The sequence below is a fragment of the Symsagittifera roscoffensis genome, chromosome 1 (genome assembly GCF_963678635.1).
Source record: "Symsagittifera roscoffensis chromosome 1, txSymRosc1.1, whole genome shotgun sequence".
Lineage (NCBI taxonomy): Eukaryota > Metazoa > Xenacoelomorpha > Acoela > Convolutidae > Symsagittifera > Symsagittifera roscoffensis.
The window spans coordinates 73275869-73417868 of NC_087062.1; the positions used below are offsets into that span (position 1 = coordinate 73275869).

General features: G+C 41.3%; 8 protein-coding genes across 9 annotated transcripts in view; 7 read left to right on the forward strand and 1 right to left on the reverse strand.

Annotated features, from left to right (window-relative positions):
* The first annotated feature begins 74816 nt into the window (after positions 1–74816).
* On the forward strand, positions 74817–94194 carry LOC134848636 (uncharacterized). Of its 2 annotated transcripts, none has more exons than XM_063866157.1 (2): positions 74817–74864; positions 89443–94194. In XM_063866157.1, the coding sequence occupies exons 1-2, from the start codon at positions 74817–74819 to the stop codon at positions 94063–94065; spliced, it is 4671 nt and encodes a 1556-aa protein (XP_063722227.1). In that variant the 3' UTR covers positions 94066–94194. The 2 variants fall into 2 exon arrangements, with proteins under 2 accessions (XP_063722227.1, XP_063722233.1); XM_063866163.1 differs by lacking the exon at positions 74817–74864 and adding an exon at positions 77027–77086.
* A 92-nt stretch (positions 94195–94286) lies between these two features.
* Positions 94287–98250, forward strand: LOC134848650 (GON-4-like protein). The gene is made up of 2 exons (XM_063866171.1): positions 94287–97856; positions 98097–98250. The coding sequence occupies exon 1, from the start codon at positions 94304–94306 to the stop codon at positions 97676–97678; it is 3375 nt and encodes a 1124-aa protein (XP_063722241.1). The 5' UTR covers positions 94287–94303; the 3' UTR covers positions 97679–97856; positions 98097–98250.
* Positions 98251–107228: 8978 nt separating this feature from the next.
* LOC134839761 (ribonuclease P protein subunit p21-like) lies at positions 107229–107693 on the forward strand. Its single transcript, XM_063855387.1, has one exon. It carries the CDS (start codon positions 107229–107231, stop codon positions 107691–107693), a length of 465 nt encoding a protein of 154 aa, XP_063711457.1.
* Positions 107694–117645: 9952 nt separating this feature from the next.
* Positions 117646–118701, forward strand: LOC134848659 (uncharacterized). Its single transcript, XM_063866180.1, has one exon. It carries the CDS (start codon positions 117703–117705, stop codon positions 118639–118641), a length of 939 nt encoding a protein of 312 aa, XP_063722250.1. The 5' UTR covers positions 117646–117702; the 3' UTR covers positions 118642–118701.
* A 183-nt stretch (positions 118702–118884) lies between these two features.
* LOC134857008 (coatomer subunit zeta-1-like) lies at positions 118885–121604 on the forward strand. Its single transcript, XM_063873328.1, has 3 exons — positions 118885–119108; positions 120526–120649; positions 120960–121604. The coding sequence occupies exons 1-3, from the start codon at positions 118902–118904 to the stop codon at positions 121229–121231; spliced, it is 603 nt and encodes a 200-aa protein (XP_063729398.1). The 5' UTR covers positions 118885–118901; the 3' UTR covers positions 121232–121604.
* Positions 121605–122435: 831 nt separating this feature from the next.
* On the forward strand, positions 122436–127312 carry LOC134857009 (DNA repair protein SWI5 homolog). The gene is made up of 2 exons (XM_063873329.1): positions 122436–122730; positions 127144–127312. Exons 1-2 carry the CDS (start codon positions 122535–122537, stop codon positions 127302–127304), a joined length of 357 nt encoding a protein of 118 aa, XP_063729399.1. The 5' UTR covers positions 122436–122534; the 3' UTR covers positions 127305–127312.
* An 8693-nt stretch (positions 127313–136005) lies between these two features.
* On the reverse strand, positions 136006–137139 carry LOC134857010 (trypsin-like). Its single transcript, XM_063873330.1, has one exon. The coding sequence runs from the start codon at positions 137058–137060 to the stop codon at positions 136134–136136; it is 927 nt and encodes a 308-aa protein (XP_063729400.1). The 5' UTR covers positions 137061–137139; the 3' UTR covers positions 136006–136133.
* Positions 137140–138118: 979 nt separating this feature from the next.
* LOC134839772 (uncharacterized) overlaps positions 138119–142000 on the forward strand; it is a 15605-nt gene continuing 11723 nt past the window's right edge. Inside the window, exons 1-4 of the mRNA XM_063855395.1 lie at positions 138119–138219; positions 139005–139191; positions 140179–140324; positions 141834–141971. Coding sequence (XP_063711465.1) covers positions 138119–138219; positions 139005–139191; positions 140179–140324; positions 141834–141971 — 572 coding nt within the window. The remainder of the gene's footprint in view (positions 138220–139004; positions 139192–140178; positions 140325–141833; positions 141972–142000) is intronic.

A 142000-nucleotide genomic window follows, 5' to 3' on the forward strand; every position in this document is an offset into this window, starting at 1 on the left:
TCATGGATCTTGAAAATATGCTGCGCATGATTGATCATCTCGCGCTCAACAGAGATGGGATACACTTCAACACCCAGCAAGGGAGACGCTGGATAAACTACGTGTTCCAGACACGGATAAGGGAAATGGAGCAAGAATTGAGGACAACCGACTCACTGGCTCGGACCAGTTCGACTGGAGGAGGTAGAGTGAGGGGCAACGTGCCGGAAACAAAACAATTGTAAAACACACTCAAGAAAACAAAGTTGGGTACTCACATACCAGCCCACTCGAGATTTGAGTAACTAAGATATAAAGCAACTCTAGTATTGATGGGTAATTAAGTTTATTTCGAGAAGTTTGTAATGAATCAGTTTTAGAACAAGAAATAAGTTTTTGGTCTGGACCATTGGGAGATTTCGGTTGTTCACCTTTCCACCGAAGGTTCACTCTGGTCCACTTGAATTTATTCTCCTTTTACTGGTGATTACTTTTTGTCTTCTGTCAAGTATAAGTCAGCTCTACTCTCGTTCGATTTATGTATCGGAAATTGTGAATAGCAATTTCCCGCTGCTATTTTTGATTACTTTCCCGCGATCGTAGTTCGATTGTTCTGATCTTGTATTTCTGAGATTTTCAGTTGCAGCGAGAAATTTGAGCTTGACAGGTTCATATCGAATTTTTGAAAAAATCCATTTCACCCCAAAATCATGTTGTTCGTATTGCTCAAGGTCAAACTCCCAAATCTGACCGACTGGCACATACTCCCCGGACTCAAGATCGATGTCCTCATCGCGTGTCACACTATCGCTAAACAGCAATCAAAATCTGCATATACCTGCACCTTAAATTTTTGCTTAGTAAGCTAATGATTTAAATTTTCTTTTGTCCTAATTAATCAGGAAATTGTCATGCAGCATTTTGATTTATATAATAAAAATAGTATTTTAATAACAATATTTCGTTTTGTTCGCACTTTTCCTTCCCTCTCAAGACTCAATACTCAAAATTCCCCACTGAGCTCCTGCTCATTTCGCGTTCTTCAGCTTTGAGGTGCTGGGCCCTGATGCGCTTGACACCGTAATCTGCCTTAGCAGTGATTCCTCATCATCGGAGCTGATCACGATCTCTTACCAAGCCTTTAATTGTTCGTAAGATCGCATCTACTCCCTCTGTTCCTGCAACCTCTTCGCTTGGTTTCGCAAACCCTCCTTTTTCGATTCCCTATTCAAGCAAAAGGATTTATGAAGACTCAGGCTCACGTTCTTTGCCAAGTCCTCTTCTAGTATTAATTCCTTCGCCTTGGTATTATCTCTGGACACTCTACCAACTCTTTTCGCGTCGTATTCGCATTTCGTAGGGTCAGCAAAGGTCTCTTGAAGGCTTCCGGTCCTATCTATGCCAGGAACTCTCGGTGTTTTTTCTGATGCTTTTTCATGTGGTCTTTCGTCACCATATACAACCAAGATGTCAATGTCGCTCGAAACCACGGGAAGAATCTTATGCGGCTCCTTACGTGCCTGACCTCAATCTGTATGGCGAACACCTTGCACGCAGTCTCAAACAACTCAAGTCTCCAGCTATAATCGATGGCGTATATTGACTCAGCCGTCGGTGTCTTCGACTCCCGATATTTCGTTACGTTCTCCTCGATCCATCGTAACGCCAGTATTGTGCTTACCACCAAGAGAGTCGCCTTCTGCCGGTGATCAGGTAATCCGATCGACCGAATTTCTTCCACGTCCCATTCTAAGCAGAGGTTTGCATGTTATGGGTACCACACCGTCTGAGCCAGGTAATGACATGGGCATTCCCCATGTGTAATATGGATGCTCCGGAGATTGCATTCTCCCGAAGCTTCCAGCAGAGGTTCCAACTCCATCATCTTCTCATGCATCGCATCATTCTCCTCCAGGTTTGGGGCACTATTCATGGGTTTCCCGATTATGTTCTGCCTCTCGAAGTCACTCGAGTTTTCACCTTCCAAATCAAAAAGTTCTTCCCCCCAGATCTCACTCAAGTCATATCTTTGTTCACTTGGCACCGTCCCCAGGATTTTCCTCAACAGTTTGTGTCAGTGGTGCGACATTCGAGCCAGTCGTACACACGTACCGAAGGCTTTGTCTATTAGTATCCTCTGACTGGATACCTCCACCATCGCCATATGTAATGGATAGTGGCTTCCATATAGGTTCGCCATTACTGATCCTACTAGTGACTTCGCATTTACTGGCAGACCATAGGCTTCACTCACGGGAACTCCCTTTTCCGCCTCAAGACCAACCTTCCACCCTCTGATGTACTTCTGGTTTATTTGCAATGCCCCAGGCCATGACTCCACACTCACTGCTGTCACCAAGTGGTGCTCGGACTGCAGCATCTCCAGTGACTGAAGACTGCACATCCTCGTGAAGAATCCTAAAGCCGTTGCTATGTTCACAGTAGTGTTCGTATAACACTCAGCCACTATTTGTACTTCACTCTTTTCTCTTTCTGTGATGTCGCCAATCCAAGCGACTACGTCTTCTCTCTGGAACGACTGTATTCTGACACATGATCGCCCATCACAATTGTGCTATCCGTTTCCACGCGTCAGGTCAAGGCAACTACCCGGTTCCATCTTCTTCACTGATCCTAGCTTATTCGTAGTTTCGCCCGACTCTTTGCTCTGAGGCAAGATCAGCTTGTGCGCTACATTCAGTGTTCCCAGGTCCTCGTCTTTCGTCGGTGCTAGCCTCACTCGCTTCGTGACCTCTTCAATCAGGCTTGCGTGGAGATGCGGGCACCAGGAAGGCCTCAGCAACTTCCAAACCACTCCTAGGTTCGTAATCAGCATGCCATTTCCATTTCCCATTTTCAATTTGACTCTCTTGTTCGAGCGCGGCACGCTTATCACCTTGGGCAACTTCTCAAGAATCAAGCCTAAGCTCGGCTTCTCTCTTTCCACCGGATCAATCTCAATTATCTTCTCCGTCCAAATTTTTAACAGCTCCGTGACTTCGTGGTTCCTGTGAGCGCTCCCGGCCTCTAAATCCAAGAAAGGGTTGTACGCTATCCCCATTGTTCCAGATACATATTGATATTCTCCACGTTTGTTGGGTCTCGAGTACTCTCCAACCAAGGCTAAGTAACGATGCACGTCATCTCCCTCTTCAAATTTCTTGTTGTAGAATCTTCGTATCTCGTCAAGTTCTCCATGATTCTCTAGAGACTGCCTGGAGCTGTCTTCCTTCTCTATTCCAGTACTCCGGTACACGTTCAGGATGACCGTGGAGATTCTCCTTTCCATAGTCTTACTTCCGATGGCTTTCTGCTGACACACTTGGATGGTACTGTTGGTCACCACGGACATTATCCACCTCAAGAAACAAGTAGCATCTTTCCTCCTTGCCAGACTCAAACCTGAATTATCATTGGCGACGTGCTGCATCAGCATTTGATAAACCTCCAGATTCTTGCCGCCCAGCTTCAACTTGTCCTGTGAAGTCAACATCTTCAGCTCTATTCCCACCAAGCTCCACGCGAACATCAGCTGTCCCGCTGTTCTGACGAAGGGATTTGCTATCAATGGCAACGCAGATGACGTTGTTCTCATCGCTTCTTCGAAATAATCTCGTAGTAAGTTTTACCCAGTTTGTTTCAGTTGGCTCCCCAATTCTAACTTGTTAACCTCGGCTTTTTGCTGGGTAGCCTAATTGCGACGCTTGCTGGACACTCCGCGATCGAGTTTCTTCAGGCAGTCCTCCAGCTCCTTCACTGTCTCCAGAGCCACCCACCAGGGTCGAACGGTATTCCTCGTCGCAATCTTCTCAATAGGGTCGCTGGTCACTTGTTTCCCAGTAGCCTGGTGCTCGCTTGAGATCCACTCTTTGCCGACATCCACTTCCCACATTTGTCCGCTCGTTGAGCCCCGTTTCGTGTTTGCCTTCTGGGGTCTGAAGTCTTCTTCTGATGCCAATTTCGTCGTGACCTCCATCTCGTTCATCAGCTCGGCCAGCTTCCTTGTTTTGGAGCCGTCCTTGTAGGTTGCTGTCTTCCACCGCGCAAGAATCAGGGGAGCCGTCTCCCTTAGTTTCTTTTCAGATACCGCGTCTGCCGAGGGACTAATCAACTCCTCTGCCTCTCTCATCCTCTTCCGAGACTTTGCACCTTTACTTGGGGGCGTCGCCGCTATCATCACTGATTCGATGTCTTTGTACTCGTCCATTCCTTCCAACTCTTGCCTCCCCCTACTCGAGCCTTAAGGATATTAGTATCTTTAATTAAATTACTAGCCTTAACCTTATCCTTCCTTTGGATCTTAATTAATTTGTCAACAGTCTTTTGTTTCAGAGTAGAGCTGTCTTTACATTCGTCATCTTTAATCTTCTGCTCCGCTTCTCTCTGTTTGACCATCTTGCCAAACATCTCTTTCCTTGCCTTCTTGTCCAGTCCTCTGCCCATCAAGATGGGTTCCCCGAGCTTCACTACCGTTTTTCCATAGCTCTTCTTTGAAGTTCTCTAGGAGGGTCTCACTTTTCGTCTCCTGGTTAAAATCATTCAAGAATTCCCGCCACACCTTTTCATCCAGACTCCCTAAGAACATCCACTTGTTTCCTTCGAAAGTGTTCTTCTTACTCTCTTCGGCGCTCAAGAGTATCATCCCCATGTTGGAAGTTTCGCTGGTCAAGGGTAGTTCCAGGTTTTTGCGAGGGGATGATGTCAGAGGCGGCGTGGCCGTGTTCGCCCAATCGTCTCCACTCAGGTCCTACATCAGTTTCTGAGTGGTGAACTCCTCCTCAGCTGGTTTCTGCTCAGGCGTATTGCCCACTTCCTTTTCTTCTCCTGCTTCACTGGGAGTTTCGTCCATGCTCTCCCCTTCTAACTCAGCTCGCCTTCTTTCAAGTACGTCTCTAAACCTGCTTTCTACGGTACCGCTTCTCTTATCTCCAAGGGTGGCCACTGATAGGGGTGAGGGTGTAGCTGGGTCCTGCTTCTTGTATTCAGTTAGGGCTACATATATGGAGCCCGCTGGGTCCAGATTTTTCTCTTCTTGCTTCATTTCCACTTGCTCTAGTCCGTAGTGCGACCGGTACTTTCTCGTGGTGAAGCTCAACTCGTATTTTATAGCGATATGTCCCTCCTCCACGATCATTCTCCCATCGTTCCAAACCGACAGCGTATTCTTCAGATCCGCTTGATCGAGCGTTCTCAAGATATCCCGAACTTCGCACTTTGGAGGCATTGAGCCCCTCATCTTCTCTGCTTGCGTGGTCCATGAGTTTATCTTGATGTCACAAGTGTGGAAGTAAACTGCTGCTGTATATCCGATGAATAAGGGGTCCCAGCGATCGGTTAACTCCTTCTGCTGTTTCTCCGCCGCGGCTCTTGCGTACAGGGATGAAACCACCAGTGGGCTATTCATCCCCAAGGTCATTCTCCTGACTATCGGGAACTCGGGAACGGCGGTGGGCAAAATCTCTTTCTCTAGTGTCATTTCTAGCTCCCTCTTCACCAGCTCGAAGCTCCCTTTCCACGCCGGGATTCTCAAGAATTCTCGTCTGTCTGCCGTCAAAGGACTCAATTTCCAGAACTTGGGGTAAGTTTCAATGGGGCCCCCACGTTTCTCCCCATTCTGCATTGCAGTTGTCCCCGGATAATGAACACTACTAAGTCGGGATCCTTGACCTTCCCGAAGAAGACCGTGTCACTCATTTGTGCCCTCAGCGCCTCTTGTCGGCACCCATTCAACGCCGTCCCATCTAGTACACTTATCAGACTCACGTGCACCACTGAAACGGATGAAACACCACCAGTTCCCCGTGAGTTAGGAGTACTAGTGTCAGGTACCCATCAATTTGAAGTGCCTCCACACCTCTATTGAACATGTACGCCGGACACATGTTGAACAGATACCTGGGATAAACCAATTACAGGGCCAACAAAAGGTTTATGGGCATATTCAACAGCTCTTGCACGAGGGCTTCAAATATAGTGTGCCTCGCATAGAATACTTTAGCCATGTACTTCATCTCCCAACAAGGACTCAAGAATCTCAAGATTTCGTGATCTTTCCTCGTTCTCAGCTTATCTTTGGCATGCTCCCTCCAGAATCCTCCAATGGTGACTTCGTTCGCCGCTGTGACGAATCTTCCCACCGTCATCACCCTACTCTCTGCCATCCTCAGCTGCCCCTCACAAAATTCCCATGTCTGCGACGAGAGGTGGAGCATTCTCCCGCTTCCTATCCGTAGCATTCTCGAGCCTTGGGGTCAGGAACGGCCACCTGCCTTTTTCTTCGGTCAGACGATATGCCATCGCTTCCAATTGCTTTTCGGCCCCAGCCACATTCTTTCTTTCATTGCTTGGTCCCCTCGATTTGCCGGTGGAGCTCGTGATGGTCAAGTCCACTTCACGGAACCGTAGACTGGCTGTCAGATGACTTATTATTGGGTGATTATCCTCTATCTCTGGACTGAACTTCAGTTGTCGAGCGAGATTCGACATCTCGAGTAAGAGGACCTCGTCCAATACGATGAGGGTGTCTGCCAATTCGTAGAAACTCCTCAAGGCATGAGACACGTCCGCCCATGCGGCCGCCAACTCCGACTTCAGAAGTCTCAAGTTTGTGGGTTCCAGTTCCCGATTGGGGGCTGCCATCAGAATTCGCCACTCATTCCCTTCCGCTATCAGGATCAAGATGGCATATACAAACTGCAGTGAAAGAGGCATGCTCCCGTACCTCGGGGACGTTGTGAACAATACTTTTGTCTTAGATCCGGATCGAGAAGTTACATTTTGCCGCACTTCATTCATTGCAGCAAACAACGTCTGGATGGCTTCCCAGATCTTCTTCGGCGTAGGTGCATTGCCCTTCAGATGCTCTAGAAGCCCTGCCGCATGCAAGTGATCATTCATTCCCACAAACAGCAGCAGCTCTGGCTCGCAAGGCACCTCCGACTTCATTGCCATGACCAGAGTCAGCATCTGGTTCAACTCCGCACCAGGCAGCAAGTATGCTAGAGTTTCCGGCCAAAACAGCTTGCGACATGTTCCCTCGAAATCCGAGCCCGCCACGATGATTACTCTTGCGGTCGCCGGATCCGATCAATCATATACTGCCAATGTCTTGGTGAACTGTGCGCTTCCACATGGTTTTCCGTACCTTGGGCCATCTGCTAGTTTTAAACCCTCGTAGGGTATCGTAGGCGGCATCTGGGAGCCCCATGTCTTTCGGCTCCAGCAGCTTCTCTACCCCCCTCAACTGCGCATGAGTTGCCAATCTGATTCTTGCTATACTTGTTCGGTGTTTGGGGGGCTCCACTATGAGCCCTGGACTCCCCAACCGCCTTGAGTGGCCTATAGTTGATCGGTCCCATAACTGATTTCAGAGGAATCCCGTTCAGATCTGCCGTCTCCATTATCCTCACTCTCGAGAAGTGTGCTTCATGGGCCTTCAACCGATCCACTCAATGGTGTCGAACCAAGTAATCATGTGACACGTGCTTGAACCCCAGGGCCTCCGCCAACTCCTGTCTGCATTCCAGGTCTTCCAGGTCCAATTCCTTTATCCTCTCTAGATATCGTGTCCGGCTCGTCTCCGTCGGTCTTTCCACTCTCCTGCTATCCACCATCACCACTGAGGATACCACCGAGCTTTGGGGCGTGGACGACTCTGCTTCTTCGGCCTCCATCGGTATGGACCCCGGTAGTCTGGTCAGGCTGCTCCTCGAGCTGTTTTTTGAATCGACTCTCGCTCCCAGACGACTGGACAGGGATCTCGTGGCAAAAAAGGGGGTATGGGGTGGACCGAAGGTGAATTGGGCTGTTTCCAGCAGATCCGCCACTAGCGTATTTATGTGCCTCTGGAAGACACCATTCAACCATTCCACATCTTTGGGTCTGTCAAAATGGATGCCATCCGAAGACGCGTCCTCCGGGAAGGATCGCTCCATCAGGTCTGCTACATCCAACAATCTGACGGGAAGCACGCTCCTCTGCTGTATCTGCCTGATTATCTCGTTGAGGTTTCGCACCTTCTCGTTCATTTCCATCGCATGCTGATCGGCCTTCAAGTTATAAGGGTTGGTGCAAATCGTGAGTATAGCGGGATCCATCTCAATCCGCAACTACTCAATAATGCAGCTCATTTTCTCATGTAGCGTCATCACTTTTCTCGATTCACCTCTGGACACGTCATTGGTTCCCATCATCAGAGTCACCATATACATCTTCGCCATGTCCAACATGTCAAGTGATGCCAACATATGCGGTATTGCGGCTCCAGAAAAGCTCAAGACTCCAGTCTGCCAGTGCGACTGGATCCGGGTCAGCACTCGTATCAGGTTGTCCCCTATGATCAAGTGGACCGCACCCTCCGGTATTCTTGGCTGTGCGTAATATTCAGCCCAAGCCGCTTCAAGGAAACAATCCCTTCTCGCCCGTTGCGCCGTGTTCCAATCCATAAGGTTGTGTCTGTGATACCTGTCATCCGTATTTTTTTATAGCTCGCGATCACCACACTCCTGACTGGTTGGTCCATCCAAGAAGGGGGTAGTTCCACTCTAATTGAATCTTCACGGGTTCCCAACTGTAACCTATTGTGTAATTCTCAGAGAACACCGGTTCGGGTGGTATCCACACTTCCAGTCCCTCGTTGATGTGCTCCTGAGCCGCTCGGTCCAAGTTGAGTCGTCCACTGGACCTAGGAACTTCATCCACCACCATCTGCGAATCTGGCCTCGACCCTGCAGCTGCTCGTTCTGTGGTCCTGGTTCCCTTTTCCTTTTGTCTCGCGAACTTTATTTGGGATTTTTTCAATTTCCGACTTCAACTGCTCACAGTTCGCCTCATTCTCGCGTACCTTCTGCTCTTGTTGGTACTCTGTCCTCATCAAAATAAGATCACGTCTCGCCTGATCCCTCTCGAGGATCGCTTGATCTCTGTCCAAGCTCGCCTGGTCCCTCTCGAGCTTCGCGCCATCCCCGGCAAGATTCGCTTTGTCTCTCTCCCTCTGCGCCCTCTCCAGTTCCCTCTTCAGGTTACTGAGGTCCGGATATATTTCCTCCGTCTGTTGTGACCGTATTATAGACGGTGGCTTACTTGTGGACTGGCCCGCAGATCTGGCCGGTGGTCTGGTTGGTAGTGGGAACTCTGCCGCGCCGTACTCCGTGTTGTTGCTCAAGCCAGGATTTCTCGCCAAGTCGAATCCCCTCACTCCTCTATCCACATTCCAGGACAACCATTTGGTCTGCTCCTGATTGGATATCCCCTCTGTCGTGTAACCAACCATCAAAACAGCTTCTATCACTGATTCCATGCATTCACCCTGCGCCTCTAACTGCAGGATGACATTCAACATCATCGTCCCCGTCGATGATGCTAGGTCTAAATTATCTGGCGGTATCTCGAGCCGCCTGTCGGTTGCTGTCCTAATGAAGAAGGGATCTTTCGTTTTCACTTGTTTTGCTGCTGACACGTCGACTTGTTGGATGCTTTGCTCCTCATCTCTTCTGCTCTTGACATCGCGCATCCATTCTAGTATCCTCAAGTTTGTGTCTTTCCTCCTTTCTATCTCGCTCTGCTCCAGATCTGTTTGTTGTTCTGGTGTGGAGTAGTCTTCTTGCGGATAGTGCTCACTGTCGTTGATAATTTGCCATTCATCGTCGGCTACCAGTTCGCCCACACTCAGTAGCACTTCGCTTAATTCATCAGACTAAATCTTGTCAATCAAGAAGTCATCCCTGTACATATTGTACCTCATGCCTGTTCGTTTGCGATTGCCACTCCTTGTTCCTGCTGTTATCGGCAAGTCTGGTTCCGTCCACTTTGGCACCTCGTTCTGCACTGGATCCTTCCAGTCCTCTTCCGCAAAGGATTCCGCATCTGAGTCAGCTTCTATCTTTTCATTATCGTTCATGCTCAAGTCCTCGTTTCCGTCATTCTTTTCTCTAGTGCCTTTTTCGTTCATCTCGCATGCTGGCTCCACCAGTAGGTACTCAAGTCCCTCCATATTCTGGAGATGGGACATGAGGTTTCAGGTTTTCATAATGCGCTGCTCGCCCCGTACTCAAGCGGTAGAACCGTTCTTGCTGGTGTACTTTTGTTATCATGAACGGTCCTCGTCATTTCTTAAGTAGTTTCTTCGTCCCCTTGGGAGGCATAACATTCTGGAACACCCAAACGTATTGGCCCACTGAATATGGTTTCGCTTGAAGTATATTCTCATCGTAATTCTTCCGCTGTCTCATTTGTGCTTGCGCTGTGTTCCTCCTGCAGAGCTCGTGCAGTTCCTGTTGTCTCTTGACCGCTTCTTTCACATAAGCTTGAGGCGACGTCTTTTTCACTTTGTATTCTGGGTAAAAGAATGTTAGAGGCATATTGCTCTTTCCCTGACCGTTAACATCATGAAGGGACTGATTCCCGACGTTGAGTGTTGCGTGCTGTTATACGCCCCTACATCCTGCGGCAGATTTGTATCCCAGTCTGTCATATATCTCGAGCAGTATACCCTCAGCATGTTCACCAACGTCCTGTTCTGTCTCTCCACTAACCCGTTAGTCTGAGGATGGTAAGTCGTCGAGTGCGCTTGAGCAAAGTGTGACCTCTTCATCAGTTCTTTCGTCAGGTCACTCACGAAGGCTTTCCCGTGGTCCGACTGAAATGTCATCGGAGCCATATCGTGATATCCAATGTGTTATCAAGTGGTCACAAGTCTCCTCCGCTGAGGCCGTTTCACAGGTACTGCTTCTGCCAGCTTCGTAAAGTGATCTATTATGACTAGTATTTGGTTTTATCGCGACTCTGTCATGCAGATATTCTGGTCGTCTATCTGCACAACTTCGTTGAATTCCGAGTTCTCAACGGTCTTGAGTGGGAACTCCATCTTCCTTGGGTGTTTCACCTGTAGACATGCCAGACATGCGTTCACCCATCTCTCGCAAGCTTTCCTTAATCCCGGCCAATCAAACCCGTTTAGTATTCTTTGTTGCTCTTTATCTATCCCCTGGTGCCCCATTTGATCGTGCGATCTGAACCACACTTCCGTCTGGCACAACTGTGGTAGTATGATGAGGTTATGCTTGTGTAGTATTTTCTACTCATCCTTTCTCTTGCATGCTACCATCCCATCAGCTGTGTGATAGAAATAATTTTTTCCATCTTTGTAGAACTGGCTCAGGATCTTGTAGCTGTCTTTTTCTAGATCCCTTTTCTCTTTGGTACCCGCCCGGATCCATTTGGAGAAGTTGCTTGTCATCTTGTCATTCTTTTGGACTCGAATCAGATCCGACAGTATATACCTCGCCTTGACGTGCTCCTTCAGTGCCATCATTTGATCATTATTTTCCCCGGGACTGTGGATGTCATCCTTCAGTTTGACGCAAACTATCCTCCTCAAGACCTTCCTGTCATCCCCTGACACCATGTTTGTTCTGACATTCGAGTTACATGAGAGCTCCCTGAACAGTTTCCTTGATACTGCAATTTTCTCAAGTTCTTCACCTCCGCGCACCTCCTGCTGATCCAAATTGTACGTTCCTGAGGAGGGATCTGTCTGTAGTTCCCTGTCGCGTGGCCTCATCTTCTCTTTTTCCAGTATCAAGCATAGACTAGCTTGGTCATCGCTGCTCTTCTCTGAGTCTTCATCCCACTCTTCACACTCCCCGGACAATTTTTCTTCTTCAGCATCTTCCTCCGCTGTGGGCCACCCCCGGAATCTTAACTTAGTGCAAGGTATTCAGCCTCCTCCTTGTGTGACACCCAACCCGAGTCCGCTCAAGTATGTCTTCAGGGATTCTATCAACCAATGACTACACGACTTCTTTTCCATCAGATTTATTTTCTTTCAAGGCGTCCTCGCTACCATCCGCTTCATTCCTTCTTAGTATCATGACTGCTGGTTCCTCTTTACCGTTTTTTTTATCACGAGATTATCGTCTGCCAGTTTCTCGAGTAATCTCCTCAAATCTTCATCTATCACTGCTCTTCCCGTTTCTTCTTGGTTTAGATCATAGCCTTTTGCCTTGAGTGTCTCCCTCACAATTTTTGACTCGAGCATTATCTCCATTGGCATCCCTTGAGTTCTACTCAGGATTTTTTTCTCTGGACGCCCCTTTCGTAATTCAGGGTGATCTTTTATAGGTTTGCCAGACTTAACGAGCCATCTCGTGAGTGGAAGACTATCATACCTTTCCTTATCCATGAAGGAGAAGCCATCTTTGATTTCAGGCCTATCTGCCTCCCTCTGTTCCTGTCTCTCGTAGAACTCTGTCTTCTTACCCAAACTATTGGCATTTTGATAATTGTCTCTTGTTCTATGCTCAATTATCATGTTGTATCCATCCAGGCGAACTATCCACCTCACAATGTAGCTCTGGTCCATTGAGTACGTTTTCAACCAGCTGAGTGCCATGTTGTCGACCCGTAGCTTAAACGACTCGCTATCTAGGTATGCCCTGTATTCGACAAAAGTAGCCATCGCGAATATGCTTTAGGCGCCCCCTACTTCATCTCCGTATCACTCAAAACTTTACTCCCGTACGCTATTGGTCTTAAAACTGTCTTCCCATTCCATTCCTGCTCTTGATGGACAATGCCAGAAATGCTACCGACGCATCCATGTCCAGCACGTACATTCCTTTTTCCGTTGGCATCCCTAGCACCGGTGCTTCACACAATTCCTTTTTTATTCACTGGAATGACTCTTCCGCCGCGTTGTTCCACGTGAATTTCTTGCCTTTGTGCCTCATTAGTTGTTGCATCGGGTAGACTTTGTCCGCATAGCCCTTAATGAACCTGTAATAGTTCGCAAAACCCAAGAAGCTCATCAGTTGATGTTCCTTCTTTGGCAATTTCCAGGTCAGAACCGCTTCTACTGCATCTGGATCTGGTCTGATGCCATGTCTATCCACCATCCTCACCAAGTATTTAATCGAGTCCTTGAGTATTTCGCACTTCGGTGGTTTGCACTTCAGCCCCGACCTCCTCATACCCGCAAATACTTCGTCGGGTCGCTCGATGTGGTCCTCCATTGTAGGCGTCGCTATCACCACGTCGTCCACGTAGCACATTACCAGGTTGCCATTTTCTTTGTTACACCAATCAATGCGTGTGCCATCAATCGTTGAAATGTAGCCGTGGCATCCTTTTCCATTGAAACAGCCCCAGTCCGCAGGCAAACCCTGTCTTGTCCCTGTCTTGTTTCCTCAGTGGAACCTGTCAAAAAGCTGATCCTAAATCTAGAGTCCTATAAAACTTTGCATCCCCTAACTTCGACAGGCTCTTATCAATTCTAGGTATGGGATATGCATCCTTCACCGTGACGGAGTTCAGATACCAAAAGTCACACCAAACCTTAATTAGTCGAATTACTTTTTAGCTATCACTACTCAACACGCCCACGGTAATTTTGATGTTTCTATCATGTCAAATTATAGTAAAGTCTCTATCTCTTTCCTCTATGCATCCGATTTGTATGGGGTCATGCGCCTCGCCCCCTACCTGTACAGTACCGCAGATTCTTCAAGCTCTATTTCATATTAAACGAAATTACAACAACCAATGTCTGCCCTATGTTTCGAAAAAACGTCCATGTTCCGCTTTAGTATGTCCTTGATGGCTTCGAGCTGTTCGTCCGTTACCTTGCACCTCAAGTGCTCTATTTCTGGTAAAACCAGTTTATCAATTTCCAATTCCTCTAGTGTGGGTCTTTCCAGAAATATCGAACAGCTCAAAAGTCCATCGTCTGTCTATGACTTTAATGATTTTACAAAGCCTGATGAAACTTTTATTTTCTTCAATCTTCTCAAGATACAAATCTTGTCCCTATGATTGGGACAATCAAGGACTTCATTCTGTTTTAAATTTTCAGTCATTTCATATCGAGTTTTCTCGGGTAAAGCATATCTCACCTTCCTTCCCCTCTGGATTGTGATGGGTATGTCAAGAGTATTCAACAAGACACTGACGCAGTGGCCACTCTTGGTTATCGAGAAGGATCTTCCTAAAACAGCAGCACTTTGACTATTTGGATTTGGAATTATGCATACTTGCTTGTTGTCACTTAGTTCATTATAATATTTCGTCCGCAAGCTCACAATTGCCGCTTCGTTTGCTTTCAGCCTCACCCTCCTACTCAAGGATACCGGTGCTTTATTCGCATTCGCCATTTTTAAATTTACCGGTTTAATTACGTACTTCCTTTCCGGGTTCCGTATTCTGAACATGGCATTGTTCAGATCAATCGTTACGTCAAAATTTCTGATGAAGTCTCTGCCTAAAATGAATTGGTCAGACTCATCTAGGTTGTCCACCACAAGAACGCTCATCCACAGGTTCCCTCCCCCTAGGCTTAGGGCTATTTTTGATGTTGTGCCTAGTACCCGCAGCGCCCCATTGTTTGCAGCTGACAGCCGTATTCTCGATTCTATCAAATCATCCTTGTTGAAACCCATTCGCTCCCAAGTTTCGATCGGTACAACGCTCAAGACTGCGCCCGTATCAAGTAACCCGCGTAACTGAGTCTTCTTGCCACTTATTTCAAGCACGTGTGCTGATACGTCCGCTTCCGTCCCAATGTGCATTGCATCCTCCTTCAATATGGCGCAGTGACTAGTCGATCTCACCTTTAGTTCTTCTCTACCAACGTAGATCTGTCCGGCTAGGTCTTCGTCAAATTTTATCATGATTTTTGTGTAGATGTTTATCCCATCTATGTTTAGCATCAACTCATGCGGACCATAGGCTTCCGTGTACCTATTCTCGACCCGGACTGACTTGCTACCACCTCTTGTGAGTAGTGCCTTCAAGGCTCTAGAAATTGTCTGTGGACTTATTGCACTTAAGTTATCTGCGTACACATCAATGTGCAATATTGTCTGATCGCTGGGTTCGCTCAGGATTCTCCTTACCTCGTGGCCGCCCACAGTGATTATTGACATTATTCTGGCTCCGACCTTTGTTATTCCGAATGGCTCTCCCGTCACCATGTTTAGAGTATTGCAATTTTCACTCCTTGTCGCTCCCACTTCGGCTTCCGGCATCGGCACTGACATACTTAACGTCTCATTCAATTTCTGCCTTTCGGTCTCCTGTTTTAGTCGTTGCTCGATCTTTTTCGTCGCTAGGTCTTGTTTCACTTTGTTGATAGCCTCTGCAGCTGCTCTCTCAAAGTTTATTTCCAGAGATTTCTTGGCCTTAGCCTCTAGGGCATTTTTGACTTGCGTTACAGCCTTCGCTGTCTTCGTCGATAGTTCCGCACTCAGTGCCTCCGAGTTTTTTGTGTCAAACTCGGCTTGCCTGTTTCTCGTGCTCTGTGACGCCGCCAACGCTAACTTGTGTTTGGGGTTACTTTGGTTCTTGAATGCTTCCCAAAATAATGGACAGTCCATCCTGAAGTGTCCCTCTTGATTGCTGAAGAAGCATCTCGCACCTATCTTGATGATCAAGCCAGTATAGAACTCGTGTTCTTCCATCTGGCTCAAATCTTCCTCATCCGGTGCATATCCCAGACTTTTCATGCCTTGCTTGTACGTCGTGCAATTCGCCACATGATGATCCGCTGATCCACAATTTGCGCATAACCTACGTTTGTCGATATCATCTCTACGCTTGTAACATGACGAGTTCTGTGGTTGACTCCCCCTTGCATGTTCCTGTTCTCTTTCATCAGCATGTACTCCCTTCACTTTTGTCTCATCTCTTCTGGAGTCAGTGCATTATCTTTCGACAGTGTGTAGTACGTTGCTAACATTGTTCTCAAGTCGTCACTTTTTACCCCATCGATAAACTTTAAGGCAATGCTGAAGTTCCCTCTGTTTGTTGATTCTTCAAGGTCACTCCTTCTTCTCAAGCTCTCAAAATCATTCAGGAACCGATCAGTTGATTCATCGTCCCTTTGTCTTCTCTTTTCAAATCTCATCATCGCTTGGTGACACTTCATACCTGACCCAAATCGGTTCAACAATATCTCGAAGATCTTGTCTGCAGTGTCACGTTCCTCTTCCTTCTTTGCAACTACACATTTTAACGCTGTGCCTTCTAGGTTGCTCAGTATCGCCGTGCAGGCCTGTCTCTCGTCGTTCAGGTTGTCTTGCTCCAGATGTAGTCTCATGGCTTCTACCCATTTGTCGATGCATCCATCTGAGTCATCTTTAAGTTCCTTTGATTTCTTGAAGGTTTTCCTGGATTTGCCACCTCCTCTTTCACTCGAGTCAGTGTTCCTCGTGGCGAACGCCTGCAGTGTCCTATTCGTCATTTCCCAGATGTTAGCGTCATGGCATCGGTTCCTACATTATTGTTCGTTGTGGAATCCCCTGGAACATTTGTCGTATTTGAGGTTCCACTCTTCATAATTGTCTTGGCTCCACCCTGGTCCTATGCTCACTGCACCCCGTGGTAATGGTGTAGACTCCCGTTTGGTCCGTTGTGGTTCTACGAAGTCGACTCTATTGCCTCGCGTTCGGTCTGTAGCCAGCTTGCCCTGTGATGTAGAGCTTCTCAAGAGAGCATCTAGTTTGGACTATATGGCACATGAACTTTCAGCCTGGTCTTTGCTCATTGTGTCTGTTCTCGTCTCCAGACTCCATAACTTGTTGTTCATCGTGTCATACCGTTGCTTCATTTCTTGCATGTCCTTTTAGATATTTTTCTCGCGCTCTATTTCCGCTCTAACTTTTCTGACATCTGCTGAAGCTTTTCTTCAGTCGCCCTCGCCAGGTTCAAGCAGTTGTCCAGGTTCTCGTTTTTGTTGTACCTTTTTTCCTTTTTTATTACTTGTCGATCCTCCTCACTGCACTTCAGTTTTTTGTCGACTTGATCTAACTTCGCCATCAAATCGCCCAACTCGAGAGGTTGTTGTTTCGTGGTTACCTGTTGCCCCATGGTTAGCTGTTGCCCCATGTTTGACTTGATCATCGTCTTGAATAGCCTCGGTTGTTATCGTGGAAACTGTTCCAAACGTTTTGCTTTTCTCGGCCGTCGGTTTTACCTCCTCTTTATCTCTTGGTTTCATTCCGACCATCCTTGCGAGCCTCTCTGTGAATGACGTTCTTTTCGTTTGAGACTCATCCTTTATAGTTTTTGGCGTGTTGCTTGTCGTGTCTTCCACAGTGTCAACTGGCAAGAACTCTATTGTCTTCTTCTTTTGCTCTTACGCATTCGGCATTGGTGTTGACTCCGTTGTTTTCTTTTCCACCTCATCAACACTCTGATCTGGTGTCTCAAGATCAGTTTCTATAACAAGTTCTGTTCTTCCCTCCACAGCGCTTACTTTCGTCTTGTTCTCCTTTGCGCTTTTTGTGTTGACCATGCTCACTGAAAAATTCTTTCCTGTTATTCTTTGGTCCAGCGGCGTTGCTTTTCGTTGCGACGAGTTATGATTTGTCTTTGACTCTATAACTCTTTTTTCTGCTATCGGTACCCTACTTCGCCTCATGATTTTTATTTACAACTTTCTCTATTAACAATTTTAAGATTACAAAAGTCTATTCTAAGGATAAAAATGCTAAAAACGTGTTCCTAATTCTCTTAAGAAAGTAAGAAAAACTTTCAATTTGTGATCTTAATAGAGCCTATTTTTCGCGATTTAATCGTTCTGACCGGTCTTTTTGCTCTTAATTGAGTGTTGGGCTATTTCGCACTGTCCTAAGACTTTGTTGTACCGTCCCAAGACTTTTTCGCACTGTCCTAAGACTTTTCCGTACTGTCCCAAGACCTTTCCGTACTGTCCCAAGACTTTTCTGTACCATCCCAAGACTTCTTTGTACTGTCCCAAGACTTTTCGGTACTGTCCCAAGACTTTTCTGTACCATCCAGAGACTTCTTTGTACTGTCCCTAGACTTCCTGGTACTATCCCAAGACTTTTCTGCACTGTCCCAAGACTTCCTCGTACTGTCCCAAGACTTTTCGGTACTGCCCAAGACTTTTCTGTACTGTCCCAAGACTTCTTGTTACTGTCCCAAGACTTTTCTGTACTGTCCCAAGACTTCTTCGTACTGTCCCAAGACTTCTCTGTACTGTCCCAAGACTTCCTCGTACTGTCCCAAGACTTTTCTATACTGTCCCAAGACATCTTCGCACTGTCCTAAGACTTTTCCGTACTGTCCCTAGACGTCCTCGTACTGCTCCCAAGACTCTTCGGATTGTCCCAAGACTTCTTGGTACGGTCCCAAGGCTTTTCTGTACTGTCCCAAGACTTCCTCGTACTGTCGCAAGATTTTTCTGTACTGTCCCAAGACTTCTTGATACTGTCCCAAGACTTTTCTGTACTCTCCCAAGATTTCTTGGTACTGTCCCAAGACTTTTCTGTACTGTCCCAAGACCTTGCCACCAAGTGTTGGGATAATCGGATCTCTTCTTCTTCGTTGTCGGGACTCTTGAACCACTGTACCTGGTACCACCACTTGAGCTCTAGTATAAAACTTTCCAAAAAACCCAACCTTACTTGCCAAAAGTTTAAAATACAAACCTCCCTGTATTTATTTCCTGTTTATTGTTCTGATGTAAGTTGAAACTCAACTTGTTCGCAGGTGTCTTGTGATCACCTGTACATTCAAAACCGATTAAAATTAGTACCAAAAACGTAAAAATTTAAACGGGAAAAAAAGATAAAAACAGAGAGATGAACCCACCTAAAATTCAAAGGTGACTGATGTTAGCCTTTTGTTAGAAAAAACGTTTGGTACATGGTTGCCACGCTTTTTCCTCCCCCCTGCTAACGTTCTTATGGGGTATTTTTTTCCGCTTTACAAAAAACTGTCTACTACCGTCCCCCCCACCCGATCCGACCAGGGTATCTACCTTAATTCGATCTTAAATTTGGATATCCGCTTCTTATAACCAACGCGTGTAAGTATCTAATGTAACCAAATCGACGATGCCGAACAATTAGTTTCTCTAATGTGTCCCCCCTTTTTACAATTTACAACCGCCAACTTCTAACCTAACCAGCCCCCCTTCTAACCTCCCCCCTCTTTAGCCCCCCTCTTAAGCCGAAAAATCCCTTAGGCGCCGGGTGCTAAACCTCTCGAGAGAAAAGCGTAGACCTGTTTCCATCCCTGCTTGTGTAAGAACTTCCTCAAAACAATGGGGCTCCGCTTATCCAATTTTACACTTATTTCCTATAATGTAATGTGGATTCTAACGATACCCGATTGACCAACCAGAACACCTCCGTGTGTCCTCTTCTGGTTGCTCTGATTCCTGGCTGGTTGTCTCCTTGGCTTCTCCACCACTTCTCACCAGCACCATTTTCCCACTTGGCTGATCACCTGTTCCAGTCAAGTCTCCCAGTGGTCCGTCGACTGACCAAAATAGAACACCCCTGTGTGTCTCCTCTGTTCCGTCCCGTCTGTGCTGGATGTCTCATTGCCGTGTCCAGCACTTCTCGGGTTCACTTTCTGTGAACCACTTTCCTACTCGGCTGGTCACCTTTTCCAGTCAAGTCTCCTAGTGGTCCAGCTGGGTTGCAGGCTATCTGAAAACCCTTAACAACGCCCCACACTCGAGCACCTTTTTAAATTGCTGATTTGGTCGAAACTATCGGTCCTATGAAAACAGTATAGGTATACTATTTAATTATAATAAAGGTTTGATCCAACTAATCTGGTGTCAAAGTCACTGTCCTTTTTGTTTTATGGTTTTTGTTCCCTTTTCTATTCTTTTTCGGCTTTTGTTTCGTTTTTTGTCTTTTTGCTCGTTTTTTTCCCCTAGTTACCCCCCTTACTCGGTTAGCTAAGCCTCTTTTGAAGAGCGTACCAGGAAGTTTTCTCGACTTTTCTTAAAAAGCTATCACGTTACGACCGGAAGGTTTACACGTTCCCGCCACACCGTACTACCGGTACTCTAGAATGGGCATGTAGCCCGGAGCTGTGTCAAGTGGATTCGACTCCGTAGTCTTGATGTCGTATAAACACCCAGGAGCTCCATGAAAACACTATGTAATAGTCGCCTACTTAAGTCACATATGAGGTTAAAGAAAAATAGGCCCTATAACTATTGGTTCAAGAGTCAGGGACACTATCTCTTTTGTTTTTCTACCTTGAACGGTCGGAGCCAATTCGGTTCACTTGCGACATGAGACTAAAACCCTCGTTACAGCTCAATGGCCACTACCACAATACCCCCCAATCTAGAAAATAAGAACGTCCCTATAATTAGATCTCAAAATACCCAAAATACGCCAACGCCGTTAAACACAGGGTCGGAACAATCCGTTAAGTTACTTTTTATTAGACAGTGGAACTTTGATCCATTTCAGATGGATCAACCTATAACTCTCCCTACCTCAACATAACAATTGTAAAACACACTCGAAAAAATTAAACTGGGTACTCACATTTCAGCACACTCGAGAATTGAGTAACTAAGCTATAAAGCAACTCTAGAATTGATGGTTAATTAAGTTTAACTCGAGAAGTCTGTAATGAATCAGTTTTAGCTCTTGAAATAAGTTTTTGGTCTGAACCATTGGGAGACTTCGGTTGTCCACCTTTCCACCGAAGGTTCACTCTGGTCCACTTGAATTTAGTCTCCCTTCACTGGTGATTACTTTCTGTCCTCTGTCAAGTATAAGGCAGCTCTACTCTCGTTCGATTTATGTATCGGAAACTGTGAATAGCAATTTCCCGCTGCTAATTTTGCTACTTTCCCGCGATCGTAGTTCGATTGTTCTGGTCTTGTATTTCTGAGATTTTCAGTTGTCCCGAGAAAGTTGAGCATGACATATTCTTTTTGAATTTTTGAAATTTTCCATTTCACCCCAAAATCATGTTGTTCGTATTGCTCAAGGTCAAACTTCCAAATCTGACCGACTGGCACATAGGTCGAGACGGTGAAAAACGAGTAGAATTAAAGTAACTGACGCCTGCCAGTCGTTAATAGGTACTTGTTCGACGCTCCGTCACTGTGTAGTATTTGGGCGAATCTTACAACCAATACCAACTAAACCTCCGAAGGGAAGAAGCATTGTAAAATAATTTTAGTTTGTTGGTTGGCAAGACTGACCTGCGTCCCAACAATTTTTAAATCTAGGAGAAAAAGCTTTAAATCAGGACATTGACGTTAGAAGTCAGAAAAAACGTTTTATCTTAAGTCTTATACTCGAAAGTGCAGGTTAGTGAACGAATTTGGAAGGCTTTAATAGTGTAGTTTGATGCCATTTGTATTCTGCTGTGAGTCGATGTGACGTGGATAAAAGTGATAGCATGCATTTTGTAATTTCTGTTCAATGACACTGTACCATTTTGATGAAGACTACGAGACGCAATGAGGATATTGACCGGGCTGTCCGGGGAGTATGTGACATTCGACCAGATTGTACGAAAATGCAAGGTCAGAATTCAAGTTTTTGTATGCATCTGATGGGACGATTGACAGTTTTATAGATTAGCGGTATTAATCGTGCATTTTAAGGAACGAGGAAGGGTTAGTTTGAGCTAACATGTAACTTTTTAAAAAATCGTTTGAAAAAAAACACGTGACAACGTCAAAAAATTGCAAAAACTGAAAACGGCGAAAACAGAAGAACAGTATTCTCAACGAGAACAACATTACAGTTAGACAGAGAAGAGTCAGACGAGAAATACGAACGATAAGAATATTTTTGTGACCGACAACCAATCCAAGTTTGTAACATTCGCCCGGAAGTACAGATCGACGGAAAATAAAGCTAGGTTCTAAGACGACTGGCCAATGTCTAAACAGAGCTCTACATGATTTTCACCGTCTCTACCAAAGCCAATTCTTTTGGTGGTCTTTCTAAAATCGGGTCGACAAAAACGTTACTGCTTTCGGCTTTGGTCAAAACACTCAGATTAATTTAAATACATTCAGAAATAGTGAGCTCATGGCCAGACCACGAGGTCACTCATAAAATCAGGGCTACTACCATTTATTGAAATACTATTGTTTTTGTTCAGGAGATAGAAATCATCATCTCCATCTAAGATGGATCAACCCTTTCCCCCAACTCCTAGCTTCTCATCCTTGCAAAATGAATTCAAATGCAGTTTCATCACCTCTATCCAGGTTTCAATGCAGCCGTCAGATTCGCCTTTATAGCATCTTGGTTTCTTAAAGACTCTTCTAGGCTTTTCACTGCGTTCATTAGTTCTGGATAACCTCGTCAGGAATGTCTCCAAAGACCTGTTTAGGGGTTCAAAGGCTGTAGCCATTGCCGTAGCATCTCTTGAGTGCCCTGCCTCAGTATCGTCGTCCCCTGTTAAGTGTTCTGTATTTGGTGCATCCCTACAATCCGAATCGCTGTGACTGTTCCCTCCTTGGCCCACATGACTCCTCCCTGGGCTGGCATGTCTCCTGTTGCTGGAATCACCTCTCACAGTCGCATGTGTGCCTTGCGTCGGTCGATCGTTTGAGGTCTGTCTGTTCCCAGTTGAACTTGCTCTACTGTTTGGGCCCCATGTTCTATTATCCCTTGTGGCATAGCCTGATGAACTGCCCCTACCTCTAGTGGATCCATATATCTTTCTCCTCTGATGGTCATTGATAATCACCTTCGGCTCCCTGCTGGGACCCCCCGAGTTCGGTTCTCCTTCTTTTGGTCCACTCTTGCTGCCTAGTAGCCCGTCCAACCTATCCATGATAGCCTGAGTTCGCCTCTCCATCATCGCATCTATCTTTGTGTCAAGAGTCCAAAGAGACTGCTCTTGCTGAATTCTTAACTTCTCCATGTCGTCTCTTAAGCGTAACTCTCAGTTCCGCTTCTCTTGTCATTCGCGACAAGTTCTTTGCTATGTACTCGTCCGTTCTTTCCTACAAGCGTTTCTCGCTCCTAGCAATTTCTTGTCTATTGTGGTTTGTTTCTTCCCGCAGACTTTCTCTCTCAACGTGGACTGCTCTTTCTAGATCACTCATTCTTATGGACATCTGTTCATTTTGTTCTCCGATAGTGCCCACTATGTTGTTCAAAGCTTCTTCTAATGATACCCCGTTTTCTACTAGTGGCGTCACTAGTGGCGATGTCACCCTGTTAATCCCAGTTAGCTTCGTGCTGGTCGAGATTCGGGCTTTGATTCTCTGCCTCGACGTCTTTTCATTATCCACCTCTTGGTCCGCCGATGCGTTGCCTAGCCCTATGTTTCTTTTCTCCCCAGTTCGCGTCTCCAAATTTGTCATACTCACAAAGACTCTTGACTGGCCTGATGTGTTTGTGTCTTTGCTTATCGTTCTCACCACACCAAATTTGTCCATTGTATTGAGGCTGACTTGAGATCCAACGTCCACTTGCTCCTCATCGTACTCTTCTTCCTCGTGGGACTCACCTTCATTTCCTGTACCCACTCCCATGGTGAATAGAAAGATGTTTCCTAAAGTGTTCTACATTCTTTCTGAGAACGATGAGGACCTTGTCTGTTTCTCCGTCACGCCCGCCTGCCATCATGTTGTTGTCTGTGGGAGACAATGTGTTGAGTCTAGTAGCCACAATTTCAGTAGAGATGTCGGACAGTTCCGACATGTCCTCTCGGTCCAGTGTCCCGATGGAAGTGGCAAAATCCTGGCCTTGTTCTACCGGAGTAGATTCACTCGCCAGCCTTATCTCTCTCCCCTCCGGTCCATGTATTTCCTGGTTCTCATTCATGGCCTGGTCCGGACAGACCTCCACTTCTAGCATAGCTTTTCGCTCTTCTGAGGACTTCTGACTCCTGGTTTCAACCATTCTGCCTGAAACCATCTCCCCTTTGTCGGTCCTCGTTCGTGTGATCCGTTCCACAAAAGGGTTGGTCATTGCTTTTCTTTGCTTTTCAGGTATGAATTTCCTAGAGCTATTACCTCGTTTAGGTATTCTTGACTTGTCTAGACTCATTCTCTATTTGTCACTTTCCAATGCCTACTCTTAACTCAATTGCTAGAGACCTTATAGTTTTATTAACAATAATAATGACACAACACGATAAATTTCACCAGATTCTATTAAATAGTGACCACGAATCCCTGTATGTTATCAGAGTACAGTTTGTATAAAATTTATTCACACTAACCGATTATCCGTCCAAAGATTTGGAAACTAGCACAATATGATGTTATCAGTCAATTTAAAAGATAGTGTACTCACTACCCAATCAAGCACAGTTTACGTTGATTTAAAATCAAAAACAAAAAATATATATTGACACAATATGAATGTATATATAAAAAAAAACGTATGTGTCTTGTACTCTCAGTCGGTCGCAGTACAATAGTCGAACCTGTCTTTTAAAGAAAAAGCTTTCCCTGCTTGGTGCTGCACCAAACAGACAAAACTTTGAAGGCAGTAATTTTCTCATTTGGGCGTCTTTTGCACCCACCGAGTACTGTGTTACCTATCTGCCTTCGAACTGCCCGAGCTAGACCTACTAAAATCCTCAGGGCAGTCACTTTTTCCCAAAAACGTATTATATTACAATCCACACCAATGAATCACGCTCTTTTTAATTTAGAATTAGTGTCGCGAATATCCGAGTTCGGACCTGTTTTGTATTAGTCTGGTTCTTATTGAAAGGCAAGTTACCAGTGCAGTCACTGATACCTAGCCTGTGTGTTAATAACCTAATACCTCTCACTTTTTAGTCTTTCTTTCGTCTACCTAAGTCCTTAATAAAATAATACCCCTCCGGATTGGCACAAATAGGACCCTTCCGGACTGTCAGAATATAGATACCTCCGGATTGGGACCCCTCCGAGTTCGTTAATAGTAGACCCCTCCGGATTGGGACCCCTCCGGTTTTGTGGAAAGTAGACCCCTCCGGATTCGGACCCTTCTGACTTTGAAAAATTTCGACCCCTCCGGATTGGGAGCCCTTTGGTTCTGTCAAAGTAGCTTTTCGGAGTTTTCTTAATTTCAGCTTATACCCCTCCGGATTCGTTCTGCGTTGCTTTTATGCTGTTTGAATTAACTGGGAAGGGTATAGGATCCTTTCCTAGACCCCTCCAGATTGAAGTTAAGGCACTTATTTGACAATTAACGCTAACGGTGAAGGGTCTTATCGCTAGCCTAATTTCGGCTCGACTAAGGTTTTCTTGTGCCTTTAGCCTTCCCTTTTCGTCTAGTACAGAGTAAACTTGCCTTATTCAACCGTTTCTACCCTTTGGTAGGGTTGTAAGGGCTTTCCAAAAACGTTTCTTCAAAACGTGAGGGGTCTACCCTCAGGAATTGGTGAATCGCTTACTTTTTCGAATAATTTTTGTTCCTATTAGTAAGCTCAGCTAATTTCAGATTTAATGGTACCAAGATCAACTGGATCTGTCCAGTCGTTACAAAGTTATTAACCAAAACGTCTTTTCTCTAAATTCAAAGATTTTCCCACTTATAGGTTCCGCTTAACTTTTTCCCCAATTCTGTTCTTTTTGACCTAAAAACTATTGATCCGAGCTCAGAAGGCCTATGCTCTTCTAGTTCAATGCAAAAAACTCAATCTGAAACGCTTTAGTTGAAAAAGTTTGCGAAAAACTATGCTATTTGGCCCCTCCGGATTTATGAATCCACTGAATCAAACCTTTTAAGTTAGATTTCTCTGTAATCCGGAAGGCTTTCGGGAAACGGGTTTTAAAACGCGTAGATTCACTAGTGGACGTTGTCTGAACAACTATTTTTTACTGTCCTAACTCAAAAAATTTGGTTTTTGTTAGCAAAATAGTTCCAACCACTTCTGAACTAAACTCAACCGGTTCCACCTATTATACTAGCACAGTTACGATGTAACTCCGTAATTTAGCGCTTTTTTCGTTTCAAAAAATACACATATTTCAAAAAACGCGATTTGTGAGGGGATCAAAGTATCGCTATTTTGACCCTAAAAACCGGTCCGCTTACTGTGTTTTTCACTGAAAAACGATATAGGAGTATTAATATAGGCTGTATAAAAAAATACAAGTAATACTATACCCCTCCGGGTTTGTTCAATATCCGAATTAAGGTGCTTAACTCGGATTTTCGGAGTTCGGTGAAGGGTCACTACAGTGCAGCACTGTCGAGCCCCCCACAGATTACTATCTTATTTTTTGTACCAAAAGGGATACAAAACTTGGTAACGATACCCAACCGTCGATTGTTGTTGTCGTTGAGTCCTTTGTTGTTGCTCCTTGTACTGCTTACCCGATCAGTCTTCTCCCAAGACCCCTCCGGATTGAGCGCAAATCGGCAGACCCTTCCGGATTGAGCGCAAATTAGCATTAACGTGCTTAAATACTCAAAAAACCCTACAGTACAAGCATCACAAACTGGCTACAAAAATGATCGTAACGATCCTGATTGATAAAAAAGCCTGTAACAACAATATATCTATTATATCTATCAACAACAAACGGGGGGTCGGATCACATCTTGTCTGGGGGGATGATTTCTACTGATTTTTTACTTTTTTACTGTTTTTGGTGTTTTCGGTTATTTTTTATATTTTTTGTTTTTCTTGGATACTATACTACTTTTTTGTGCTTTTATATATATCTTTAAGTGTTTTTGGTCACAAACCTCTCAGGGAACGAGGGGACGGCCAATACCCCCACCCTTCCTGGAACGTGAATTTTTGGTCTTAACTAGGTTAAAAAGCTATTCACGGTAATCCGGAAGGCTTCCGCGTTCCGAACTACCCTTCCGCCCCGGTGGTTTTGGCCTAATAAAGGCGTTATTGTGAGCATCCGCTCGGCGCGGAGTGCTCGTTAACGGTTCTGCCGGTCATGATGTTAAAAAAACACCCAGGAGCGCCATAAAAACATTTATGTAACATTCGCCCGGAAGTACATATCGACGAAAAATAAAGCTAGGTTCTAAGACGACTGGCTAACCTCTAAACAGAGCTTTATATGCTTTTCACCGTCTCTACCAAGCCGGTACTTTTGGTGGTCTTTTCTAACATCGGGTCGACAAAAAACGTTACTGCTTTCGGCTTCGTCAAAACACTCAAATTAACTAGATTACAAGCAGAAATAGTGAGCTCATGGCTGGGGTCTCAGTATCCCCAGACCACGAGGTCACTCCTAAAAACAGGGCTACTACTATTTATTATATTACTATTGTTTTTGTTCAGTAGATAAAAATCATCATCTTCATCGAAGATGGATCAAACCTTTACCCCAACTCCTAGCTTCTCATCCTTATCAAAATGAATCCAGTTATTAATTAAATTCAATTCAGGACATGACAAGAAGCCTATATAAAAGAATAAAAGTCTCAGTTCCGAAACCCTTCCGGATTCTTGAATCCACTGAATCAAGCTCGTTAATCTTGATTTCTTCTTAATCCTGAAGGCTGTCCTCCACCCTTCACCGTTGTCAGCAACGGCCTTGCAACTATTGTAGCGACACAATAGTTGCAACTCGGAGTACTCTCTGTTAACTCCGCGGTTTGTTGTCGTTTTTTCTCACAATTTTCGTACTTCTCGTGATCGCAGCTAATGTTGTTCTCTTGTTTTCTAGCTTTTCTGCCAAAATGGCCGTTTCTGACGTTTCTCAGAAATGTTACCTAATCACTTCGGAAATTTAAAAATCAGCAATTTCCGAATCTTTTAACCTTCACGTTTTGTTCAATCGTTCAAATAACGTTCTTAATTCTTAATAATCACCAATCCGGAAGGCTCGCTGCTAAAAATTCGAATTCTGCAGAGATTGCATTTTGGCCATTCTGGTCGAATGTCACATTTGTTGACCCGATGGTAGAAAGACCACCTAAAGAACTGGCTTTGGCAGAGACGGTGAAAAGCGTGTAGAGCTGTGTTTAGACGTGTGCCAGTCGGTCATGTCTGGAAGTTTGACCTTGAGAGACACGAAAATACATAATTTTGGATTGGAATTTTAATTTTCAAAATATCGAATGGAGCTTGTCATGCTCAGTTTTCTCGAACCAACTGAAAAAACAAAGAGAAAAATCAGAACATCCAAATTTACAATTGCGGGAAATTACCGGAAAATTGCGGGCTATTCGCAATTTCCAGATATAAAATAGGACACGAGTAGAGCTGTCTTATCCCGAAGTAGGAGGAGAGACGATAAATAGAACAAAGAACGACTATTCGGAACGAACTAGAGTGAACCTTCAATGGAAACGTGGACAGCTTGAGTGTCCCAATGGTTCATACAAAAACTCAAATTCTAGAGCCAGAACTTACTTCTGTTACCAAAACTGACCAGTATCAAACTTATTTAGTTATATTACCTAGTTCTTGAGTTGCTTACCAATTTAATTACTCCCTGTACTCGAGTACATCAACATGTGAGTCCCCAATTTAAATTTCTCGAGTGTGTTTTATGATTGTTATGTTGAGATAAGGCGAGTTTTAGGTTGATCCATCTGAAATGGATGAAAGCTCCACTGTCCAATAAAAAGTAACTTAACGGATTGTTCCGACCCTGTTTTTAACGGCGTTCGCGTATTTTGGGTATCTTGAGACCTAAGTATGGGGACGTTCTTATTTTCTAGAGTGGGGGGATATTTTGGTAGTAGCCTTTAAGCTGTAACGGGTTCTAGTCTCATGTCGCAAGCGAACCGAATTGGCTCCGACCGTTCTTGAGGTAGAAAAACACAAGAGATAGTGTCCCTGACTCTTGAGCCAATGGTTATAGGGCCTATTTTTCTTTAACCTCATATGTGACTTAAGTAGGCGACTATTACATAGTGTTTTTATGGAGCTCCTGGGTGTTTTTACGACATCAAGACTACGGAGTCGAATCCACTTGACACAGCTCTGGGCTACATGCCCATTCTAGAGTACCGGTAGTACGGTGTGGCGGGAACGTGTAAACCTTCCAGTCGTAACGTGATAGCTTTTTAAGAAAAGTCGAGAAAACTTCCTGGTACGCTCTCCGAACGAGGCCTAGCTAACCGAGTAAGGGGGGTAACTAGGGGGACAAAAACACGAGCAAAAAGACAAAAAGCGAAACAAAAAAAAAGTATAGAAAAAGGAACAAAAACCATAAAACGAAAAGACAGTGACTTTGATACCAGATCATTTGGATCAAACCTCTATATTAATTAAATAGTATACCCATACTGTTTTATAAGACCGATCCTTTCGATCAATCTAGCAATATAAACCAGTGACTCTGAAAAGGTGCCCGAGTGGGGGCGTTGTTAAGGGTTTTCAGACAGATTGCAACCTAGCCGGACCATTGGGAGACTTGACTGGAAAAGGTGACCAGTCGAGTGGGAAGGTGGTTCACAAGGATGGAAACGGACCACTAGGAGACTTGACTGGAAGAGGTGACCAGCCAAGTGGGAAAGTGTGCTGCTGTCAAGTGCAGAACAGAAACAACCAGCACAGGATCACCACACCACAAGAGGACGCACAGGGGTGTTCTCAAGTTGGGCAACGGGTATCGTTAGAATCCACATTACATTATAGGAGATAAGTGTAAAATTGGATAGGCGGAGTCCCATTGTTTTGAGGAAGTTTTTGCACAAGCAGGCCTGGAAACAGGTCTACGGTTTTCTCTCGAGAGATTTAGCACCCGGCGCTTAAGGGATTTTTTGGCTTAATAGGGGGGCTAAAGAGGGGGGAGGTTAGAAGGGGGGCTGGTTAAGTTTGAGGTTAGCGGTTATAAATTGTAAAAAGGGGGGAAATTAGAGTAACTAATTGCTCGGCATCGTCGACTTAGTTACATTAGATATTTACACGCGTTGGTTACAGGAAGGGGATATCCAAAATTATAATCAGGTCAAGGTAGGTACCCTGGTCGGATCGGTAGGGGGGAACGGACATAGACAGTTTTTGTGATACCCCATAAGATCGCTAGCAGGGGGGAGGAAAACGCGTGTTAATCGGGTACCAGACATTTTTTCGGACAAAGATTGACATCAGTCAACCTTGAATTTCAGGAGAATTCACCCATCTGTTTTTGAAATTTTTTCCAGTTTAAAATTTTATGTTTTGGTAAAAAAAAATTGTTGTTGGTATTTTAACGAACAGGTGATCACAAGACACCTGCGGGGAATTTAGAGTTTCAAATAGCCTGACAAGACTGGATCAGTATTTGGGTTTCGACCATTAAGATAGGGATTTTGGGAAAATTTTTACAAGAGCTCAAGTGGTGGTAAACGGTACAGTGGTTCAATAGTCCCTACAACGAACAAGAAGAGACCCGATATCCAGATAATCAGTGACGAGTCTTGGGACAGTACCGAAGAAGTCTTGGGACATTGCAGTCTGGGGACAGTCTTGGGGCAACACAGTCTTGGGATAGTCTTGGGACAGTGCAGCCTTGGAACAGTCTTGGACAGAGCAGTCTTGGTACGAAACAGTCTTGGGACATTGGTCTTCGGACATTGGTCTTGGGACATTGGTCTTGGGACAGTGGTCTTGGGACATTGGTCTTGGGACATTGGTCTTGGGACAGTGGTCTTGGGACAGTGGTCTTGGGACAGTGGTCTTGGGACATTAGTCTTGGGACAGTGGTCTTGGGACATTGGTCTTGGGCCATTGGTCTTGGAACTTTAGTCTTGGGACAATAGTCTTGGGACATTGGTCTTGGGACACTAGTCTGGGGATACCAACAGGAAGTACTGGGACAACACTGAATAGTCTTGAGACGGTAGAAAGAAAGTCTTGGAACAGCATTAGGAGGGGGGTACTAAAAGAGTACTAAGTCAGGTTGAAGTAACCAATTGTAAGATCATATTCTATATCCTATCCTAACACATAAAACTTTCAAGAGCTTGAGAAAAGTTGTTTTCAGCAAATCGTTGATTTCTTTTTACAAAACTTTTCAAAAGAGGTTTTAACTTTAGAGTAGAATTTTGTAGATAGTAATACTGTAAAGAGTAACAATTGTAAATAATGAGGCGAAGCAGGGTACCGGTAGCTGAAAAGAGGTCTACCGAAGCGAAGACAAAGTATAACTCGTCGCTACGTAAAACAACATCAATGGATCCGAAGGTAACAAAGAAGAAGTTTTCAGTTAGTATGGTCAGCACGAGGAGTACCACGGAAAACAAAGCAAAAGAGGGCACAGAAGAGGAACGAGTAGAACCCACCATCGAGATTGATCTAGAGACACCTGATCAAAGTGTGGACGAAGCAGGAAGGAAGACGACAGAGTCAACTCCAATGCCTAATGCGGAAGAACCTAACCCGAATCCCAAAGAGTTCTCACCGATAGACAACGCGGAAGACACAACAGGCAACACGCAAGAAACAGTGAAGGATGAGTCTCAAAAGAGAACGTCTTTTACTGAAAGATTAGGAATGATGGTCGGAATGAGATCGAAGGACGCAGCGGTGGAGGAGACGAAAGTTGAGAAAAGCAAAACATTCGGAACAAAATCCACGAGAACGACAGAGGCCGATCAGAACGAGGGTCAGAGAAAATCGGGACCAGCGATCAACTACAGGACAACAACGGACCATGGAACGACAACTCTTGAGTTAAGCGACTTGATGGCGAAATTAGATCAGATAGATGAGAAACTGAAGCACAGCGAAGATGATAGAAATGTGATAAAGAAAGAAATGAGACACAACAAACATGAGTACTTGGACAACTATTTCCATCTAGCGATGAGAAACTGAAGCATAGCGAAGATGATAGAATGTGATAAAGAAAGAAATGAGACACAACAAACATGAGTACTTGGACAACTATTTCCATCTAGAGGAAAAGCTTCAGAAGATGTCTGACAAAGTAGAAACCACTGATGAAGAGCGAGAGAAGATTATCAGAAAGGACATGCAGGAAATGAAGCAGCGATATGACGCAGTGAATTGCCAGTTAGGGAGTTTGGAAACGAGAATGGATACGATGAGTAGGGAACAGGCTGAGAGCTCAAGTGCAATACAGACAAAGCTAGACGCTATTCTTAGGAATTCAACACAACAAGACAGGCCAGTTGCAGAGAGGACACAAGGTAATAGAGTGGACTTCGTGGAGCCTCAAAGGAACAAACGACAGTCAACGCCGTTACCAGCAACCCGGGAGGCCGCGATTATGGCACCAGTGGGGGCCAGGGCCATTATAAAGAATGGAACAGTGAACACAACCAGTAGTCCAGGGGACTCCACGACTCAAAACAACGTGGGACCGGATGCCATGACTTGGGCAAGCACCTGGGAAATGATGAACAGGATGCTAGAAGCCTTCGCCACGAGGAACACCGACTCGAGTGACAGAGGAGGCAACAAATCCAGGAAAACCATCAAGAAACCGAAGGAGTTCAAAGATGATTCAGATGGATGCATTGACACTTGGGTAGAAGTCATGAGGTTGCACTTAGAACAAGACAACTTGAACGATGAGAGGCAAGCATGCACAGCGATACTGAGCAATCTGGAAGGCACGGCATCGAAATGCGTGGTTGCGAAGAAAGAAGAGGAACGCGACACAGCGGACAAAATCTTTGAAATATTGTTAAATAGATTCGGCTCAGGCATGAAGGGTCATCAAGCGATGATGCGATTTGAGATGAGGAGACAAAGGGACGATGAATCGATTGACAGGTTCCTAGATGATCTTGGGAGCTTGAGAAGAAGGAGTGACCCGGAAGAATCTACCAATCGAAGGAACTTCAGTATCGCCTCAAAGTTCATTGATGGGGTGAAGAGTGATGACTTGAGAACGATGTTAGCAACGTACTACACATTGTCGAAAGACAGTGCACCAACTCCAGGAGAGATGAGGCAGAAGTCAAGAGAGTACATGTTGATGAAACCCAAGAAATACTCGTACTCAGACAACAGGAACACACAAGGGGGAAGTCAGCCACAGAGGTCGTCATGGTACAAGCCCAGAGATGACATGGACAAACGCAGTTCATGTGCTAATTGCGGGTCGGCGGATCATCATGTGGCGGATTGCACGACATACAAACAGAGCATGAAGAGTTTGGGATATGCACCCGATGAAGAAGATATGAGCCAGATGGAAGAACACGAGTTCTATAGTGGCTTGATCATCAAAATAGGTACAAGATGCTTCTTCTGCAACCAAGAAGGGCACTTCAGGATGGACTGTCCGTTGTTTTGGGAAGCGGTCAAGAACCAGAGTCATCCAAAACACAAGTTGGCGCTAGCACCAGTGCAAAACCAAAGAAACAGACAAGGTGAATTTGAGACGAAAAACCTAGATAGACCAAATGCGGAGCTACCGACGAAAACAGTGAAAGCTGTAACACAATGTAATAGTGCAGTAGAGGCCACGGCGAAGAACGCACAAGAAATAGACTATGAGAAGGCGGCAGCGGAGGCCATCAACAAAGTGAAACAAGACCTAGCAGCGAAAGAAATAGAACAACGACTGAAGCAAGAAATCCAAAGACAGAAGATGAACGAAGCATTAAGTTGCTCACAGACAATACCAGAAGCTGCTGAGGGGTCGACAAAAAATGGAAATTGCAACACGGTAAAAATGGTTACAGGAAAGCCATTTGGCATAATCACTGTGGGCGGCCACGAAGTAACGAGAAACTTGAGCGAACCAAGTGACCAGACAATAATGCACATTGATGTGTACGCAGATTACTTGAGTTGTATAAGCCCACAAACGACTTCTAGAGCGTTGAGAGCACTACTCGCGAGAGGGGGTAGCAAGTCGGTACGTGTTGATAACAGGTACACAGAAGCTTATGGTCCACATGAAATGATGCTAAATATAGATGGAATCAACCTCTATACCAAAACAATGATAACATGTGAAGAAGAACTAATTGGGCAAATCTACGTGGGAAGAGAAGAGTTGAAAGTGAGATCGATCGGACACTGCGCCATGCTTGAAGAAGATGCGATGCACATCGGGACAGAGGCAGATGTGACAGGACACGTGTTAGACATAAGTGGCAAAAAGACTCAGTTACGTGGGTTACTCGATACGGGAGCAGTCTTGAGTGTCATACCAATCGAAACTTGGGAAAGAATGGGCTTCAACAAAGATGATTTGATAGATTCGAGAATACGGTTGTCAGCTGCGAACAAAGGGGCCCTGCGGGTGTTGGGCAGAACGCCGATAATAGCCCTCAATCTGGGGGAACGTAACCTGTGGATGAGCTTTCTTGTGGTAGAAAACCTAGATGAGTCTGACCAATTTATTTTAGGCAGAGACTTTATCAGGAACTTTGATGTAGCGATTGATCTAAACAACGCAATGTTCAGGATACGGAACCCGGATAGGAGGTACGCAATCAAACCGGTAAATTTACTAATGGCAAATGAAACCAAAGCACCGGTATTCTTGAGTAGGAGGGTGAGGCTAAAGGCGAACGAGGCGGCGATTGTAAGCTTACGAATGAAAAATTACAATGAACTAAGTGACAACAAGCAGGTATGCGTAGTCCCAAATCCAAATAGTCAAAGTGCTGCTGTTTTAGGAAGATCCTTCTCGATTACGAAGAGCGGCCTCTGCGTGAGTGTCTTGTTGAATACCCTTGACATGCCAATCACGATACAGAGGTGGAGGAAACTGGGATATGCTTTACCTGTTAAAACTCGATATGAAATCTTGATTTATTTAATCTTGAGACGATTAAATAAAATAAAAGATTCAACAGGTCTTGTGAAGTCACTTAAGTCAGAGACGGACGATGGACTATCGAGCTGTTCGAATTTCCCGGAACGGCCCACATTAGACGAAATACAGGGTGATAAACCGGTTCTACCGGATATTGAACACTTAAGAGGCAAGTTCACGGACGAACAGCTCGAAGACATCAAGGACGTACTAGAGCGGAACGAAGAAGTTTTTTCAAGACATAAAGCAGACATCGAGTGTTGTAATTTCGTTGAACATGAAATAGTACTTGAGGAAAACGCAATACTGCACAGGGAGGGGGCGAGGCGCATGACCCCACACAAATCGGATGCGTGTAGGAAGGAGATTGAAACGCTACTAGAGTATGACATGATAGAACCATCCAAATCACCGTGGGCGTGTGGAGTAGTGATGGCAAAAACGAAAGGCGACCAGTTAAGGTTTTGTTGTGACTTTCGATACCTGAACTCCGTCACGGTGAAGGATGCCTAACCCATACCTAGGATTGATGAGAGCCTCTCGAAGTTAGGTGATGCAAAATTTTTTACGACTCTTGATTTAGGCTCGGCTTTTTGGCAGGTACCGCTGAGAAAGCAGGACAGGGACAAGACAGGACAGGGAAGCAGGACAGGGTTTGCCTGCGAGTTGGGTCTGTTTCAATGGAAACGGATGCCGTTTGGACTTTGCAATGCCACAGCCACGTTTCAGCGGTTGATGGCACACGCGCTGATAGGCGTGACGAAGAAGTACGGCAATCTGGTAATGTGCTATGTGGATGACGTGGTAATAGCGACACCCACACTAGAGGACCACATTGAGAGACTCGACGAAGTATTTGCGGGTATGAGGAGGTCGGGGCTGAAGTGCAAACCATCAAAGTGTGAGATACTCAAGGACTCGATAAAATACTTGGGCAGGATGGTGGAAAAACACGGCGTCAGACCAGATCCAGACGCGGTAGAGGCAGTCCTAACTTGGAAATCGCCGAAAACGGAACACCAATTGATGAGCTTTCTGGGTTTTGCGAACTACTATAGGGAATTTGTCAAAGGCTACGCAGACAAGGTTTATCCGATGCAACAGTTAATGAGGCACAAGGGCAAGAAGTTCACGTGGAATAACGCAGCAGAAGAGTCATTCCAGAGAATAAAGAAAGAGTTGTGCGAGGCACCAGTACTAGGGATGCCAACAGAGAAGGGGATGTACGTATCGGTAGTAGCGATATCTGGAATTCTCCACCAAGAACAAGAGTGGAACGGGAAGACAGTCTTGAGACCGATAGCGTACGGGAGCAAAGTCCTAAGTGACACGGAAATGAAGTACGGAGCACCGAAAGCAGAGATGTTCGCGGAGGTTACCTTTGTCGAGAAATATAGGGCATACCTAGGCAGCGAGCCATTCAAGTTGCGAGTCGACAACCGGGCACTAAGCTGGCTGAAAACGTACTCAATGGACTAAAGTTACATTGGGAGGTGGATAGTTCGCGTGGACGGATACAATATGTTAATTGAGCACAGAACACGAGACAAACATCAAAATGATGACAGCTTGAGCAAGAAGACGGAGCTCTACGAGAGACAAGAACAGAGGGAGGCAGATAGACCTGAAATCAAAGATGGCTTCTCCTTCATGGACAAGGAAACGTATGACAGTCTTCCTCTCACGAGATGGTTGGACAAATCAGGCAAACCGATAGAAGATCACCCCGAGTTACCAAAGGAAACCACGAAAAAAAAAACAATCTTAAGAAAGAACCGAGGGATGCCTATAGGAATAATGCTTAAGTCAAAGATCGTGAGGGAGACGCTCAAAGCAAAAGGCTACGATCTCAAAAAGTAGAAACGGGGGAAGCACAAATAGACGAGGGCTTAAAGGGGTTACTCGAGAGACTAGCAGATGATAAGCCCGTGATTCAAGAAAACTGTAGAGAGGAACCTGAGGTCACAATACTGCGGAAGAACGGGACAGCTAGTGATAGAAACACCTCGAAGGTGACTAATCTAGATGGGAAGGAAGTGGTGCAGTCACTGGTTGAAAAGATCCCAGCTGAATTACTTGAACAGACTAGAGTCAGGAGAAAGAGAGTGGAATTCAAGGAAGAAGCTGAATACCTGGGACCAGGTCAAGAGTCCGGGGAGCGGTCCACGTCCACAGAAGAAGAAAACACTGAAGGAGAAAATTTGTCCGGGGAGTGTGAAATGTGGGATGTGGATTCGGAAGCGAGCAGTGACAATCAAGATAGTCTCTGCATGATATTGGCAGAAGAAAAGATTAGACACCACGACAGGGAACTACAAACAGATCCGTCCTCAGGAACCTTCAACTTGGACATGCAGGAGATACGAGGTGGTGAAGAACTTGAAAGGATTGCAGTTTCGAGGAAGCCATTCAGGGAGCTATCATGCAATTCGAATGTGAGAACAAATCTGGTGCCGGAAGACGACATGAAGGTGGTGAGGAGGATAGTATGCGTGAAGCTGAATGACGACGTCCACAACCCTGGGGAGATGAATGGGCAGATCATGGCGCTGAAGGAACATGTCAGAGCGAGATACAGGCTGTCGGACCTGGTAAGAGTCCAGAAGAATGATAAGATGACAAGCAACCTCTCCAAATGGAATCGAACAGGGTCTAAGGAGAAAGGGGAGCTTGAGGAAGACAGCTACAAGATCCTGAGCCAGTTCTACAAAGAGAGGAAAGAGTTACTCTATCACACGGCTGATGGGGTTGTAGCATGCAAGAGAAAAGAAGAAGACAAGATATTACACAACACAACCTCATCATATTACCACAATTATATCAGACAGAGGTGCTGTTCAGATCACATGATCAAATGGGGCACCAGGGGATAGACAAAGTGCAACAAAGAATACTTCACAGGTTCGATTGGCCAGGATTGAGGAAAGCCTGTGAGAGGTGGGTGAATGCATGCCTGGCATGTTTGCAAGTGAAAGACCCTAGGAAGATGAAATTCCCACTCAAGTCGGTGGAAAGCTCGGAATTTAATGAAGTGGTGCAAATAGACAATCAGAAGATCTGTATGACGGACTCAGGGTATAACCAGATACTGGTTATAATTGATCACTTCACAAAGCTGGCAGAGGCTGTGCCGTGTCAAACAGCTTCAGCAGAGGAGACTTGTGACCACTTGATAACCCATTGGATATCAAGGTATGGTTGTCCAATGACTTTTCAGTCAGACAACGGCAAAGCCTTTGTGGGGGACTTGACTAAGGAATTAATGAAGAGGTCACACATAGCTCAAGCACACTCAACTACCTACCACCCTCAGACCAACGGACTTTTAGAGAGACAGAATAGAACGTTGGTGAACATGCTGAGGGTATACTGCTCTAGATACATGACGGACTGGGATAAGTATCTGCCTCAAGTCTTAGGGGCATACAACAGTACTCAACACTCAACGACGGGAATCAGCCCATTCATGATGTTGACAGGCAAAGAGAGAGCGATGCCCCTGACGTTCTTTTACCCGGAGTATGAAGGAAAGAGGACGTCGCCTCAAGCTTACGTGAAAGAGGCGATCAGGAGACAGCAGGAAATTAACGAGCTGTGCAGGAGGAACACTGCGCAGGCACAAATGAGACAGCGCAAGAATTATGATGAAAAAATAGTACAGGCAAAGCCATATGAAGTGGGCCAGTATGTGTGGGTTTTCCAGAATGTGATACCGCCCAAAGGGGCGAAGAAACTACTCAAGAAATGGAGAGGACCATTCATGATAGCTGAAGTACATCAACAAGGACGGTTCTACTGCTTGAGTACTGGGCGAGCAGCACATTATGAGAACCTGAAGCCTCATATCCCATCCCCAGAGGACTGGTGTGTACCAAAAGACATGGAGGGACTAAAGTACCTACTGGTGGAACCAGCATGTGAAATGAACGAGAAAGGCACCAGAGATAAAAAATGATGGCAATGAAAACTTGAGTTTAGATGACAATGAAAAAATAGACGCGGATTCTGAAGCGGAATCTTTTGTGGAAGAAGATTGGAACGATCCGGATCAAGGTGAGGTGCCGAAGTGGACAGAACCAGACTTGTCAATACCAGCGGGGACAAGGAGTGGCAATCGCAAACGCACAGGCATGAGGTACAACAGGTACGGGGACGGTTTCCTGATCGACAAGATAAAGCCCGATGACCTATGCAGAGAACTAACAAGTGTGGGCGAGCTGGCGGCAGATGGTGAATGGCAGATCATCAATGATAATGAACACCATCCACTCGACTACTCGACGCCGGAGCGGGAGACGGATTTAGAACAGAGCGAGATAGAGAGGAAAGAAAATACGAACTTGAGGATATTAGAATGGATGCGCGATGTCAAGAACGAAAACGAGGAAGGACAGAGCATACAGCAAGTTGACATATCAGCAGGGAAGTACATGAAAACGGAGGATCCTCTTTTCGGCTGGACGGCAACAGACAGTCCGCTCGACATTCCGCCAGATAATTCAGACCCAGCATCATCGACGGGGACGTCGATAAATATTTTTGTCCGGGGAGTCGGGGTAGGACTTACGCACACCGAAAATTTGATGATAAAGAAACTCAGAGAAGTGAGAGAAAAGTGCGGACTGGAGCTGGAAGGGGAGGAGGCCGAGCCTACCAGAGGACGGAATTTCAAAACGAAGTTTGAAATACCAAACGAATACTCAGAGAATATCCTGATAACGGATAGTGACTTCATTCTGTCAGACAGGACTAGCGCAATCTGTATCACGGCGGACATGAGTTTCAAATCAAGACTGGAAGCAGACTTCAAGAGAGAATACCAGAACGTGGAGTTTCTGTTTAGACAGAGACCGGGACTGGGAGGAATGGCCGCGCTTCCACCATCAGTAGCACAAGTCCCGGGAAAATATCTGTGCTTCCTAGTGACGAGGGTCAATGACAGAAACACGATCGATCCTGAACACGTGATGTTGGCACTAACGAGACTACGAGACTTCATGATTGAAAGAGGGATAACGGAGGTCTCAATGCCGGTGTATGACCCAAACAAGGGGGTAATTGAGCCCAAGGGAATTGTACGCTATCCTACACGTGGTCTTCGCAGAAACTGAGATAATGGTGCATCTTCACAAGAAATACTACTTGAGCATCGCCAGAGTCGGGTACGCGGGGGTCTTGAGTTGGGCATGAGGGAAGAATCTCGAGTTAGGTATGGGGGTACAAAACAGGTAGAGAATTTTAGAGGTGATTGGCATGACAATTAACATTTTAAATGATTGATGGTGATTGATGGTGATTAATGTTTTTAGAAAATTTCCAATTGAACTATTTTAAATAGGACGGAAAGGAAAGGGTTTTAACTATAATAGTAAAGGGGGTTTTAAGGTTAGCAACACCACCTGCTAGTCTAAAAATGGAGTGTTATTTTCAGATTGATTTGGTAAAGTCAAATTGACTACTCAACTGTATTCAATTGAAGAAAGAGAACACAAGTTGAACGACACCTCAAGAAGTAATACTCAAGTTGCTCAGGTAATACTCAAGTTGCTCAGGTAATACTCAAGTTGCTCAGGTAGAACTCAATACTCAAGATCATTTGGAAATTACGGAAATGGCAGATCGATTCTGGAAGTCCATGCCAACGGCTTTGAAAAAACCCACACTTGACAAAACATACAGACGTCTGAGGGACCTGGATTATATTCAAGTGGATGAGAGAATGGCAGTGATGTTGAACGCCATCCTCCAGTTGGAGGATGAGGGCGAGTGTCGGGAGTCTGCGACAGAAGCAGTTTTGATGGTGGGCTACACCACCGATGGGATATCTAATCAAGAGCAAACCAGGTGGCTGTCTTGGAACGTGGATGGAGCAATAAGGGGGTTCGATTTGGCAAGGAACCCTGGCTTGAGTAATAATACTGAGTATGGAGCAGGGGAATTCCCACTACCGGCCACACCATCAGCCAGATCCACGGGCCAGAGCACGAGCAAGACACCATTGATGTCTCGAGCACAGCAGACGGGGGAAGCATATCCGGACGTCAGCATCATGAAGAGAGAGCTTGAGAGGACTCAGCCGGAGAGAAACAAGGCGAACCTCGACCGGGATCAAGCGGTGCTCGAGAGAGACCAGGCAAAAGTTGAGAGGGATCAAGCGCGGAGGGAACTGGACATGATGAGAGCTGAACAGCTACAGGCAGAAAGGGTGCGGGAGAATGCCGCCAATTGCGAGCAGCTGAAGTCAGAGCTTGAAAAGATCCTACAACGACAGCGCGAGCTCGACATGCAGAAGGGGGCTAGGCCCAAAGAGCGGGTGGTGACCGGCTCAAAGTCAGAGTCACGCATGGAGGTGGATGAGGCTCCTAGGTCGAAGGGACGATTCAACCTCGATCGTGCTGCTCAAGAACATATGAACGAAGGGCTGGAGGTGTGGATACCGTCTGAATCAGCGTCCTCCCTGCGTGGTCTAGAGACATAAGCAATACGCCCGTTGATGGACGTCGCGCTGCCTGGATATACGCCAAGTTCGACCCCGGGTAGTAGTCAGGTGAGTGGTAGCTCGTCACGACTGAAAGAATTGCACGAGCGGCTACATCTAAAGAATCGCGAGAGTCCAGCAAGAGTGGACCTGCCATCGACGTGGGGGGAACAACCTGTCAGGAGTGTGGTTATCTCGAGTTACAAAAAGAATACGGAAGGTAGATACCACAGGCACAATCGGAAGGACTGGAGCACGGCGAGTTGGACAGGAGGGATTGCTTCCATAACGCGGCTTGGGTGGGATACTTCACGCAGCCACGTGTGCCCGAAGGAGCGGTCCACTTGATCATAGGGGACAGCTTGCTGCGGGTGTTGACCCGGATCCAGACCCATTGGCAAACGGGAATCTTGAGCTTCGCTGGAGCCGCGACGCCGCAGATGTAAGCGACACTTGAGATGCTAGGTATGGCAAGAGTAAATACGGTGACACTGATGATCGGGACGAATGACGTGTCTAGGGGTGAAGCAAGGAAGGTGATGAGGCTGCATGACAAGATGAGCTGCATTCTCGAGGAATTGCGAATTCAAATGGATCCGGCCATTCTTACGGTGTGCACCGTCCCTTACAACATGAAAGCGGATCAACATGCAATGGAGATTAACACAAAGGTGCGAAACCTGAATGAAATAATCAGGCTGATACACAAAAGAAGCGTCCTCCCCGTTGGGCTGTTGGACGTGGTCGAGCAAATGGAGCTATCTGCTTTCCCTGACAACGCATCTGCGGATGGGATTCATTTTGATAGGCCCAGAGGGGTGGAGTGGTTGAATGACGTCTTCCAAAGGCACATAAACGTGTTGGAGACAGAGTTACTAGAGACGGCACAGGTCACGTTCGGACCAACCCCAAATCCACCTTTCTGCATTTCGAGAGCTTTGTCCAGCCGCTTGGGGGCGATGGCTGATTCTAGAGACAGTTCGAGGGATAGCCGAACTAAGTTTCCGGGCGCTGCGCCCATGGAGGCTGATGATGCAACGTCATCAACGCCCCAGGGATCAAGAATATCCTCGGTGGTGGTGGCGGAGAAGAAGAAGCCAGACGGAACAGGTTGAAATATGAGGAGAAGGTCAAGGAGCTGGACCTGGAGGACCTCGAGTGCAGGCTAGAGTTAGCGAAAGCTTTGGGTCTTGAGCAGGTGTCGCACGAAGACTTGAGCAGACTCCAGTGTGTGGACTGGCTGAAGGCTCACGAGACACACTTCTCGAGAGCAAAAATAGCTGAGACGGCGGATCTGACTGGGATTCCCACAAAATCGGTGATGGGACCCATTAACTATAGACCTCTCAAGTCATTAGGGAGTCCGGGATTCGTAGTGGAGTCTCCCAAACACCGAACTAGCATTGCCAGGATTAGGGTGGCCACTCCAGCACAGTTGAGGGTGGTGGACAAGCTGATGGATCCGAGGGAGATGGAATTACCAGACGCCGCGTATGAAGGCACGAAACTGGCCAACGATCCCAGATACGGGAAACCCTGCTGGAATACGCAGCTGGCCAAAACCTTAGCTGCTTATGACAGGGCGGACCCAGCCGCAGCGAGGGTAGTCATCGTAGCGGGATCGGACTTTGAGGGAACGTCTCCCAAATTGTTTTGGCCGGAAACTCTGATATATAAATTGCCGGGAGCGGAGCTAAACCAGATGTTAACCCTGGTGGTGGCAATAAAGTCGGAGATGCCTTGTGAGCCCGAGCTACTGCTGTTTCAGGGATGAACGATCACTTGCATGCGACGGGGTTTCTTGAGCAGCTCAAGGGTGATGAACCTACGCCGAAGAAGATCTGGGAAGCCATCCATACATTATTTGCAGCCATGAATGAAGTACAAGAGAACGTTGCCTCACGATTTGGCTCCAAGACGAAAGTGGCGTTCACGACGTCCCCCGCCTACGCGAGCATGCCTCCCGCTCTGCAATTCATGTATGCAATCTTGATCTTGATAGCAGAAGTGAATGGATGGCGTATTTTGATGGCAGCTCCCAATCGGGAACTGGAACCTACAAACTTGAGACTTCGTAGGTCAGAGCTTGCGGCGGTGTGGGCGGATGTGTCCCACGCGTTGAGGGGCTTTCACGAGTTGGCAGACATCCTCATCGTGTTGGACGAGGTCCTCTTGCTGGAGATATCTAACTTTGCTAGGCAACTCAAGCTCAGTCCGATTATAGGAGACGATCATCCAGTGGTGGCTCACTTGACGGCCAGTCTGTGGTTTCGAAACATAGAGGTGACCATCACAATCTCCACCAGTAAATCTAGAGGGCCGAGCAACGAGAGGAAGAACGTGGCAGCATCAGAGAAGCAGCTGGAGTCGATGGTGTATCGACTGACACAAGAGGGAGGCAGGTGGCCCTTCCTGACACCAAGGCTGGAGAACGCCACGGAGAAGACAAGAGAAGATGCTCCGCTTCTGGTGAAGCAGATCTGGGATTTTCTTGAGGAGCAGCTGGGAGAGGCTGAAAAGAGGGAAATGACGGTTGGCAGATTCGTCACGGCAGCCAACGAAGTCACGATTGGAGGATTCTGGAGGGAGCACGCAAGGGGTGAGCTGAGGACGAGGAGGGATCACGAAATTCTTGAGTTCTTGAGTCCTTGTTGGGGAAAGGAGTTCCTGGCCGGAGTGTATAGCGCGAAAGATACCATCTTTAAAGCCTTCATACAGGAATTGTTGAATATGCCCATCAGTCTGTTGCTGGCACTGTACTTGGTTTACCCAAGGTACTTGTTTAGTATGGGCCCAGCATACATGTTCAGTCGGGGCGTGGACACCCTCCGGATAGACGGATACTTGACATTCGTGCTTCTAACCCACGGGGAACTGGAGTCATTTCACCGACTGATGAAATACGGAGAGCCTCTGTCGATGGGGAGAGCACACTCGAGCATTGACACCTACTCGTATAAGTGTGCTGCCGGGCTAAAGACGCTGCTGGTACAGTACCTACTGAAGCAGAACCGGCACCTAACTGGAGAAGAAAAGAGCCCGAAGACAAGAGAAGAGTGGAGGAAAGTGAATGGGGGCATGCCTCTATTGACGGATCTATGCCTGGCCATGAGATCGGACCCCATGGGGATGATCCGGGGGCTAAAGGAAGTCGTAACCTGTATCTATGGACCGGCAGTCACGTTTGCGTTTCCAGATCCTCTGGTGAAAGCTTATCGACACTCCGTGACCCACGTGAGCCTCATAAGCATACTAGATGGAACGACACTTAATTGGTGTCAACAGGAGGTGCTAAGGGCACAGATGAGCAACACGGTGCTCTTCGGAAAGGTGAAGGATCCGGAGTTGGTGGTATACAGTTTTCGAGGACAACTGCAGTGCAGGATGGGAGGCAAGCGCGAAGGCCCTATCGAAACTTATCCCAAGTTCTGGAACCTAAACCCCCTGACAGCAAGTGGGCAAGAGATCTTGAGAATTCCCGCATGGAAGAAGAGCTTCGAGCTGGTGAAGAGGGAATTAGAAGCGATATTGGAGAAGGAAGTCCTGCCAGCAAGCATTCCCGAACTCCCGACAGTGAGGAGAATGACCCCTGGGGATGAACAGCTCCCTGGTGGTCCCATCCCTTTTCGCAAGAGCAGCAACCGAAGAACAGCAGAAGGAGTTCATCGACGGCAGGGATCCTCTCTTCATCGGCTACACTGCGATTTATTTTCACACCAGCGAAGATAAATTCATGGACAACTCAAGCCAAGAAAATGAGAGGGTCGATGCCCCCGAAATTCGAGGTTCGAGATGCCTTGAGAATACTTGAGCGGGCAGGTCTAGAGAACCAGTTGCCGGTGTGGGACGACGGCAGGATGATAGTGAATGAAGGGCATATCGCACTGAAAGCAGACGAGGTGCTGTTTGCCACAAGGAGATACCGGGCACCTTACGGACTAGAGCAGGTGGAAAGGAATCAGGAAGGAAAAAAGCTGGATGCAGCAGGCCCATTGCATGTGGCCCTGACAGAGTACAAGGAAAGGGGTCCAGCTACGCCAGCACCCCTATCAGTGGATACCCCTGGGGATAAAAGGAGTGGTCCCGTAGAGGATCGATTCAGAAGGATTCTTGAGAGAAGAGAAGCAGAATCGGGGGAGGAGAGCATGGATGAGACTCTCAGCGAGGCAGGAGAGGATATGGAGGTGGGAAATACCCCGGAGCAGAAGCCATCAGAGGAAGAGTTCACCACGCAAGAGCTGTTGAAAGATCTGAGTGGAGAAAATTGGGCAGACACCCCCACGCCACCTTTGACCTCATCTCCTCGCAAGAACCTAGAGTTGCCACTGACGAGTGAGAATCCCAACATGGGAATGATCTTCTTGAGTACGAACAAAAGGGAGAAAAACACCTTCGAGGGAAACAGGGATGCCTTCCTAGGTACCCTGGATGCGGATGCTTGGCGAAAATTCTTGAGCGATTTCAATCGAGAAGTGGACGACGACACCACATTGGACGATTTCAAGGAGGAGCTGTGGGACACGGTGGTGAAGTTCGGAGAACCTATCCTGGTGGGGACAGTTCTGGAGGAGAGAGCTAGAGAAGAGCTGCTGAGCAAGATGGTCGATTTGAGGAAGGCACCACAAAAGACCAGAGAAGACAAAGGTAAAGACAGCTCTACTCCGAAACAAAAAACTGACGATAAAATAATTGAACATGTAAGGGGGGATAAGGTCGGAACTAGTAATATAATTAAAAGTACTACTATCCTTAAGGCTCGAGCAGGGGGGAGGCAAGAGTTGGAAGGGTTGGGGGGAGACAAGGAAGTCGAATCAGTGATGGTAACGACAACGCCCCCGAGTAAAGACGTGAGGTCTCGCAAGAGGAAGAGAGACGTGGAGGGATTGGGAAGTCCTTCGGCGGATGCGGTCTCGAAGAAGAACTTGAGAGAGACGGCCGTCATGGTTCTGGCACGATGGAAGACAGCAGCCTACAAGAGTAGCTACGAGCCGAGGAAACTGCTCGATGTAGAAACGGAGATGGAGATCCCCACCAGTTCAGCAACGGAAGAAAACTTCAAACCTCAGAGGATAAAAATGAAGCGAGGTTCAACGAGCGGGCAGACCTGGGAAGTGGACGTCGGTAATGAATGGGTCTCAAATGAACACCAGGCTACCGGGAAGCAAGTGACTAGCGATCCTCTTGAGAAGAATAAAACGAGGAACACCGCCCGACCGTGGTGGGTGGCCCTGGAAACATTGCAGGAGTTGGAAGACTGCCTGAAGAAGCTCGACAGTGGAGTGTCACGCAAACGACGCAACTGAGCTACCCAGCAGAAGGCTGGTATCAATAAATTAGCATTGGGGAGCCAGCTGAAGAGAACTTGGCAGAGCTTGTTAAAGGATCATTTTGAAGAAGCTATGAGAACATCATCATCGGCATCGCCGTTGATGGCGAATCCCTTTATTAGGACCGCAGGACAACTGATGTTTGCGTGGAGCCTGTTGGGAATAGAGTTAGAGACACTAACTTCGTACGACAAGTTGAAGTTGGGAGGCAAGAACCTAGAGGTATATCGAATGCTGATGCAGCATGTTGCTAGGGACAACTCAGGCTTGAGCCTGGCAAGGAGGAAGGATGCTACCTGCTTCTTGAGATGGACAATGTCGATGATGACTGACATTACCATCCTAGCATGTCATTAGAGAGAGCAATTGGAAGAAAGACGCTGGAGAGGAGAGTCTCCACAGTAATCTTGAATGTGTACCAGAGTACTGGGATAGAAAAGGAAAATGGTTCTAGGCAATCTCTGGAGAGCTACAGGAAGTTAGATGAGATATGGAGATTCTACAACAAGACGTTCGAGGAGAAACACGACGTTCACCGTAACCTGGCTCCTCCAGGAGAGTACTCGAAACCCAACAAGAAGGGAGAGTATCAGTATGTGTCTGGAGTGATGGGGATGGCATACAACCCTTTCCTAGACTTAGAAGCTGGATGTGCCCATAGAAACTATGAGGTGGCGGAGCTGCTGAAGTTCTGGACAGAAAGGATAATGGAGATAGACCCCGTGGAAAGAGAGAGACCCAGTCTGGGTTTGATTCTCGAGAGAACATCGGAAGTGATAAGTCTGCCACGCTCAAGTAAAAGAGTAGAACTAAGAATGGGTAATGGGAACGGCACGTTGACCACGAATCTGGGAGTGGTGTGGAAGTTGCTCAGGCCCTCTTGGTGTCCACATCCCCATGCGAGCCTGATCGAGGAAGTCACTGAGCGAGTGAGATTGGCGCCGACAGAGGATGAAGATTTAGCGACCTTGAGTATAGTAGATAGACTGATCCTGCCTCAGATGAAGGAGTCAAGTGAGATGACGAGCGGAACAGGGTCGGTAAAGAAGATGGAGCCGGGCAGTTGTCTTGACTCGACGTGTGGGAATGGCGAGCACACCTGTGATGGACGATCGTGCATCAGGACACAGTCTTTCCAGAAAAAAGACCTAGTCACCTGGTTTGAAGATATCACCGAAAGGGAGAAAAGTGAGATACAGATAGTGGCTGAGTGTTACCACTGTGAACCTAGCAACAGCTCTGGGGTTCTTCTCGAGAATGTGTAGTCTCCAGTCACTGGAGAGGCTAGAGTCAGAACACCACTTGGTGACCGCGTTGAGCGTGGAGTCATGGCCCGGAGTGTTGCAGGTGACCCAGAAACACATCAAGAGTTGGAAGGTTGGACTCGAAGCGGAGATGGGATTTCCCATGAGCGAAGCCTATGGACTGCCTCTAAATGCGAAGTCCCTAGTGGGGTCAGTGATGGCCAATCTGTGTGACAGCCACTATACATTGCACATGGCGATGGTAGAAGTATCCAGCCAGAGGGTATTGATAGACAAAGCCTTCTCAGTGCCCAAATGTGTAAGACTGGCTCGGATGTCACATCATTCACACAAGCTGTTGAGGAAGATCCGAGGAACAGTGCCTAAAGAACAAAGGGACGACTTGAGTGAAATCTGGGGTGAAGAACTTCTAGGCTTAGAGAGCGAAAATACCACTGACCTCGAGAGACAAAACGTGACGGGGAAGCCCATGGTAAGTGCCCCAAACTTGGAAGAAGTCGACGTGATACACGAGAAGATGATGGAACTTGAGCCTCTCCTAGAAGCCTCGGGAGAACGCAATCTTAGGAGCATCGACCTCACACACGGGGATTGTCCGTGCCACTGTCTGGCGCAGACAGTGTGGTACCCAGACCAAGCCAATCTCTGCCTGATCTGGGATGTAGAAGAAATCAGGTCGTTGAGACTACCCGAGCATCAACAAAAAGTGCCATCTTGGTGGTGAGCACAATGCTGGCTCTACGATGGATGGAAGAAAACATAGCAAAATATCGAGAATCGAAGACGCCAACAGCAGAGTCGATTCACGCGATAGATTACAGCAGGAGACTTGAGTTGTTCGAGACAGCATGCAAGGTGTTCGCCATACCAATGGAAGTCAGACGCGTCTGTCTTCACAATTCCTTCTGTTTGAACCGGGAGTCGAAGGTGAAGAGCTTGTCAAATCAGGCGAAGAGATTGGAAGAGCAAAGGGAAAGGATGCGATCCTATGAACAGCTGAAGGCTTGGGAGGAGATTGTGATCAGCTCCGATGACGAAGAGGCACTATTGGAACAGATCACAGTGTCAAAAATATCTGGATCGGGTACCTCGAGGGCGAAGAACACAAGGTGAGCCGGTGGCTCAAAAAGAAAATTCTAGAGTCTTGAGTCTTGAGAGGGAGAGGGCTCGAGGGTGAACTCGGATGAAATCTGGGTTCACGAAAAAGAAATTTTAACAAAAAGATATTGTTATTAATATGCTAGATCTATCATATAAATCAAAATGCTGCATGACAATTTCCTGATTGAATAGGACAAAAGAAATTTTAAATCACCAGCTTAAAAAGCGGGAATTCATAAGGTGCAGGTGTGTGCATATTTTGATTGCTGTTTAGCGATAGTGTGAAAATTTTATATGGTGGTAAATTTTGGAAGGTAGATAAACTTAAGTCTGCTGCAAACTTCTGTAAATGACCACTGGCACTGTATCTTGAGTGACACTCGGGCTTCTGGGGAATCACTGACAGAGACAGCACGCGATGAGGACATCGATCTTGAGTCCGGGGAGTATGTGCCAGTCGGTCATGTCTGGAAGTTTGACCTTGAGAGACGCGAAAATACGTAATTTTGGAGTGGAATTTTAATTTTCAAAATTTTGAATGGAGCCTGTCATGCTCAGTTTTCTCGAACCAACTGAAAAAGCAAAAAGAAAAATCAGAACATCCGAATTTACAATTGCGGGAAATTACTCAAGAAAAACAGCGGGAAATTGCTATTCGCAATTTCCAGATATAAAATAGGACAAGAGTAGAGCTGTCTTATCCCGAACTAGGAGGAGAGACGATAAATAGAAGAAAGAACAACTATTCGGAACGAACTAGAGTGAACCTTCAATGGAAAGGTGGACAGCTTGAGTGTCCCAATGGTTCATACAAAAACTCAAATTCTAGAGCCAGAACTTACTTCTGTTACCAAAACTGACCAGTATCAAACTTATTAAGTTATATTTGTAACATTCGCCCGGAAGATACATATCGACGGAAAACAAAACTAAGTCTTAAGACGACTGGCTATCGTCTAAACAGAGCTTTGCATGCTTTTCACCGTCTCTACCAAGCCAGTACTTTTCGGTGGTCTTTTCTAACATCGGGTCGACAAAAACGTTACTGCTTTCGGCTTCGGTCAAAACACTCAAATTAACTAGATTACATGCAGAAATAGTGAGCTCATGGCTGGGTCTCAGTATCCCCAGACCACGAGGTCACTCCTAAAAACAGGGCTACTACTATTTATTATATTACTATTGTTTTTGTTCAGTAGATAAAAATCATCATCTCCATCGAAGATGGATAAACCCTTTCCCCCAACTCCTAGCTTCTCATCCTTATCAAAATGAATCTAGATATCAATTAAATTCAAGTCAGGACATGACAGGAAGCTAAAAGTTTATGTAACAGGATAAAAGTTTCAGTTCCTTTACCCTTCCGGATTGATGAATCCGCTGGATCAGGCTCGCTAATCCTGATTTCCTCTTAATCCGGAAGGCCGTCTCTCACCCTTCACCGTTGTTCGCAACGGCCTTGCAACTATTGTAGCGGCACAATAGTTGCAACTCGGAGTGTTCTCTGTCACTCTGTAACTCTTTGTCGTTTTCCAATCTCAATTTCGTTGTTGTTGCTAGCGCAGCTAATGTTGTTCTCCTTTTTCTTTCTCGTTTTTGTTAAAATGGCCGTTTCTGACGTTTCTCAGAAATATGACGTCATAATTCGAATTTTTAAAATTTTAAAATACCAGAATATTCTAGCCCTCACCGTTTGGCCAATCGTTCCAATAACGTTCTTAATTCATAATAATCATCAATCCGGAAGGCTTACTGCTAAAAATTCGAAGTCTGCATAAATCGCATTTTTCACATTCTGGTCGAATGTCACATACTCCGCGGACAGTCCCGTCAATGTCCTCATTGAATCGCACAATGTTCGTAAAATCGGCACGGTGTCATCGAACAGAATTTACAAAATGCACGTAACCACTTTTATCCACGTCACATCTACTCACTGTAGAATATAAATGGCATCATACTACATCACTATAGCCTTCAAATTTTTTCATTAATCTGCACATTGAGGATATAACCTAAGATAAAAACATATTTTCTGACTTCCAGTGTCAATGTCCCGATTAAAACTCTTTCTCTCTGATTTAAAAGGTGTTGGCTTGCAGGACAGTCCTGCCAACCAACAAGCTAAAATTATCCTACTATGCTCCTTCCCTTCGGAAATCTTGCTTGTTTATTGTCCTGAATATTAAAACTAAGAAACTTTGTGGTTAGAAAGAACAATGTAACAACCTCCCTCTTCAAGAGATTACTCAAGTCTTTCATGTCACCACAAAGTGATCACTCTTCCTAAGTGATTAAAAACAATCATGCAGGCTGGAATATTTAAATATACTCTTCTCTTAAGCCTTTCTAAATAAATAATAAGTGTCTCTAAAGCCACTTCAGCTAAAATCAAAATGCAAATTTGTAAATGCAACAATTCCAAAACTCAACTAAATGTTTCAGTTTTCAATTACAACTTGGTTGCTTGGTTTCTCACTTGAGTTTTTCACACACATAAAACAATTCTGAGTTTTAACTTTTCTTCATCACTCCTTTGTTTTCTTCTGTTTTCGTCGTTTAGAAGTTCTAAAACTTCTAAATTCTTCCAATTTTCTTTCTTGTTGCCTCTTGTTTTCTCGACCATTCGTCAATGTTCCATTTCTTCCTCATGTGATACTGACTCCGCACTTTCGGTTTCCGTGTCTTGTAGCACATCGTTGGCTATCCTGACGCTGTTGGAAGCCGTCCTCCAACACTTCTGCTCTTCTACCCTCTGTTTACAGCAAGGTAGGGGATCCACGTTGGATTCTCTGTTTCTGCAGAAGCTGTTGCGGAGACACAACGTCACGTTTCTCTCCAAATCTTCTTTCAGCATCTCTGCCTTCTCATTTCCACTACGCTCACTCGTCCTGGAAATTCTTTTCACAGCGGTGGTCACTGCATTCCGATGAGTCACGAAAGCTCGCTTGAAAGCTCCTGCCCCAATGTCCAGCTGATATTCACTGTACACTCTGCCATGCTTCGACATATGCTTTTTCGCATACTCGTACAACCATGCAGTCATGTTAGCTCTGAACCATGGCATCAATCGTTTTCTTGCCCATATCTTCTTCACTTCCATCGGAATGTTTAGAACTTTGCACATTGTCTCAAAAAGATCTAAATCTTTTAGACAATCTAATTTCCGCAATTGTTCTCTCGTTGGTGCCTCCTGTCTATTATTTTCTCTCACATGAGCTTCCAGCCATCGTATCGCCATCATAACTCCCACTATCACTATTGTTACGGGCTGTGATGAATCTGGTAAACCCATGGAGAGCAGCTCTCCAGAGTCCCAGATCAACATCAGATTACTACGCTTGGGATACCACCAGGTCTGCAGCAAGCAGTGGCAAGGAAACTCGTCATGTGTCAACATGATGCTCCTCCAATTACGTTTTCCCGAAGCTTCCAGCAATGGTTCCACTTCCATCATCACTCGGTGGACTTCATCATTCTCATCTACTGCATTGTAATCTGTGACAGTTGATCCCCTCTGTTTCTGTTTCTCAAAGTCACTGAAGTTCCCGCTCACATATCCCATGAACTTCTTTCCTAGTATTGACTCCAATTCTTCTTTGGTTCTCTCTGGGACTGCTGAGAACATCTTACATAGTAACTCGTAAGACTTTTCAGACATTCTCGCCAATCTCACACACTTCGGCACTGAGAAGGCTTGATCCACAATCGTTCTTGTACTCTTCACGTCCACAGCTACGAAATGTACTAGATATCTGCTCTTGCACCTTGGAGCCAACGTTGAACCCACCAAATATCGTGCTCCTGATGGTCTACAATAAGTTTCGCTGTGTCTGATGTTCATTTCTGTCTCGATTGCTTCCCTCCATTTTCCTATGTATTTCTGCTCAGTCTGCAGAATTCCTGGAAATACTTCTACGCTGATGGCTGTGACCATCTCATGTTTCTGTTCTAGATTCAATAGTGACTCTAAAGAACCAAACATGCTGTAGAATCCTAGTGCAGTCACTAGATTCACATCGGTTCCTCCATGACAATCTGCTATCAGTTCCGTTTCCGTTCTTGCTTTCATCACTACGTTTCCAAACAATACTGTCAATTGCTTGTGTTGTCTTTCCAGGGTTTTCACACAGTCTAGACCTCCACAAACGTGACCCTCCAGTCCACAGACTTCCGCCAGACAGCTACCAGGTTTGACCCAGTCTTCTGGTCCCCAGCCAGGCAACTCTACTTTATCTTCTCCGTTGCTCTTAGAGGCTGTTATCATCACATTATATATGATGTTGAGGTCACGCAGATTACAGTCTGCATTCAGTTCCCTCTGTATGTCTTGTGTCGCCCGTAATATTGAGTCAGCGTTGGGACTAGGACACCATGATGGCCTCATCAATTCCCACACTGCCATCAAGCTCGTTCTCAGTAATTCATCTGAAAATCCCAACCCAAACTCCACTCCTTTGTCGGATTTTGGTACTGAAGGTGCAGTCACCTCTTCTTCCAAGACCAGTCCCAATTTGGCCTGTGTGTTGTTAACGCTCTTAATCGTTACAGTTCTGGACGTCTAGAATCTTAGTAACACCGCCTGCTCATAATCAAAGAAGCAATCGCGTATGTCTTCACTCAGGAAAGGATTGTACGCTATCCCTATGATCCCGGATACGTAGCTATATGACTTCTTCTTGATCGGTCCACAGTATTCACTGGATTTCGGCAATGCTCCCATAGATTCTTTAGCGAGTCTCAGCTCCTTGTTTGAGAATCTCCTGATCTCGTCTATCTTTTTCATGGGTTCCGATTCCTCAGGTTCTTTCATGTTTACCCTCATCGGTTTACTTTGCTGCATATCCAGCAGTGCTAGCAAGAATAAGGCTTTCGTTCGCTCATCGCCTTCCCTCAGCATTTTAACACAAGTGTTCATTGCATGTACTGAAATCTGCTCTATCAGGAATCGAATGAAACAGAGAGCGTCTCTCCGCTTCGCACACGCTACTGCTGCTCCCTCCTGGACTATCAGATCCCTCAGATTCGTCATAAGGAAAACTTTTTCCTCCTTTGATCTCTTCCTTTCTTCTGAATCATATTCTTCGCGAGTCAGTCCCATCATGCACCAGGCGAATCTGAGTTGTAACTCTGTCCTTACGTAAGGTACTGCCACGAGAGCATGTATTCTTGGCGTAGTCCTCATTTCTTCTTCGAAATACCTCAATACTACTGCTTTCCATGGAAGGCTCACTAACTGCTCGATCGTTTCCGCCTGTACGTCAGACGACGCCAAAGTTCCATACGCCTTCTGCTTGAGGGTGGTGCCTTGCAACATCATTTCCAGATAACCCTCCATGGCTTTTTCGTCTTCCAGGGCCATCACATACCCTCTAGCCGAGTTTCGGTATTCCAACATCTCCATGTATCCACCGGTGGGTTCATCCATCGACACTGTCTCCGACACGGTTAGTCGGTTGTATTCCACTGGTGTTAGTTGTCCTGCAACACTTCCCTTTCCATGATTCATGGGAGATGGCTTGAAGTCCCTCATTTTGCTCTCTCCACATTGGCTGAGTATTTCCATTTCTAAGGTTGCTCCAGTCAGAGTGCGGTCACTCCTTTTGGATTTATAACCGGTTGACTTTATCCCCGCCATGAGAATGGGTGGCACCATCGCTATATCAGTTAATATTCTATCTGTGCCAGACAATTGATAATCACCTTGCCCCAAATCCATGACCTCCTCGACTCGTTTTCTTTTCGCTGAGTTACCAGCTTTCATCGATATTTCTGAATCCACTTTCGTCTTCCCAATTCTCCTCGGCATCACTCTGCTGCCTAATTTCATTTTCATCGCATTGATTTTATCAATCACCATTTCCGATCGCATCGTCCCTCTCCTGGTTCTTGACAGGTACACCACCTCTCCTTCATCGTCCTGCGGTGTCATCTTGATGGGAGAATTCGCCTCACTCTCATCAGTGGCTGAGTCGATCAATAACTCACTCAGTCTCCCTTCACACTCATCAAGCTTGTCAAGTACTTCTCTCATCAAGGGTTGATTGAGACCTGTTTTGAGGACGGACTGGGTCCCATAGCTCTGAATCACGGTCCAGACTTCTTCCATAAACGCCACTCTGTCCAGCTTACATCCCGTCCTACTCTCGTAGTCTCGGTGATGTACTTCCCATTCTTCTTCGGGCAGCGTTCCCAAGAAAGGTACCCTGGCTGAGGCCTCTATTCTTCTCCTCCGAGGTGATTCCATGAGGATTCTCTGGTCGTTGTTTCTTGAATTGCCAGGAGAGCTGCTCTCCGGCAAATTCTGTTTCATTTCCATAAAGGCTGACGGAGGCTCCAGTGTCGAGGTGCCTTCATCCGCTGGCTCAGTCGTTTCCAACGTATCCGCATTGTTTTCAAGATCACTGAAGATGTTAAAATCCAGGCTGGATGTTCCTCCTGTCGATGCCCTGTCGTCTTCCCCACCAGCTTGATCTTGTTGCATGGGTTCTTCAGTCTGACGGCTTCCACCCTGTCCGTCATCTCCTTCTGACTTGTCCCTATTCGAGCTCGATGGTCCTTGTTCGTCATTGTCGGCTTCTTCCTGGAATCTCGGTATGAGCAATGTACCGGCCGACTTATCTTACTCTTCTCTATGGACCACTTTGATTTCTTCGCAGCCGAAGGGTGCTAGGAAGGTTCTCGTCTGCAATATCCCTCCAACTTTCATCTCCTTTTTCACACTGGTCAGGATTAATGAGGCTTCGGGCAATTCGGTCCTGCCTCTCATTCTCATCGGAGCTAAGCCTAGTCCCTTCCATTCCTCATCAAATCTTCCAGGCTTGGGAGTAGCGGCGTTGCTTATTCGCCTTCTCGTCGCTTGATCCGTGTACGCAAATCGTGTGTACTGTAACACGGCGGCATTTCTCCCCACGAAGTATGGATCCATCGTCACCGAGAAATTCCCTACTCTCCTTTCATTGGTTTCGAATGCTCTCAACCTAGGAGTTTGTACTACGGAGACTGCTCCGAGCAACATCCTTCTTATCAGAGGGAATTCAGGGATTGCTTCCGGTAGCTTCTTGTAATCGCCCCAGTCTTTCGTCTCTTCTCTCACCTTGTGATATGCTGCTGTGAGACGAGGCACTCTGGTTATTTCACCATTCGTTTTGTCATAGGGTCTCAGATTCCAAAGCTTTGGAAACACCTCGATGTGTCCTCTTTCTACTTCTCCCATGCGGTCATGGAAGTGATCGTCAAAATTGATGACTGTCATCTCTGGCTCCGATATTTTTGCAAACAACAGATCTTCACTCATGAGCTCCCGCAATGTATGCTGCTCACACCAGTTCAGTGTACTACCGTCCACTGCCGATATGAGGTTCAGGTGCAGCACCGACCTCCTATATGCTTCCACTTTAACGTCAGGGAACGCAAACGTGACTGCTGGTCCATAGATCAGTGTCACGAACTCTGTGACTCCTCTGATCAGCGCCAAGGGATCGGTCCTCATAGCCAAGCTCAGATCTGTTAATAGCGGCATGCCTCCATCATGTCGTCTAACATCTTCCTCTCTTTCGATTGTCTCGTCTTCTCCGGTTCCAAAGCGATTTTGCTGCAAGATATATTGGATAAGAGTGTGTCTCAGGTCTCTTATTTTGTTCCACGAGTCCGTGGGTTTCTTCATATCCAAGTTCCTCACTCTCTCTTTCATCTGCTCTGGACAGCGTGCCAGTTTCATTAGTCCTCCCAAGTTTCCGTGGGTTATTGCGATCAATGTCAGAAGTCCATCTAGTCGCAGGTTCTGTATTCCATCCGTAAGCAGTATCGCCGGTCCTTTCACGAAATTCTCCGCTCCGAATGTCACGAACAAGGCTATTAATTCCACTATCGATACTTTCACTACTGCTTGGAGGAATTCCTTTATCAAATAGTGCGAGACTTTTGGGTAAACTTTTGCCAAGAAGGACGCGGTCCATCCGGCTCCCAACCCTTCTAGCATGCTGTCTGTTCTTTCAAATCCCTCCTGTCCCTTCACTTCCTGGGTCCAGAAGGTTTCCAGAGTAATCTGACACATTCTGTTCACGAACTCAGCTGTCTTTTCTCCGGCATTTTCCGCCAGGTTCACCTCCTTCAACAAGTAGGCGTGTATCTTCGTGATCATTACTGGGCCTTGCTGAAAAGCATCTGCACCCAATGCCGCTACTCTAGGATTCAGGTGTAGCCACTGGTTTGCTTCCGGCTTGGTTCTCAGCACCATCGCCTCCAGATGAGCTCTCGTCTCCAGTGAATTCTTTCTTCTCGTGTCTTCACTCGCCACTTCCATTGCTCGGAACCATAAGTCGTTGGACATTGCCGTGATCACTCGATGGTCGTCATCTATTCTAGCTTTCAGTTTGAGTTGCCGACTGAAGTTGGACAGTTCCAACCCCAGCACTTCGTCCAACACTAACATGTGTAGCGCGTGGTCCTTGAATCCTCTCATCGCATTTGAGATATCTGACCATACTGCAGGCAGTTCAGCCTTAAGTGGCCTCAGGTTCTCCATTTCTATCATGCGATTCGGGGCTGATATGATCACATCATATTTTCCTTCCGAAAGTAAGGCTACCATTGCATACACAAATTTCAATCCATCCGGGAGATGTGCATATCCCGGAGACAACGCAAATACTACTCTCAACGCCACTTTATTGAATGACCCCTCCTTTGTCGCGTCCACCACTTCACCCATCGACTCCAGGATGTCTTTTATTGCTGGCCATACTGCGTTTTCTGCTGTTGCAGGATCTCTGAGCCTGCTCAGAAAACCTCTACTGAGTAGATGGTCATTGATGCCAGCAAACACAATCGTTATCGGGTTCATTTCTGTCTGCCTTTGTACCCCTATAGCCAATGACACTGATTGCAATAGGTCTAGGTCAACTGCGGCCAGCATTATGACGTCCGGCCAAAACAAAGACTTAGAGGTGTACACGAACTCTGAATTCGCTACCACCATGATCTTGGCCTTCCTCATCTCTGCTTTGTCATAGGCGGCGAAGATGGTCTCATCTTTCTTTATCGCTGTCAATCCGCCATATCTCTGGGCATCACCATCTTGATTCACTAGTTTTGGGTACACCCTCTCCTTCACATGACCAGGTGGTGTCGTCAGTTGCCTAAATATCTTCACGTGTTGTCCAATCGGCGCTCTCGCCGTCAGGAATCTTCCTGGTCTTTCTTCACGATTCCCCTCATCATGGTTCAATCTCACATCTTGCAACGGTCTCGCATTCACTGGTCCCATCGTGTTGTTGGAGGGCAGTCCCTCCAAATCGGCAAATCTCAAGGCCGTCGTGGAGCTGAAATTTATGCTAGCGGCTATCAACCAGTCTACGCCGGTTACTGAGTATAATCTGCTGACGGATAACGTCGCTCCATTCAGCATCCTCCTTGCATCTTCGATGAAGCTTACTCTCTGTAGGTCCAGCTTCATTAGTTCGTCTTTGTATATATGCCAGGGAGACGGTATGGATCTCGACCACAACAGTGAGCCTCTGCTCGGTCTCTCCTCTCGACTGGTACTCGTCGTCTCCGATCTAGTGTCTGATCTAGATGTGCCTGCTACTTCTTCGATTGGTTGGTTGACAGGTCCTATCCTCCTCCTAGGATGAATTGTCCTCCTCATCGGTGCTTCTCCCAACCGATCCTGCACGTCTGTTCTTCGACCTGGTTCGCTGGAACTTTGTTGCCGGTAATTCGTGACGGCTGGGACCGTACCCAAACGTGTTTCCAGGTTAGGAGGCACAAAGGTGGTGATCACCGTATCATTCACCGTTCCCTCTTCCTTCAGCACTCCTGTGTCAAAGAGTTCTGCTTCCAGCTCATGCAACCGTTCTTGGAAGACTCGATTCAACCAAGCTTGTCCTTCGATACTGTCGAAGTGGATGCCATCCGTAGTCAGTCTGGCTTGATCCATGGCTCTCAATTCATGTTCAATGTCCATGAGGATCATTCTTCAGGTATTTCGATTTGCTAGGTTCCTCAAGATGTTGTTTCATCTCATGACTCCCTCGTTGTGCCTTCTTCCTGATGCTGTCAGGCTTCTTGTGTTCATTCGCACCGTGCAAACGGTCAGTACCGCGCAACTGAACTTCTGCCAGAGAGTAGTGAACAAACACACCATCATTGACTCCCACAGTGCTTCCTGCTCGTCTGATCCTCTGGAGATATCATTCGTCCCAACTAAGACCATCACACTGGGAATCTTCCCTGGATTCATCAGTTCCACCATCCGATATAATTGGGCGATCGTCGCGCCTCCAAAGGCCATCACCGTGGTGACCCATGAGGTCCTCAAATTCGACAGCACTCTGACTAAGCTGTCTCCCAATATCAGGTGAGATGTCCCGAGTGGTGGTTGCTGCAGGTTCACAGCCGGGCTCCAGGTAGCTTGATTGAAGCAGGCCCTCGGATCTGTCTCCGGAACTCCCGTGAAATTATACTTCAATTGATTATTCTTCTGCACGTCTATTATACGAGACACTTTCTTCGCTGGCATCTTCCGTACTTTCCTCTCTGGGATTCTCGGGCTCCCCATGAGTGGTGTCACGTTACTTATCCCTTGTCTGATCACTGTCTGGGAGAGTTGTACTCTGCCCGTATCGTCAATCGTTCCATAGGGTGCAGTCACCCCGGAACCTGGTGCATTCTTGTTAGCGACCAATCGTCCAGCTGTCTCTATCAGTTTTCTCACTGTCTGTTCTACGACGGGATCACCCAAGGTGTCACAAGGATCCGCGATTGTTACTCGGTTCGTCTCTGCTGGAAGCCGTGTCTCCGTTGTTTGACTCATTTCTCGAGGTGTCAAGAGCTCCATCGGGGACTGCCCACGAGGAATATCCCTTGCAGGTATCACTTTCTCAATCGCCGTTGTCAACGCCGCCTGCTCCGATCGCTCTTTGTATTCCTGCCTTAAGCGTTCAATCTCTTGACCCTGCTTTTTGTTGCAGTCTTTAAACAACTTTCTCCACATGTCCCGGTCTTCCTCCATCGCCAGCATGGTCTTCGTCATATCGTCTAACTCCTTCTCCGTACTTTTCAGCTGATCGTTCATCTCGTCCAGATCTTGTATGGTTTGGTTCGTCTGAACCTTCTGTGTTACTTTCGCCCTTTTTGGTGGCACAGCTGCTCTCAGTGGTGAACCAGACGAGGTCGCCTCGCTGTTCATCTCCCGATGCATTCTCGTCAGCCCAGGTTTAGGCTTAGAGGGCATTGGCATCTCACCTGGTTGGTAAGTCCTAGAACTTCCCAATCCAGGCTCATTCGCCAAGTCACTCCCTGAGAGAGCCCCGTTTCTCCACCTCATCACTCTCATGTTCGGGCGGTCTAGTACTCCTCTTTCTCCATATGCTGCCATCAACAGGACTTCCGTGGGGCGGTCCCCACGGTTGTCGTGCCCCAAGATGTTGATCAGGGCGGTCAGCAACATGACCACCTCTGGGTCCTCCAGAGCGAAGTCTCGTTCGATCAACCGACGATAGATCGCATCTACCATCGGTCCTACATATGCCTCTGCCAGGTCCATCAATTCGTCCAGGTTGAAATTGTCCATACTGTTCTTTCCAAGTTTGATTTGATTCGATTTGATAATTTGACTCAAGTGAGTAATTTCAATGATCAATCAGGATCTAGAAAAGAAATCACGACTGTCACACCTGTCAGTTTCACCTTAACATATATCGTTAAAATTTGCTTAAAGACAGTTCAGATAAAAAGATATTTATCCTAAAATTTATTAAAATCAATTGGTTTCTAAAATTTTGGAATTCGACCTAAGATTGGACAGTCCAAACTTTGGATCTGTTCCCAAAATCGTCATTTAGTTGTTCATGGTCACTAACCCCTACTTACCCATGATCTTAATAACCTAACACATGACATAACATAACAAACATATCACCTTTTACATACTTAGTCTTTGGCCTAACACCCTCTCGCACTTCACTCAGCCTATACTTAAGTAATATTTCTTATGTAGATATACTTGTATGTTCGTATCGGAGAATATCACGTGTACAAGCTCGTACAATTCCCGAGGATGCAGTCTTCCTCTGTTTGGATTGTACACTGGAAGCGAGAGCTCCTTCACGTCCATTTCCACAAGGAAGTCCCTCAGCCTCGTCAAAGACAAGACTAGATTTTCTGCGTCCAAGTGCTGCTTCTCTGTCGCCCTCGTTACCAAGAAGCATAAGTATTTTCCCGTTATCTGCGACACCGCCGGAGGTAAGGCTGCTACGCCCCCTATCCCTGGTCTTTGCTTCCAAAGGAATTCCACGTTTTTGTATTCCCTCTTAAAATCTGCCGCTAGCGCTGTCCTAAAACTCATGTCTGCGGTGATCGCTATCGCATATGTTCTGTTTGTGAGTATGAAATCACTGTCTGTTAGTATTATGTTACTAGAATATTCATTTGGTAAGTTAAAATATGACTCAACTACCCTGCCTATGTCAGGTTTCTTAGGTTCTTCGCCTGTTTCTGCTTCTAAGTCTCCTGTTTCTCTTGTTATTCTTAATTTTTTAATTATCAAGTTTTCAGTGTGGGTAAGTCCTACCCCCACTCCCCGGACAAAAATATCCATCGACGTCCCCGTCGATCGCATACCGGGTATCAAGTCAAGGTTAGAAGCTGGAATGAGTAATCGTCCTTCCTGGGCAGCCCAGGAAGGATCATCTCGTTCAGTCTTGATGTATTTCATGCTTTCACGATCTACGTCTTGAATCGTGACGCTGGTCTCCTCTGGATCCGAGGTCGTTTCATTCAGCCACTCTAAGACACGCAGGTTCGTCAGGTCTTGTTCATATGACTGCTGTCGCTCATCGTCGAATTCTACCTCGGGTTTCGACCAGTCATCAACCCACTCATCGTTGTGATCATCGACTATGTCAATGTCTTGTGACACAGTTATTTCCTCTAAACCCACTACTTCCTCCACTATTTTCTTTAGATCTATCCTATCCACTACAAAGTCGTCACCGTAAGGATTGTATTTCTTTCTTGGTCTCGTCCCGTCCTTCTGACGAGTCTGCATCGTGAACGGAAGATCTGGTTCCAAGTTCTTGGGAACCTCTGTCTGTTCGGAATCCTGCCAATCTTCCTCTGCGTAGGGTAAGGTTTCATCGTCCGCTTCGATCCGTTCGTTTATATCCAGGTCCAGCGGTGTATCTGTACCATCCTCTACAATTTCGTTTCCATCGTTCTTCTCCCTGTTGCCTTTTTCATTGACCTCACAAGCAGGATCCATCATTAGATAATCCCCTTCTACCATGTCTGCAGGTATACACCAATCTTCTGTCGATGGATTGTGTGGCTTGATGTTCTCGTAGTGGGCGGCTCGGCCAGTACTCAGTCTACAAAAGCGTCCCTCTTGGTGCACCTCTGTAATCATGAAGGGTCCCCTCCACTTCTTTAAAAGCTTCTTTGTCCCTTTCGGTGGTTTAACGTTCTGAAATACCCTTACGTAGTCTCCCACCGAGTAAGCCTTTGCACCAGCTGCTTTCTTGTGGAATCTTTTTCTCTGCCTTGCCTGTGCCTGCTGAGTGTTTCTTCTACACAAATCGTTTAACTCCTGTTGGCGTCTGATCACATCCCTCACGTATACCTGTGGGGACGTTTTCTTTCCCTCATATTCTGGGTAGAAGAAGGTTAAGGGTAAAGACTTTTCGTCTCCAGTTAGCATCATGTGTGGACTGACTCCAGTGGTGGAGTGTTGCGTGCTATTATATGCCCCCATCACCTGTGGAAGGTATCTGTCCCAATCGGTCATTTACCTGGAACAATATACTCTCAGCATCGACACTAACGTCCTATTCTGTCTTTCCACTAAACCATTCGTTTGAGGGTGGTATGTCGTGGAGTGAGCCTGAGCGACCTGTGAGCGTCTCATAAGCTCTTTCGTAAGCTCTCCTACGAAAGCTGTTCCATTGTCCGATTGAAACGTCATCGGACAACCATGTCTTGCTATCCATGTATTGATCAGGTGGTAATTTCGTAAAATGATCTATCATGACCAGCACCTGGTTGTAACCATTGTCTGTCATGCATATCTTTTGGTGATCTATTTGCACCACCTCGTTGAATTCAGACGACTCAATCGATTGTAAAGGAAATCGCAACTTCCTAGGATCCTTGACCTGTTGGCATGACAGACATGCTGTCACCCATTTCTCGCATGCCTTTTTCATCCCAGGCCACTCAAAGCGCTTCAGGATCCTCTGATATACTTTGTCAATCCCCTGATGGCCCATTTGATCATGTGACCTGAACACTAGTTCTGTCTGATAGAGTTGAGGTAATACTATCGCGTTATACTTGTACAGGACTCTGTCTTCCTCCCTTCTTTTGCAAGCTACAATTCCGTCCTTGTTCAAATATAATCTCCCTTCCTTCTGCATGAAGTATTGTCTCAGGATGCGATAACTATCTTCCTCGAGGTCCCCTTTATCCGGAGAACCATTCTCGATCCACCTTTTCAGGTTGCTTGTCATGCGATCATTTCTCTGCGCCCTTAGAAGGTCCGAGAGTCTGTATCTCGCCTTCAAGTACGTCTTCATGACCCTCATCTGACTATTCAGCTCGTTGGGTTGATGTGTGTCTTCTTCCATCTTAACGCACCAAATCTTCGCCAACGGTTGTGTTTCTTGTTCAAACGGCAGAAGATCAGTCCTGACTACCGCTTTCTGCGGCAATAGGCTTATCGAACGTTTCGATACCGCTATTGTCTCCAAGTCATCCGCTGCGTTATCAAAGACTCTTTCGCTCGGTATCAGGTAGCGATCGCTGTCCGGATCCTTGTACACCTCTCTGTCCAGGTCTCTTGCCCGAGTTTCCACTAGTATCGTGTGTAATGCCAGTTCTGACAGTTCTGATCCCGAGTTCGAATTCCTGTCTGAGTAGGTGTCCATTCTTGAGCTTTCTGAATTATCATCCGTCGAGGGTGTTGTGCTGGAGACTGCACGCTCCTCCAGATCATGTCTGTACTTTCTTCGCATCCATCTGAACTCCCCGGACAAAACCTTGTTCTCTAGGTCCTGTTTCTCATCAGGAATTTTCTCGTCTATCTCGGACTCCCGGGACAAATTTACTTGTCCCGAGTGTTGATCTAGTGATCGCTGGTGATACTCCTGATCCTTCTCCCCGGACAAATAGTCTTGCAGCAGATTTTGTTCTACAACTTCACCCTCTTTATCCCGGTCAACAAAGGTGACGGTTTTCTTTTGCTTGCTGCTCTCCTATTCTTTCTGTCCGTATGAGGTACTGGTTAAAATCTCTTGGGGTATTGAGGATACTAGTTGCTGAACTATTTTCCTACAATCTCTCTCGTTCTCTTCGTGCTGTCGTCTAGACGGTATGATCTTCACTTTCTCTCTGACCGCTAGCGATGCCACTGCTGCTGTCCACTCGGGGTCATCTCTGGTCACTTCTCTTTCTAACAATCCACCCAGCGTCCGCATCATATGTGGTGTGACTTGCACCGTTTTATCCAATAATGAGAGGCTGTTTATATTCATGCGAGAGAGTTCTTGCTGGACCAGGTTCGAGCGCAGCAGCAAATCCAACGGGACCGGGTCCTCCTTGGACAGGATCTTTATCTCGGCTGCTTTCTCTACAGGTAACTCAGGATGTCCTGGATTTGGATGTCCAGACTTATCCAACCATCTCGTTAAGGGAAGCGCTTCATAAGTTTCTTTGTCCAGAAACGAGAATCACTCCTTTATTTCCGCCTGATTGGCCTGCTTCTGCTCCAATCTTTCATAGAACTCAGTTTTCTTGCTGAGGCTGTCAGCATTCTGGTGTTTATCACGCATCCTATGTTCGATTATCATATGGTAGCCATCCAATCTTACTATCCATCTACCAATATAACTCTGATCCATCGAGTAGGTTTTCAACCAGGATAACGCTCTGTTGTCCACGCGTAACTTGAAGGGAGCGCTCCCCAAGTATGCACGGTACTTTTCCACAAAGGTGACTACTGCAAACATCTCTGCTTTTGGTGCGCCATATTTCATCTCTGTGTCACTCAAGACCGTGCTGCCGTATGCAATGGGACGGAGAACTGTTCTTCCGTTCCATTCTTGCTCTTGATGCAAGATTCCTGAGATGGCCACCACCGATGCATCTGTGTCGAGAACATACATGCCCTTTTCTGTAGGCATGCCCAGCACTGGCGCTTCGCACAGTTCCCGCTTTATGTTCTCGAAAGCAACCTGTGCCTCATCGTTCCATTCGAACTTCTTTCCTTTGTTGCGCATCAGCTTCTGCATCGGATACACCTTGTCCGCATATCCTTTAATGAATTCTCGGTAGTAATTGGCAAACCCTAGGAAGCTCATGAGCTGTGTGTCCGTTCTGGGAGCTTTCCATGTCAACACTGCTTCCGTTGCTTCCGGGTCCGGCCTCACACCATGCCTATCCACCATTCTTCCTAGGTACTTTGTCGAATCCCTAAGGATTTCACATTTCGATGGTTTGCACTTTAATCCTGCTCTTTTCATACATCCAAAGACCTCATCGAGCCTGTCAATGTGGTCTTCCAGGGTCGGTGTCGCTATGACCACGTCATCCACGTAACACATCACGAGATTCCCGTACTTCTTGGTCACTCTCGTCAAAGCCTGAGCCATCAGTCTTTGAAAAGTGGCCGTTGCATTGCACAAGCCGAAGGGCATCCTCTTCCACTGGTACAATCCCAATTCACACGCGAATCCGGTTTTCTCTCTGTCCTTCTTTCGCAGAGGGACCTGCCAGAAGGCAGAACCTAAGTCCAATGTGGTGAAGAACTTGGCATCACCAAGTTTAGATAGGCTCTCGTCTATTCGCGGTATCGGGTACGCATCTTCAATCGTTACCGCGTTCAGGTAACGAAAGTCGCAACAAAATCTGAGCTGCCCCCCTTTCTTTTTCGCCATGACTACCCCGCAAGCCCACGGCGATTTCGAGGGTTCTATCATGTCGTATTCAAGCAACATTTCTATTTCCGCTCGGCACGCTTCCGATTTATGCGGCGTCATTCGCCTTGCGCCTTCCCTATGGGGAACGGCGCCCTCTTCTAGTTCGATTTCGTGTTCGACGAAATTACAGCAACGGATGTCCGCCTTATGTTTTGAAAATACTTCGGCGTTCCGATTTAGGAGGTCCCGCAATTTTTCGAAATCTCCCTCACCTATTTTTCCTTTTAAATGTTCTATCTCTGGCAAAACCGGTTTGTCAGATTCTAGTTCGTATGACGAGGGGCGTTCCGGAAAATTCGAGCAGCTTGACAAGCCGTCGTCCGTTTCGGATGTCATTGAAAACAATTTATGAATAGATTTTAATTCATTGATTCTCTTTAAAATTTTATCTTTATTGGCATGATAAGGACAGTCTTTCACACTATATTTCTTCAAGTTTTGTGTCTCCTCATAGTCGGCCCTCATCGGCAAAGCGTAGCCAAGCTTCTTTCCACGCTGGATTGAAACCGTGGTGTCCAGTGTGTTCAACACACTGACACACAGTCCGTTTCGCGTTACCGAGAAGCTCCGGCCTAAAATCACCGAACTCTGACTATTTGGATTCGGTACCAAGCAAACCTGTTTACTATCACTTAACGAATTTAAATTTCTCATTCTAAAAATTGCTACTACAGCTTGTCCTGGTTGTAATTTTACTTTTCTATCCAAAAAAACTGGTACCTTATTTTCGTCTGTTTTTAACCTATTAATTGGTCTCTTAACATACTTTCGGTCCGGGTTTCTAATCCGTATTAGACCGTTATTCAAGTCAATCATCACGTCAAAATTCCTGACAAAATCTCTGCCCAAGATGAATTGGTCGGTGTCAACCAGATTCTCTACCACCAGGAAGCTCATCCAAAGATCTCGTCCTCCCATGTGAAGGACCGTTATCGGTGTTCTTCCGGCTACGTAGATGGCTCCTCGATTTGCGGCGGCCAGTCGGAGATTCGTAGGTATCAGATCTTCCCGCGTGAAGCCCAATCTTTCCCAAGTTTTTATCGGCATCACACTCACCACCGCTCCTGTGTCCAGAAGCCCTGTGACTCCGATTTTTGTTCCGTTGGTGTCGAGCAGATGTGCTGTCACATCTGCTTCATATCCAATGTGTACCGCGTCTTGTTCCATCATGGCATCATGGCCTATCCTGCGGACTTTGAGTTCCTCTTCACCCAAATAGATCTGCCCCATTTGGTCATCATCTGTTGTTACATAAGTCCTGGTGTAGATACTGATTCCATCCACATTCAGCATTATTTGATACGGCCCATAGACCTCCAAGTAGCGTCCATGAAGTTTCTTCATGCGAGGGCCACCCGTCGTTAGTAGTGCTCGCACAGCTCTCGACTCGGTGCGTGGCTCCACCTGCCTCAGATAATCTGCACATGTGTCCAAATGCATTAAAGTGAACTCTGATGGTTCACTCAGATTTCTTATTACCTGGTGTCCAGCCACTGAGAATATCGACTGTATCTTCTTCCCCTGCGGCGCCATGCCGAACCTCTTACCGGAGATCACTTTAAGTTTCATATCTAAACTGCTTGGTGTTTTCGTCTCCTCGAACTCCGTTGCTTCGAAGGTATTCCGTTGCTCCTGAAGCTTTTCATTTTCCAGTTCAAGTTCCACTTTTTGTTCGATCTCTTTCGTCACCAATTCCTGTTGTACTCTATTTAGAGCATCCCTTGCGGCTGCCTTATAATCGATCTTGAAGTCCTCAGCCTTAGTTGCTGGTTCCGGCTCATGTGTCTCCCCTGTTACCGCTTCATTTTCTTTGCCGCCAGCTCTTGAGGTTTGTCCTTTCTGCGTGCCTCCGCTTCACTCAAAAGTCGAGCTTTGCTGGCTTTCACTCCTGACAAAGCTTCTTCATGTCTTGGATGCTTGATGTCTGCCACTGCATCCCAGAATTGCGGACAATCTGATTTAAAATGACCTTCCAAGTTGCAAAAGAAACACCTCGGGCCAAATTTCGCTATTACTCCTCTCATGAAATCCTCATGGTCCAATTCTGACACATCTTCGTCCTCGAGGCTAAAGCCTATTGCTTTCATGCCTTTTTTGTAAGCTGGGCATGCTGACACATGATGGTCTGTTGAACTGCAATTAGCACAAGAGCGTCTCTTGTCCATATCATCCCTCGGTTTGTACCAATTGTTCCCTTGGTTTGCTGTTCCGTTGTTAAAATTTCAATAATTGGTCTTGTCATATCCAGATCTCGAAGGAGGTTTCAACAAAAGATACTCCTTTGATTTGAGCCTTAACTCCTCCGGTGTTGGCGCATTAGTTGATAGTGGTGTGTAATGCGTTGCTAGCATCGTACGAAGTTCATCATTTTTCACACCATCGATGAATTTTGAGGCTACGGCCAGGTTCATACTTCGGTTTGACTCATCCGGTTGGCTGCGTCTTCTCAGCATTTCCAAATCATCGAGAAACTTGTCTATGGTTTCATCCTCTCGTTGCCTCCGTTTCTCGAAGCGCATCATCGCCTGGTGCCCCTGCACCCCTGATCCGAAACGGTTTAACAAGATTTCGAAGATTTTCTCTGCAGTGTCACGTTGATACTGTTTCTTGGCCATGACACAGTTCAGGGCTGTCCCTTCTAAGTTGCTGGTGAGCGCGCTGCATTCCTGTCTCTCCGACAAGTCCTCTTCCTCGAAATGCAGCTTCATTACCTCTATCCAGGTATCAATACAGCCATCAGATTCGTCTTTGTAGCATCTCGGCTTCTTAAAGACTCTTCTGGACTTCTCACTGCGTTCATTGGTTCTAGATAACCTCGTCAGGAATGTCTCCAAAGACCTGTTCAGGGTTTCAAATGCTGTGGCCATTGCCGTAGCATCCCTTGAGTGTCCCGCTTGAGTGTCCTCACACCTCGTCGAAGGCTCTGTGTGCGGTGCATCCCTGCCATCCGAATCACCGTGAGCGCTTCCCGCTTGGCCCACATGACTCCTCCTCGGGTCTGCATGCCCCCAGTTGCCGGAATCACTACTCCCAGTCGCATGTGTGCCTCGCGTTGGTCGTTCGTTAGAGGTTTGTCTGTTACCCGTTGAACTTGCTCTATTGTTCGGGCCCCATGCTCCATTACCCCTTGTGGCATGACCTGATGAACTGCCCCTGCCTCTAGTGGATCTATGCATATTCTTCCTTTGATGTTCATTGAAGTTCACCCTCGGTTCCCTGCTGGGACCTCCCGAGTTCGGCCCTCCTTCTTTTGGTCCACTCTTGCTGCCTAGTAGCCCGTCCAACCTATCCATGATAGCCTGAGTTCGCCTCTCCATCATCGCATCTATCTTTGTGTCAAGAGTCCCAAGAGACTGCTCTTGCTGAATTCTTAACTTCTCCATGTCGGCTCTTAAGCGTAACTCCCTCTGTTCCGCCTCTCTTGTCATTCTCGACAAGTTCCTTGTCATGTGTTCGTCCGTTCTCTCTCTCAAGCGTTTTTCGCTCCTGTCAACTTCTTGTCTGTTGCGGTTTATTTCTTCCCGCAGCCTTTCTCTTTCAATGTGAACTGCTCTTTCTAGTTCACTCATCCTGATTGACATTTGCTCGTTTTGTTCTCCTAAACTGTCCACTATATTGTTTAAGGCTTCCTCTAGTGCTGCCCCGTTTTCCACGAGTGGCGTCACTAGTGGTGGTGTAACCCTGTCGGTCCCAGGTAAATTCGTGCTTGTCGAGATCCGGGCCTTGACTCTCTGCTTCAACGTCTTTTCATTATTTATTGCAGGATCCATTAACGCGCTGCCCAGCCCTCTGGTTCTACTCTCTCCAGGTTGTGGCTCCGAACTTGCCCTAATCGCGAAGTCTTTTGACTGGCCCGGTGTGTTTGCCTCTTTGCTTATAGTTGTCACTACACCAAATTTGTCCATGGTTCCAGTCTCTCTTCCGACGTGTGCCTCACTCTCCTGGATCGAACTATTGAGGCTTACTTGAGATCCAGAGTCCCCTTGCTCCTCTTCATCTTCTTCCTCCTGGGACTCACCATCGTTTACTGCTCCTCCTCCCATGCTGAATGGAAAGATGTTTCCGAAGGTGTTCTTCATTCTTTCTGAGAACGATGATGACGTTGTTTGTTTCCCAGTTCCGCTTGCCATCATAGTGTTGTCTGTCGGAGATCTTCTCGTTGCCGCTACCTCAGTTGAGATGTCGGACAGTTCCGACATCTCTTCTCGATCCATTGTCCCGGTAGAAGTGGCAAAATCATGGCCCTGTTCTACCGGGGTAGATTCACTCGCCAGCCTTCTGCCTCTCCCTTCCAGTTCATTTACTTCCTGGTTGTCATTCATGGTATGGTCTGTATTGACCTCCACTTCTAACAGTTCTCTTCGCTCTTCTGAGGTCTTCTGACTTCTCATTTCAACCATTCTGCCTGAAACCGTCCCCCTTTTGTCAGACCGGGATCGCTTGATCCAATCCACAAAAGGATCGGTCATCGTTTTTCTTTGCTTTTCAGGTATGAATTTCCTAGAGCTATTACCTCGTTTTGGTATCCTTGACTTGTCTAGACTCATTCTCTATTTGTCACTTTCCAATGCCTACTCTTAACTCAATTGCTAGAGACCTTATAGTTTTATTAACAATAATAATGACACAACACGATAAATTTCACCAGATTCTATTAAATAGTGACCACGAATCCCTGTATGTTATCAGAGTACAGTTTGTATAAAATTTATTCACACTAACCGATTATCGGTCCAAAGATTTGGAAACTAGCACAATATGATGTTATCAGTCAATTTAAAAGATAGTGTACTCACTACCCAATCAAGCACAGTTTACGTTGATTTAAAATCAAAAACAAAAAATATATATTGACACAATATGAATGTATATATAAAAAAAAACGTATGTGTCTTGTACTCTCAGTCGGTCGCAGTACAATAGTCGAACCTGTCTTTTAAAGAAAAAGCTTTCCCTGCTTGGTGCTGCACCAAACAGACAAAACTTTGAAGGCAGTAATTTTCTCATTTGGGCGTCTTTTGCACCCACCGAGTACTGTGTTACCTATCTGCCTTCGAACTGCCCGAGCTAGACCTACTAAAATCCTCAGGGCAGTCACTTTTTCCCAAAAACGTATTATATTACAATCCACACCAATGAATCACGCTCTTTTTAATTTAGAATTAGTGTCGCGAATATCCGAGTTCGGACCTGTTTTGTATTAGTCTGGTTCTTATTGAAAGGCAAGTTACCAGTGCAGTCACTGATACCTAGCCTGTGTGTTAATAACCTAATACCTCTCACTTTTTAGTCTTTCTTTCGTCTACCTAAGTCCTTAATAAAATAATACCCCTCCGGATTGGCACAAATAGGACCCTTCCGGACTGTCAGAATATAGATACCTCCGGATTGGGACCCCTCCGAGTTCGTTAATAGTAGACCCCTCCGGATTGGGACCCCTCCGGTTTTGTGGAAAGTAGACCCCTCCGGATTCGGACCCTTCTGACTTTGAAAAATTTCGACCCCTCCGGATTGGGAGCCCTTTGGTTCTGTCAAAGTAGCTTTTCGGAGTTTTCTTAATTTCAGCTTATACCCCTCCGGATTCGTTCTGCGTTGCTTTTATGCTGTTTGAATTAACTGGGAAGGGTATAGGATCCTTTCCTAGACCCCTCCAGATTGAAGTTAAGGCACTTATTTGACAATTCACACTAACGGTGAAGGGTCTTATCACTTGCCTAATTTCGACTCTATTATGGTTGTCTTGTGCCTTCAGCCCTCCCTTTTTGTCTAGAACTGTCCTAAATTACTTAGTTCAATCGCTATCAACTTTTGGTAGGGGTCTAAGGGTTTTTCAGAAAAATTTATAAAACGTGAAGGGTGTAACCCTCCTGATTTGTGTAATTTGCTAAAAACAATCTCAAAAAATTTTCTCGCTCGTTTTTCCGAAAAATTTCTAATCATATCAGTAAGCTCAGCTAATTTCTGATCTATTGGTACCAAGATCAACTCGATATGCTCAGTAGTTCCAAAGTTATTAACCAAAACGTCTTTTTTCCAAACTCAAAAATTTTCTCTCTTATAGGTTCCGCCTAACTTTTTCCGCAAATGTGGTCCTTTCGACCTGAAAATTATTGATCCGAGCTCAAAAGGCCTATACTCTTCTAGTTCAATGCAAAAGACCCGATCTAAAACGCTTTTGTAGAAAAAATTTGCGAAAAACTATGCTACCTGGACCCCTCCGGATTGATGAATCCGCCAAATCAAACACGTTATGTTCGATTTCTCTGCAACCCGGAAGGCTTTCGGGTAGCGGGTTTTGAAACTCGTAGATTCACTAGTGGACGTTGTCTGAACAACTATTTTTACCGTCGGAACTCAAAAATTTCAAAAAATTTTCCTAATTTTTAGTGTTCCGTTTTCTCAAAAATCACGAAATTTCGGTTTTCGGTACCAAAATAGTTCCAACCACTTCCGAACTTAACTTAACCTGTTCTATCAATTATGGTAGTGCTGTTACGACGTAACACACTAACTTAGCGCTTTTTTCCGTTTCAAAAAATATCGATATCTCAAAAATCGCGACTTGTGGGGGGATCAAAATATCGCAATTTTGATCCTAAAAACCGGTCTGTTTTCGTTGTTTTTTTTTACTGAAAATCGATATAAGACTATTAATATAGGCTAAATAAGTAATAATATTAGTGATACTATACCCCTCCGGGTTTGTTTAATATCCGAATTAAGGTGCTTAACTCGGATATTCGCAGTTCGGTGAAGGGTCACTACAGTGCAGCACTGTCGAGCCCCCCACAGATTACTATCTTACTTTTTGTACCAAAAGGGATACAAAACTTGTTAACGATACCCAACAAACGATTGTTGTTGTCGTTGAGCCCCTTCTTGTTGCTCCTTGTACTGCTTGCCGGATCGGTCTTCACCCAAGACCCTTCCGAATTGAGCGCAAATCAGCTGACCCCTCCGGATTGAGCGCAATTTATCATTAACGTGCTTAAATGCTCAAATAACCCTACAGTACAAGCCTCACAAGCGGGCCACAAAATTGATCGTAACGATCCTGACTGATATAAATAACTGCAACAACAATATATCTATCAACAACAAACGGGGGGGTTGAATCACATCTTGTCTGGGGGGATGATTTCTACTGATTTTTTACTTTTTTACTGTTTTTGTTTTTTTTTGGTTATTTTTTATGTTTTGTGTTTTTCTTGGGTACTATACTACTTTTTGTTTGGTTTTATTTATATCTTTAAGTGTTTTTGGTCACAAACCACTCAGGGGACGAGGGGACGGCCGATCCCCCCACCCTTCCTGATTCGTGAATTTTCGGTCTTAACTAGGTTAAAAAACTATTCACGGCAATTCGGAAGGCCTCCGCGTTCCGAACTACCCTTCCGCCCCGGCGGTTTAGGCCTATCAAGGGCGTTAATGTGAGCATCCGCTCGGCGCGGAGTGCTCGTTAACGGTTCCGCCGGTCATGATGTTATAAAAGAATAACACCCAGGAGCGCCATAAAAACATACATGTAACATTCGCCCGGAAGATACATATCGACGGAAAACCAAATTAAGTCTTAAGACGACTGGCTAGCGTCTAAACAGAGCTTTGCATGCTTTTCACCGTCTCTACCAAGCCAGTACATTTCGGTGGTCTTTTCTAACATCGGGTCGACAAAAACGTTACTGCCTTCGGCTTCGGTCAAAACACTCAAATTAACTAGATTACATGCAGAAATAGTGAGCTCATGGCTGGGTCTCAGTATCCCCAGACCACGAGGTCACTCCTAAAAACAGGGCTACTACTTACTATATTACTATTGTTTTTGTTCAGTAGATAAAAATCATCATCTCCATCGAAGATGGATCAACCCTTTCCCCCCCCCCCCCCCCCAACTCCTAGCACCTCATCCTTGTCAAAATGAATCCAAATATCAGTTAAATTCAAGTCAGGACATGACAGGATGCTAAAAGTTCACACGAGTCAATAAAAGTTTCCGTCCCGAGACCCTTCCGGATTCTTGAATCCGCTGAATCAAGCTCGTTGATCTTGATTTCTTCCTAATTCGGAAGGCTGGTTTCTTACCCTTCACCGTTGTTCGCAACGGCCTTGCAACTATTGTAGCAGCACAATAGTTGCAACTCGGAACGTTCTCTGCAATCTGCTGCTGTCTTTCAATCACGATTATCGTTGTTATCGTCAGCGCAACTAATGTTGTTGTGTTTTCTCTCTCGTTTTTTGTTAAAAATGGCCGTTTCAGCATTTCTCAGAAATGTGACGTCATCATTCGAATTTTTGAAATTTTAAAATACTAGAATATTCCAGCCCTCACCGTCCGGCCAAACGTTCCAATAACGCTCTTAGTTCTTAAAAACCACCAATCCGGAAGGCTCACTGCTAAAATTCCGAATTCTGCAGAGATTGCATTTTTCACATTCTGGTCGAATGTCACATTTAGGTTGATCCATCTGAAATGGATGAAAGCTCCACTGTCCAATAAAAAGTAACTTAACGGATTGTTCCGACCCTGTTTTTAACGGCGTTCGCGTATTTTGGGTATTTTGAGACCTAAGTATGGGGACGTTCTTATTTTCTAGAGTGGGGGGATATTTTGGTAGTAGCCTTTAAGCTGTAACGGGTTTTAGTCTCATGTCGCAAGCGAACCGAATTGGCTCCGACCGTTCTTGAGGTAGAAAAACACAAGAGATAGTGTCCCTGACTCTTGAGCCAATGGTTATAGGGCCTATTTTTCTTAAGCCTCATATGTGACTGAAGTAGGCGACTGTTACAACGCTAGCCAGTCGTTTCAGATCCTAGCTTTATTTTCCGTCGATATGTACTTCCGGGCGAACGGTACCATTTTTAAAATTCATTTTGTCACGCCAAACTGACCGTTCCCGATTCGTGAAATCGTCAGATTAGTACAGCTAATCTGCTAAAACCGCCAATTTTCACCGTCCACGGTCACAATAAAATCTTCACTGTCCACGGTCACTCTGGTCGAATGTCACATGAATTGTTCTAAATAACATTTGTAAATTGATCTTTTAACGTCATTTAGATTAGTTCATTGTAAAAATCCTGACGATGCAGATAGTTGCGAAATTTACTTTTTGGCAAAAATCACTCCAAATAAATTTCGTTTTGACGAATTTTTCTCTAACGGCATTCTGGTCGAGTGGCACACTCGGGCTATTCTTCTCTTAGAAGACCGACAAACCGGATACTTTCAGAGACACCTGTCGCATACGTATTTATTTTTAGTAGTCCATTTAACAGATTTCATTTTTTGGGTTAATGATGTTTGAGAAAATTGAAGTGTCTGGGTCAGAGTTCTGCAGTGGGGTAAGTTCTCATGCTCGGAAGAGTTTTCATATTTTTAAAAGTCAATGCCAAAGTGTTGGCAATATCGTTGACCTTGAGCAATTTAATCGGTCAAAAAACAGCAGTGTAGGTTAATTAGTTTTAAAGTTGTCTTTTAAGTGTGGAAATAGTGAAAAGCAGAAATTCGACGTGAAAATGAGCAATTTTAAGTTTATTAACTTTGTTTAGATTCTTTGACCGAAAAGATACTGCCAACATTTTGGCCTTAATTACAAATCGCAAGGTCTTTATGAAAAGCTTCATCGATTTCATCTTTCAACTGCCGACCAGTATGCTTTTATGATTCTTAGTTTCTCTGGTACATTTTACCCATATGTTTTTATTGATCTTCATTTTTTTCGTGGCATTGTTCTTTGAACATTTTTTGTTAAACCAAATAAGACCAAAGTATTTTGCTTTTGACGTTCTTTGGGCGTTTTTGAATTAAAAATTGAAATTCGATTCAAGTGTAGACAGTTGCTTTGCTGTGCTAGCAGCACAAAATATTCCGACCACGACAAAGAAGTAAAGAATTTCAAAAGTATGGAAACAATGTTGGCGAAATTCTCGATTGTTTCAAAAGTGTAAATGGCGATTTAATGAACTGAAAAGTTGCTGAGTTGGGTATTATTATAGCCAAATTAATGAAGAATATATTAATGAAGAATATATTTGCGTCAATTCAGTCTAAAAACTCAGTCCAGTTTTTCTCCACACGGACAATTTAAATTTTTTTTCGAACCCGTGCCATGGCTTAAAGAATTTTAATATGATACATATTGTTCCCTCTAACACTGCAAGGTATTTTTAGGAAATCAAATATGAGAAAAAACTATACATTCTCATAGTTTTTTCCCACTTTGTGAAATTGGCGGAACAAAAACTCTAATCATATACGCCATCAACTTGTTCTTACGCTTGCGAGTAATAAGCGTTATCAAACCGGAGTGTAGATTTTGTTTCTAGTTAACAAATAGTTTAACAAAATCAGTTCAATCACTTGTCATTCTGATATGCTCAATTTCTTGAAAACTCACATTTAACTACCAAGTTAAATTTGAGCCAAATTACTATACTTAAAGCTACATACATACAGATGCACCTCTCAAACTTCTGTATGTATTATTATAGAGTTCTGCTGAAGATTTTTCGGCTTCATGGTTGTCGACTTAAGATCTGTCGTTAAGATTCCAAATTATCTAGTTCCTGTTTGATAAAAACAGGTATTATGAAAATTTATGAGATCGTGTTTTTTTTTCTTGCTAGTTCTTTCACTCCCCTGTCTGCTTGCATAATCGCCTTGTCTCTTTCTACCTTACTTCGAAAAAATTGTGTGGGGGATTTTTTTACCCAATTTTTGTTTCTACAGTTTTCTGGAAAGTACCCTCTCAAATCTGGGATTTTGAGTTCAATGGATAGAAAAGATCGCGAAAAGCTCCACTGCTTAAGCGACTTCGCCTAATTTTTTTAACGAAAAGTTGTAACCCAAGGAAAAGGCATAATTGTGATGGTTTGAACGGTTTTCAAAGTTTTTGGCTTTTCTCAAAAACTATCCTTCCAATTATGAGATTTTAGATTCAAAAGAGAGAGCAAGTTGCGAGAAGCTCCCCTGCATTAGCGACTACGCCCAAATTTTCTGCCTCGAAAAGTTATGGCCCCCGGAAGAGTTTTTGATTTTTTAACCGTGTTTCTGAAACTTTAAATTTTTCTCGCAAAATACCGACCCAAATTTTTGGTGCAATGGGTAGAGCAGGTTGTATAAAGCGCCCTCGCAAAAACAGCTACATACAATTTTTTTGAAGCAAAAATTAATGGCCCTCGGGAAGTCAAAATTTTGATTTTTGGCCCGTTTTTTCAAACTTTGAATTCTTGACCGTTTTTCGAAAACTTTTGACCTGTGCCAAAAACTACCCACTCTAATCTGAGATTTTTGGTCCAATAGAGAGAACATGTCGTGAGTACATTCTCTGCTTTAGTGGCCTCGCCCAACTGTTTTTATACTTTGTATACTTTTTTTTACCGTTTTCGAAACTTTTTTCTCTAAAACTACCCTGACAAATCGGAGGCGGCGAAAATATGTGAACATATTGATTAATTGGATTGGATAACCCTTTTTCAGAAGAGACTTTAGAGGCTGGCATTTATGGTATTCTTAATCGTACCAAGCTCACTGGACAGCACAATCAATTCTATTCCATATTACGGTAAGCGAGAGTTACTAAGACGAAATATCTCGGTTCTGGCCTGAGCTTCAACGCCAGCGCCAAGAACCCCCTGAAAATCATTCAGAACAGTCTGATAAACGGAAGACCTGAAAGAACTAGGAAGATAATTACCTGACACGATGTCATTAATAATTCAATAAGCAGACATTGCAGTACCAACTTTAAGAGTTGCCCCCTTCATAAGCTGGAAAGCATTCTCTGGAAATTTAAATATTGAATTGAAGCAATTGTATACGTGCATCGTTTTAGAGTTTCTTGAAAGAATTGAGATCTTATAACATATTGATAATTGACGCGAAGAAGCAACCAATATCCCATCGAAAACAGAAGAACTATCACTGACTTGAGTCAAGTGCATCCATGCCAAGTATTAGAAACCCAGCTCCACTCAGTTGTTGGAATAATAGCGAGTCTGTTAGAAAATTCTGTAAAAAGAAAGAAGATATAAAAGGCAGAAAAAATGTCGAAAAAAAAGAGGCTACGCAAACAAAAACAGCTTATCAAAAGTTTTTCAAAGAAAAACGGTAACTGAATTTATGTTTCATGTTTTTGCTTGCAACTCTTTTGGGGCTTTAATCTTTATTGGTTAGAAGGGCCCAAATTGAGAGCGGCTTCCACCTTGTTATGGCGTGAAAAACAAGTCTCCGCTCAACAAAGTACACCTGTGGGGAATGTACCGCAGAATGTAAAGACAGAACTTTTTCGGGCATTCGCTGTGGAACATGGTACCAGTCAGCGTCCTGCGCAGGAATAGCCAATATAGCTTTGCTATATGGATTAATATAGCTTTGCAAAGCCTGTGAAGGGGACTACAAGAAGGCACTGCAGCATGAGTCCAACGAAAATGTTAACGAGCAGATGAAGTTGAAATCGGACAAGATTGAAGAGCAGATTGGAGACAAAACTGAACTAATTCAGACGACAAACACAGCCATTGAAAAGGAAATCGATTGAAAGTTCACAAATCTTCAAACAAACCTTGAACTGAAAATGAACAAAATAATAGAACAAGAGGATAAAATACCAGCTGAGATTAAGTCATCGTGGTCAACTACTAAATCGGTACATTACCAAAATCTGAAAATAATCATGAAGCACACCCTCGAACAACAAGAAAATGAAAAATTAGACTTAGTGAGAAAGGGAAAGGAACCTTGTACTATTCAATGTAGTGAAGGTAGTTCACACGAAGTAGTGCTTGTCTTCTCCTACCAAAAATACCCTCCGAAACTTGAAATCAGCAGATGAGCTCTATAGGAAAACAGTTGTCGCAGGATTATTCAATCAGAACTAGAGAATCTATTTAGGCTATGATTGAAAACGCAAAGAAAGGATGGAGCTGAAGCAGAGAATTTATTTACACGGTGCGTGGGCTACTTAGTCGAATCGAAAAGAAGGAGAAACAAAAGAGAATTAACGTCCAGAAGGAAGTTAATTTACTATCATCAAACCCGAGAGTCTTTCTATATAGAACACGAAGCCTTTTAAGCCTGCAAAGACGATTAAAATATGTAGATTTTCATCTCGATAATTTTGATGTCCTGCTCATAGCTGAAACTTGGCTCGCTTCTGCAAACAAAAACGGCCAGCTGATGCTTCCGGGGTCAAATAGACAAACTTTAAATGAAAAAATTGTGTTATGGTGGAGTGTGATTGCATTCAAAAACACCATAAAACATGAAAGTTTTAACTCTGATTTACTACCCGAATCCTTCAAGTCTCCTTTTTTAGTCGCAAAAGTAGACTCTAGTTAACATTATATTGCTTTTCTGTATACTCCATCATCGGGACCGTCCCTACAAAATAACTCAATCGATTATGATAAACATCTTCAATTTTTAAAAAGAGTTTTGCCCACTGACCTTAATCTTAATCGGAAAATCTGCCGGAGATCTTAACTTAACCGAAATCGAATGGAATACATACGAATCGAGCTGCGCGTACGACGAAGAATTCATCTCTTTATTGATTGATTTCAATCTGACTCAAAATTTTACTTTCAGGACTCCGAATCCTTAATACTAGGTCTCATCCTAACATCAGATGAAACTCTCAGCCCCGGCATCGAACCAGTTCTGTCCACGGAAGGATTCTCCGATCATTATTCCTTACTTTTTTTACATCAACCTAAACTAGTTGATTGCGAGGAAACAGTTAGATAATTATTGCAGCTGCTGTAACTACCACGAAAAATCGTCCGAAATAAGCAGAAACAAGCTTTAACCTAACTGCTACAGCAATTTCGATGTTACCACACACTTGTGGTATCATAACTGGATAAATGAAACCGTTGAAAGACATGCACCTAAGGGGACCAAGAGACGTCAGTCTCCCACCGTGGATAACTACCCCAACGTCGCACCTACCAAACTTGCTTTTGACGCTTCGTAGAAAGATACAAAAGAAGGGTAATAAACCAATTGAAGTTAGGGTACTTACAGCTTGAAACCAACTGTGAAGAAATGCAGTAAACTGATAGAAGAGAGTTCGAGAAAAAGCTCTTTGTGGGCAGAATATTGAATGATATCTTCAAATATGTTAAGAGTTTACAGAAAGACAACCTTTCTTTTAAAATGCCTCATAAAGAAACCAAAATAAAAGTATGTATGGACGAGACGAAAGCGGAACTAATGAGTAATTTTTCTAGACCGATTGATAGCGATAAGAGTTTTAACAGCTTTTACCGAAATGAAAACCGAAGATCAGATAGAAACTGAGCTAAAAAAATCTAAATGAGAGTAAAAATTGAGGACCTGACAAACTGCCACCTACTTTGTTGAAACAAAACTTGAAAACCACCTTTCAATCTTTGAAAAATCTGTTTTCCAGTATTAGAGGACTCAGAAAGTATCCAACAAAATTAAGCAAGTTAAAATTTCACCAATTTTTAAAGAGGGAGATAGGAGCGGAGTATCGCATTACAGACCAATCACTCTCCTAAATATTACGTCGATCATTTCAAAAAAATAATGTTTGGGAGAATAGCTAAACTGTTTCTGGAAATATTGTCTGATGTCCAATTTGGATTTAAACCAAGAAAATTAGTTATTGTACAACTTTTTTTAGCCTATCGAAGGTTTACGTAGACAAAGGAGCACAAGACCAGCACTGTCTTTTGATACTTATTGGCTTTTCCAAGGCTTTCGATATGATAAAACATGAAATTCTTCTTAAGAATGTCCTCCCACTTGGCCTCTCAAGCCAGTTTTTAGATCTCGTTAAAGACTATCTGACGGGCAGAACGCAACAGTAAAAGTTAACCCAAGAAAATTGAGCGAAAGAGCAATCACTTCAGATTTCCCCCAAGGTTCGGTCATCCCGACTATTGTTATTTCGTTCCTAGTGCTACTTTTTGCAGACGACCTGAAGCTTTGACTTCGGAGGCAATGAAAATGAGTTTGAGGAGCCTGGGTGTGACATCAACAATCTACATATCTGGAGTGTGCACAATGCATTACTCGAAAAAAATGTTGTTTTTACCGAATTAAAAAGTACAAAGCCAAAAAATAATCTTGAAAACTGTTATCGAGATGAAATTATGTTATTATTTCATCTCGATAATTTTGATGCCCTGCTCATTACTGAAACTTGGCTCACTTCTGCAATCAAAAACGGCCAGTTGATGCTTCATGGGTCAAATAGACAAATTTTAAATGAAAAAAAATGTGTTATGGCTGTGCGTGATTGCATTTACAAACACCATAAAACATGGAATTTTCATCTCTGATTTACTACCCGAATCACGCAAGTCTCCATTTTTAGTCGCAAAAGTAGACTCTTTTTAACATTATATTGCTTTCTGTATAATCCATCATCGGGGCCATCCCTACAGAATAACTCAATCGAATATGATAAATTCTTCAATTTTAAAAAGATTTGTGCACCCTGAATTTAATCTTAACCGGAAAATCTGCCGGAGATCTTAACTTACCCGAAATCGAATGGAATACATACGGAACGAACTGCGCGTACGACGAAGAACATCTTTTTATGATTGATTTCAATCTGACTCAAAATGTAACTTTCAGGACTCCGAATTCTTAATACTAGGTCTCATCCTAACATCAGATGAAACTCTCAGCTCCGGCATTGAACCAGTTTTGTCCATGGAAGGGTTCTCCGATCATTATCCTTTATTTTTCAACCTAAACTACTTGATTGCGAGGAAACAATTAGAGAATTATTACAGCTACTGTAACTACCAGGAAATATTGTCCGAAATAAGCAGAAACAAGCTTCAACTTAACTGCTACAGCAATTTTGATGTTACCACACACTTGTGGTATGATAACTGGATAAATGAAATCGTTGAAAGACATGCACCTAAGGGGACCAAGAGACGTCAGAGTCTCCCACCGTGGATAACTGTCCCAACGTCGCACTTACTAAACATGCTTTCGACGCTTCGTAAAAAGATACAAAAGAAGGGTAAAAAAACCAATTGAAGTTAGGGTACTTACAGCTTGAAAGCAACTGTGAAGAAATGCAGTCAACTCATAGAACAGAGTTCGAGAAAAAGCTCTTTGTGGGCAGAATCATGAATAGAATTTTCAATTTTGTTAAGAGTCTACAGAAAGACAACCTTTCTTTTAAAATGCGTCATAAAGAAACCAACAGAGAAGTAACTACAGACGAGACTAAAGCGGAACTAATGAATAATTATTCTAGACCGATTGTTAGCGATGAGAGTTTTAACAGCTTTTACCGAAATGAAAGCCGAAGATCAGATAGAAAATGAGCTAAAAAAAATCTAAATGAGAGTAAAAATTGAGGACCTAACAAAGTGCCACCTATTTTGTTGAAACGAAACTTGCAAAACCGCCTTTCATTCTTTGAAAAACCTGTTTCTCAATATTAGAGGACTCAGAAAGTATCCAACAAAATTAAGCAAGGTAAAGTTTTACGAATTTTCAAAGAGGGAGATAGGATCCGAGTATCGGATTAAAGACCAATCACTCTCCTAAATATTACGTCGATCATTTAAAAAAATAATGTTTCGGACAATAGTTAAATTGTTTCTGGAAATATTGTCTGATTTCCAATTTGGATTTCAACCAAGAAAATCAGTTATTGTTCAACTTTTTAACCTATCGAAGATATAAGTAGAAGTAGGAGCACAAGACCAGAACTGTCTTATAATACTTATTGACTTTTCCAAGGCTTTCGTTATGATAAAACATGAATTTCTTCTTAAGAATGTCCTCGTACCTGGCCTCTCAAGACAGTTTTAAAGACTATCTGACGGGCAGAACGCAACAGCAAAAAATACCCCAAGAAAATTGAGCGAAAGAGCAATCACTTCAGGTTTCCCTCCAAGGTTCGGTTATAGGACCACTTCTTTTTCTAATTTACATTAACGACCTCCCGACTATTGTTATTTCGTTCCTAGTGCTACTTTTTGCAGACGACCTGAAGCTTGACTTCGGAGGCAATGAAAATGAATTTGAGGAGCCTCGGTGTGACATCAACAATCTACATAACTGGAGTGTGCAAAATGCATTACTCCAAAAAAATGTTGTTTTTACCGAATTAAAAAGTACAAAGCCAAAAAATAATCTTGAAAACTGTTATCGAGATGAAAATATGTTATTATTTCATCTCGATAATTTTGATGGCCTGCTCATTACTGAAACTTGGCTCACTTTTGCAATCAAAAACGGCCAGTTGATGCTTTCTGGGTCAAATAGACAAACTTAAATGAAAAAATTGTGTTACGGCTGTGTGTTATTGCATTTACAAACACCATAAAACATGGAAATTTCAACTCTGATTTATTACCCGAATCACTCAATTCTCCGTTTTTAGTCGCAAGAGTAGACTCTTTTTAACATTATATTGCTTTTCTGTATAATCCATCATCGGGGCCATCCCTACAGAATTACTCAATCGAATATGATAAACATCTTCAATTTTAAAAAGAGTTTTGCACCCTGAACTTAATCTTAACCGGAAAATCTGCCGGAGATCTTAACTTGCCCGAAATCGAATCGAATACATACGGAATGAGCTGCGCGTACGACGAAGACTTCATCTCTTTGTTGATTGATTTCAACCCGACTCAAAATGTAACTTTGAGGACTCCACATCCTTAATACTAGGTCTCAGCCTAACATCAGATGAAACTCTCAGCTCCGGCATCGAACCAGTTCTGTCCATGGAAGGGTGCTTCGATCATTATCCTTTATTTTTCAACCTAAACTACTTGATTGCGAGGAAACAGTTAGAGAATTATTACAGCTACTGTAACTAACCGGAAATATCGTCCGAAATAAGCAGAAACAAGCTTCAACTTAACTGCTACAGCAATTTCGATGTTACCACACACTTGTGGTATCATAACTAGATAATTGAAATCGTTGAAAGACATGCACCTAAGGGGACCAAGAGACGTCAGTCTCCCACCGTGGATAACTCACCCAACGTCGAACTTACTAAACATGCTTTCGACGCTTCGTAGAAAGATACAAAAGAAGGGTAATAAACCAATTGAAGTTAGGGTACTTACAGCTTGAAACCAACTGTGAAGAAATGCAGTCAACTCATAGAACAGAGTTCGAGAAAAAGCTCTTTGTGGGCAGAATATTGAATGATATCTTCAAATATGTTAAGAGTTTACAGAAAGACAACCTTTCTTTTAAAATGCCTCATAAAGAAACCAAAATAAAAGTATGTATGGACGAGACGAAAGCGGAACTAATGAGTAATTATTCTAGACCGATTGATAGCGATAAGAGTTTTAACAGCTTTTACCGAAATGAAAGCCGAAGATCAGATAGAAACTGAGCTAAAAAATCTAAATGAGAGTAAAAATTGAGGACCTGACAAACTGCCACCTATTTTGTTGAAACAAAACTTGAAAACCGCCTTTCAATCTTTGAAAAATCCGTTTTCCAGTATTAGAGGACTCAGAAAGTATCCAACAAAATTAAGCATGTTAAAGTTTTACCAATTTTTAAAGAGGTAGATAGGAGCGGAGTATCGCATTACAGACCAATCACTCTCCTAAATATTACGTCGATCATTTCAAAAAAAATAATGTTTCGGAGAATAGCTAAACTGTTTCTGGAAATATTGTCTGATTTCCAATTTGGATTTCAAAAAAAAAATCAGTTATTGTACAACTTGTTTTTAGCCTATCGAAGATTTACGTATACAAAGGAGCACAAGACCAGCACTGTCCTTTAATACTTATTGACTTTTCCAAGGCTTTCGATATGATAAAACATGAAACTCTTAAGAATTTCCTCCCACTTGGCCTCTCAAGGCAGTTTTTAGATCTCGTTGAAGACTATCTGACGGGCAGAACGCAACATTAAAAGTTAACCCAAGAAAATTGAGCGAAAGAGCAATCACTTCAGATTTCCCCAAGGTTCGGTCATAGGACCACTTCTTTTTCTAATTTACATTAACGACATCCCGACTTTTGTTATTTCATTCATAGTGCTAGTTTTTGCAGACGACCTGAATCTTGACTTCGGAGGCAAGGAAAATGAATTTGAGGAACCTCGTTGTGACATCATCAATCTACATAACTGGAGTTTGCAAAATGCATTACTGCTTGATCCGAAAAAAGTGTTCTTTTTACCGAATTAAAAAGCACAAAGCCAAAAAATAATCTTGAAAACTGTTATCGAGATGAAAATATGTAGAGTTTCATCTCAATAATTTTGATACCCTGCTCATTACTGAAACTTGGCTCACTTCTGCAATCAAAAACGGCCAGCTGATGCTTCCTGGGTCAAATAGACAAACTTAAATGAAAAATTTGTGTTATGGTGGTGTGTGATTACATTTAAAAACAACATAACATGGAAATTTCAACTCAGATTTACTACCTGAATTACTCAAGTCTCCATTTTTAGTCGCAAAAGTAGACTCTAGTTAACAATATATTACTTTTCTGTATAATCCATCATCGGGACCGTGCCTACAAAATAACTCAATCAATTATAATAAACATGTTAATTTTTAAAAAGAGTTCTGCACACTGATCTTAATCGGAAAATCTGCCGGAGATCTTAACTTACCCGAAATCGAATGGAATACATACGGAACGAACTGCGCGTACGACGAAGAACATCTTTTTATGATTGATTTCAATCTGACTCAAAATGTAACTTTCAGGACTCCGAATTCTTAATACTAGGTCTCATCCTAACATCAGATGAAACTCTCAGCTCCGGCATTGAACCAGTTCTGTCCATGGAAGGATTCTCCGATCATTGTCCTTTATTTTTTTACATGAGACCTAGACTTATTTTTTTACAACGATTTACCTAAACTACTTGATTGCGAGCAAACAGTTAGATAATTTTTGCAGCTGCTGTAACTACCTCGAAATATTGTCCGAAATAAGCAGAAACAAGCTTTAACCTAACTGCTACAGCAATTTCGTTGTTACCACACACTTGTGGTATCATAACTGGATAAGTGAAACCGTTGAAAGACATGCACCTAAGGGGACCAAGAGAAGTCAGTCTCCCACCGTGGATAACTACCCCAACGTCGCACCTACCAAACTTGCTTTTGACGCTTCGTAGAAAGATACAAAAGAAGGGTAATAAACCAATTGAAGTTAGGGTACTTACAGCTTGAAACCAACTGTGAAGAAATGCAGTCAACTCATAGAACAGAGTTCGAGAAAAAGCTCTTTGTGGGCAGAATATTCAATAATATCTTCAAATATGTTAAGAGTTTACAGAAAGACAACCTTTCTTTTAAAATGCCTCATAAAGAAACCAAAATGAAAGTATGTATGGACGAGACGAAAGCGGAACTAATGAGTAATTATTCTAGACCGATTGATAGCGATAAGAGTTTTAACAGCTTTTACCGAAATTAAAGCCGAAGATCAGATAGAAACTGAGCTAAAAAAATCTAAATTAGAGTAAAAATTGAGGACCTGACAAACTGCCACCTATTTGTTGAAACAAAACTTGAAAACCGCCTTTCAATCTTTGAAAAATCTGTTTTCCAGTATTAGAGGACTCAGAAAGTATCCAACAAAATTAAGCAAGGTAAAGTTTCACCAATTTTCAAAGAGGGAGATAGGATCCGAGTATCGGATTAAAGAACAATCACTCTCCTAAATATTACGTCGATCCTTTCAAAAAAAAATAATGTTTCGGACAATAGCTAAACTGTTTCTGGAAAAATTGTCTGTTTTCCAATTTGGATTTCAACCAAGAAAATCAGTTATTGTACAACTTTTTAGCCTATCGAAAATTCAAGTAGAAGAAGGAGCACAAGACCAGAACTGTCTTATAATACTTATTGACTTTTCCAAGGCTTTCGTTATGATAAAACATGAATTTCTTCTTAAGAATGTCCTTCCACCTGGCCTCTCAAGACAGTTTTTAGATCTCGTTAAAGACTATCTGACGGGCAGAACGCAACAGTAAAATATACCCCAAGAAAATTGAGCGAAAGGGCAATTACTTCAGGTTTCCCCCCCAAGGTTCGGTCATAGGACCACTTCTTTTTCTAAATTACATAAACGACCTCCCGACTTGTTATTTCGTTCCTAGTGCTACTTTTTGCAGACGACCTGAAGCTTTGACTTCGGAGGCAATGAAAATGAGTTTGAGGAGCCTGGGTGTGACATCAACAATCTACATATCTGGAGTGTGCACAATGCATTACTCGAAAAAAATGTTGTTTTTACCGAATTAAAAAGTACAAAGCCAAAAAATAATCTTGAAAACTGTTATCGAGATGAAATTATGTTATTATTTCATCTCGATAATTTTGATGCCCTGCTCATTACTGAAACATGGCTCACTTCTGCAATCAAAAACAGCCAGTTGATGCTTCATGGGTCAAATAGACAAACTTAAAATGAAAAAAATTATGTTATGGCTGTGCGTGATTGCATTTACAAACACCATAAAACATGGAAATTTCAACTCTGAATCACTCAAGTCTCCATTTTTAGTCGCAAAGTAGACTCTTTTTAACATTATATTGCTTTTCTGTATAATCCATCATCGGGGCTATACCTACAGAATAACTCAATCGAATATAAACATCTTCAATTTTAAAAAGAGTTTTGCACCCTGAATTTAATCTTAACCGGAAAATCTGCCGGAGATCTCAACTTACCCGAAATCGAATCGAATACATACGGAACGAGCTGCGCGTACGACGAAGACTTCATCTCTTTATTGATTGATATCAATCTGACTCAAATTGTAACTTTGAGGACTCCACTTCCTTAATACTAGGTCTCAGCCTAACATCAGATGAAACTCTCAGCTCCGGCATCGAACCAGTTCTGTCCATGGAAGGGTTCTGCGATCATTATCCTTAATTTTTCAACCTAAACTACTGGATTGCGAGGAAACAGTTAGAGAATTATTACAGCTACTGTAACTAACAGGAAATATCGTCCGAAATAAGCAGAAACAAGCTTCAACTTAACTGCTACAGCAATTTCGATGTTACCACACACTTGTGGTATCATAACTAGATAAATGAAATCGTTGAAAGACATGCACCTAAGGGGACCAAGAGACGTCAGTCTCCCACCGTGGATAACTCACCCAACATCGAACTTACTAAACATGCTTTCGTCGCTTCGTAGAAAGATATACAAGAAGGGTAATAAATCAAAGGAAGTTAGAGTACTTACAGCTTGAAACCAACCGTGAAGATATGCAGTCAACTCATAGAACAGAGTTCGAGAAAAATCTCTTTGTGGGCAGAATCATGAATAGAATCTTCAAATTTGTTAAGAGTATACAGAAAGACAACCTTTCTTTTGAAAAGCGTCATAAAGAAAACAACAGAGAAGTAACTATGGATGAGACTATAATGGAATTAGTGAATAATTATTCAAGACCGATTGATAGCGATGAAAGTTTTAACAGCTTTTCCCGAAATGAAAGCCGAAGATCAAGTAGAAAATGAGCTAAAAAAATCTAAATGAGAAAAAAAATTGAGGACCTGACAAACTGCCACCTATTTCATTGAAACGAAACTTGCAAAACCGCCTTTCATTCTTTGAAAAATCTGTTTCTCAATATTAGAGGACTCAGAAAGTATCCAACAAAATTAAGCAAGGTAAAGTTTCATCAGTTTTCAAAGAGGGAGATAGGATCCGAGTATCGGATTAAAGACCAATCACTCTCCTAAATATTACGTCGATCATTTCAAAAAAAAAAATGTTTCGGACAATAGATGAATTGTTTCTGGAAATATTGTCTGATTTCTGGAAATATTGTCTGATTTCTGGAAATATTGGCAGATTTAAGTAGAAGTAGGAGCACAAGACCAGAACTGTCTTATAATACTTATTGACTTTTCCAAGGCTTTCGTTATGATAAAACATGAATTTCTTAAGAATATCCTCCTATCTGGCCTGTCAAGACAGTTTTTAGATCTCGTTAAAGACTATGTGACGGGCAGATTGCAACAGTAAAAGTAAACCCAAGAAAATTGAGCGAAAGAGCAATCACTTGAGGTTTCCCCCAGGGTTCGGTCATAGGACCACTTCTTTTTCTAATTTACACCAACGACCTCCCGACTATTGTTATTTCATTCCTAATGCTACTTTTTGCAGACGACCTGAAGCTTGACTTCGGAGGCAAGGAAAATAAATTTGAGGAACCTCGGTGTGACATCAACAATCTACATAACTGGAGTGTGCAAAATGCATTACTGTTTAATCCGAAAGAAAAAAGTTATTTTTACCGAATTAAAAAGCACAAAGCCAAAAAATGATCTTGAAAACCTTTATCGAGATGAATGGCAGACAAATCCTGCAAAAAAACTATCCAAAAGATGTTGGACTTATCTTCAATGAGAGTCTTAATTGATAGATCATGTTAAGTTCAGAGTGAACAAAGCAATCAATTGTCTATTTTAAATGACATGAATTACGTCGAAAATTCTCCCAATATGGAGTAAAGCTCACTTGTATTGAGCCATTTTGAACCCAACTCTACTTTCATCAGAACGCTGGGAACTTAAGAAATCGAATTTTTATCTTTTTGAGGAACTAAGTAAGAAGATCATGAAATGGATTTGCGGTGATATAGACTATAAAGAAGCAATGTGAACTCTCAAATTTCAACTCCTAAATTCAACCTCACTACGAACTCTTTGAAAAACTCAATAAATTTAAACACGGAAAAATTGTTTTTTTTTGTGTGTGTTTTTTATTGTTTTATCGTTTTTCCACTTCCTTCTTCAATTGTAACGTTGTTCGAAGTCATGTCTGTTAATTTTTGTTAGTGTCATGGTGCAATCATCCTTGTTGTATTGCAAGTGGTGCGAAGCTCAGCTTCGCCTCTGTGTCATTTGACTCAATCTTTTAAGCGTAGCAATTTCATTAGGAACTGTTGCCAAGTGACGAGCAATCAAAACAACTCAAAGAATTTACGACGAAATTGCGAAGAATAGACGCTGATGAAGAAAAGTTGGCATCAGTTTGGTTGCAACTGGCAACTCATGTCAATCCTTTACCCGTGGACACTTGGATGGATATTTTAACATTTACATTGAGATCCTTAAAGAGCTCAGAGTCATCGCTACGCGTAAAGAAATACGTTCTTCATTTTTTGAGCAGAAATTTAAATAGCCGAATCATTCTAAACGAGCAGCTATGGGTGAAAATTATCAACATAATGTCGGTTTTGGTAGACCATTTTGATCTTTCTGATAATGCAAGTGATTTGAATATAGCAGTGCAAACGTTTCAATCGATTTTCGTGGAAGTGTTAACTTTAGAAGGATGTGATGATATGTTGCTGCTCATTTATAAAGTCATGAAAAGTAATCCAAAATTTTTTGTTACTGAAGTGCGTATTCAATTCGTGGAAATTCTCATTGTTCACCTTCGCCTTTATTCAAGAATTGGCTGTGAAAAACGATTCCTTATATCCACTGACATTTTTGTTGACCTTCTGGAAAGCCAACCGTATTTATTTTCTTTAGAAAAATTAAAGGATGTCATTTGCCTCATCGAAGAGTCATGCACTCATGAAGCTACCGTGTTAGCCGTACTATTCATCACTAAAATTATCAGGACTGATACTTGGGGGTTCATTGCCCTACGATTATACAATGCATCTTTGAAGCAAAAATCAGTCGGTACAGTGAAGGCTCCTATGATTGAACTGTACTGCAGTATTATTGACGATAATCTTTTTAGTCTGAAGGCAAGTTCAATGATCTGTGATACATTACTATGTTTAATGGAGCGATTAGATCTCGGAAATAGGACTATTGACCAGTCTGCTGTTAGAGTTATATTAAAGCTTATGAGTTCGGGAGAAAGAGATTTTTCCGACTGTTATCAAATTCTTGCCATTTGCTTAAGAAGAGAGAGCACAAGCGCGAACAAGGTAATTTCTGAGTTTATGCCAAATGTCGAATTGTTTTTCGCAAAACAAATTAATCTTATGCGCAACAGTAGCTCTGAACTGAACATTTTGAACTTAACTGAGACTGTGGATAAAGGTTTATATGTAGTTTCACTTCAATTCCTGGTTCAAAGCTTTGATTTTTTGTTTCTTTGCAACAGAATTGTTGATTGCAAATGGTTGAATCGACTTGCCATTTACATTGAAAGGTTTCAAGAGCCTGTGATTAAAACGGAGCTTGACCGTTTAAACAAACTATTTGGACATATGTCCCAACTGATCAATTCTAAAACTGCTAGATTGAACCGGGACGACTTAGGAAGAGTTTTCTCACAACTAGTTTCGAAAGTTCAATGGGAAAGATTACTAGATGAACACGCAACGTTAGTTTTGACACTCTATTTTGATGTTTGCGAAAGCTTCTCACATGAGTCCAAGGAAATTTTGATGTCCTTCGAAAAAAACCTTAGTGATAGTGACTTCCGTGGCTCTTCCTTTGAGAAAAAGTTCTTTATGACTACTTACCTTCAACGAACGCTTGCCTTAAGCGAAGTCATTGTCGCAGATTGTTTGCAGGGTCACGATAAATTCTGTCAAATGATGTTACTTTTTGACGCTTTGATTAGATTTGGAAATGCGCTGATCGATTTCGGGGAGCTAAATTTCTGGTCTCCGGAGCTTTACGTGAATTTGACCCAGTTTTCGACACAAAAGAAAGTTTTGCAATTACACCTGCTAGTTTCCGAATTATCGAATTGTGTATTAACTTTCAAAATTGAAAGTCTCTTAACTGTTGGGCTGAAAATTCTTTTTTGTTGCTTTCGAGACCAGAAAGATTGGAAGATCTTCGAAAGTGTGGTTAAGAGTGTACCGCCGTTCTTACAACATCAAGAAATCGTCGAGCAGGTCTTTCAGCAAAAAGTAGTTGGATCATCTCTTATTGAAAGCGGTGAAGATACAATTTCTCTTGGAAGAACATACTTAGAGCAACTGGTCATTAGTCTCTGTAGTCTGGCTGAACTAACGACAACAGGTTTCAAATTGAGGTTTTTCCCGAATGCTGAAAACTACTCTATGTATGTAGACTCATTTGGGTCGTACAGGAGTTCTGTGTTCCAGTGTCTGATATGCCTTGTTACTTTTCCACTGGGTGTAAAATCAAGAAGAATCATTGACTGTTTTGCCAATGCGATTCAAGATTCCAAATACGGAGTGAGTTGTCTGTGCGCTCTTTCGGCCTGTTTCCTTGAATGTCCTCAGCTATGTATAAGATCTGTTCCCATCATTCTGTCCAATATTTTTAAGGTCAAGAGTTCGAGGACAATGTCGGTTCCAGCATTGGATTTGATTTTTATGCTGTCTCAGGTACCCACTTTGCAGCACAATTTGAACACCGAAGACCACAAACAAATTCTTAGTGTAATTTTGCAGTTCGTTGATTATGAAACGTACTCAAAGTATTGTGTAGAAGTTGCTCTGAACCTAATTTGCGTTTGGTTCCTGAAGTGTCGTGTCGCGTATAGAGTTCAGCTTAAAAAACTGATTTTAAGAGAACTACAAAATCGTATTGCCGGAATTCAGCAACGGCTTAATCACGCAAATCATTCCAAAACGGCTGCCAAAACTACTGGGAATGAAAATAGTAGACATAACCACGCAAATCAAGAAACCAGCCGAGATAGTTTCGAAGCTACAGAGAAGATTACAACTAAATCCGACACAAATTCGAGTTTAAGTGAAATTCTGAATTGGCAATTAGATGCCCTTGAGGTTTGCATGGATGTAATAATTAAACACGTTTTTTGCGAAACTCTTTCGGAGCCTAAGCGGTGTGAGATTAGTAAGTTCTTGCTTGAGAACGGACAGTCAAAAACCTGGATTGTAAACAACAGAGTGGTTACTATAACAACAAGTGGAAACATCAGTAAATTACAAGAGAATGGCCTTTGTTCTGAATGCAACGAGAGATCAAGCGAGAGTTTGAAGGAAGAGCCGAAGCCAAAGACAGATCGACAGAGACATAAATCGACTCCTCAGACGCCTCATGGAAAGAAACCAACAGAAAAAAGCACCTGCATAGAAAGCAAGCGACAAAGATTACCTTCATTTTTGAATGCGATAGAGGAAGTCAAACACTGTTCTTGCTGGATCTCACGATGGGCAGAAGTGTACGTCAGGACCCCCACTGGGAACCTTTCCTACCTCTTTCGCACCCAGAGCCAGGGTGGCATGGTTCCATTAGTCTCTAGTGATTTTGGACTGGAAAACCTAACCTCACTTTTGTCGTCTGTTTCCACGAATGGCTCGGACGGAAAAGACATTAGAGTAATGTCAAGCTGTGATGGAAGTACGGAGTTGGGAGAATTGACTGATAGCGCTGAGTTGGAGAGTATATCTGACGGAAGTACATTTGTCATACCGAGCTTCATCGCCCGCCAGTCGATATTAGGAGCTGCATGGTGGAAGCGAAGAGTTTCGTTTGATTTTTCCAATTTGCTCAGGTCTCGTTCTCTTGACGATTTAACCGCTGATGATATGAACAACGGAAATAAAGCTTTGACATCGTTGCAACAAAGTCAGACCCAGAGCCGACGCGAATCCAAAGAAACACTAGTAAAGAAACGACATGCATCATCTGCAGTAACAACGGGACCACTTGTAATTCGACCTAGGCAAAGAACTTTGACAAAGGGACCAAATACCGAGACAAAATCCTCCAATTTTGATTTCAGTAATCCAGCAACTGTGTTTTACCAACTTTTCGGGACGCTAGTTCAGCAACCTAGCGAACGAAGTAAGATTAGGGATGGTTTTGAAAAGAAAGAATTCAACCCAATTTTTTGTCTTCCCGAAAACGAAGATGCCAAAGAGGAGATTAATTACCTTGACAATTGGCTGCCTTTTAACACGCACAAAGTTGGCGTTTTGTATGTTGATGAAGACCAAGAGCAAGATGAACGTGCGGTTTTGTCAAATATTTGTGGAAGCGACCGATACACCGATTTCATCAGGGGTCTGGGATCGGTTTTATTTCTCTCCGAATGCAACAAGGAGCAGAAAATATACAATGCAGCCCTGGACAAATCGATACAGGAAAGAGACGGAAAGTTAGCCATTTGCTGGATCGAAGAACTCTTCCAGATTATGTTCCACGTTTCAACTTTGATGCCGACTCCGGACCCTCAAGATGACGCGGACTGTAACAGGAAAAAAGCTCTCATAGGAAATGATGCCGTTCTCATCATTTACAACGACAGTAAAACACCTCGACTGACGCAGCCAATTATCAAAACAGAGTTGAATTTTGTGAGTATAGTAGTCACGCCTACAGACTCGAAGCGCAATTGCGTTAAACTGATTTGCAAGTCGGAATTAGAACCTTGGGTTCTGCATTCATCCCGTGAGGAAAAGATTGTCTCCGACTGCAACCTGGCCATGTATGTCCGTCAAATGGCCTTACATGCTAGTATGGCATGTCATGGTTACTTGTTCAAACAGAAAAATTTGGACTACACGTCTAATTGGCAGAAAAGGCTGGACATCATTCGCAAAATGAAAAGTAACTTCGCTGTTCCAGATGATGTTCTCCAATAGTGGTGCTTTAGCTTAATTTTGAAGTCATTTCACGTGAATCAATTTTCATAGATTATCTTTGAGATTTTTATAGTCTCCTTTCTAGTTTTAGACTTATATTTCGGGTTAATTATTGCAATTTAATTTTTTACTGTCTTTTTCTTGAAATACGTGAAAAGAGTGAAATAGGATTTGAATTTTAAGTTTGTTTTCAAAATATTCATACTCATGTTTTCAGATGTGCTGAGCTGAATCTATCATGAATCGATCTGAAGTTTTAACGTCATCTGAGGTGTCAGAAGCATCAACATCGCATAAAGTAGAACCTAGAGCTCGACTGAACAAAGCAGGTGACAGACGGGGTCTTCATAACAATCACTACGCCCTGCCGAAAATCAGTGAAGATGAAGAACAAAAGTTCACCGATCAGGATCTAGACCATAGTCTGCGAACTAAAAAGTTCAAATTCAATTTGCAAGGTTACAATGTGAGAAATTTTATACATGCTGTTATTAAAAGTCCCTTGGTTCAAGATTTGTTAACTGAAGAGTTTTTGGCTGGAAAAGAATCATCCGAATCAATGATTCCAAAGTCAGAGAAGACCGAGTTAGGCGATGGGGAGCCTGAAGCAAAGGCGATTCTGACACGATCACAAAAGCGCAAACTACCTAAGGAAGCTACAGATACAGATCCGTTTTTGGCTTTACTGCAGGAGAAATTTCCTGCGAAGCGTGAAAAGATTTCAGTCGAGGACCAGATGTTTCCATTTGGCGAAGAATTGGAAGACACAGACGATGATGACGATTATTTTCCTCCGGAGTACGAATTACCAGAAGCGTCTGAGCTTTTCGCTGACTTGGGTTGCAAAGACCAGTCGAATGTCGAAACAGCGGAAAACATTGCTTCGAGAACGAGAAAACGTCTAAACCTGGAACTAGAAAGCATCAACAAATTCGAGCTCCCCATGACGTTCGATGAACTTGAAATGGGTTGCACTTCTAACGGTGGATGTTTGTCCAATTTTAATCAGGTTGAAACGTCATCTTGTAATGATCTGAGTTTTTCGGCGCCGACTCCTTCTAGTTGTGCGGACGAAGACGACGTAACATGGAGACAGTGGCTACAAGGACTGCTATCAGAAGGTGAAGTGGAACACATGCCTCAAGAGTCGGACAACGATTCAGATCCAGACTTCGACTACAATCTTTGTGTCTATAAATCTGCATGGAAAGAAGATGAACTAGAAAAGGTTAAACGGCAGTTCGAGATTCCGCAAGAAGAAAAAGAGTTTTTGGTCCAAGAAGCTTTGAATTATTTGGGAATCACGAAAAAAGTAGACGTTCCTTCGATATGCCGAACTCTAGTATTGCCAAAAATAACGTATTCGAATTCGGTTAAGACGAGAAAAAGAAAGTATGATGATAGTTTGACCTTGGAATTGTTGCAGAGCACTTTGAAGCAACAAATGCAGATGTTTGTTCAGTTGTTAACTCAAAATTTTCTACTTTGTTACACGTTGAAAAATTGGAAGCATGTCTCAAATGCAAGTAGACAGATTGTGTTAGATCTGAAAAGGTGCAAAAAAGACGTTTTCGGACATATTTCAGTAATAAATTTGGAGTTGGCATCCAAAGTTGTAAGTTTTCCTTTCAATTACGAAATTCAGTCGAGAGTTGGAAAACTTCCAAATCAGCTTCTTCGTATTATTGTACACTCTGAAGTCTTCATGTACAGGGAGTTATTACCATACTGTTTCTTCAGACCTAAGAGGTTTAGTCCTTGTGAAGAGAAGGGCAACACTTGGCTCGACCCTGAAGATTGTGCCATTGCTTTAGGCATGTCAGATTTTGCTATGATTGAGTCCGCGAAAACGGGTCGCATGCTGTTCTCAGTAAGAACTGTTGCCGACCTCATATGCCATCATCTGTTACCAACCAGAAATCCACAGCGAATTTTACGGCGTTACTATTTTTTACGCGAGAGTGATATTCCTAATCCAGTCAAGTACCTAGAAAAATACAAAGAGTTACCTGTATTGCCTACAGATGTTGCGTGGATATGTGATGAAGAAGTTAAACCTCCTTATAAAATGCAGGTTGCTCATGCAGAATGGCCCTTGCCGATGTGGATGCAAATTTTGAAACACATTGACGAAGATAAAGGAATGAGTTTCGTAGAAAGCATTCAGAAAACATTAGTAGACTTTTCAGACCAGCTGCGAGCAAAATTCGAATCAACACAAGCTTCTAATAGTAGTTGTGGAATAAACGTGGAATTAATTTTGGGAGAAGACAATAATGAAACTTCGCAAGTTGACAGCGACAATGAAATGTCTGACGACAATCCAGAAAATAGTCACTCAATTTCGGCTGTTAATCAAGAAACTCTGAAGTATCCTCAAGAAAAATCACGAAACGAAGAAGACGAGCGTCCAAATGTAGTTCTGCCCACATTTTCGAGCTCACCCAAAAAGTTCCGGAAGAGTCCAGCCAAAGTGATCAGCGATAAATTGGTCCGAAAAGCTATGAAAACTTCAATTGGATGTTCGCCTAAAAAGATTATCAAGATGAGTTCACCTACAAAATCAACTAAAAACTTTCCAGATATTGTCAAAACGTCATCAGATGCCAAAGGTCAAATAGCAGCAAATAGGTTATCGAATTTTAGCAACAATTTTGGATCTTCGAATGATACCAATGTACAAAAGCGAGTGATTAGACGTCGAAAAAACTGGCAACAGAGCAAGAAGAACTACTCGTCAATGGTTTCATTTACGAAGCAAAGTTTCAACCCAGAACCGACACCAGAATTGGAAAGCAGAATTCAAAGCATGCGAGAGGAAATTTTGCTGAACATGCTCAATGGCCTTGGTCAAGAAAAATACGAAACATTTCTCACATTACTATCACAGTTGAACTTAAACGACGAAAGTTCACATGAAAAAGTTCGTGAAATCAGCTTGATTTTCGAAGAATATCCGAAACTTTATAGAGAAATTGCCAAACTGGTGAACGTTGAAATATCATTACTTCTTGGATTATATTTTGAGTTCCGCGCTTTTGAAAGAGCAAAACTGTTTTTGCAGAAAGTTGAAATGTGTTCAAGTGATAGTCCGAAGTTGTTCAACGTTATTTTGGATACTTTTGCGTCAAGTTCGATGGACGAAACTTCAATTTGGAACAATGTCACGCCCTTACTTGAGTTTAACCCGCTTCTTATTGACGAATTTAGTTTGTTTTTCAAAGACCAACCAATTCCTGATTTATTACGAGGACCGTTTGAAGAAATTATTGTCACTGAGAGCAGTGATTCAAAATCGGACTTAATTTCTTCTTCAACCGTATCGAGCAAAGAAAAACCGGCGGACCCTGTTTTTGAAGAATTTGTTCTGTTGGACGATGATGACGAGGCTATGGTCCGAGAGCGAGCTGCGCGAAAAGTTGAGAAACGCTCGAACCGAAATAGTTCGGCTCAAAACGCTTTCTTGTCCAACTGTATTGTGAGGGATTTAATGTGTGCCAAAATGGAACAACTAACGACGGGTAAAGTTGAGGTGGCTGCAGTTTCAGCCAAGAAAATGAAGAGACCTGCAACGCCACATACAGCTGCTATTTCTGTCCCGTCTCAGACGTGATTACACAGTGAACGAAAACAATATTTGATGCTCTGTTTGTTTTTGTTATTTACTATTTAGACAACTCGTGCATTAAAGCATCGATTGTCTTTTGTCTCTTGTAATTTTTCTTTTGGTTATCCCAAGGAAATAAATTGTAGATTAGCAAAACAGCTTATTTTGCATTTAAACAGTTCGTGTAAGTACGTTGAATAAATTATTTGAAAAGTAATGTAATGTATGAAAGTAAAAGGTATTAGGCAAAATACACGGTAAGCCAATAAAATCCCCATTTTCGTTGAATCTCGAGAACACGTTTAAACGACTAAATTATAAGCATGAACTATAGATTTTAAGATCATATTGAATTGATTTTGATTGAATATTGAATTAAGAAGTTGTTTAATCAATTTCGTTGTAGTTTTACGAAAATATTTAGTTATGCGGAGATTTTCTCAGTATGTGGGACTGATTTGGATGCTCTACAGCTCGAAAAGTGATGCTCTAAAAGTGGAAGGGAATAACGAGTAATTGAAGAGATCCGAAAATTGTTCACATGGTTCATATAAAAAGTGTTACATGTCTTCAGATCCGGTTTGAGAGATGACTAAAGGTACCACTTCGTTTGGTCAGAGGAACCACAAGGTGCACATGACGTGCAGAAGGTGTGGCAAGAGGTCCTACCACATCCAGAAGAAGAAGTGCTCCTCGTGTGGCTACCCGGATAAGAAGATGAGACGCTTCAACTGGTCCGAGAAGTCCAAGAGGAGGAGGACCACCGGAGTAGGAAAGACCAAGCACCTCCGCAGAGTGGCTAAGAGATTCCGAAGTGGATTCAAGGACGGAAAGAAGGAATTCTTCAAGAAGCCCGCAGTCGCCGCTGCACCCGCATCATCTTAGACCAGTCGTCTCTTCATGAAATCATAGATGGTTTCCTGGTCTTTTATTTGTGAAGCGGCAAACGAAGTTTATGAAGCTGTATGTAATTGTTATTGATGTCATTTAATTGAAATTGATAATTTACGACAGTCTGAAGAAACTAGTTTTACGCGCGTACCATGAGTGCAAGAGAAATATAGATTAACAACAGCTTAAATAATGTTATAATTGTGGTGGTCGTTGAATGGTTTGAAGTTCGGTATTTTAAATTCAGATTTAATTTAGATCTTAAGAATCGTGTATGAAAATACCCTTATTTTTGCTATTAGGTCTGAATAGCAAAAATGTGTTGCGCAAAAAAATAGTCTCGTATATTTAAAAAAAATTTTGAGCACGTGTTAGCATAAAGTAACTAGTCACGTGTTTAAAATGTATTGCGCAAAAAAAACAACTAGAACGACTTCTAATTTCGAAAGTTAGATCTCAATTTTAGGATTTCCCAGCGGAATAAAGAAGTTCACTTATTGATCTTGTTTTCTTAGATAGGTTAAATTTTATCAATAAAGTGTCAATCATAAGTTCTTGAAATTCAATTAGCTGTAATTTGATATGCTTTTTTCTTCGGCAGCTGAGAATTGTTTTTTTAAAAACTTTCGATCATTTTTTTCCCGATTTTGTTTGTTCATTTATTATTTCCAATCTTCCGTTCTCAATGTCAAGCAGACGAAATTAGTGATATGTTCGACAGTGAATAGTTAATGAATACAGTAAATACTAATTTCTTTTCTTTGCAACTGCCAATGAACAAAAAGAAGACATTTGCTTAGCCGTGTGGTTTTTCAAGTGTCAATGATTTTAGGGAAGACATTTATGCAGGCCGTAAGGAGTTTTTTGTCATTTTCAAAAAATATGTATTTTAAATTTAGTTCGTGCTCAAATTTGATGCGCGCTTTGACTTTATGCTCTCTGATTTTGAAAGTGGGCTCAATTGTTTAGATTTCCCAGCGGAATAAAATTACCGAATAGTCCACTTATCTCAAATTGAGTTAATTTAATCGAAAAGGAGTCAAATCATGAATTTCGAAGAGCTTTAAGGGCATTTTTGTTAAGAAATTGGAAGGTTGAAATTCTTTCCAAAACTTTTGCAACTTTCTGTTCGCTAAGTTTTACAGTCATCCCGCTTCAGTTTGATTTTAAGTGGTATGAATTTTCATTTTAATTTGTCATTTCACATTCATTAGCCAAAAGAAAGATAAATGAACTCTCCATTAGCCTAAAACGAATGCGGCGCAAAAAAATATGTAACTTTTGATTTGAAAAGTGGATTTTAACTTTCAGATCTCTTAGCGAAATAAAACAAATGACCGAGTGTGTTTGTTTCAAATTGGGTTTGTTTCAAATTGGTTATTACATTTTTTCTTGCAGCAGAAGGGAATCCTAATTTTTTGAAAGAGAATTGTTATGCCCATGGAAAATTTCCAACAACACAAAAGTTTTCACTCTTGCTTATTTTAGAAGAGAAACAACTACGGTATTGGGCGAAGTTAAACCTTTGAAATTACGCATTTCGTTCGCATCAGTATAACAACTTCAAAAAATATCAAACACGTACCTGCAGCTTTTATCGAGACATACAAAAACTTTGGTTCACCCAGTTTTTAACATTTTTTTCAACTTGTTTTTTTTATTCTTAGATAGCGAGGGTATTGCAATCGGGTACTAGACTTTTTTTCCCGTAAATAACTTAAGGCACAGGACTCACCTCCAAGATCCTGGATTCATTTTTTTTTTTTTTTTGTAATTTTACCAGCTCGGTTTGTTTACACTTGCGACATACTTGTGTTTGTAGCCTATTAAGTTTCCGTTGCTGAGTTGATAATGTCTGAGACTTAATCACTAGGTCGCAGGTTCGAATCTTGGAGGTAGACGAATTTTTGCTAATTCGAGGCTTATTTGTAGTCTTCTCCCAAGTGTTTGCGAAGCGAAGCTTTGCCTGTAAAATTTCATTTTTGTTTGGGTTTCTTTTTTCTCGGCTTAATAGGTGTCGGCATATTTTACACCAGTTTAGTGGGCCCCATATTGCATCGTTTTTCGAAAAAAGTTTTGTGTGCGTTTTTGAGGGGGGCGAGCTTAACAATTCTTTTAATAGTTTTGAATTTTTTTCCGAATTTTTAAATTTTTTTTCGACTTTAAGGGTTTCTGCTCCTGTCATATTAACTCCTGTCAAGTTCTCAGATGGTATTTTTTTACAATGTACTGATTTAATTTGTTTTAAGTTTCTAAAGTAGATGTTTTCTCGATTAATTTTTTCGATTTTTTTCCAAAATTTTTGACTATTTTTTTCCAGTTTTGCATCTCAAGTGGTGCAAAGGTCTGCTTCGCCTCTGTGCTTATGTTTTGCTTATGTTTGTGTTGTATCGCAACTAGTCATCAAATCAGAGTGAAGATTTTTTTGGTTCAACATCTTGTAAAACAGAATCACTTGAATCATTTGATAGGTTGTTTTCAATGAATTCAGATCTTTTGGCTTTCTAGGTTCACTTGGTTCAAAGGCAAAAACTGCAACTAGGATATCAAAGGTCCTCGGTTCGAATCGCGCCATGACCTGCTTTTTTCTAAACGGGAAACACGCCGTTTAAGAAAAATTATCGGTCTATTAGTTCTCTGCTTGTTTCTTTTTCTTGTATGTAAGGGAATTTCCTTAAAATGTTTTTGATTTTTCCTGTAATAAGTAAGTTTAGTAAATCTGATTTTTTGGTAATTCTCTATTTAATGTTTTTCGCCAGAAAGTTATTTGGCCTAAATTGTTTAGATTCATGTTTTATCGGCTTAGTGTCATAAGTTTGCGTCATTAAAAGGAGAGAATCAATTTTCATCCTTTTGTGTGCTTTCGGAGGTCGAGGGAGTAAAATTACGATTTACAGATCTTTCAAAAGTTTTTCATGGCAACAACTTTGTTTGCGGCTTAACGGGAGCTTACATAACTTTTGTCGGCGTTTACTGTTTGTTAAATGTTCATGTATACCTACTTTGCGCCCGCGTTTATGTTTCTGGAGTTCCGCGCTTTTGAAAGAGCAAAACTGTTTTTGCAGAAAGTTGAAATGTGTTCAAGTGATAGTCCGAAGTTGTTCAACGTTATTTTGGATACTTTTGCGTCAAGTTCGATGGACGAAACTTCAATTTGGAACAATGTCACGCCCTTACTTGAGTTTAACCCGCTTCTTATTGACGAATTTAGTTTGTTTTTCAAAGACCAACCAATTCCTGATTTATTACGAGGACCGTTTGAAGAAATTATTGTCACTGAGAGCAGTGATTCAAAATCGGACTTAATTTCTTCTTCAACCGTATCGAGCAAAGAAAAACCGGCGGACCCTGTTTTTGAAGAATTTGTTCTGTTGGACGATGATGACGAGGCTATGGTCCGAGAGCGAGCTGCGCGAAAAGTTGAGAAACGCTCGAACCGAAATAGTTCGGCTCAAAACGCTTTCTTGTCCAACTGTATTGTGAGGGATTTAATGTGTGCCAAAATGGAACAACTAACGACGGGTAAAGTTGAGGTGGCTGCAGTTTCAGCCAAGAAAATGAAGAGACCTGCAACGCCACATACAGCTGCTATTTCTGTCCCGTCTCAGACGTGATTACACAGTGAACGAAAACAATATTTGATGCTCTGTTTGTTTTTGTTATTTACTATTTAGACAACTCGTGCATTAAAGCATCGATTGTCTTTTGTCTCTTGTAATTTTTCTTTTGGTTATCCCAAGGAAATAAATTGTAGATTAGCAAAACAGCTTATTTTGCATTTAAACAGTTCGTGTAAGTACGTTGAATAAATTATTTGAAAAGTAATGTAATGTATGAAAGTAAAAGGTATTAGGCAAAATACACGGTAAGCCAATAAAATCCCCATTTTCGTTGAATCTCGAGAACACGTTTAAACGACTAAATTATAAGCATGAACTATAGATTTTAAGATCATATTGAATTGATTTTGATTGAATATTGAATTAAGAAGTTGTTTAATCAATTTCGTTGTAGTTTTACGAAAATATTTAGTTATGCGGAGATTTTCTCAGTATGTGGGACTGATTTGGATGCTCTACAGCTCGAAAAGTGATGCTCTAAAAGTGGAAGGGAATAACGAGTAATTGAAGAGATCCGAAAATTGTTCACATGGTTCATATAAAAAGTGTTACATGTCTTCAGATCCGGTTTGAGAGATGACTAAAGGTACCACTTCGTTTGGTCAGAGGAACCACAAGGTGCACATGACGTGCAGAAGGTGTGGCAAGAGGTCCTACCACATCCAGAAGAAGAAGTGCTCCTCGTGTGGCTACCCGGATAAGAAGATGAGACGCTTCAACTGGTCCGAGAAGTCCAAGAGGAGGAGGACCACCGGAGTAGGAAAGACCAAGCACCTCCGCAGAGTGGCTAAGAGATTCCGAAGTGGATTCAAGGACGGAAAGAAGGAATTCTTCAAGAAGCCCGCAGTCGCCGCTGCACCCGCATCATCTTAGACCAGTCGTCTCTTCATGAAATCATAGATGGTTTCCTGGTCTTTTATTTGTGAAGCGGCAAACGAAGTTTATGAAGCTGTATGTAATTGTTATTGATGTCATTTAATTGAAATTGATAATTTACGACAGTCTGAAGAAACTAGTTTTACGCGCGTACCATGAGTGCAAGAGAAATATAGATTAACAACAGCTTAAATAATGTTATAATTGTGGTGGTCGTTGAATGGTTTGAAGTTCGGTATTTTAAATTCAGATTTAATTTAGATCTTAAGAATCGTGTATGAAAATACCCTTATTTTTGCTATTAGGTCTGAATAGCAAAAATGTGTTGCGCAAAAAAATAGTCTCGTATATTTAAAAAAAATTTTGAGCACGTGTTAGCATAAAGTAACTAGTCACGTGTTTAAAATGTATTGCGCAAAAAAAACAACTAGAACGACTTCTAATTTCGAAAGTTAGATCTCAATTTTAGGATTTCCCAGCGGAATAAAGAAGTTCACTTATTGATCTTGTTTTCTTAGATAGGTTAAATTTTATCAATAAAGTGTCAATCATAAGTTCTTGAAATTCAATTAGCTGTAATTTGATATGCTTTTTTCTTCGGCAGCTGAGAATTGTTTTTTTAAAAACTTTCGATCATTTTTTTCCCGATTTTGTTTGTTCATTTATTATTTCCAATCTTCCGTTCTCAATGTCAAGCAGACGAAATTAGTGATATGTTCGACAGTGAATAGTTAATGAATACAGTAAATACTAATTTCTTTTCTTTGCAACTGCCAATGAACAAAAAGAAGACATTTGCTTAGCCGTGTGGTTTTTCAAGTGTCAATGATTTTAGGGAAGACATTTATGCAGGCCGTAAGGAGTTTTTTGTCATTTTCAAAAAATATGTATTTTAAATTTAGTTCGTGCTCAAATTTGATGCGCGCTTTGACTTTATGCTCTCTGATTTTGAAAGTGGGCTCAATTGTTTAGATTTCCCAGCGGAATAAAATTACCGAATAGTCCACTTATCTCAAATTGAGTTAATTTAATCGAAAAGGAGTCAAATCATGAATTTCGAAGAGCTTTAAGGGCATTTTTGTTAAGAAATTGGAAGGTTGAAATTCTTTCCAAAACTTTTGCAACTTTCTGTTCGCTAAGTTTTACAGTCATCCCGCTTCAGTTTGATTTTAAGTGGTATGAATTTTCATTTTAATTTGTCATTTCACATTCATTAGCCAAAAGAAAGATAAATGAACTCTCCATTAGCCTAAAACGAATGCGGCGCAAAAAAATATGTAACTTTTGATTTGAAAAGTGGATTTTAACTTTCAGATCTCTTAGCGAAATAAAACAAATGACCGAGTGTGTTTGTTTCAAATTGGGTTTGTTTCAAATTGGTTATTACATTTTTTCTTGCAGCAGAAGGGAATCCTAATTTTTTGAAAGAGAATTGTTATGCCCATGGAAAATTTCCAACAACACAAAAGTTTTCACTCTTGCTTATTTTAGAAGAGAAACAACTACGGTATTGGGCGAAGTTAAACCTTTGAAATTACGCATTTCGTTCGCATCAGTATAACAACTTCAAAAAATATCAAACACGTACCTGCAGCTTTTATCGAGACATACAAAAACTTTGGTTCACCCAGTTTTTAACATTTTTTTCAACTTGTTTTTTTTATTCTTAGATAGCGAGGGTATTGCAATCGGGTACTAGACTTTTTTTCCCGTAAATAACTTAAGGCACAGGACTCACCTCCAAGATCCTGGATTCATTTTTTTTTTTTTTTTTGTAATTTTACCAGCTCGGTTTGTTTACACTTGCGACATACTTGTGTTTGTAGCCTATTAAGTTTCCGTTGCTGAGTTGATAATGTCTGAGACTTAATCACCAGGTCGCAGGTTCGAATCTTGGAGGTAGACGAATTTTTGCTAATTCGAGGCTTATTTGTAGTCTTCTCCCAAGTGTTTGCGAAGCGAAGCTTTGCCTGTAAAATTTCATTTTTGTTTGGGTTTCTTTTTTCTCGGCTTAATAGGTGTCGGCATATTTTACACCAGTTTAGTGGGCCCCATATTGCATCGTTTTTCGAAAAAAGTTTTGTGTGCGTTTTTGAGGGGGGCGAGCTTAACAATTCTTTTAATAGTTTTGAATTTTTTTCCGAATTTTTAAATTTTTTTTCGACTTTAAGGGTTTCTGCTCCTGTCATATTAACTCCTGTCAAGTTCTCAGATGGTATTTTTTTACAATGTACTGATTTAATTTGTTTTAAGTTTCTAAAGTAGATGTTTTCTCGATTAATTTTTTCGATTTTTTTCCAAAATTTTTGACTATTTTTTTCCAGTTTTGCATCTCAAGTGGTGCAAAGGTCTGCTTCGCCTCTGTGCTTATGTTTTGCTTATGTTTGTGTTGTATCGCAACTAGTCATCAAATCAGAGTGAAGATTTTTTTGGTTCAACATCTTGTAAAACAGAATCACTTGAATCATTTGATAGGTTGTTTTCAATGAATTCAGATCTTTTGGCTTTCTAGGTTCACTTGGTTCAAAGGCAAAACCTGCAACTAGGATATCAAAGGTCCTCGGTTCGAATCGCGCCATGACCTGCTTTTTTCTAAACGGGAAACACGCCGTTTAAGAAAAATTATCGGTCTATTAGTTCTCTGCTTGTTTCTTTTTCTTGTATGTAAGGGAATTTCCTTAAAATGTTTTTGATTTTTCCTGTAATAAGTAAGTTTAGTAAATCTGATTTTTTGGTAATTCTCTATTTAATGTTTTTCGCCAGAAAGTTATTTGGCCTAAATTGTTTAGATTCATGTTTTATCGGCTTAGTGTCATAAGTTTGCGTCATTAAAAGGAGAGAATCAATTTTCATCCTTTTGTGTGCTTTCGGAGGTCGAGGGAGTAAAATTACGATTTACAGATCTTTCAAAAGTTTTTCATGGCAACAACTTTGTTTGCGGCTTAACGGGAGCTTACATAACTTTTGTCGGCGTTTACTGTTTGTTAAATGTTCATGTATACCTACTTTGCGCCCGCGTTTATGTTTCTGGACGTCTATTTGTTAAATTAAACATCAGTTTAAAGCCCTTTCAATCGTGGTTTAACGAGTTTTAGTAAATATGAAAAGTTTTTTGTGTTAAGAAAAATCGTTTTGAAATTTTTGGCGTTTTCTAATTTTGAGCGAGTAAAGCGAGCAAATAGGTCTTCTAATAGAAAAATAACTAAAGTTTAAGCGGCGACAAATTCAACTTTACCCCAGAAAAAGTTAATTTTGAACCTTCACGCAGTAATTCCTCGGCAATAAAATATAATTTTAAAGAAAGTCAAGAATAATTCTATGATTATATTCAGGTTTAATCTGAGAGTTTTCGCATCTTATTTTGAGACTAAACTTCACATGCTGGATTCAACAGAGTGAGAGTAGGAAGTCATAAATATATTTCCTAGTTGCAATTAGCTGAACTGGAACTTCATGTAATAGGCTATTTCGGATCTGACAGCGTCATCCATGATCAGATCTCTATGTCAAGAAAAAGGAAGCTGGAAATTTTTTCTCGGGAAGCTGGGGAACAAAAGATTTTGCACGAAAAAAGTCTTTGAGTCATGGGGTAATTGAGAAACTTAAAAATTGCAAAGTCACAGAATATCTTCTCTGCAAGATGCTTGACAAGTTATTGTTGACTGAAATGATGTGATTGATTGATTTCGTAAGGTTTTATTGTCTATATGAGGATTTGACAGTTGTTTGAAGCGTTATGTTAGTTAGTATATTTTGTTGCCGATTAGGTTGAACTAGATCAGGATGGCTTTCTTGAACAATGTCTGAGCTATATCCTTATCTCTGCTGAATGAATCCTGGGCTCGTCAGAAAAATGGCGATTGTTTAAAAAAATCGGTATAAATCAGCAAAATCGAACAATGGCGCGTTTTATAAACTGCAAGTAATAGTTCGAAAAATTTGCTAAAAAATTGATATTTTATCGACCATTTATCCACGAGGGAAAGGACCAATATACGAGCTGTTCAGCTCCATACGCTGTTGTGCTCCTGCTTAGAAATTACATGAAATTTATTTAATCATTTTTCTCAGTTGTTGTTTATTTTGATTATTCAACGTAAGTTATCTCATTGATGTCATTTGCTTAAACTCTAATACCACTAAAAGATCACAAATTTGTGTTTTTCAGAATGCAAAATGAACAAAAAACGCGAGAAGAAGTGAAACCCCAGCAGAAGGTGACGACTAAAAAGCAGCGAAGACTAGAGCGCAAATTAGCCAGTGGAGTTCCAAGTGCAACCTGCGACGCTTTCGAGAAAATCAACTACTTGCACCAAGCAGCTTCTTATCTTTCCTACCAAGTACCTGAATGTCCTGAATTGGGAAGATACTATATGTACAATGTCAAACAACTCTGTCAGAAGATGTGCCTCAAAATTGACCCAGCTATTAAGCGACTGTCATGCAAGTTCTGTCACACATTTTTGAAACCTTTAGACAACGTAGAGCTGAAAATTAAAGAGCACGGCAAGCGAAAGTTTTGTGAATTACATTGCAGCACATGCGGACAGGTTAAACGTTACCCTTTAGAGCATTACAAAAAGCAAAAAGCCAAGAATGATCGAAAAAAATATATCGATGCCAAGATTGCGTAGAACAAATGCTTCCTTCTCATTGAAGCATTACTCATTAACTAAATAAATACTTCAATTTGTAGTTTTATTTGTTGTCTGTTATTAATCTATTAAGAACTAAGTTTCCTTGTGGCTCCAACGAAGAAACTGAAATCCGATGGAACTATCGCCAAGACTATTAACGTTTTTCTCGATCCAGTCATGTCCGAGTTCCTGAAATTTCAGGCGATTCATCCACATCACAATTGAGAGTCCCTCTTTGAATTATAAATAGGAGTTTTGTTCGCGGTATCCAGCGTTCTTTATTTCTGCATCTCAGATTCTTCGGGCTGGCAATATTTTCGTCTTTTTCTTTTTATTTCCTCGTTTTCTTTTACTTCTTTCCATATCAAATTTTCTTCTTCAAATTAAGGCTTATGATAAATTAAGGCTCATTGAAAAAACCGCGTCAGCTTTATATAGTTCGTTATCTCATTCATTTTGATTTCAGAAATTGAAATCAGTTTAAATAATGTGAAAAGGAAGTAGCAGACTTATCTACTCGAGTTATGAAAACGGAGGTACCTTGCTATGATACCAGTACAGAAAGTGTACCTATGAGCAGCATAATTCACGAAGCCGATGATCAGTCCGAAGAAAATAGCTCCGACGCAAAAATTGAAGCCCTTGTGACTTTCTCGTTGTCGAACAGAATACAAAACGAAAACAATAACAAGGAGGCTGACGAGAAGGAAGAAGGTGAATTGGTCGAAGAAGGTGAAATTTTGTCTTCTGATTCCGAAGAAAAGGCTACACATAAAAGTAGTTCTAATGAGAAGATTGAAAAGATTTCCAGGAAGAGAAGTGGATCTAATATAAGTTCAACAAACGAAAAAGAATCCGTTTCAAATTTTGGATTCCAAGGTGAGCTGCCGACCGCAGATAAAGGAAAGAAGCGAAAAATTGACCCTATAATTTACGATGTTCTAGGCTCAGAAAATGGATTAGGTAATCATGAATCTTACAATGATGGTTACTTACCTATGAAACATGCATATGTGAGTCAGTATTCGTATGTAAGTCAGATTGACGAATCTGTAGAACAGCTGAGTCAAGAATCAAGCGATTTCGATGACTTACGGGAACGACTTGTGCGAAAGCATGCGTTGCAGCATAATAAAATCAATATGCAACCTCAAACTCAACCCAAATACACATACCTCAAAAGAAGGCTAAAATGTGATAATGATGACTCCTCATCGGAGGGAGAGATACAAGAAAGACTTTCGAGCAAGGTGAAAAACCGCCGGCGGAACTCGGAACCACGAAGTGAAATTGTTAAACTAAAGTCCCAGGTCAATCGAAAGTTCACTTTTCCGAAGGGCAAATTAATACATTCATCATTGGATGGGGAAATCAAAGATGATGATTTGAAAGTTTCTACGAAAGTAAGTTCGAAAAATTCCAAAAAAGACAAAAAGAAAAAAGACAAGCGATGTGAGTCGACAGAGAGCGAGTCTCGAAGCTCTTCTGTTGACAGCAAATCCAAAAAGTTCCGCAAGAAAATGTCGAAAAAGAAAGCAAAACTAAAAAAAAAATTGGATAAATTGCAAACAGAAGAGCCCAGTGCAAATTGTTGTGAAAATGTTGAAAATGAACTTGATAAAAGTTTGTCCGTTAAAGTATTACAATATGACAGGGTATTTTCTGATAAAACCGAAAAAACAAAGAGTGCAGTATCTCACAAACCTACCACACCTAGTCCTCGTAAGACTGGTATATTAACGAGTTCGAATACTATAAGTATCGGAGAGAAAAAGCCCAGTGCCTCTAACACTTTGACCGACTTTTCAGTGCAAAACGGCTGGGCTAATTTGGATTTTTTAATGCAACAGTTTGTGGATTATCAGTTCAAGGCTCTCCAGGAGCAGCAAGAGAAACCCATTCACTCACCCGTCGGCCCAAGTTCAAAGACAGCGAATGTGGAAATAGAGATTTCTCCAAATGGTGCAGCATCAGCTTTTGAAAATCATCAGAAAACTGAAACATATTTCAACAGCAAAACATCTTATTGCGAGTTTGATAATCAATATTTGAAATCTCAGTATCGAAGTTCTAGCGACAACGAGCAAGACTCGCTCCTAGTTGAACCTAAAAGCGCTAGCTTTTCCAAAAAAAACCATCAACTGAAAAACCGAGAAAGTCTATACCATTGTGGGTTGGCGAGTTTCGTCAATGAAGAAAATCTGACCGTGTTGACCGATCAGGACTCGAAGAAAGAATCAAATCCAAAAGTCTGTTTAAATTCGCACGAAACCGTCTCATCTGCAGATAAAGCTCCATGTTTGGATGTGGATAAAGAGCTGGATATTTTTTTAGAAACTGCCCGAAATCAATCAGAAATTATAAATGCGCCGTCTTCGTTGGATGCATATATTCGCCAAGAGAAACAAAAAACTGGAGCTACTAAACATCGGAAAGAAGAACATCAGAAGTTGCCAGAATCAGAAAGGCAATGTCCAAAAAAAACAGTTCCAGTTCAGTATTCACTGAAACACATTAATATGAATCCAAATCATGTAGTGGAAACAGAGCAAAGAAGATTTTCGCTTTCTGACCAATTTCGTCAACAAAGGGCTCAAACGACTAGTCCAAACATAGCTATTACATTAGACATGCCAGAGTTCATATCTCCTGTCCAAAACACAGCCCACATGTTTGAAGATGACGTATTTCTACGAGAAACGTATGGCAGAAGCAATGCCAAATCGACTGAAGCTAATTGGGTTCCTGAACCTGTTGAGATTTTCTCTGAAGAGGAAGTGGCTTCATTCAGGAATTCCTCGATAGAACGAGAGTCCTGTAATGAATCATTTGAAACTCCTACGAAAACTCAAGTAGATCAAACAACAGCAATTCCCCAGGTAGTCGCAAATTATAAGATTGCAAAAGCGTGCTTCAAGACTCCTTTAGAGGTCAATGCTACCGAATGTGATTCAAACTCGGGATTTGAAAGTTTGACTATCAGTCCTCAAAAACAATTCTACGACTCCGCAAAGGTTGCATCCCAACCTAACTGGTTTCCGGCACCTTCGGACAAAGCCTTGAATGAACCCTTGGAAGACGAAATTAATAATATGAATACGGATAAAATTGAAATTCCAGAAAGTATCAAATCCATGTTTGCAAAAAATCAGGTTTCACAGAACGATCTTATTGCGTCGAGCTCAGTAGATATTTTGTCCAATTTAAACTCCAAATTGGCAAAACATGGAGATGAATTGAATGAATCTTTTGAAAGCGCTGAGGCCGAATCTGATTCAAAAGATGAAGTAAAAGGTACTTATGAGCCGTTTCTAAGAAACCTGAAAATCAAAAAGTTTGCGGACGAGCAAATTAGTCTTAGTGGCTTACCGGATCCACGATTGTTGGCTTCAAATCGAAAACTCCGAGCATCAAGTTTCGCCAAATACTTCAAGCGCATGAAACGTTGGAATAAAGACTCAGTAATAGAACGTTCGAGGCGACCTCTAAGGAACATCAAGCCTATTAAACTCTTAGACGGAGATTTCGATTCGACTCCTCTTCCACCATACGAAAAACTTGATTCTAACACTACTAGTGTATTAGCTCAAAATGACAGTGTTGAAGTACATGGCATGTCGCACGATTATGCTCAGGCTAACAATCACAAGTCAAAACAAAGAAGTCCTAGAGTAAGAGAACCGGAATTGAAAATAGTTGCATTTGATAATTTTGGCGAAACACCTGTTTTGGATCCCAGGCTGTACTGCCAAGTTGTTGTTATGCGAATGCTGGTGAATGACTTCATGCCAGTAGAATTCACAATCGACCTATTCTCGGAAAAAGAAACAAAAAGTAACCAGGTTCTATCTAGTTTGAGCTTAAACGTGGTTAGTAATAGTAATATACTGGGTGATCAAGCTCTAGGGTCTCAGCTTTTGCAGCCGAATCATTTTGACCCGTTCAGTTTCTCGCCACCTCCAAATTTGAGTACAGATATTAGCCCACCAATGCCTGCATCCGTGGCAACCCTAGCGGATCCCAGAATACGATCTGGAAGGGTAACTAATCCACCAGTGATGCCAGTGCAGCTCCACGGGGATCCGAGTAATACAACAAAGCTTAGAGAACCAATCTTTAACCAGGATAGAATGCCGGAACCCGAAGTTACACAAATGGCAACAGCTGATATTGATTATAGAACACTTCCTCGAGGAACCATTTTGAGCTCGTATCCACAATTCTCCGGTCCACGACACATATGCGCTCCCTCTATCAATCCCAAACTCCGTCCAAATCATCCAATGTTCAGTGTTCCCATTGCTAAAACAGAATGCGTAATGCCAAACAGAGACGTCGACATGAGAATAATGAATCAGAGTGATGTGGCAACGCATCAAACAAGTAGCATCGTCACAATGAACCAGCAGGGAAATGCACATAGCTCAAGTAGAAATAAAGATCAACCAATCCTTGCCTTGCCCTCTAATGGCAGTGAAGCTGACCGATTCCAACCAACAAACAATCTTGGGCCAATCATGTTTTCCTCTAACAAGCAAAAGCCAGAGCTATCAAATACTCGAGCGAACGTATCAAGAACTCAGTCAATGCCCAGAAAGCTTAGTAATTACAATCCAGCTTCTAACAACAAAATAATTGAGTCCGCGGATTGTCAAAACCGCGCTAAACCGCCTGGAAGAGCAAATAATTTTAATCCGATGACACCGGAATTTGAATTCTCTACATCTAGCTACACAGTTGGAACTGTTTCAGAGCACTGGGATGAACCCGAAATGTGTACAGCTAAGCCGTCGCCTGAGATCAAAAAACCTAAAAAGAACCCATTAAAGCCAGAGTTTGATTGAAAATTGGGCAACAAAATTTTCTGTTAGTTAGAATTATTTATATGGGCCTCTCAAATGCGGGTTCTTTCTTAAACTATCTACAGCAATGATCAATTCTTTCATAATAAATTATTATGTTGACGATTTTTTCTAAGCTTCTTTTGAGATGGGTTAAAATATGCCGGACTAGCAAGAATAAGTTCCTTCAGCTTAATTGTTTTTTGATTTAACTAGTTATAATTTATGCATTAAGTTATTGACCTTTTGCTTGACATATGTTTGAGAAGTTGGCATCTTTTCGAAAACACCAATTTAATGTCATTACACTTGCGATATCAAATGTTTTATAATTGCTAACAAGATTTTTTTCCTGTTAGCAACTTCGTCAAAATTTGAGCTTGAACTTCTATTTTCAACTACTGCCTTCCAATACCGTATGGCATTGTTTTACTTTATTTTAGTTGTAGTGTATATTTATATATATATATATATATATATATATATATATATATATATATATATATATATATATATATATATACCAGCAGGTGTTTTGAATAGTACTTTTTTGTTTTGCAAGTTTGTCGTAACTGGGAACTAAACTTTTTTCCTTGGACAATTTTCGTTATAAATTTGCAAAAAATTGGACTTGCTTCATTATAGAACCTGAGCAGCTGTCAGGATCTTTCCTCTTTTGCTTTGTGGTAAAGTGTGTTCTTCTGCATCCTAAGGTCAGGAGTTAGAATCCCGGCCTGATTTTTTTTTTATTGTATGAAATAGTTTTTCTTGATACGTTTTTTTTAAATCTTCGGGCTATCGTTTGGCTTGTTTCCAAAGTCTGTTTTTCTTTTGATTTAAATAATTTTGACTATGATTGAAAATCGGTCTGTAATTTGTATAATTACCGATTATGATTAAATTACTTTTTCGCGTAAATGGTTTCGGCGTACTTTTTATCATATGTATCATCTTATGTATCGTTGTTTGATTAGCAAAAATAGATGTTTATGCTTTTACAAGATTCAGAGGTGAGTTGGAAGATAAGGCGTTCTCGGTGAAAAAGTCAGGCGCCTTAAAATTTAATCGTTAAAAGTTTTTTATGAAATCAATAATTTTTATGGCAATTTTGTTTCCGTTGTCGCCTGCGTTGATATACCTGTGTAAAATTGTACCAATGCTGACGTTTTGAAATATTCTTTTTGATTTTCAAATTTTGTTTTTGTGTTCATTTTGAACTAATACAAATGTCAAATTTCGAAGGTCATCTACGGTTTTTACCATGGGTATGTTGAAATGAGATACCATGGGTATCCCATTTTTCCCAACGCTTTTTTTTCAAAATCTTTCTGTTCCATTGTTATTTATCAACATATTTCACCCTGTACGTATAAGTTTCCTCTGAATGGATAAGTAATGAAAAGTGCAGTAATTTTTTGTCGCGATACTGCGTTTTTTCAAAATTAGAATTTTTATTAGAAAATTATAAAAAGCCATTTTTTATCCTTGAACTTATTTATAATATGTGAAGTGGAATTTTGTCCTACCAGCTTCTGGTTTAAGGTTTATGTTGTTGACCTGATACTACGATGATCTATAGCTCAGTAGTTTTAACATATGACCATTTTCGTTAAATTTGAGAGTTGACCGTTTTGTTGAGACTGAAATGTATCGTATTTCAGATGTAATTTCTAAGTGTATGTTCATAGTTTTAGACAGAATGAGCTGGTGGAACAGTATTGTCAAAATTCATCAGAGAAAATGTGCTTATGAGATGTGAGTCGTTAAAGTAATGTTTTGAAAAATGTTCAAAATAAGTAGTTTTTAGTACATTGACACTCTTTTTATGTTTCTGTTGGCTGTTTTTAGAATTGTCTCATGTCTCATTGTTAAGCGTCAAAGCACAAATCGAAGGCACTTTTTAAGCCATTATTTTTTTTCGTTTTTATTCCGGAAAAATTGTTCACGCTCAATTTTTTTTCGCGGTTCGTTCGACTTCATTTTTAAAGTTGTCTTCAACTCAACTCAAATGGTTCTTGAATTGAAAGAGCTGTGTCTGTTGGCTATGTTTTGAGGTTTTTCTGTTGGCTATGTTTTGAGGTTGGCTATATTTTGAGGTTTTTGACTAATTGTTTCATCTACTTGCTTAGTTTTGTAGTGTTTGCCAGTTGTTTTGGTTTTCAAGGTTTTTCAGTTCGATATTGAAGTTTTCATGTGAGTCATCAGTTTTTTGAGGATAGAATTTTAACTATTTAAAAATTTCTATGCGGGACTGTTAACTTCTTTCTGAGCACTAAAGTTAGCATAAGGTATTTTTCAATGCGGCTCTTTCAAATGCTTAATATAAGAAAAGACCTGAAGATGAAGCTACAGACCCAGTTTGAAGCTGCAGAATCATTTTTTCTAATGTGTAATATTACGGTGTGTTTCTGAGGCCAAATATGAAGCTCCAGGCCCCAATTTAGGAGAAACGTCCTTTTTCTGAAATAGTTCTAAATTTCACAAAAGTTTTGTTTTTTCTTCGTTCAGTTTTGGTTTTTTTTTTTGAAAAGATCTTATGTAAAGTTTCAGAAAGCTTCAGCATTTGGCATGCCCTCTTATCAAAGCTAATCAATGAGAATACTGTTTTTTTTACAATTTTGAAATATAAATTGTTTTGCTGATATTCGAGAACCTTAAATTTCAGGTGATTCTTTTAGAAAACAGGAAATTCCTAAGATTTTGTTTTTCAGGTTACGGTTAAGACTTTTTATCCACAAGGGAAACACTAACATATGAACTGTTAAGCTTTTTACTGTTCAAGTGCAAGAGAACAAATTTTTTTTCCCTATATTAATAAAAATAATAGTATTATTATATTATATATTATATTAATAATATTAATTAATATTTTTTTCTATATTAAGAAAAAGGTCTACAAATGCTTAAATAACCACAGAAGTGCATTTATACATATTAATGAATTTGTGAATGCACATAGGTATTTATGCGTTTTTGAGCTCATTCATCTGGTAGAAGTTAGTTAATTTGCACTCTCCCATTACAAACGTGAAACAGGCGCAAAAAACTGATCGATTTCTAGTTTCGCAAGTAATTTTAATTTTTAGATTTCGCAGCGGAATAAAAAAATACCCATCCATCTAGTTATCTTAATTTGATTATCTTTATCAAAAATGTGGCAATCATAACTTGTTCTTGGAATTTAAAGAGCTGTAACCTGATATATTTTTTTTCATCTAAATTTCTGCTTACTTTCTTTTGGCTAATTTTTATGTGGCTAATTTTTGAGCCGAAAAAAAACAATTATTAGGTGAAGAGATGTTTCCATTCTGAATGATGTTTCTTAAAGTTCAGTGAAATTAAATTTTAGGTTGGAATGTCATATAATGCTCTGAATAGTCTTCAGAATCTGATCACATCAGCGACGTTTGGATCTGGTTTCAACAATCAACTTGGCAATGGAAAGCTATCAATAGGGACTAGTTCAGAGAATGGTGCTCGAAATGCAACCCAAGATGGCTCTGTGGAACCGCGTGATTGCCTTGTTCCACCAATTTTACGCTGTTCTGAACATCCTCAGCTCAATAAAAGGGCAACATATAAGTACTCTAGTTTTTCCAAGGCCAGTCAGCAGAAAAGTGTGTTATCAAATTCGAGGAAAAGAAAACCCACAGAAGCAGTAAATATCGACAGAGAAAAAGCTCGTCAAACATGCGATAACGCGGATCTCAATACGGAACCCAGATGTAAAATAGTTAAGTCAAAATGCAATATCAATAAAAATAAAGGATCAGAGAAACTGCCTGAAACATACTTATGTAGATCCCAAATAACGCATACTTCTGCAAACACGACTATTGCTAGAGGCCCAGACTTTACTGAGATTATGAAACGTGCTTGCCTCATGAAACAATCCAGCTATCAAACACCAGCCAACAAGTTCAATTCAGCTGACACAAGCTCGGTTAAAAATTCGCTGCCTAAGTCTGATGTCTGCCAGACGAAAAAAGACGCAAATTCAAGAGAAAATGAAAGATTTGTGGATAAAACCTCAGAACTTGTATCTGTGCGAAAAAATTATAAGTTAGCATCTGAACAAAATCAATGTGCACGTGCATCGCCTGATTTGATAAAAGTCGTGCCTGATTTGTCAAAAATTGCCCGCTTTTCGAGATCTAAAGAAGAATTAGTCGATTCATATTCAGATTTTGTATCTAATATTCAATTTGTACCCTATGTGCGTAAAACTCAAGAAGAGGCGGATCAGTTACACCTCAATGATGCTGAGAGAAGTTTTGAAACTTTGAATGAAAGTGCGCTCAGTTATAACCCTGAGCATAGTCGCGTACCAGAGGCCGAATCGGATGGTTTTAATGCTGAAAGTTATCTAAAGCAGAAGTCAAATACGGGACTTAATTCGAGATTTCAAGTTGACGATTCAAGCTCATCGAGAATTTTACCTCTCTCTGATCAGGCTTTGACGCAAGCTCACTTGCTGGGACTTTCGTTGAATAAGCCATCAACCAATAGCAAATCTTCATATGCAGTCGATTTCAAACTCAGCGTGGTCGAGTGGCTTATTGAAAATAATATGAATACGTGTTCAACAGCAGAGAAGTTTCAAATTAACCGAAAGCAGGTATACAGTTGGTACAAAGATCGGGAAAAACTCAAGTCGTGGGCTACTAAAACGATCAAAAAAGGGACGAATAATAAAGGACCGTCGCGTAGATTGGTCAATAAATGTGAGTGGTCTAGGTACAAGCAATTAGATGATCGAATATTCAACAGATGTGTGGTTGTCAATGACTTGATTACTGTGAATAACCAGGTTCTAAGATCTGTAGCAGCGGAAGAAGCGCGTGTACTGGGCTACAAAGAGTTCAAGGCGTCTTACAACTGGCTGAGTTTATGGAAAGAGAGAATGAAAAAGAGACACAATTTGAAAGTAGTAATCAAGAACAGACAAATTATTCAGTGGCAAAAACCTCCTTAAGCTTTCTAGTTTCACCGAATTTATCAGGCCATGTAAATCATACGCGATGTTAGAGATTTAAGATAGTTTTTAGTATCAAATAATTTGTACTTCTGTTTGGATTTCAGTTGAAAGTTGATTGGAAGACAGGTTTTAAAAGTTATGTGATCTGACGTTTTTCATTCTTCAGGTTTTCGATGTGACTTAAACAATGTTGCGGGGTTCGCAATCCATGGGCAAATTGATTATCAGGCCGAGCACGCTTAGTTCAAAAATTTTACCCTATGTTTCCAAAACCAGTGTATATCATTTGATTAGCAGGCCAGTCACATCTTCGAGACTAATTCACCAAAGTAGAGTTTCATTAAATGTAACAGAATCATACCAACAGAAGTTGACAGAGTTGCAGTATTTGGGTGCAAGTCAGAAGAATGATACGTGGAGACCTCCTTTGAGAATTAAGTCAAAATCAGGACTCCTACGCAGGCTCAAATCTGTATTTCTACCTGGAGTGCACGAGTCAGAGCTGATGCTGAAAGTGTACAATGACATCACTGAAAATGCGGATTTGTTTCAAATTTGGTCACATTGTGGAATGCCGGATAGGTTTACCTCTTGGATCTACATGGTCTACATGCACGTATGGTTGTACATTATAGCCTTGGAACAATACGAGGGTACAAAACGGTGCAGAAATTTTCTCATAAAACACATGTGGGCTGATATCGAAGACAGGCGACGTCTTCTAAAAACAGCGACATTTTGGCGAAAATCGGATTTGCAGAATTTAAATCTGGTTTTTCGGAATTTCATTATGCACATGGACATTGGTTACTTGCAGACTGATGTTGAATTGGGAGCTGCAGTGTATAAGTGGATCCTGAACAATCATCACAAGGGTTTAGATGGCAAGCTAGAGGAGGGAGTTCAGTTGAAAAATACTCACGTCAGTTCGACGCCCGATGTAACCCTAGAAGGCGTAGAGCTGTTAGTGAAATATATTCGTTTTCATGCCAAGTACCTCACAGAACTGCTTCCAGAAGACCTTCTGCTAGAGAGAAGTCTGATCAACGAGCATTTTGACCCTGAAATTGACAAAGAAACTGTTGGATGGAAACCTTTGCGATTTTTCTTGAATCAAAGAGACTAACTTTTGTTGCCTTAGAAAATAGCTAACGATAGGTCTTGGATAATTTAGGTTTGTTTTTCATATTTTGTCGAGGTAACGAGAAAAGGTAATTGGGTTTTGGACTTCATTCCTTTTTGTGGAAAATAAGTTGGCTGGAGTAAGCTCTTTCTTTTCGCAAGCTCACTACTCTCCGAGATGATACCAAAACGTTTTTGTTCGCGGTCAAAATTTGTCTCTTCTATACTCTGAAGCTGTAACTGGTTCAAATTTCAGATTCGATCATGCATCTGTCTGCTTTGGAACCCAAAATGGAGATGATCAAAGCCATCCTCATCCTGGACAATGACGGCAAAAGACTATATGCCAAGTACTACGACCACAACCTCGCGTACGGAATCTCGGGAGCACCTCTTCCTCCCACGCTGGGGGGAATTTCTAACCCCCCTCAGGGGGAGTTTGAGAGAAAATTGTTCCAGAAAACTTACAAAGTAGGTTTTTAAAAGTTCAATAAGAGTGAATTGAATTATCATTCAACTGAAAAGTGTAAATCATTTGAAAAGGAGATTGCAGAATGTAGATTTTTTACGTTAGTTGTCAAGTTTTGAATGATTTTTTGTAAAAACATGAAAATTTTACAAGGAAATCTACTTGTGAAGACCACTTCATTTATTGGCGTTATAGTTTATTCTTAACCCATGATACATTTTCAATTCCAAGTAGTTGGATTTAAAGCTGTGCGCAAAACGTATATTGAATCAGGGATCCTCTTATCAAACTCGAAGGACACATGAACTGTAATTTAAGAAAATTTTATTTTAAAAAAATTAAGTGTATTTTCTTGATATTTATCAAAATGGTTTACCAAATTAATTTTCCGAGCTTTCCCTAGCCTCTGCAAACATCCTGCTTGACAAAATTTCCTGTGCAACTTGTTTGACATAAATATTGATTTTAAAAGAACCGGATGGCGTTTATATTACGACCACGTCACGAAGGACGGGAAGGAACTATGGCGTACGAGTTTTTTTTTCCACGCAAATTAAGGTAACTTAGAGAAAGCTCGTAGATATTCAAATCTCGTGTAAATTAGTATGAAACTTCTTGCACATTTTTTGAAATTTGTTTTTGAAAGTCTGAATATAATGAAAAAGGTTTCATATGATACCACACTCGATCCTACGAAATTTCTTTGACGTAACTTAAATCCTCGGGAAAAGTCGATTTTACGCCATAGATCCATCTCACTCTTCTAGACATGCAAAAGGTGAAGGAGATGTATTTAAGTAGGTCCAAAAAGGGAAAGATTATTAAATGGATCCTGAATGAGTGTTTTGCCAACATTGTTGTTCCGACTTTCGATACGAAAGTAACGGAATATTTGTGCTCGGGGTGGGTTTTTTTTTTCTTCAGACAAATTTCGACTTTTTAACTAGCCATTTTTGACGGAATTTTTTTATATCATTCGAAAGGTATTGTTGTCCTGAGCTCAAATTTGAAAAGATATTTCTCCTGTGATCGTTTTTTGTAAAGTTACGGGGGTTTAAAGATTGCCATTTTGGCCAATTTGGGACAATTAACGCGCGATATATTTCGTGCTATTAACGCGTAAGCGGAGAGTTAATCCGTCTTAGAAATCGTTCCAAATTGGTTAAAAGAAGCTTATTTGCCATAATTGGTTTGTTACAAGGAGCGAAATCTATCCTTTTCTACTTTATATGGCGTGTGGGGGGATGATTTTCATTTAAAAAAAATCACATTTTAGAAAAAAAAATTTTTTTTGTTTTATTTCATTGAGTTTTTTAATGTTATTACTGCTCCATAAACCTTAAAAGGCAGTCGGAACATTTAGGGCTTCGCCCTGATACGAGCAGTCTTGTTGATATTTCAAATTCATTGAGTTTTTAGGCCAACTCTGAAATAGTGATGTTGGACAATAACACTATTGTCTACAGAAGTACTGTCGATGTGTTCTTCTACGTGATTGGAAGCAGCGACGAGAACGAACTCATTCTGTCGAATGTCCTCAATTGTGAGTAGCTGTCATTGAAATGTCTTTTTATAACCATCGGAATGTTAGTGGTTTTATGATCTGTTTTTGTTTTACACCTCGCGGCTAAATTAACATTATTATTTTCAATGTTTCTCTCATAAAAATTCAGACATTGAAGGTGTCTCAATTAAATAGAAATTCAAAAGATAGTTGAAGCATGCATTTATTCAATCTAATCCCTAGAAAGAAATCCAATTTTCCTTTATGAACATGAACTAAAAACCTCGTTCCTTTCTGAAGGATCGTTCTACTTTAATTGATCGCAGAGGAACATAGAGTTCTTTTTCAGGTCTGTACGACAGCGTAGGTGCAATAATGAAGATAGTGGAGAGAAGTTCAATTATGTCCAACCTCTCGTCAGTCATTCAGATCATAGACGAAATTTGTGACTCAGGAATAGTCCTCGAGTGCGACCACACCCTAGTGCTATCCAGAACTGCAATCAAGGGCGCGGCTGCCGGCGGTGAAGGGGCTCCAGGGGATCTTCTGGCGGGAGACCAGACTGTTAGCCAGGTGCTGTCAAATGCAAAAGAACAGCTCAAATGGTCCCTGCTTCGATGAGCCGAAATAACTGGACTATAAATAATGTAAATTAATCATATCTGAAGAGTTGTTTTTCATAGTGTTCGGCTCCGTTGAGAGTGGTTATGTGACTCATTGGTATCTGTGATTTACCTACCATAAAGGTCAATTAAAATAAAAACTGATTAGTAGAATCATGTTTCACTCGAGCAAATTAAATCCGAAACAATTGATCGCAAAACTATGAGCCACTTTATCATGTGATATTATGTTATAGATGGGTTAATAAATTTGGCAATTAAATTTTTTATATTGCCTTGATTTGTAAATGTCACTGGGGCTAATTATATTGAAGGTGTTATAAATCGTAGCTAATAATTTGAAAGTTTTCAGGAACAGCTTTTCAATAATTTCAAAACCGTTTTTCTTGAATTAGGCTGGTTGGGCGATAATTGATCGGCATAAAATTAAGCTTGACTTCATTTATTTCGACCGCGAGGATTTTAAAAAAGTAATTTGAACAAAATAAAGGATTTCTTTAGTTAATTTTTCTTAGTAAAGTGCAATTGAGTTAGGTCAGAAACTGCAAGAATGAGAGATAATAATTGCTATAATAATTAGGAGTTGAGAAGTCAGTCCCTCATCAGCAGCGAGATTTTTTGAACAGCAATTTTTGTGTAATTTAATCTGAAAAACGAAAATTTTCTCGACAATTCTTTTTTTTAGAATCAGAGTTACAGCGAGAAGGACTTGACACACTTGGCCCTCCGCGAGTTTTCAAAAGCAAGGATAACACCTAAGGTATCGTTCCTTCCGAAACCATGGAAGAAAAAGTCTTGTATCCGCTTGCGTTACCAACTTATTGGCAATACGGGGAAAAGTCTTAAACCCTCTTGCATTTGCATTACCAAATTTAATCCCAAGTTTAGAGAAGGAGATGTTACCTAATTTTTGTCGGATTAGTTGCCGCTCGATAATGCCCAATAAATGATTCTGAACATTTATTGAATGCCAGTGATTGTGTTTCTGGATTTATTTCTTCAAATTGCACATCACTCCATACAAAATTTTTGCAATTTTTTTTGCATTTTTTTTTCTGTATCTAGTTCGAATGTTGCCCGTTAGGTGCAGATGTTAAAATCTTACTTGAGTCGAAACTTTCAACTTCGTAAGTATTTGCTAAAAGAAAAGACTAAAAAGTACTCATTTACGGTTGAAATTTAACCGAATAAATTCAAGTTTCAGTTTTTGTTAATGACGATAGCAAACTGATAAAAATTTTACTGTGTTACTTTTTGAGGCGATTTGGTTGAAAATTGTGTTGGCTTTCTTTAAGTATATCATGCGTCGTTCGAAAGTGGCAAAGCAGACATCCTTCAATTCTCCCCTGAAGGCTGCGAAGTTAGAGAACAGTTGCAAGAAACCGGAATTGGATGACAAAAGTAGTGTAAAAGAAAGTTCAGACACCGATGAGAAGCAGAAGTTAGTCTCAGAAATTAGTCAATTTCAGGAGAAGATTGAGAGTTTGTCAAGTCAAGGTGAGTCATTTATTGGGTATTGGTAAACTTTTTGGGCAATACTGGACTGCTCAATTTTGATGCCTTCGAAATCAATTCGTCCCATAGATATAAAAGCTTAGGCCAATGAGCTTTTGTCGAAAACCTTTATTTTCAAGTGGATCAAATATGACACAAATCAATCATATTTAGAAAGGTTAGTTCGTCCTTGTTTACCTACGTTGAATCTGAAATAATTTATACTAGATAATTTTGGTGCATTACTGCAAATTTTTGTCTGCCAAATTAGGCAATTCTAAATTTTGAATAACTCCAAAAAAAATGGATCTAAGAAGTAAAGCATTGCTAAATTATGAATAGGTAGAGATGGGATACTTGTCAAATGATTAACCTGAAGGGTAATAGATAATCAAAACCGCGTTGATTCTAGAATGTAAATCAGCTGATATGTGATAGTCACAACAACCTAGCTTCCCATCCTCGCATGCATCCCTTTAATTATTGGCCGTCCTTAATAATTTGTAATAAAGAATTGCCGAATCACAAAAAAAAATTTGAAGTTCAACGCTCGCGGACTAAATCCCCTCGATAAAATCCCCTCAGATATAATCCCCGGGGAATAAATCTCCCATAGGGCCAACATTTGTAGGACAAAATCCCCCATCGTGCCAAATCCCCCTAAAACAACATTCACCATTGTTTGTTTTGATATCCCTCACATTAGCATTAGGCAAAAATGCAACTCGGAAAACTAAATTACACTTGGTCACCATAAATAGAATAAAGATTAAAGAAGCATAAACAGAACTAAACTATAAATAGAACTAAAAGAAAGTATCAGTGAGATGTAATGTTTTTGTCCCCCTTTGTTACTCAAGACAAGTTTAATTTTGTTCTGCTTTTTATTTGGAATGGTAATTGTTGGTTCTGGGTATACTGGACGTGTTTTACAAATTGAACCGAGTTTTGCATCCGGAGGCAAACATTTAATTGCTAAATGGGGGATTAAAATGAGTCTACGCAAACTGTTAACACAGCTGTTAAATTAATCATTTTGACTATTTCATGTGTTAGTCTTCAATCAGTTAACCGAAACTTACCCTGAATTTAAGTTGAAAAATTTATTACCCCAAAATCAACATTCCTTGGTTTTAGAGGGCTCACTTTTTGACATGTAAAGGAAGATGGTTTTCTAAAATCAGGGACTTCTTTTCCGCGCTTCCAACTCAGACGAAGCGCGAGATTTTTGTCCCCTGGAGGTGAATTCAAACCTATTGTTCAAAATGTTATTTGAGTTTTGAACTCGCGCCGAATGGCTCAACTTATTTTCATTTCATTGACTTAAGATCTGTGCCACGTGGTTTTTTTTTGTTTTGGAAGCGCTCCTTTGTATAAAGTCAAAGAAAATTTGAATTTTCTAAGTTTCTAAAGTGCCACGTCAAAATAGCGATGCATGCCTTTCGGTTATCTGGAAGTCAAATTGAAATAGTTTTAATCGAAAACTCAATTCATTATGCCTCAAATACATACTTTTATATCCCTGGTTTATTAGTCAAAAAGGGGTTTTTTCCTTTTGGGAAATGTGTCCTTAGGATTTTCTGCGGGGGGTTCAGTCCTAGAACCGAAATTTTCGACCACCATTGACTAGCCTTCTAGTGCTTTTCGGCTACTAATTCTCTTTTAAATCCTATTTAGTGCCTATTTATATTTAATCTTATCCAATGTTTCGTCTTTCAGTGAAGTTTTAGGGATAATCATGTTTTTTTTTATCAGCTAAAAATTTTATATTTAATGAAAAATATTACGGAATAAATCAAATATTCGATGTACTGTTTTCTATTTCCCAGCGTCATATTTAGGTTGATATAAGAAGAGCTTGTTGTTCATGATTTTTTCATGGAATTGAGTTTCAAACACAGGAAATTTTGATTGCACGTTCTATTTCTCCGAAAGTCCATCATTGTTTGGACCTTTTGATGAAACAAGTGAAATTTTGATTTAATTTATACTTTTCAAATCAGTTTGATTTGAGTGTATGGTTTTATATTCTTTCCACAATTTTCCAGCTTAAGGGTTCATTTAAGTGAAAAATTTTGTGCAAATTGTGCTCATTAATTACAGTATAGGTACAATGCTGGTTTGAATTATCAGGACAAAATGAACAAAATTGAAATTTTAAACGCGTTTCTCTCAAATTCTGTTAAGATTAGACAAAAAGTGAAAAGAACAAAAGTTGCATAGAGCTTCTCCAGAATTATTAAAAATTTTAAAATTTTCAACCAAAATTTCACGCCCAAAAAAGATCATTTAGGCTTTTTTAAATAATCAAGAATTACAAAGAAGACTTGATTGATGGAAAAGTTATATCAAAACAACCGCTTACCCAGCCCAATAAAGTTCTAGAAAGGCAAAACATTTTAGATTTGTTTTTAAGCTAATATTTTGGTTTTTATAAAGTTAAAATGACCTGTTTTGGCTATCAAACAAGAATATATTCTCTGATACAGATTGTTGGAAGTTTTACCCTTCTGGAAGTTTTACCCTTGTTGGGCTGTGTAAGAGGCTTCTTTTGAGATAAATTTTTCATCAATCAACGTTGTTGTTTCAGCGTAATTGTTGATTATTTAGAGAAAAGCCAAAATGACACATTGTTGAGGTAAATTTTTGGTTGCGAGCTTGCATATTAATTCTGGTGAATTCTAAGCAAATTTTTTTCTTTTCAGTTTTTAGCTAATCCTAACCTATTCTGAGATTTTGTTTTTATAGTTTTCGTTGTTTCCGGTTAATTTAAATCAGCCCTGAAATAAGTACATTATATGATCCAGCTAAACATTTCTCAAACTGCATTCTTGGCTGCCTGATATCTAAGAATTAAGTTTGGTGAAAGTATTTGAAGGAAATTTCATTTAAAAAACTTTGTTGTTTTTCTTTTTCCGTTTTTTAGAGCTCCCTTTGCCGTTTTTTCGTTTGTTTGGGAAATAATTTTAGTTTCAATATTTCATCTTTCTTGTGCTCGATAAAAGTTAGCAGGGCAATTAATGATGACTTCCTTGAATGAGTTTTAACTGTCCTCAAAATAGGACCTCCCCTTGCGCCGATGTATTTGTGGCTTTGGCCGATCGAGATCTGGAGGCTCCTAACTCTCGGAGAGTGTATACTGAATACGCGTCAGATGTCGGGCTAAAATTAACAACATATAGTATAACGTATAATCGCATATTCTAGCTTTCATATTAAAAAAAAACAATTGATAGTTTGATATTAATTTTATCCTAATTCGATTTTAGTAATTTTGGAAAAGGAGGTTTGTCTCATAAAATTTTAAAACTAAAATGAATTTGATTGCACTCAGGGAAACTTTTTTCTTTTTTCAACTTTTGTTTTCCACGCGAAATTAGGTACCGCAAATAATCGAACTGTGTCGAGTGATATATCATATTAAAGCCTTCGAGCGACATTTAAAATTTCCCAATTTCGAGACAAACTGGCTTAAAGTTTTTGATTTTTCGTCTAATTGCTCACAATGCGAGTGAGCAGGCTTACATTAGCTTATTTATGCTTAATTTAAGCCTTGAAAATTTAGTTTCATTCAAGTAAGGCTATTTTTAGCGCCTTCTTAGAAATCGTAAATTTTTTTGTTAATTTCAATTTTTTGTACAATTTTTTTTCGTTTTTCTAATTTTTTAAATAAAATGTTTTCCAATTGGCCTGTTTTGTTATGACTGTCAAACAGGGGCAGATTTAGGGGAGGACAGGCAAACGCCCCCCCCCCCCCCCATCCCCCCCCCCCCCACTTCCTCAGGGATTCGTATTCCTGCCGACCCAAAGGGCCCCCTTTGTACTATTTTGAGATCACCATTTTTGGCCGACGGACTCTAAAAATTTTCGAAAAAATGCCTAAAAACGCTATTTTGGACTGATTTATTTTCAAAATTTTGCCTGAGGCGCTGAAAATTTGGAAAAAACTGTCATTTTAAGGCTTTTGGAGAGCTCGGAAACTCTATTTGGTCGGCCTAAAAAAGGTCGACAAAACTTTTAACTTTTTTTGAAAATCCCGCCGCTCCCCCCTCCAAAAAATCCTAGATCCGATCCTGTTGTCGAATATTCCTAAGCTCTAGTTTTTCGTTCAGATCTTTTTATCGCGCCACGCAGAAAAAAAAAGACACTTATATGAGTTTTCGTATTTTTTTAACATAACTTATTTGAGTTTTCGTATTCACTCGTTTTCGTATTTTTTTTAAAACTATGGTCGGGACATTCTGTGCTACTTGCACAGAAACCGGCTACCCTTATTTTTATTTGCAATATCTCGAATATCTGTCAGTTTTTTGTACTCGAATAAAAATTTTGATCTCAGATGATGACAGTTGCCATTTACTTTTATCGGAAATATTTTTTGACGGGAAAAGACTTCAAAGGATCCTTATTTTTGAGGTTTCTCGGAGGAGAACTACAGACGCTATCTGAACTTGATGCATGACTACAATGACGTCAAAGACCTGGCCAGCGCCTACCTCGGTCACCTGGCTACCCTTAAACAGTGCACTGTGCGTGAACTCTACATCCAACATGGACTCGACCCTGAACATGACTGACAGTTTTTTGTGACTTCATTTGAAAAATTTGTGATTTGAATTGAAAACGAATTAGTTTTTCTTACCTGTTTTAGCTAAAACTGTGGGAGTTTGAGCGAAAATTAAAACAAGCGTTCTGGTTGAGTAAGATGAGGAGAAATTTATTAACGAAAATAATCTCATCGGGATTATTTTTCTACTTTGGCGTCTTCTTTCCCCTTTTTTAAATGAGAACAAATTAAGTTCTCTTATAACAAAACCGCCAATGGCGCAAAGTTGACAAAAATATTATGATATGTGTTCAAATATTGTTCTCTCAGCTCCGGTTAGCGGATTGAGTTGGGTTTTAACTGCAAGAATTGGGTAAAAAGTAGTTTAATCAAGTAAAAAAAACTGTAGTAGAGTAGCATAAGGAGTTTCCAATGTGTTCATTCCCATGAAAGCTTGCTTGGAAATCCCAAAAAATAGCGAGAAAACCCACTTTTCTACTCTTCGGAGAACTTTCAATTTTGAGTAACAATGTACCTTGCCTAAAACGACAGAGATCAAGTGCTAGTTTTGATAATACAATGTTTTTTTTTCACTGATTTGAGACTTTTTTGTTAAGTAAATTCTACTTCGAGTGAAATTTTCAAGTCAACTTCTGATTCAAAAAGCTTTCAAATATCAAAGCTGTCTAAGTTTAAAATAGCTAGGATGTCATTTGTTCTTTTGTTTTGCACGTGCGGTTTGCTTTGAAAAGAAAAATGGATCTAAAAATTTTTTTAAAATAAAATTGCTACTTTTTTGCGTCCCAATGCTTTATCTGATCACCAGTGAAACTGTGCGCGTGGAGGGCCTGAAAAACAAGCTGGCCAGTGAAACTGTGCGCGTGGGGCCTGAAAAGAACTTTACCCAGTAGTGGATTTTTGGACTGGCTTAGGAAACATTTAGAAAAAACACTCCCTATTGGCGGACAATTGGACTGGATTCTGAGCATCCAGATTCAACTGAGCCTTGGAGCGGATTGTTGAGCTGGTGAAATCAATGCAATTATTCCCCCAAGTTTTTTCCGGGAAAATGCCAAAAAAGAAACGGGAAACGTCTAATAAACAGAATATAAGTGTTTTATTACATGAAGATCCCGAATATCCATGTAAACTCTGCGAAAATGAACATGAATTTAATTTTCATTCGTGTGAAATTTGCGAAACCTGGTTTCACGATGACTGTAATAAATTGCCTAAGCAAAATCTCCAAAATTTAGGCAAAGTTAAAGGTTTATTCTGGAAAAGCGAGGATAAAAAATATTAAATGATAAATTGAAACAATCTTTTGAGAATATCACTAATGAAATCCAAAACGCAAATTTAGCGATCCAAAACAATTTAGCCGATGTAAATTTTTCAAAAGAACAGTATAACGACTAAACATTGACAATTAAAAAAGAAACTTCAGAAATAAAAAAACCTTGCTTCTTTGAAGTAGCCCATTAGACCGAGTAACGATTTTTCGTCAATTGGGAGGTATTAGCGTTTTGCGCGAAAATATAGCAAAAAACAGCAAATTATCAACAACAGTTAATAATGTTTCCACCCCAATCCAAGTTAAAACAGACTTTAATCTTTTTGGAGAGAAACTAGTGAAATATATATTAGCAGAATATATACAGGACGATGAAGTTGTACAAATTGAAAGGGACAGATATAGTTTGCTGTAAATGTTCAGAAATAGGGATGGTACTTAAAGAAATAACTGTGAGCGACTGTTTTAGACTTGATAAAGAACAACCATACAAATCAAAACCTCTTGTCTTTTACTTACCATCTCCTTGGCATCATTAACTTATTCTTCTGTCAATGAGAAAGCTAAAGAATTCGAATATGTATATCAAGGAGTTAATGAATTATGCGGACTATCAGAACGAAAGGAAAATTCTCAAATATAGATACGATTTGAGTTCTTTGATGCAAAAAGAAAAATTAAAATTCAAAATAAAGGCTGGAAGACTTCTTTTTGGCACTTATACAATTGACTGTAACAAAGAGGTTCAATCTGAGTGTGATCAAATTTTGTAAAGGGACTTTTTCCTTGACTAAATAATGACATAAAACTTTTGTCACCTAATTGCAGATCAATTTAAACAATTGAACGGAAAATCAAGCTGGAGAATTTATTGCGAATCCATCTACCTGACATTGTTGCCTGTAGTGAAACATGGTTGGATAAACACATTGAAAATACTTAAGTCTTATGCACAGATGTATATGAAGCAGTTCACCGTTCTGATAGGAAAACTGGACCTCATGGAGGAGTCCTAATTGAGGTTAAAACATCAATTAAATTAAACGTCATCGATGATCAATCAGTTATTTTTGATTTTGGTTCATATTTGTGAAGCTGAATAATCTAATGCTTTGCGTAACAGCGATTTACAGCCCACCGCATCCTTATACTCTAAACGGATTTGTATATTTGAAACATTTTTTAGTAAAATGAACAAACAACTGAACGTTCATATGGTAGAATCTAACTCGAACACAACGCACTGGAATTTATGCGGCAATCTGAACTTAAAATCAGGTGATTGGAATACTTTATCAAGTGATGACCAATGTGAATCCAGTTTTTTGAAACCAATTGCGAAGTTCAATTTTGGTTTAGTGACAGATAATGATTTTTTACAGCGAGGCGTATTATTAACAGACAATCATTCTTTATGTAATAACTTCAAAATAAACCAAAGCTTCTCAGATCATCTTGCACTTTCCTGTCAAGTAGCATTTGAGAATAAAACGGAACAGATAAATCTAAACCGTAACTTTATCCATAAAGCAGTTTCCGAATCATTGCATTTGTTTTTCTTAAACAACAGATGTAATTGCTCGAATGATGCGAATAGAATGCTTGAAACGTTCTATTAGGTTGTAATATCAAGCCGTTAACAAATATATCCCAAAAAAGACAATTTGTAGCTCTAAAGCCCCCTATTGAATGTCATCACATTCAATAAATGCTGAAAAAGGTCTTCAGACGGTATTGAAACATTATTATGCTGACGAGAAAGTTAAACGATGCACAAGAATTGAATGATTTTAAGAACTATTTGAAGCCATTTACTTTGAGTCAATGAAAGATACGAATAATAATGACTTACAAATTTCTCAGATCGATAAATGGAAAGGCAAAAGTACCCAAGAAAATGTCATACAAAAATACCAGTTTATGCTCTGATTTTGCAATCTGCGAGACTTTTAACGAGTTTTCTTGCATCTGTGTACAAAATAGGCAACGAACCTTTGAATTTTCCAAGCGAACGTATTTTTCCAGAAATATACTTATCAGATACTTTCGTTTCGCACTGCGAAATTCGAAGCGAATTGAGTAAATGCAAATCAAAACAAATTCAGTTGATGGTATATCTCCTAACATATTAATTTTAGTTTTACAGCTCTGTATGAATGATTTTGTTGAACTGTTCATTTGCATATTCAGCAATAAACAGTTTCCAAATATCTGGAAAATAGCACGCTTTAATTTTTTTACAAAAAAAGCTTCTCGTGTGAACATCAAAAATTACAGGCCCCTTTTCAATAGTTCCTGCATTCGCCCTAATATTTGAACGAGTTTTTTTATAACAAGATAAAAGGATTCCTTCAAAGAAAGTTGGGTAAAAATCAACATGGATTTAGAAAACATCATTCGATTGTGACAAACCTTTTATTATACTGTGATGTTATATAGAAGAAATTAGAACAAGGAGAATTACCTTTCACGTTATGTTTAGATACTGCAAAAGCTTTCGGCTCTATTAGCCATAACATCATTTCATACAAGCTTGCCAAAATAGGCTTCGACCATTAGTTTCTTCAATTTTTTGCTTCTTATCTCACAAACAAAACAAATAGTTTTTCTTCGTAATACTTTGTCTCATTCCCGCAATATAACGAGTGGTGGTCCACAGGGATCAATTTTTCAGTGTTCTTGTCTGAATAAACTATATACCGGAAATAATTGACAACCCTTCGTTTTTATATTCTGGCGATACTAAAGTTATTGGATATTGGTTTGACCTGTCTTCGATTCAAACAGATATAAACAATGTGATCACCTGGGCAGCAGAAAACAGAATTGACTTCAATTTTGACAAATTTGAACAAATTAGATTTGAAAAAAATCAAACAAGTGATACCCTTAAAGCGATCGTTTATATATTGATGGAGAACAAATAGTTACAAAAGACACGAAGAAAGACCTTAGTGTTTGCTGCCATTTCAAAATGTCATGGTTATACAACATCGCCAAAAAGCTTAAAAAAAAAGCAAACATGCAATTTAATTACATCAGAAGATCTTCGCGAAACTCACTGAGTAGTTCTGTTCGGGTTTCGCTTTTTGAAATTTGCATACTATCAATAATTTGTTGTGCATCTCCAGTTTGGTTTGCGACTAAAAATCAACGTAAGCAAATAGTAAAATTTCAACGGCAATGCCTAATATGGTGTTACAAACAAGATGAATTGAATGATAAGGAGTATGTTTTTTTTACTGGAATCAAAGCAATCTGTTGCCAATTTCGCTGACGTTATTTAAAAACGATTTCACTTTGCTGAATAACATTCTTAATAACAAGTTTTCTTGATTTTTCTTGATATTTGGACAATCGAAAAGAGCCCTGATTCAAGTCGAACGGGAAACCAGATGTTTTTGAGAATGCCAATGATAACACGGAGTAAACTTTGTGAAATTGTTTTTACCGTGTCGCAGAAATGTCAAACACCCTCGCGAGATGGAACAATTTGCCTGACTATGATCCTTTTCAAGAACCTGTAATCTTTAGAAAGAATTTGAACCTGTTATTGATTGACAAACTACAAAACTTTTAAGTACTCGATTTATCCAGAGTCATGGTTTTGAAGTTTATTTTACTAACTTAGTTATCATTTATTAAGAGCAACTAATCCCCGCCTTGCTGGTTTAAGTCAATCTTATTATTATTGTTATTATGCTTATTCTTGTTCCCTGCAACAGCGTGATTTTGCATATGAAAGAGAAAGCAGAGTAATCAAGAGGTTTTTATCAGTGAAAATCTCATTTTTGTTATCTAATGTGCGGGAATTCTGATAAAATATCTTCTTGAAAATATTGGGCCGCAAATAATATTCGAGATTTTAAATTATCTACACAGCAACAAAATGATTAGTAAATTACACTATTGATAAGGTTAGAAAATTCCAAGCACAAAGTACATCTAAAATTTTTCCGCTGAATTCTTTTGCTGCAAACGAATTGAATAATTTTTGCTCATTAATGTATTTTTTTTTGTTTAATCTTCCATTTTTGTAAGAAACAGACTTGAATATTTGTTCTTGAAATACAGACAGAATATTGTTCTTCGGGTCAAAGTTGAATCAACTAGCAATTTTCGACTGAACATTGCGGAAGATATTATTGCTGTTAAAAAGTTTAAAAGAACATCACCAATTATGATTTTTGCAAAGTTAGGGAGAGGTTAGAAATAGCCAGTTAAACCAATTTGGAATAGAAAAAAACCGAAGTTATTTTTTTTCACGCGTAACTGCACCACTTTTTGCTGGACTAAGTGGGGATGTTCAAAAAGGAAGTTATCAAATATTTGTTCGTTATTTTCATCCTTTCTAATTAAAACTACTTCAGATAATTTAAATGGCAGTCCAAAGAACCAGTCTCTGCACTGGTAAGAGCAGTTTTTTGTTGCTAATTGAAAATGTATAAAGAGCATTCATTCTAAAATTTTCCAATTTGGTATCTATTTTTTGAATGTAATATAGAGATTGATTACTTTTGGACCTTTTGATTTTATAGGAATTTGTCAATTTTGTTCAACTGGAATTTAAAAATTTTGAAAAAAAAACTAGTCATTCAATAAACAGATAAAACGTTTATGATACGCTTTTTTCATAAATTCGTTGTACCAAAACTGTATGGATAGTATCTTCAGTCCATCGTGGTCAACGTGGATATTCAGCGTTGTGAATATTTTTTTTCTAATTTTTCAAACATCAATTTGTTCTTGACATCAGATTTATCTATAAAAGTGCCAAAAAACCTTTACGAACTTTCATTTTGAATTCATTTAAATGTAAAAGTTCAAAAATCGATCTCCAACTATTTTGATAACGGTGATTCAAAAAAAAAGTTTTTAAAACATTTGAAAAATTTGAAGTAAAATGACCATTTTTAGCAAAGAAAAGACACGTCCCGTCGCAATAACGTTGTTTTCAACTTGATTTGAAAGTTAGTAAGCAAAGTTTTGAAGTAGAAAAGATGCAAAATGTTTGCACTTTCTGTTATAGTGTTCTATTCTACATGACCTGAATGTTTTACTTTTGCTAGTAAAAACAGCCGCGGATCGAAATTTTTTCCGAGAGAGGGGTCAAAAATTTTTTTTTTAAAAGTAGAAAAAAAATTAATTCAATAATCAGCAAAAATTAAGCAAATTTTTACAAGAGCCAGTCTGCAATTTTTGGCGGCAAACCTGTCATTGACATCATGAAAATTAGTTTCTACTTCTTTGTGTATATACCAAAGCTAAACTCAATAAGCGATATTCCTTCATATTAGATAAAAAAAAGACCGCTCGTATCAGGGCAAACCCCTGAATGCTCGACTATCCATGAACTGGTCTCGCATATTTTTGGTCAATGAAACAATGACAAGCTATACATTTTAAGTTGAATAAAAACCGTGTATGGAATTAAAAAGACCAATTAGCCTGCCTCAATTGATATTTGAACAGTTTTGTGGAGCGGGATAATTCACCACGCGTAAATATTGCACGTTCAACTTTCATCATCAAAGTATTTAAACGCTCTTTTAGTCACTTTAGTCTATTGCTGAGCGCTTCGCAGCAATCTTCAAGTCAGAAGTCTTTCAGATAGTATAGTGTTGAGCTCATCCTTTCTGGGATTACCATAAATAGATCCCTCGAAGGAAATATTTTCGAGTGTTGGTCTGAATAAAAAAAACACCTCGTGGCAAAAAATTAGGCAACAAAAGCTGATTCAAGTTAACCGGAAACAACGAACAACATTGGAAACTTCAAACGCATTTATCTCGAATTGGGTTGAAATTATAAAAAGAACGAAAAAGACAAAAATTGCTCAACATTTAACCTGAAAAAATATGATGCAATTTTTTTTCCAAAAATCGCATCGCAGTCATCATTTTAGTTCAAATTAGTTCCAAAAAAATTACGCTGAAACTAACGTGTTGCTTGATGACTTCAAAAAAATTACGCTCGAATAAGTTCCAAAAGAATTGCGTTGAAACTAATCTATTGGTTGATGAGAAAGAAGTATCAGAAGAAGTTTTTTAAACAACGGAACAAAATTTTAAAAGAGTAAAATCTCAAATTTTGCGCAAAACATTTAAAATTCGTTTTTGAACAAAAACTTTAAGTTTTGTATAGCGAAAGCATTTTTTTTCTTAATTATGAAGCAAAAATATATTCTCTTTTACAGATTTTTCGGAGATTTCACCCTTCTAGAACTACTTTGTTGGACTAGGTTTCTTCTGATATATGTTTTTTTCATAAAGCAGCTTTCATCAAGTAGTTTCAGCTTAATTCTTGATTAACTCAAAATACCCATTCCAACCACAATATACTGCTGAAACTATAGACGCAGCCAATATAATATTGGACGCAATTTATCGATTAACCTGTTGGGCCAAAAAAATTTCAGCAAAAAGATTTTAATAAATTATAAAATGATATATTACCTCTAAGCTGAAAACTATGATGATCATCCAGTAAAAAGTTAAACCTGGATATCATGATACACTTTGAGAATTGCATAATTTATGCATTTGTTAAATTTCTTCCTTGATTTTTGCTTGCGTCCAGGTATTGGACCTCAGCAGTCGGTTTATTTACACAGACTATAGCACAAAACCGTCGGGCCAATGAAGTAAAAAAATTCTGAAATTTGTTTTAGCTCAATTCAAACTTTTACGTGCAGTTTCTTGCCAGTTTGTTTTTGGTTTTTGGACGCGAAACGTTAAATTTAGCTGCCTAAACAAATTAATATAAATAAGATGTAAAATTTTAAATGTACCAGTAAACAAATTTACCCATTTTACTGAACTTATCATTCTTTGCCGCTCTAACTTAATCTGAAAAACCAATTTTTCAAACCGCTTTTCTAAGCACTGGGCTATTTTTCTTATTTGAAATCCAAATGAAGAATTTGACATCATGAGCAAAAGTTTAGAGAGAAAATTTATCGACAAAAATTGTTTGCTAAATTATTGGGGTTCAAAAATTGCCTATTGCGCCAATTTGAGATAATCAATTGGCGCAAAGTTTTCGATTTTGTTGTGGCGTAGTATAAGCGGTGAATTGATTCTGTCCAAAAATCACTCTAAGTTTAATTGAGGCAAGCTGATTAATCCCGATTTGAATCAGGAAGACGCAAAATTTGTCACTTTGTATTTGAAGCTGCCTGTTGGGGAAGATCTTTAAACGAATGAAAAATTTTCAAGATGTATTGGTTAGATGAAGTTGCCATCAATTTTTTAACCATGTATTTTTACAAGTATAATCTAAAAATAACAGACGTCAGTTTTGAGCATTTTACGCAATGGACGCTTTGTTCCGATGATTATTGAGACAATGTCAAAGTTTCCAACAAAATTAAAATTAAAAAAAATATATTAATTCCGTACGTATTTTGAAATTATTTAATGTTTCCTTATTAAAAGAATTTGATTTTAATTATTTTATTCAGCTTCACCAATATTATAATATGTAATTACAATAAATTAAAGATCGCCTTTCAGCCCAAATCCGCATGCTAGTACCCCGTGAGTTGACACTGGAAGACACAGTGTGTTAGTACCTCGGTGTTCCAACAACCTCGTTGATCCAGTCTTTGTAGTCCACAACATCAGTGTAGACTCCTGGGTTCCTCGCCTGGGCACATCCATTTCCCCAAGAGACTATTCCTGTGAGTTCGAAGAACCCTTCCTCATTCTGCATGGCCAAAGGTCCTCCGGAGTCTCCTTGACAGGAGTCCCGCATGCCTTCTTCGAATCCGGCGCAGACCATTGTCTCCGTGAAGTATCCTCCCAGCCACTTCTTGCATGTATCTCTGGAAATTATAGGAACTTCGACAACGCTCAAGATGTTTCCGTCGCCAGTTCCCTTAGTGTATCCCCACCCCATAGTCACAGTCTTCTCACCCCCTTGAACCTCCATGGTTGGCAAGCATATAGGTTGGATCTTGTCAGTGAAAGGGACGGACTGAGTCAGTTTAAGAATCGCAATGTCATTTGAGTTCCAGCCATCCTGGCCGTATCTTGGGTGAAGTGTGACGCTTCTGACGTATCTCCTCTCCTGGCCATGTTCGATTTCGTATCCATGTTTTTGATGTTTGTCTCCAAAAAACAGTTTCAAAGACGAGGGATTCATGCCGGTCCAGAAGCAATGCGCAGCCGATATCACTGTGTATTTATCGTACAGAGCACCTCCGCACCAGTGGTTCCAGCCCATTTTGATATTCACCATAAAGGGGTACGATCCTCTGACTGGCGAGTATGAACCATTGACAATTCTTTGGTCCAATGGATCATGCAAAGGAGCTTTTCCGCATTGGTAGGCTCTAAGAGATGGTTCAGATATTTCGGCTTCCTTTGGCGATGGTTCAAATACTTCAGGCTGTTTTGGCGATGCTGGTTCGCTTCCGAAGCCAGGAGGCATTCTCTGGTATCTAGCCAATGCCGATACAGTCAGCAATGCCAATATAGCTATTTTAAGCATTTTGAAAAAAATGTGGAAATCGAAGTTGCGAATACTGAAACTAAGAGATTTGAAAACAGAAATTTGAGAGGATGGTTTTTCTAAGTTCCGATCTTCCCTTTTATACCAAATAAATCTATTTTGCTGCACTTGTTTCGCAGCATTAAAACGATTTTCACCGAACTAAGTGATTGAATATTCAATTCAAGACACTTGTAAACGCTTAATATAGGTCGTCATTTTGCCATTGATTGATTTTTAGTGCTCAAAGAGGTTCTTTCTCTCTTCGAATAGACTGAAATTGATTTATTTTTCTGTCATAAGTTAATCCAAATTGATTTGCGATTCAGCCTACAATAAAAGATGTGACATTATTGATTGCATAAGAATAAGCGATGTAGAACTTCAATGCATTTTGTCGTAGCTGTGAAACATTCTATCGCCAAATTTATCAAAATTGTTTCAAATAAACTTAAAAAATCTAAAAAGTTGCGAGAAAAAACATGTTGATTGATTGGAAGTCTTATACACAGATGAGTAGCATGCCGACACAATAGCGGATTTAGGGGAGCGGGTGCGGAGGGGGTCTGCGGACGTCCCTCTACCCCTCAGGAAGTCTAGACTCCCTGACTACTAAACACCCTGACTACTATATTCCTGGCTACTAATTTCGATCCCCTGACTACCATCATTTGGAACTATTGTACGGCATCAAAATTCAGCTGCCCGAATCTACAATTTTTCTAAAGGCACCTTTCTTTTTTCTGTTTTGGTAAGGTTCAGAAAATCAATTTGGTCGACCAAAAAAAAGTTCCACAAAAATTTCGATCCTTTTTGAAAATTCTCCTCCTTACTAAAAAAAAGTCTTGAATCAGCGCCTAAAGCCGACTAATTCCAGATCTAAAACATGCCAGAATTTGCATAGATCTGCGTGGTTTCCACGAAAAAGGAGTGCCAAAAATATGAAGTATGTGCTTCAGAATAGTAACCGAAGGTTTTTGAGTTTACCGTGACGACCCGCCTTGGTAAGTTTTGTCATTTTTTGAAATTTTGCCTCTCTTAAACAATGCACATGAATAATGGTGGGGCTCGAAACCCAGGTTCATCGGGAGGGAGCTGGTCAAAGGGAGCCGGCAATCTTCATTAAGAGGCCTTTATGCAAAGCAATCAAAGTAATGAAGTTATCTGTCTTTATTTTAATCTTCTTGCATGTTTATCGACTAAAAGCTACCAAGAAAATATTTGTCGTCTGGCTTCAATAACTTAACTTGAAACTACACTTCGAAAACTCAGATAACGGATTAGATGATTGACAAATATAACGTTATCTATAAAATGAGGAACCAAATATTTGTCACATGTTAGATGACTTCAAAACTAATGCAGAAAAATTGTCTGTGACATTCTGAGCAAACCATTTCGAAACAAATAAGTCTCCGAAGTCAGTTGCATCAATTAATCATAATAAAACTTAGATTGCAAAAATATGCGTGATAGCTTGCCTTTCAAAAACTATAGGTTTGTAGATAAAGTCATATTTGCCCCCACCATAATAACTATACTATATGTTGCCACAATTATGCAGCGCTAACCCAAAACTACCATAAAATATGGTTATCTAATTTTTTTTTGTTATAGTAAATTTACAAAATCTTCTCTGGTTTTGTGATGGCTTATGTTCTTCGTGTTTTTCAAGGATTTAAAGTTAACATATTGGTCCGACAATGAAACATATTTAAAGTCAAAGAGCTTTCATAATTGATTTTTTCATCAAATTTTTCATTTAAAAAGCATATTCAGCTGATTTCCTTTCTTATACACGCAACTATTTTCACGCTAAAATTGAAGTTGATCATTGGAACTTTCGTCCTGTTATATTAAAAAATGGTATTGTTTGTTTGCTAGTTCATTTGTTTATTTGTATGTTTGTTGGTTTGTTTGCTTGATACGTTTTTTTGTTCACAGTTTGGGTCGGGAGGACCTGGGCAACTTCCATTTTTGGAAGGGAGTGATTGGGGAGTTCATCGCCACCACTCTCCTCCTTCTCTCAGTCCTGACGGGGGGCACATTTGACAGCGCATGGGGAGAGGGGGGAGGAGCCTACTTCGCATACTGCATCGCATTCGGATTCTCATACATGACGCTAGTCTACGTGTGTATCATTCTCATAATATATAAAAATGGGGATTCCAAAATTGCTCATTTTGTTGTTTTGCAAAAAACTGGTCATTATGTTCGCATCGTACAGTGCTGATTTAAATTATCCGGACTAAACGAACAAAACTTGAATTTTCAAATGCGTTTTTCTCAAATTGAGTTAAGATTAGACAAAAAGTGAAGAGTACAAAAGTTGCTTAGAATTTCACCAGAATTAATATGATGCCATTTTTTCTGGGTCATTTTGGCTTTTTTCAATTAATCAAGAATTACGCAGAAACTACTTTGTTAATTGATGAGAAAATTATATCACAGGAAGCCTCTTACGCAGCTCAACAAAGTTTCAGAAGGGTTAAATCTCCAAAAACCAGTATAAGAGAAAAAATTTTCACTTGATAATCAACAAATGTGATTTTTACTATATAAAACCCAGAATCTTTGCTTAAAAACAAATTTTACACAATTTGCGCAAATTTTTGGAGAAATAACCCTTCTTAAACTTTGTTGAGCTGCGTGAGAGGCTTCCTGTGATATAGTTTTCTTATCAATTAACAAAGTAGTTTCCGCGTAATTCTTGATTAATTGAAAAAAGCCAAAATAACCCATTTTTAGGGTAAAGTTTTTGTAGAGAATTTCGGAGAAAAATGGCACCATATTAATTCTGGTGAAATTCTAAGCAACTTTTGTACTCTTCACTTTTTGTCTAATCTTAACTCAATTTGAGAAAAACGCATTTGAAAATTCGAGTTTTGTTCGTTTAGTCCGGATAATTTAAATCAGCACTGTATTATTTAAAATTAATTCTGGCGAAAAGGAATCAAGATTTTCAGAAAAAAACAAGAGAAGTTCAATTAACAATTTGGTATTTTTTGGCGGTATAAGAGAAAAGATAGTTTTTTCTTAACCCGGATAATTGCAGTTCTCTACAGTTTTCTTTTTTAACTGGTACCCTCCTTTAATTCCGCTCTTTATATTTGCTCAGGCGTTCAATGATATCAGCGGGGGTCACGTGAACAATGCGGTCAGTTTCGCCATGTTTCTCATGGGCAGGATCTCTGCCATCCGCTGCATATGCTACACGGTGGCCCAGGTGGGAGGAGCTGCCATGGGATCACTCATCATTCAAAAGTTACTCTTTTTTGACGATAGTTTGTCCACCTGAAGCTGATTTTGAAAAACAACGAGCCAAATGAGATGTTTTAAAAAGGCACTTTTTGAAATGTTTTGACAAAAAAATGCATGCTTGGCATCAGGGGCGGATCTAGGATTTTCTCGAGGGGGGGGCGGATTTTCAAAAAATTTTCCAAAATTTTGACGACCTTTTTTTTTTTAGGTCGACCAAATTGATTTTTATTTTTCGCGCTCTCCTAAAGCACTGTTTTGCCCTTATTTTGGCAAAAATAATCTGCGCCGCAGGCAAATTTTTTTGAAAAAACAGTCAAAAAAGCCGTTTTTGGGCACTTTTTGAAAAATTTTGACAAAAAAATGCGTTTTTTTGGCGCGCGCTCCCCCTCAAAAATAGCATTTATTGGCGCCAAAGGCGCCTTTAGAAAAATTTTAGGGTCGGTCGGCCAAAAATGGATTTCTGAAAAAGTATCAAAGGGGGGACCCTTTGGGTCGGCAGGGGGTCAAATCCCTGAGGGGGGGGGGGGGGGGGGGGCGTCCGCCCAACCCCCCGCCCCCCCTAAATCCGCCCCTGCTTGGCATCCCTGTCTCAAATTTCAAGTTGGTGTACAGTGCTGATTTAAATTATCCGGACGAAACGAACAAAACTTGAATTTTCAAACGCGTTTTTCTCAAATTGGGTTAAGATTAGACAAAAAGTGAAGAGGGCAAAAGTTGCTTAGAATTTCACCAGAATTAATATGGTGCCATTTTTTCTCCGAAATTCTCAATCTAAATTATACCCCAAAAATGGGTCATTTTGGCTTTTTTCAATTAATCAAGAATTACGCTGAAACTACTTTGTTAATTGATATAAAAATTATATCACAGGAAGCCCCTTACGCAGTTCAACAAAGTTTAAGACGGGTTAAATCTCCAAAAACCAGTATAAATGAAAAAAAGTTTCACTTGATAGTCAATAAATGTGATTTTTGCTTTATAAAACCCAGAATCTCTGTTTAAAAATAAATTTTAAACCATTTGCGCAAATTTTTGGAAATTTAACCCTTCTTAAACTTTGTTGAACTGCGTAAGAGGCTTCCTGTGATATAATTTTCATATCAATTAACAAAGTAGTTTCAGCGTAATGCTTGATTAATTGAAAAAAGCCAAAATGACCCATTTTTGGGGTATAATTTAGATTGAGAATTTCATTGATATTAATTCATATTAATTCTCGTGAAATTCTAAGCAACTTTTGTCATCTTCACTTTTTTGTCTAATCTTAAACCAATTTGAGAAAAACGCGTTTGAAAATTCAAGTTTTGTTCGTTTTGTCCGGATAATTTAAATCAGCACTGTATATTGACTCGATAAGAAGCTTAAGAAGATTTTCAGGGTTCACAATCGATGTCTTAAAATAAAACCACATTGAGACGAATTGTGAGGAAGGCCAGCATTTTCTCCTTATATCAACTATGGCACCATAATATTTATGTTCAATGGTATGTATGTTTCCGTCTACTTTTTCAGAATCTGGAACGATAATGACTATGCGTGTGGGAAGATAGAACTGCTGAAAGACAACCATCTGCTGGTGGCTGTGGAGACTCTGTTCACCATGCTCCTCATTCTGGTCGTTCTAGTCGCCGCAGAAGCGGATAGGTCAAGGTCAGAGAGGTCCCTCCACATCGGAATGA

Excerpts from the sequence above, each read along its gene's own strand:
- LOC134848636 (XM_063866157.1), top strand. The coding sequence starts at position 74,817 with ATGATGTTTGAGAAAATTGAAGTGTCTGGGTCAGAGTTCTGCAGTGGG. Across the intron at positions 74,865-89,442 it reads GGTCAGAGTTCTGCAGTGGG|GAACTGTTGCCAAGTGACGA; the intron begins GTAAGTTCTCAT and ends CAATTTCATTAG.
- LOC134848650 (XM_063866171.1), top strand. The coding sequence starts at position 94,304 with ATGAATCGATCTGAAGTTTTAACGTCATCTGAGGTGTCAGAAGCATCA.
- LOC134839761 (XM_063855387.1), top strand. The coding sequence starts at position 107,229 with ATGCAAAATGAACAAAAAACGCGAGAAGAAGTGAAACCCCAGCAGAAG.
- LOC134848659 (XM_063866180.1), top strand. The coding sequence starts at position 117,703 with ATGTTGCGGGGTTCGCAATCCATGGGCAAATTGATTATCAGGCCGAGC.
- LOC134857008 (XM_063873328.1), top strand. The coding sequence starts at position 118,902 with ATGCATCTGTCTGCTTTGGAACCCAAAATGGAGATGATCAAAGCCATC. Across the intron at positions 119,109-120,525 it reads TGTTCCAGAAAACTTACAAA|GCCAACTCTGAAATAGTGAT; the intron begins GTAGGTTTTTAA and ends TTGAGTTTTTAG. Across the intron at positions 120,650-120,959 it reads TCTGTCGAATGTCCTCAATT|GTCTGTACGACAGCGTAGGT; the intron begins GTGAGTAGCTGT and ends GTTCTTTTTCAG.
- LOC134857009 (XM_063873329.1), top strand. The coding sequence starts at position 122,535 with ATGCGTCGTTCGAAAGTGGCAAAGCAGACATCCTTCAATTCTCCCCTG. Across the intron at positions 122,731-127,143 it reads TGAGAGTTTGTCAAGTCAAG|GTTTCTCGGAGGAGAACTAC; the intron begins GTGAGTCATTTA and ends CTTATTTTTGAG.
- LOC134857010 (XM_063873330.1), bottom strand. The coding sequence starts at position 137,060 with ATGCTTAAAATAGCTATATTGGCATTGCTGACTGTATCGGCATTGGCT.